The sequence below is a fragment of the Pristiophorus japonicus genome, chromosome 19 (genome assembly GCF_044704955.1).
Source record: "Pristiophorus japonicus isolate sPriJap1 chromosome 19, sPriJap1.hap1, whole genome shotgun sequence".
In the NCBI taxonomy this organism is placed as follows: Eukaryota; Metazoa; Chordata; class Chondrichthyes; family Pristiophoridae; genus Pristiophorus; species Pristiophorus japonicus.
Genome location: NC_091995.1, coordinates 35,254,271 through 35,398,449, shown reverse-complemented (window position 1 = coordinate 35,398,449; position 144,179 = coordinate 35,254,271). Strand labels below are relative to the sequence as shown.

Below are 144,179 nucleotides of genomic sequence, written 5' to 3'. Positions count from 1 at the left end.
GTCTGGTCCATATATATAGACTAGACAAACCTTATACCCAAGTCTGGTCCATATATAGACTGGACAAACTTGTACCCAAGTCTGGTCCATATATAGACTAGTCAAACCTTATACCCAAATCTGGCTGAAATATAGATTAATCAACCCTTATACACAAATCTGGCCGAAATATAGATTAATCAAACCTTATACCCAAATCTGGTCCATATATAGACTAGCCAAACCATATACCCAAGTCTGGTCCATATATAGACTGGACAAAACTTGTATCCAGGTCTGATCCATATAGAGACTAGACAAAACTTGTAGCCAGGTCTGATCCATATATAGACTAGATAAATTTGTACCCAAGTCTGGTCCATATATAGATAAAACAAACTTGAACCCAAGTCTGGTCCATATATAGACTAGAAAAACTTGAACCCAAGTCTGGTCCATATATAGACTAGACAAAACTTGTAGCCAGGTCTGGTCCATATATCGACACAAGACAAATTTGTACCCAAGACTGGTCCATATATAGATAAGACAAATGTACCCAAGTCTGGTCCATATATAGATGAGACAAACTTGAACCCAAGTCTGGTCCATATATAGACCAGAGAAACTTGTACCCAGGTCTGGTCCATATACAGACTAGACAAACTAGTACCCAGGTCTGGTCCATATACAGACTAGACAAACGTATACCCAAATCTGGTCCATATATTGACGAGACAAACTTGTAACCAAGTCCGGTCCATATATAGACTGGACAAACCTTATATCCAAGTCTGGTCCATATATAGACGAGACAAAACTTGTAGCCAGGTCTGGTCCATATATAGACTAGACAAACCTTATATCCAAGTCTGGTCCATATATAGACTAGACAAAACTTGTAGCCAGGTCTGGTCCACATATAGACTAGACAAACCTTATACACAAGTCTAGCCCATATACAGACTAGAGAAACTTGGACCCAGGTCTGGTGCATATATAGACTATACAAAGCTTATACCCAAGTCTGGTCCATATATAGACTAGACAAACTAGAACCCAGGTCTGGTCCATATACAGACTAGACAAACGTGTACCCATGTCTGGTCCATATACAGACGACACAAACTTATACCCAGGTCTGGTCCATATACAGACGAGACAAATTTGTACCCAGGTCTGGCCCATATATAGACGAGTCAAACCTTTTACCCAAATCTGGTCCATAAATAGACTAGATAAACCTTATACCCAAGTCTGGTCTATATATAGACTGGACAAACTTGTACCCAAGTCTGGTCCATATATAGACTAGTCAAACCTTATACCCAAATCTGGCCGAAATATAGACTAATCAATCAAACCTTATACCCAAATCTGGTCCATATATAGACTAGACAAACCTGAAACCCAAATCTGGTCCATATATAGATAAGACAAATGTACCCAAGTCTGGTCCATATATAGAGTATACAAACTTGTACCCAAGTCTGGTTCATATATAGATGAGTCAAACCTTATACACAAATCTGGTCCATATATAGACTAGACAAACCTTATACCCAAATCTGGTCCAATGATAGATGAGACAAACCGTATACCTAAGTCTGGTCCATATATTGACGAGACAAACTTGTACCCAGGTCTGGTCCATATATAGATTAGACAAACTTGTACTCAAGTCTGCTCCATATATAGACCAGACAAAACTTGCAGCCAGGTCTGATCCATATATAGACTAGACAAATTTGTACCCAAGTCTGGTTCATATATAGATAAGATAAATGTACCCAAATCTGGCCCATATATAGACTAGACAAACTTTAATGCAGGTCTGGTCCATACATAGACTAGACAAACCTTATACCCAAGTCTGGTCCATATATAGACTAGACAAACCTTGTAGCCAGGTCTGATCCATGTATAGACTAGACAAATTTGTACCCAAGTCTGGTCCATATATAGATAAGACAAATGTACCCAAGTCTGGTCCATATATAGACTAGTCAAACCTTATACCCAAGTATGGTGCATATATAGACCAGACAACTTGCACCCAGGTCTGGTCCATATACAGACTAGACAAATTTTTACCCAAATCTGGTCCATATATAGAGTGGACAAACCTTATACCCAAGTCTGGTTCATATATTGACGAGACAAACTTGTAACCAAGTCCGGTCCATATATAGACTGGACAAACCTTATATCCAAGTCTGGTCCATATATAGACGAGACAAAACTTGTAGCCAGGTCTGGTCCATATATAGACGAGACAAAACTTGTAGCCAGGTCTGGTCCATATATAGACTAGACAAACCTTATACACAAGTCTAGTCCATATACAGACTAGAGAAACTTGGACCCAGGTCTGGTCCATATATAGACTATACAAAGCTTATACCCAAGTCTGGTCCATATATAGACTAGTGAAGCTTGTACCCAGGTCTGGTCCATATATAGACTAGACAAACTTGTACCCAGGTCTGGTCCATATATAGACTAGACAAACTAGAACCCAGGTCTGGTCCATATACAGACTAGACAAACGTGTACCCATGTCTGGTCCATATACAGACGACACAAACTTATACCCAGGTCTGGTCCATATACAGACTAGACAAATTTGTACCCAGGTCTAGCCCATATATAGACTAGTCAAACCTTATACCCAAATCTGGTCCATATATAGAGTGGACAAACCTTATACCCAAATCTGGTCCATATATAGACGAGACAAACCTTATACTCAAATCTGGCCCAGAGATAGACTAGTCAAACCTTACACCCAAATCTGGTCTATAAATAGACTAGATAAACCTTACACCCAAGTCTGGTCTATATATTGACTAGACAAACTTTTATGCAGGTCTGGCCCATATATATAGACTAGACAAACCTTATACCCAAGTCTGGTCCATATATAGACTGGACAAACTTGTACCCAAGTCTGGTCCATATATAGACTAGTCAAACCTTATACCCAAATCTGGCCAAAATATAGACTAATCAAACCTTATACCCAAATCTGGTCCATATATAGACTAGACAAACCTGAAACCCAAATCTGGTCCATATATAGACACGACAAACCTGAAACCCAAATCTGGTCCATATATTGACAAGACAAATTTGTACCCAAGTCTGGTCCATATATAGATAAGACAAATGTACCCAAGTCTGGTCCATATATGGACTATACAAACTTATACCCAAGTCTGGTTCATATATAGACTAGACAAACCTTATACCCAAATCTGGTCCAATGATAGATTAGACAAACCGTATACCCAAGTCTGGTCCATATATTGACGAGACAAACTTGTACCCAGGTCTGGTCCATATATAGATTAGACAAACTTGTACTCAAGTCTGCTCCATATATAGACTAGACAAAACTTGTAGCCAGGTCTGATCCATATACAGACTAGACAAATTTGTACCCAAGTCTGGTTCATATATATAGATAAGATAAATGTACCCAAATCTGGCCCATATATAGACTAGACAAACTTGCACCCAAGTATGGTGCATATATAAACCAGACAACTTGTACCCAGGTCTGGTTCATATATAGACCAGATAAACCTTACACCCAAGTCTGGTCCATATATAGACTAGGCAAACCGTATACCCAAGTCTGGTCCATATATTGACTAGGCAAACTTTTATGCAGGTCTGGTCCATATATAGACTAGACAAACCTTATACCCAAGTTTGGTCCATATATAGACGAGACAAAACTTGTAGCCATGTCTGATCCATATATAGACTAGACAAATTTGTACCCAAGTCTGGTCCATATATAGAAAAGACAAATGTACCCAAGTCTGGTCCATATATAGACTAGTCAAACCTTATACCCAAGTATGGTGCATATATAGACCAGACAACTTGCACCTCGGTCTGGTTCATATATAGAGTAGACAAATTTGTACCCAAGTCTGGTCCATATATAGATAAGACAAATGTACCCAAGTCTGGTCCATATATAGACTAGTCAAACTTGTACCCAAGTCTGGTCCATGTATAGATGAGTCAAACCTTATACCCAAATCTGGTCCATGTATAGACTAGACAAACCTTATACCCAAATCTGGTCCATATATAAACTAGACAAACCGTATACCCAAGTCTGGTCCATATATAGACTAGACAAACTTTTATGCAGGTCTGGTCCATATCTAGACTAGACAAACCTTATACCCAAGTCTGGTCCATATATAGACGAGACAAATTTGTACCCAAGTCTGGTCCATATATAGATAAGACAAATGTACCCAAGTCTGGTCCATATATAGACTAGACAAACTTGTACCCAAGTCTGGTTCATATATAGATGAGTCAAACCTTATACCCAAATCTGGTCCATGTATAGACTAGACAAACCTTATACCCAAATCTGGTCCATATATAAACTAGACAAACCGTATACCCAAGACTGGTCCATATATAGACTAGACAAAACTTGTACCGAGGTCTGGTCCATATATAGACTAGACAAACCTTATACCCAAGTCTGGTCCATATATAGACTAGACAAACTTGAACCCAAATCTGGTCCATATATAGACCAGAGAAATTTGTACCCAGGTCTGGTCCATATATAGACTAGACAAAGTTGCACCCATGTCTGGTCCATATATAGACTAGACAAACTAGTACCCAGGTCTCGTCCATATACAGACTAGACAAACTAGTACCCAGGTCTGGTCCATATACAGACTAGACAAACTAGTACCCAGGTCCTATCCATATACAGACTAGACAAACTTGTACCCAGGTCTGGTCCATATACAGACTAGACAAACTTGTACCCAGGTCTGGTCCATATACAGACTAGACAAATTTGTACCCAGGTCTGTCCATATATAGACTAGGCTAACTTGTACCCAGGTCTGGTCCATATATAGACTAGGCTAACTTGTACCCAGGTCTGGTCCATATATAGACTAGTCAAACCTTATACCCAAGTCTGGTCCATATATAGACTGGACAAACCTTATACCCAAGTCTGGTCCATATATAGACTAGACAAAACTTGTAGCCAGGCCTGGTCCATATATAGACGAGACAAATTTGTACCCAAGTCTGGGCCATATATAGACTAGTCAAACCTTATACCCAAGTATGGTGCATATATAGACCAGACAACTTGCACCCAGGTCTGATCCATATACAGACTAGACAAACTTTTACCCAGGTCTGGTCCATATATAGACTAGTCAAATCTTATACCCAAATCTGGTCCATATATAGAGTGGACAAACCTTATACCCAAGTCTGGTTCATATATTGACGAGACAAACTTGTAACCAAGTCCGGTCCATATATAGACTGGACAAACCTTATATCCAAGTCTGGTCCATATATAGACGAGACAAAACTCGTAGCCAGGTCTGGTCCATATATAGACTAGACAAACCTTATATCCAAGTCTGGTCCATATATAGACTAGACAAAACTTGTAGCCAGGTCTGGTCCATATATAGACTAGACAAACCTTATACACAAGTCTAGTCCATATACAGACTAGAGAAGCTTGTACCCAGGTCTGGTTCATATATAGACTAGACAAACTAGAACCCAGGTCTGGTCCATATACAGACTAGACAAACGTGTACCCATGTCTGGCCCATTTATAGACTAGTCAAACCTTATCCCCAAATCTGGTCCATATATAGAGTGGACAAACCTTATACCCAAATCTGGTCCATATATAGACAAGACAAACCTTATACTCAAATCTGGCCCATATATAGACTAGTCAAACCTTACACTCAAATCTGGTCCATAAATAGACTAGATAAACCTTATACCCAAGTCTGGTCCATATATAGTCTAGACAAAACTTGTACCGAGATCTGGTCCATATATAGACTAGACAAACCTTATACCCAAGTCTGGTCCATATATAGACTAGACAAAACTTGTACCGAGGTCTGGTCCATATATAGACTAGACATACCCAAGTCTGGTCCATATATAGACTCGACAGACTTGAACCCAAGTCTGGTCCATATATAGACTATACAAAGCTTTTACCCAAGTCTGGTCCATATATAGACTAGAGAAACGTGTACCCAAGTCTGGTCCATATATAGACTAAACAAACCTTATACACATGTCTGGTTCATATATAGTCTCGACAAACTTGTACCCAGGTCTGGTCCATATATAGACTAGGCAAACCTTATACCCAAGTCTGATCCATATATAGTCTAGACGAACTTGTACCCAGGTCTGGTCCATATATAGACTAAACAAACCTTATACACATGTCTGGTTCATATATAGTCTCGACAAACTTGTACCCAGGTCTGGTCCATATATAGACTAGGCAAACCTTATACCCAAGTCTGATCCATATATAGACAAGACAAACTTGTACCCAGGTCTGGTCCATATACGGACTAGACAAACTTGTACCCAGGTCTCGCACAAGCTTCTCTCCGGCTTTTACATTGTTGATACCCTGTAGGCACAATAATTTGAAACTGCTGAGCATTAGGGGAGGCAGATCGCACATTGCAGCTTATTGGGGCCATTGCTCACTACCCAAGCATAATATCATTAGATCGAGGAGCAATATTATAATGCTTGCAGATACAAAAAGCCATCTCGTAAGAAAGAACTGCACCTTTCACAACTTCAGGATGTCCTGAAGCACTTTACAAACAATGAAGAATTGTTTAGAGTGTAGTCACTGTTGTAATGTGGGAAACGCGGCAGCCAATTTGTGCACAGCCAGCTCCCACACACAGCAATTTGAGAATGACTCAGATAATCTATTTTAGGTGCTAGTTGAGGGATAAATATTGGCCCCAGGATACCAGAAGAACTCCCTACCCTTCTTGGAAAAAATACCATGTGATTGTCTACATCCACCTGAGAGAGCAGACAGGGGCTTTGCTTTAAAGTCTTATCCTCCGACAATGCAGCACTCCCTCAGCACTGCACTGGGAGTGTCAACCGAGAATTTTGCATCTGAGTCCCTGGAGTGGGATTTGAACGTACAATCTTCTGAGTCAGAAGCGAATGTGTTACCAACTGAGCCACAGCTGACACAAAGGTAGCACCGAGACCAATAACCAGTCAACCTGTGCTTTTAGCGATGACAATGAATAGTTGTGCCTTGTGCCTATCAATTACCTTACGTGCAATTGGTATATCTCTCAAGAGGTGGGGAGGTTATGAATGTGTGTGTGTGTTTGAATTTGATTAACAATTCCTTTTATACCACTGCAGGAAGAGGGTAAATACAATGTTTGAACACAGGGTGAGATGGTGTCGTGGCTCTCTCTGCCTGCACCACCCTCCCGCCATCCGTTGATGTCACTCGACTTATTCAAATTTGCTTCTAAATCTGTGAGCAGAGTATCACCCGGGCTCTAATTATCACCAGCAGATGGGGAAGTTGCATTTTTGACCTCTCTCGACTCCCTTCACTGCTTCTGTGTTGTCAGACCGCTTGTCTGACATCAAGTCCCAGTTGAGCCCAATTTCTTCCAATTAAACATCCGGATCTACAGAGCCATTGGCCCTGAAATTCCGATGTCCCGGGTCCGTACGAAATTTCTACAGATGCGGGAAGGCATCGGAAGGCACATGCGCTGAAAACCGGCTTTTCCGACCTGTCAAGTTTCTGGCTTGACAAATCAACCGCAGATCGGGAGCGAGGACAGTTGCAGGGCAAGGTTCCCGATATTTACGCATATTTTGCCCAGCAAATGTCCTCAAAAATCTTGCGCCTGAATACACAGAAACTTTTAAAAATAAAGTTATAAAAATGTATTTTATTTTTAAAAACCCTCCCGACTGCAGTAAGTTTATTTTAAGGCTTAATTAAAAAAACTTTTTAAAAAGTCGGGAAAATATTTTTTTACAGGAACTTTAATTTAAATGAATGTTAAATATGTAGTTTATTTTCTATTTTTTATTGTGTTTTGGGTGTGGGGGTTTTCTCATTCATACTAATAGGAGTTCCGGACTTACAGAACTCCTATTACTATGAATGAAAATCTATACTTCACCTGATTGGCTGCTGTCTCCAGATCCCGGCCTGCGCACGTCCCCACGTGCACACACTGCGACGCACAGTCACGGGAGGCCTCAGGCTCGGAAGTTCCAACGGGCGCAGCAGCAACAGGTAAGTGCGCATGTTTTTTCTCTTTTTCTGTCGTTTGCCCGCGGGAAGAGCTCGAACGGAATTTCAGGGCCAAATCTTCGGTCGGGGCCACAAACGACGTTCCCTCGCCACCCGTTCCATCCCCCTCCCCGGCCACTGTCTGGGCACAACCAGCCTGTTAGCAACCTCGGCAAACTATTTGCCCCTGAGTTGAGCTTCCCACTCCATATCCACTTATAGAATCATAGAAATTTACAGCACAGAAGGAGGCCATTCGGCCCATCGTGTCTGCGCCGGCCGACAGAGACCTACCCAGCCTAATCCCACTTTCCCGCTGTAGGTCTGTAGGTTAAGTGCACATCCAAGTACTTTTTAAATGTGGTGAGGCAGTGAGTTCCAGACCCCCACCACTCTCTGGGTGAAGAAATTCTCCTCAAATCTCCTCTAAATCTTATACCAATTACTTTAAATTTATGCTCCCTGATTATTGACTTGTCTGCTAAGGGAAATAGGTCCTTCCTATCCACGATATCTAGGCCCCTCAAAATTTTATACACCTCAATTCGATCTCTCCCTCAGCCTCCCCTGTTTCAAAGAAAATAAACCCAGCCTATCCAAACTTTCGTAATCGCTAAAATTCTCCATTCCAGGCATTATACTTGTCAATCTCCTCAGTACTCTCTCGAGTGCAATCACATCTTTCCTGTATTGTGGTGACCAGAACTACACGCAGTACTGTATGCTGAGCTTTGCCCAGGATAAGTCTTACTGCACTAGACTATCGTTGAGATTTCTGGCCCTGAAATCTCTGGGTTACACCAGCCTCCGCATTCAACAGATCATCCTCCGCCATTTCCGTCACCTCCAGCGTGATCCCACCACCAATCACATCTCCCCCTCCCCTCCCCTCCCCACTCAGCATTCCGAAGGGACCGCTTCCTCCACGACACCCTGGTCCACTCCGCAGTCACCCCCAGCATCCCCTCCCCTCCCCACTCAGCATTCCGAAGGGACCGCTCCCTCCACGGCACCCTGGTCCACTCCGCAGCCACCCCCAGCATCCCCTCCCCTTCCCACACCTGCCCTTTTACTTTGTCCCTTCCCACTGTCTAGGAGTCCCAAATACTCCTTCCAGGTGAAACAACGATTTACTTGTGCTTCTTTCAAGTTAGTACAATGCGTTCGCTGCTCGCGGTGTGATCTCCTCTACATTGGGGAGACCAAACGTAGATTGGCTTTGCGGAACACCTCCGTTCAGTCCGTAGGTGTGACCCCGAGCTTCCGGTCACCTGTCACTTTAATTCTCCGCTCCATTCCCACTCTGACCTCTCTGTCCTCGGTCTCCTGCACTGTTCCAATGAAGCTCAACGCAAGCTTGAGGAATAGCACCTCATCTTTCGTTTAGGCACTTTACAGCCTTCTGGAATTAACATCAACAATCTCAGATCATAATCTCTGCCCACATTTTGCTCCCTTTCCTTGCTTTCTTTTTTAACAAACCCCCCGCCCCCCCCCCCCAACCCCGCCGCATTCTTTATTTTTAGTTTGTTTCTCTCTGTTTCCCATGGCAGCTGGTAATCATTCTGCCATTCAAACACTATCTATACTCACCTTTTGTTTCCTAACCTGTGCTATTACCATCTCATCCCCTTTTGTCTCTCTAATCTCTCCTGCCTTCCACCCTATCACAGACCTTCCCTTTTGTTCGTTCTTCCCCTCCCCCTTTCAGGGCCCAAGCACTTCCGTCAGAACCTGTTACATTTCGAACTATTGCCAGTTCCGACAAAGGGTCATTGACCTGAAACGTTAACTCTGTTTCTTTCTCCACAGGTGCTGCCTGACCCACTGAGATTTCCAGCATTTTCGGTTTTTCTTCCAGATTCCAGAATCCACAGTATTTTGCTTTTGTGTCAAGCGTAACCTCCCTGCTCTTGTATTCGCTCCCCTGGCTAATAAAGGCAAGTATTCCGTATGCCTTATTAACCGACTTATCTACTGTCCTGCTACATTCTGTAATCTGTGGACATAGAAACATAGAAATATAGAAAATAGGTGCAGGAGTAGGCCATTCGGCCCTTCTAGCCTGCACCACCATTCAATGAGTTCATGGCTGAACATGCAACTTCAGTACCCCATTCCTGCTTTCTCACCATACCCCTTGATCCCCCTAGTAGTAAGGACTACATCTAACTCCTTTTTGAATATATTTAGTGAATTGGCCTCAACAACGTTCTGTGGTAGAGAATTCCACAGGTTCACCACTCTCTGGGTGAAGAAATTCCTCCTCATCTCGGTCCTAAATGGCTTCCCCCTTATCCTTAGACTGTGTCCCCTGGTTCTGGACTTCCCCAACATTGGGAACATTCTTCCTGCATCTAACCTGTCTAACCCCGTCAGAGTTTTAAACGTTTCTATGAGGTCCCCTCTCATTCTTCTGAACTCCAGTGAATACAAGCCCAGTTGATCCAGTCTTTCTTGATAGGTCAGTCCCGCCATCCCGGGAATCAGTCTGGTGAACCTTCGCTGCACTCCCTCAATAGCAAGAATGTCCTTCCTCAGGTTAGGAGACCAAAACTGTACACAGTACTCCAGGTGTGGCCTCACCAAGGCCCTGTACAACTGTAGCAACACCTCCCTGCCCCTGTACTCAAATCCCCTCGCTATGAAGGCCAACATGCCATTTGCTTTCTTAACCGCTTGCTGTACCTGCATGCCAACCTTCAATGACTGATGTACCATGACACCCAGGTCTCTTTGCACCTCCCCTTTTCCTAATCTGTCACCATTCAGATATTAGTCTGTCTCTCTGCTTTTACCACCAAAGTGGATAACCTCACATTTATCCACATTATACTTCATCTGCCATGAATTTGCCCACTCACCTAACCTATCCAAGTCGCTCTGCAGCCTCATAGCATCCTCCTCGCAGCTCACACTGCCACCCAACTTAGTGTCATCCACAAATTTGGAGATACTACATTTAATCCCCTCGTCTAAATCATTAATGTACAGTGTAAACAGCTGAGGCCCCAGCACAGAACCTTGCGGTACCCCACTAGTCACTGCCTGCCATTCTGAAAAGTCCCCATTTACTCCTACTCTTTGCTTCCTGTCTGACAACCAGTTCTCAATCTATGTCAGCACACTACCCCCAATCCCATGTGCTTTAAATTTGAACATTAATCTCTTGTGTGGGACCTTGTCGAAAGCCTTCTGAAAGTCCAAATATACCACATCAACTGGTTCTCCCTTGTCCACTCTACTGGAAACATCCTCAAAAAATTCCAGAAGATTTGTCAAGCATGATTTCCCTTTCATAAATCCATACTGACTTGGACCTATCATATCACCTCTTTCCAAATGCACTGCTATGACATCCTTAACAATTGATTCCATCATTTTACCCACTACCGATGTCAGGCTGACCGGTCTATAATTCCGTGTTTTCTCTCTCCCACCTTTTTTAAAAAGTGGGGTTACATTGGCTACCCTCCACTCCATAGAAACTGATCCAGAGTCAATGGAATGTTGGAAAATGACTGTCAATGCATCCACTATTTCCAAGGCCACCTCCTTAAGTACTTAAGTACTCTGGGATGCAGTCCATCAGGCCCTGGGGATTTATCGGCCTTCAATCCCATCAATTTCCCCAACATAATTTCCTGGCTAATAAGGATTTCCCTCAGGTCCTCCTCCTTACTAGACCCTCCGACCCCTTTTATATCCGGAAGGTTGTTTGTGTCCTCCTCAGTGAATACCGAACCAAAGTACTTGTTCAATTGGTCCGCCATTTCTTTGTTCCCCGTTATGACTTTTCATGATTCTGACTGCAGGGGACCTACGTTTGTCTTTACTAACCTTTTTCTCTTTACATATCTATAGAAACTTTTGCAATCGTCTTAATGTTCCCTGCAAGCTTCTTCTCGTACTCCATTTTCCCTGCCCTAATCAAACCCTTTGTCCTCCTCTGCTGAGTTCTAAATTTCTCCCAGTCCCCGGGTTCGTTGCTATTTCTGGCCAATTTGTATGCCACTTCCTTGGCTTTAATACTATCCCTGATTTCCCTTGATAGCCACGGTTGAGCCACCTTCCCTTTTTTATTTTTACGCCAGACAGGGATGTACAATTGTTGTTGTTCATCCATGCGGTCTCTAAATGTCTGCCATTGCCCATCCACAGGCAACCCCTTCAGTATCATTCGCCAATCTATCCTAGCCAATTCACGCCTCATACCTTCAAAGTTACCCTTCTTTAAGTTCTGGACCATGGTCTCTGAATTAACTGTTTCATTCTCCATCCTAATGCAGAATTCCACCATATTATGGTCACTCTTCCCCAAGGGGCCTCCCACAACGAGATTGCTAATTAATCCTCTCTCATTACACAACACCCAGTCTAAGATGGCCTCCCCCCTAGTTGGTTCCTCGACATATTGGTCTAAAAAACCATCCCTTATGCACTCCAGGAAATCCTCCTCCACCGTATTGCTTCCAGTTTGGTTAACCCAATCTATGTGCATATTAAAGTCACCCATTATAACTGCTGCACCTTTATTGCACGCACCCCTAATTTTATGTTTGATGCCCTCCCCAACATCACTACTACTGTTTGGAGGTCTGTACACAACTCCCACTAACGTTTTTTGCCCTTTGGTATTCTGCAGCTCTACCCATATAGATTCCACATCATCCAAGCTAATGTCCTTCCGAACTATTGCCTTAATTTGCTCCTTAACCAGCAATGCTACCCCACCTCCTTTTCCTTTTATTCTATCTTTCCTGAATGTTGAATACCCCTGGATGTTGATTTCCCAGCCCTGATCATCCTGGAGCCATGTCTCCATAATCCCAATCACATCATATTTGTTAACATCTATTTGCACAGTTAATTAATCCACCTTATTGCAGATACTCCTTGCATTAAGACACAAAGCCTTCAGGCTTGTTTTTTTAACACCCTTTGTCCTTTCAGAATTTTGCTGTACAGTGGCTCTTTTTGTTCTTTGCCTTGGGTTTCTCTGCCCTCCACTTTTCCTCATCTCCTTTCTGTCTTTTGCTTTTGCCTCCTTTTTGTTTCCCTCTTTCTCCCTGCATTGGTTCCCATCCCCCTGTCATATTAGTTTAAATCCTCCCCAACAGCACTAGCAAACACTCCCCCTAGGACATTGGTTTCGGTCCTGCCCAGGTGCAGACCGTCCGGTTTGTACTGGTCCCACCTCCCCCAGAACCGGTTCCAATGCCCCAGGAATTTGAATCCATCCCTGCTGCACCACTGCTCAAGCCACGTATTCATCTGCGCTATCCTGCGATTCCTACTCTGACTATCACGTGGCACTGGTAGCAATCCCGAGATTACTACTTTTGAGGTCCTACTTTTTAATTTAGCTCCTAGCTCCTTAAATTCGTTTCGTAGGACCTCATCCCTTTTTTTACCTATGTTGTTGGTACCAATGTGCACCACGACAACTGGCTGATCTCCCTCCCTTTTTAGAATGTCCTGCACCCGCTCCCACTCTTTTTCCTGCCCTCCTGTGCAGCAGAGTCAGCCATGGTGCCATGAACTTGGCTGCTACTGCCCTCCCCTGATGAGTCATCCCCCTCAACAGTACCCAAAGCAGTGTATCTGTTTTGCAGGGGGATGACCACAGGGGACTCCTGCACTAGCTTCCTTGCACTGCTCTTCCTGTTGGTCTTCCATTCCCTATCTGGCTGTGGACCCTTTCCCTGCGGTACGACCAACTCGCTACATGTGATACTCACGTCATTCTCAGCATCGTGGATGCTCCAGAGTGAATCCACCCTCAGCTCCAACTCCGCAACGCGGTCTGTCAGGAGCTGGAGGTGGATACACCTCCTGCACACGTAGTCGACAGAGACGCTGGAGTCATCCCTGAGTTCCCACATGGCACAGGAGGAGCATAACACCCGACCGAGCCGTCCTGCCATGACTTAACCTTTAGATACACTTAAATTGGCAACAACAATGTTAAAAGCTACTCACTGATATAGAAGAGAAAGAAGAAAAAGTACTCACCAATCACCAGCCAATCACTTACCCTCTTGGCTGTGATGTCACCTTTTGATTTGTTTCTACTTTTTTGCCTTCTCACTGCAGCTGCACAAGTCACTGCAAGGTCCCTCAGTTCCTTCACTACATCACCAAGACCACCAACTTCCACCTCCGTAACATCACCCGTCTCCGCCCCTGCCTCAGCTCATCTGCTGCTGAAGCCCTCATCCATGCTTTTATCATCTCCGGACTCAACTATTCCAATGCACCTCTGGCAGGTACCCCATCGGCAATCCTCCATAAACTTGAAATTCAAAACTCTGCAACTTGTGTCCTAACTCACACCATGTCCCACTCACCCATCACCCACTAACTCACACCAAGTCCCACTCACCCATCACCCACTAACTCACACCAAGTCCCGCTCACCCATCACCCACTAACTCACACCAAGTCCCACTCACCCATCACTCACTAACTCACACCAAGTCCCGCTCACCCATCACCCACTAACTCACACCAAGTCCCGCTCACCCATCACCCACTAACTCACACCAAGTCCCGCTCGCCCATCACCCCCTAACTCACACCAAGTCCCGCTCGCCCATCACCCCCTAACTCACACCAAGTCCCACTCACCCATTACCCACTAACTCACACCAAGTCCCACTCGCTCATCACCCCCTAACTCACACCAAGTCCCACTCACCCATCACCCCCTAACTCACACCAAGTCCCACTCACCCATCACCCACTAACTCACACCAAGTCCCACTCACCCATCACCCCCTAACTCACACCAAGTCCCACTCACCCATCACCCACTAACTCACACCAAGTCCCGCTCACCCATCACCCCCTAACTCACACCAAGTCCCACTCACCCATTACCCACTAACTCACACCAAGTCCCACTCACCCATCACCCCCTGACTCACACCAAGTCCCACTCGCCCATCACCCCCTAACTCACACCAAGTCCCACTCACCCATCACCCCCTAACTCACACCAAGTCCCGCTCACCCATCACCCCCTAACTCACACCAAGTCCCGCTCACCCATCACCCCCTAACTCACACCAAGTCCCGCTCGCCCATCACCCACTAACTCACACCAAGTCCCACTCACCCATCACCCACTAACTCACACCAAGTCCCACTCACCCATCACCCACTAACTCACACCAAGTCCCGCTCACCCATCACCCCCTAACTCACACCAAGTCCCACTCACCCATTACCCACTAACTCACACCAAGTCCCACTCACCCATCACCCCCTAACTCACACCAAGTCCCACTCGCCCATCACCCCCTAACTCACACCAAGTCCCACTCACCCATCACCCACTAACTCACACCAAGTCCCGCTCACCCATCACCCCCTAACTCACACCAAGTCCCGCTCACCCATCACCCCCTAACTCACACCAAGTCCCACTCACCCATCACCCACTAACTCACACCAAGTCCCACTCACCCATTACCCCCTAACTCACACCAAGTCCCACTCACCCATTACCACCTAACTCACACCAAGTCCCACTCACCCATCACCCACTAACTCACACCAAGTCCCACTCACCCATCACCCCCTAACTCACACCAAGTCCCGCTCACCCATCACCCCCTAACTCACACCAAGTCCCGCTCACCCATCACCCCCTAACTCACACCAAGTCCCACTCACCCATCACCCCCTAACTCACACCAAGTCCCGCTCACCCATCACCCCCTAACTCACACCAAGTCCCGCTCACCCATCACCCTCGAACTCACACCAAGTCCCGCTCACCCATCACCCTTTAACTCACACCAAGTCCCGCTCACCCATCACCCCCAACTCACATGAAGTCCCCCTCACCCATCACCCCCGAACTCACACCGAGTCCCGCTCACCCATCACCCCACCGTGCTCACACCAAGTCCCACTTACCCATTGCGCCCTAACTCATACCCGTCCCACTCACACATCACCCACTGTGCTCACACCAAGTCCCGCTCACCCATTACTCCATAACTCGCACCAACTCCCACTCACCCATCATCCCCTACCTCATACCAAGTCCCGCTCACCCACCACCCCATAACTCATACCAAGTCCCGCTCACCCATCACCCCCTAACTCACACCAAGTCCCGCTCACCCATCATCCCCTAACTCACACCGAGTCCCATTCACCCATCACCCTCTAACACTCACAAAGTCCCGCTCACCCATCATCCCCTAACTCACACCGAGTCCCATTCACCCATCACCCCCTAACTCACACCAAGTCCCGCTCACCCATCACCCCCTAACTCACACCAAGTCCCACTCACCCATTACCCACTAACTCACACCAAGTCCCACTCACCCATCACCCCCTGACTCACACCAAGTCCCACTCGCCCATCACCCCCTAACTCACACCAAGTCCCACTCACCCATCACCCACTAACTCACACCAAGTCCCGCTCACCCATCACCCCCTAACTCACACCGAGTCCCATTCACCCATCACCCCCTAACTCACACCAAGTCCCACTCACCAATCACCCCCTAACTCACACCAAGTCCCGCTCACCCATCACCCCCTAACTCACACCAAGTCCCACTCACCCATTACCCACTAACTCACACCAAGTCCCACTCACCCATCACCCCCTGACTCACACCAAGTCCCACTCGCCCATCACCCCCTAACTCACACCAAGTCCCACTCACCCATCACCCACTAACTCACACCAAGTCCCGCTCACCCATCACCCCCTAACTCACACCAAGTCCCGCTCGCCCATCACCCACTAACTCACACCAAGTCCCACTCGCCCATCACCCCCTAACTCGCACCAAGTCCCACTCACCCATCACCCACTAACTCACACCAAGTCCCGCTCACCCATCACCCACAAACTCACACCAAGTCCCGCTCACCCATCACCCACTAACTCACACCAAGTCTCGCTCACCCATCACCCCCTAACTCACACCAAGTCCCGCTCGCCCATCACCCCCTAACTCACACCAAGTCCCGCTCGCCCATCACCCCCTAACTCACACCAAGTCCCACTCACCCATTACCCACTAACTCACACCAAGTCCCACTCGCCCATCACCCCCTAACTCACACCAAGTCCCACTCACCCATCACCCCCTAACTCACACCAAGTCCCACTCACCCATTACCCACTAACTCACACCAAGTCCCACTCACCCATCACCCCCTAACTCACACCAAGTCCCACTCGCCCATCACCCCCTAACTCACACCAAGTCCCACTCACCCATCACCCACTAACTCACACCAAGTCCCGCTCACCCATCACCCCCTAACTCACAGCAAGTCCCGCTCACCCATCACCCCCTAACAAACACCAAGTCCCACTCACCCATCACCCACTAACTCACACCAAGTACCACTCACCCATTACCCCCTAACTCACACCAAGTCCCACTCACCCATTACCACCTAACTCACACCAAGTCCCACTCACCCATCACCCACTAACTCACACCAAGTCCCACTCACCCATCACCCCCTAACTCACACCAAGTCCCGCTCACCCATCACCCCCTAACTCACACCAAGTCCCGCTCACCCATCACCCCCTAACTCACACCAAGTCCCACTCACCCATCACCCCCTAACTCACACCAAGTCCCGCTCACCCATCACCCCCTAACTCACACCATGTCCCGCTCACCCATCACCCTCGAACTCACACCAAGTCCCGCTCACCCATCACCCTTTAACTCACACCAAGTCCCGCTCACCCATCACCCCCAACTCACATGAAGTCCCCCTCACCCATCACCCCCGAACTCACACCGAGTCCCGCTCACCCATCACCCCACCGTGCTCACACCAAGTCCCACTTACCCATTGCCCCCTAACTCATACCCGTCCCACTCACACATCACCCACTGTGCTCACACCAAGTCCCGCTCACCCATTACTCCATAACTCGCACCAAGTCCCACTCACCCATCATCCCCTACCTCATACCAAGTCCCGCTCACCCACCACCCCATAACTCATACCAAGTCCCGCTCACCCATCACCCCCTAACTCACACCAAGTCCCGCTCACCCATCATCCCCTAACTCACACCGAATCCCATTCACCCATCACCCCATAACTCACACCGAATCCCATTCACCCATCACCCCCTAACTCACACAAAGTCCCGTTCACCCATCATCCCCTAACTCACACCGAGTCCCATTCACCCATCACCCCCTAACTCACACAAAGTCCCGCTCACCCATCATCCCCTAACTCACACCGAGTCCCATTCACCCATCACCCCCTAACTCACACCAAGTCCCGCTCACCCATTACCCACTAACTCACACCAAGTCCCACTCACCCATCACCCCCTGACTCACACCAAGTCCCACTCGCCCATCACCCCCTAACTCACACCAAGTCCCACTCACCCATCACCCACTAACTCACACCAAGTCCCGCTCACCCATCACCCCCTAACTCACACCAAGTCCCGCTCACCCATCACCCCCTAACTCACACCAAGTCCCGCTCACCCATCACCCCCTAACTCACACCAAGTCCCGCTCGCCCATCACCCACTAACTCACACCAAGTCCCACTCGCCCATCACCCCCTAACTCACACCAAGTCCCACTCACCCATCACCCACTAACTCACACCAAGTCCCGCTCACCCATCACCCACTAACTCACACCAAGTCCCGCTCACCCATCACCCACTAACTCACACCAAGTCCCGCTCACCCATCACCCCCTAACTCACACCAAGTCCCGCTCGCCCATCACCCCCTAACTCACACCAAGTCCCGCTCGCTCATCACCCCCTAACTCACACCAAGTCCCACTCACCCATTACCCACTAACTCACACCAAGTCCCACTCGCCCATCACCCCCTAACTCACACCAAGTCCCACTCACCCATCACCCACTAACTCACACCAAGTCCCACTCACCCATTACCCACTAACTCACACCAAGTCCCACTCACCCATCACCCCCTAACTCACACCAAGTCCCACTCGCCCATCACCCCCTAACTCACACCAAGTCCCACTCACCCATCACCCACTAACTCACACCAAGTCCCGCTCACCCATCACCCCCTAACTCACACCAAGTCCCGCTCACCCATCACCCACTAACTCACACCAAGTCCCACTCACCCATTACCCCCTAACTCACACCAAGTCCCACTCACCCATTACCATCTAACTCACACCAAGTCCCACTCACCCATCACCCACTAACTCACACCAAGTCCCACTCACCCATCACCCCCTAACTCACACCAAGTCCCGCTCACCCATCACCCCCTAACTCACACCAAGTCCCGCTCACCCATCACCCCCTAACTCACACCAAGTCCCACTCACCCATCACCCCCTAACTCACACCAAGTCCCGATCACCCATCACCGCCTAACTCACACCAAGTCCCGCTCACCCATCACCCTCGAACTCACACCAAGTCCCGCTCACCCATCACCCTTTAACTCACACCAAGTCCCGCTCACCCATCACCCCCAACTCACATGAAGTCCCCCTCACCCATCACCCCCGAACTCACACCGAGTCCCGCTCACCCATCACCCCACCGTGCTCACACCAAGTCCCACTTACCCATTGCCCCCTAACTCATACCCGTCCCACTCACACATCACCCACTGTGCTCACACCAAGTCCCGCTCACCCATTACTCCATAACTCGCAGCAAGTCCCACTCACCCATCATCCCCTACCTCATACCAAGTCCCGCTCACCCACCACCCCATAACTCATACCAAGTCCCGCTCACCCATCACCCCCTAACTCACACCAAGTCCCGCTCACCCATCATCCCCTAACTCACACCGAATCCCATTCACCCATCACCCCATAACTCACACCGAATCCCATTCACCCATCACCCCCTAACTCACACAAAGTCCCGTTCACCCATCATCCCCTAACTCACACCGAGTCCCATTCACCCATCACCCCCTAACTCACACAAAGTCCCGCTCACCCATCATCCCCTAACTCACACCGAGTCCCATTCACCCATCACCCCCTAACTCACACCAAGTCCCGCTCACCCACCACCCCCTAACTCACACCAAGTCCCACTCACCCATTACCCACTAACTCACACCAAGTCCCACTCACCCATCACCCCCTGACTCACACCAAGTCCCACTCGCCCATCACCCCCTAACTCACACCAAGTCCCACTCACCCATCACCCACTAACTCACACCAAGTCCCGCTCACCCATCACCCCCTAACTCACACCAAGTCCCGCTCGCCCATCACCCACTAACTCACACCAAGTCCCACTCGCCCATCACCCCCTAACTCACACCAAGTCCCACTCACCCATCACCCACTAACTCACACCAAGTCCCGCTCACCCATCACCCACTAACTCACACCAAGTCCCGCTCACCCATCACCCACTAACTCACACCAAGTCCCGCTCACCCATCACCCCCTAACTCACACCAAGTCCCGCTCGCCCATCACCCCCTAACTCACACCAAGTCCCGCTCGCCCATCACCCCCTAACTCACACCAAGTCCCACTCACCCATTACCCACTAACTCACACCAAGTCCCACTCGCCCATCACCCCCTAACTCACACCAAGTCCCACTCACCCATCACCCCCTAACTCACACCAAGTCCCACTCACCCATTACCCACTAACTCACACCAAGTCCCACTCACCCATCACCCCCTAACTCACACCAAGTCCCACTCGCCCATCACCCCCTAACTCACACCAAGTCCCACTCACCCATCACCCACTAACTCACACCAAGTCCCGCTCACCCATCACCCCCTAACTCACACCAAGTCCCGCTCACCCATCACGCCCTAACTCACACCAAGTCCCACTCACCCATCACCCACTAACTCACACCAAGTCCCACTCACCCATTACCCCCTAACTCACACCAAGTCCCACTCACCCATTACCACCTAACTCACACCAAGTCCCACTCACCCATCACCCACTAACTCATACCAAGTCCCACTCACCCATCACCCCCTAACTCACACCAAGTCCCGCTCACCCATCACCCCCTAACTCACACCAAGTCCCGCTCACCCATCACCCCCTAACTCACACCAAGTCCCACTCACCCATCACCCCCTAACTCACACCAAGTCCCGCTCACCCATCACCCCCTAACTCACACCAAGTCCCGCTCACCCATCACCCTCGAACTCACACCAAGTCCCGCTCACCCATCACCCTTTAACTCACACCAAGTCCCGCTCACCCATCACCCCCAACTCACATGAAGTCCCCCTCACCCATCACCCCCGAACTCACACCGAGTCCCGCTCACCCATCACCCCACCGTGCTCACACCAAGTCCCACTTACCCATTGCCCCCTAACTCATACCCGTCCCACTCACACATCACCCACTGTGCTCACACCAAGTCCCGCTCACCCATTACTCCATAACTCGCACCAAGTCCCACTCACCCATCATCCCCTACCTCATACCAAGTCCCGCTCACCCACCACCCCATAACTCATACCAAGTCCCGCTCACCCATCACCCCCTAACTCACACCAAGTCCCGCTCACCCATCATCCCCTAACTCACACCGAATCCCATTCACCCATCACCCCATAACTCACACCGAATCCCATTCACCCATCACCCCCTAACTCACACAAAGTCCCGTTCACCCATCATCCCCTAACTCACACCGAGTCCCATTCACCCATCACCCCCTAACTCACACAAAGTCCCGCTCACCCATCATCCCCTAACTCACACCGAGTCCCATTCACCCATCACCCCCTAACTCACACCAAGTCCCGCTCACCCATCACCCCCTAACTCACACCAAGTCCCGCTCACCCATCATCCCCTAACTCACACCGAGTCCCATTCACCCATCACCCCCTAACTCACACCAAGTCCCACTCACCCATCACCCCCTAACTCACACCAAGTCCCGCTCACCCATCACCCCCTAACTCACACCAAGTCCCACTCACCCATTACCCACTAACTCACACCAAGTCCCACTCACCCATCACCCCCTGACTCACACCAAGTCCCACTCGCCCATCACCCCCTAACTCACACCAAGTCCCACTCACCCATCACCCACTAACTCACACCAAGTCCCGCTCACCCATCACCCCCTAACTCACACCAAGTCCCGCTCGCCCATCACCCACTAACTCACACCAAGTCCCACTCGCCCATCACCCCCTAACTCACACCAAGTCCCACTCACCCATCACCCACTAACTCACACCAAGTCCCGCTCACCCATCACCCACAAACTCACACCAAGTCCCGCTCACCCATCACCCACTAACTCACACCAAGTCCCGCTCACCCATCACCCCCTAACTCACACCAAGTCCCGCTCGCCCATCACCCCCTAACTCACACCAAGTCCCGCTCGCCCATCACCCCCTAACTCACACCAAGTCCCGCTCACCCATCACCCCCTGACTCACACCAAGTCCCACTCGCCCATCACCCCCTAACTCACACCAAGTCCCACTCACCCATCACCCACTAACTCACACCAAGTCCCGCTCACCCATCACCCCCTAACTCACACCAAGTCCCACTCACCCATCACCCCCTAACTCACACCAAGTCCCGCTCACCCATCACCCACTAACTCACACCAAGTACCACTCACCCATTACCCCCTAACTCACACCAAGTCCCACTCACCCATTACCACCTAACTCACACCAAGTCCCACTCACCCATCACCCACTAACTCACACCAAGTCCCACTCACCCATCACCCCCTAACTCACACCAAGTCCCGCTCACCCATCACCCCCTAACTCACACCAAGTCCCGCTCACCCATCACCCCCTAACTCACACCAAGTCCCACTCACCCATCACCCCCTAACTCACACCAAGTCCCGCTCACCCATCACCCCCTAACTCACACCAAGTCCCGCTCACCCATCACCCTCGAACTCACACCAAGTCCCGCTCACCCATCACCCTTTAACTCACACCAAGTCCCGCTCACCCATCACCCCCAACTCACATGAAGTCCCCCTCACCCATCACCCCCGAACTCACACCGAGTCCCGCTCACCCATCACCCCACCGTGCTCACACCAAGTCCCACTTACCCATTGCCCCCTAACTCATACCCGTCCCACTCACACATCACCCACTGTGCTCACACCAAGTCCCGCTCACCCATTACTCCATAACTCGCACCAAGTCCCACTCACCCATCATCCCCTACCTCATACCAAGTCCCGCTCACCCACCACCCCATAACTCATACCAAGTCCCGCTCACCCATCACCCCCTAACTCACACCAAGTCCCGCTCACCCATCATCCCCTAACTCACACCGAATCCCATTCACCCATCACCCCATAACTCACACCGAATCCCATTCACCCATCACCCCCTAACTCACACAAAGTCCCGTTCACCCATCATCCCCTAACTCACACCGAGTCCCATTCACCCATCACCCCCTAACTCACACAAAGTCCCGCTCACCCATCATCCCCTAACTCACACCGAGTCCCATTCACCCATCACCCCCTAACTCACACCAAGTCCCGCTCACCCATTACCCACTAACTCACACCAAGTCCCACTCACCCATCACCCCCTGACTCACACCAAGTCCCACTCGCCCATCACCCCCTAACTCACACCAAGTCCCACTCACCCATCACCCACTAACTCACACCAAGTCCCGCTCACCCATCACCCCCTAACTCACACCAAGTCCCGCTCACCCATCACCCCCTAACTCACACCAAGTCCCGCTCACCCATCACCCCCTAACTCACACCAAGTCCCGCTCGCCCATCACCCCCTAACTCACACCAAGTCCCACTCACCCATCACCCACTAACTCACACCAAGTCCCGCTCACCCATCACCCACTAACTCACACCAAGTCCCGCTCACCCATCACCCACTAACTCACACCAAGTCCCGCTCACCCATCACCCCCTAACTCACACCAAGTCCCGCTCGCCCATCACCCCCTAACTCACACCAAGTCCCGCTCGCCCATCACCCCCTAACTCACACCAAGTCCCACTCACCCATCACCCCCTAACTCACACCAAGTCCCACTCACCCATTACCCACTAACTCACACCAAGTCCCACTCACCCATCACCCCCTAACTCACACCAAGTCCCACTCGCCCATCACCCCCTAACTCACACCAAGTCCCACTCACCCATCACCCACTAACTCACACCAAGTCCCGCTCACCCATCACCCCCTAACTCACACCAAGTCCCGCTCACCCATCACCCACTAACTCACACCAAGTCCCACTCACCCATTACCCCCTAACTCACACCAAGTCCCACTCACCCATTACCATCTAACTCACACCAAGTCCCACTCACCCATCACCCACTAACTCACACCAAGTCCCACTCACCCATCACCCCCTAACTCACACCAAGTCCCGCTCACCCATCACCCCCTAACTCACACCAAGTCCCGCTCACCCATCACCCCCTAACTCACACCAAGTCCCACTCACCCATCACCCCCTAACTCACACCAAGTCCCGCTCACCCATCACCGCCTAACTCACACCAAGTCCCGCTCACCCATCACCCTCGAACTCACACCAAGTCCCGCTCACCCATCACCCTTTAACTCACACCAAGTCCCGCTCACCCATCACCCCCAACTCACATGAAGTCCCCCTCACCCATCACCCCCGAACTCACACCGAGTCCCGCTCACCCATCACCCCACCGTGCTCACACCAAGTCCCACTTATCCATTGCCCCCTAACTCATACCCGTCCCACTCACACATCACCCACTGTGCTCACACCAAGTCCCGCTCACCCATTACTCCATAACTCGCAGCAAGTCCCACTCACCCATCATCCCCTACCTCATACCAAGTCCCGCTCACCCACCACCCCATAACTCATACCAAGTCCCGCTCACCCATCACCCCCTAACTCACACCAAGTCCCGCTCACCCATCATCCCCTAACTCACACCGAATCCCATTCACCCATCACCCCATAACTCACACCGAATCCCATTCACCCATCACCCCCTAACTCACACAAAGTCCCGTTCACCCATCATCCCCTAACTCACACCGAGTCCCATTCACCCATCACCCCCTAACTCACACAAAGTCCCGCTCACCCATCATCCCCTAACTCACACCGAGTCCCATTCACCCATCACCCCCTAACTCACACCAAGTCCCGCTCACCCATCACCCCCTAACTCACACCAAGTCCCACTCACCCATTACCCACTAACTCACACCAAGTCCCACTCACCCATCACCCCCTGACTCACACCAAGTCCCACTCGCCCATCACCCCCTAACTCACACCAAGTCCCACTCACCCATCACCCACTAACTCACACCAAGTCCCGCTCACCCATCACCCCCTAACTCACACCAAGTCCCGCTCGCCCATCACCCACTAACTCACACCAAGTCCCACTCGCCCATCACCCCCTAACTCACACCAAGTCCCACTCACCCATCACCCACTAACTCACACCAAGTCCCGCTCACCCATCACCCACTAACTCACACCAAGTCCCGCTCACCCATCACCCATTAACTCACACCAAGTCCCGCTCACCCATCACCCCCTAACTCACACCAAGTCCCGCTCGCCCATCACCCCCTAACTCACACCAAGTCCCGCTCGCCCATCACCCCCTAACTCACACCAAGTCCCACTCACCCATTACCCACTAACTCACACCAAGTCCCACTCGCCCATCACCCCCTAACTCACACCAAGTCCCACTCACCCATCACCCCCTAACTCACACCAAGTCCCACTCACCCATTACCCACTAACTCACACCAAGTCCCACTCACCCATCACCCCCTAACTCACACCAAGTCCCACTCGCCCATCACCCCCTAACTCACACCAAGTCCCACTCACCCATCACCCACTAACTCACACCAAGTCCCGCTCACCCATCACCCCCTAACTCACACCAAGTCCCGCTCACCCATCACCCCCTAACTCACACCAAGTCCCACTCACCCATCACCCACTAACTCACACCAAGTCCCACTCACCCATTACCCCCTAACTCACACCAAGTCCCACTCACCCATTACCACCTAACTCACACCAAGTCCCACTCACCCATCACCCACTAACTCATACCAAGTCCCACTCACCCATCACCCCCTAACTCACACCAAGTCCCGCTCACCCATCACCCCCTAACTCACACCAAGTCCCGCTCACCCATCACCCCCTAACTCACACCAAGTCCCACTCACCCATCACCCCCTAACTCACACCAAGTCCCGCTCACCCATCACCCCCTAACTCACACCAAGTCCCGCTCACCCATCACCCTCGAACTCACACCAAGTCCCGCTCACCCATCACCCTTTAACTCACACCAAGTCCCGCTCACCCATCACCCCCAACTCACATGAAGTCCCCCTCACCCATCACCCCCGAACTCACACCGAGTCCCGCTCACCCATCACCCCACCGTGCTCACACCAAGTCCCACTTACCCATTGCCCCCTAACTCATACACGTCCCACTCACACATCACCCACTGTGCTCACACCAAGTCCCGCTCACCCATTACTCCATAACTCGCACCAAGTCCCACTCACCCATCATCCCCTACCTCATACCAAGTCCCGCTCACCCACCACCCCATAACTCATACCAAGTCCCGCTCACCCATCACCCCCTAACTCACACCAAGTCCCGCTCACCCATCATCCCCTAACTCACACCGAATCCCATTCACCCATCACCCCATAACTCACACCGAATCCCATTCACCCATCACCCCCTAACTCACACAAAGTCCCGTTCACCCATCATCCCCTAACTCACACCGAGTCCCATTCACCCATCACCCCCTAACTCACACAAAGTCCCGCTCACCCATCATCCCCTAACTCACACCGAGTCCCATTCACCCATCACCCCCTAACTCACACCAAGTCCCGCTCACCCATCACCCCCTAACTCACACCAAGTCCCGCTCACCCATCATCCCCTAACTCACACCGAGTCCCATTCACCCATCACCCCCTAACTCACACCAAGTCCCACTCACCCATCACCCCCTAACTCACACCAAGTCCCGCTCACCCATCACCCCCTAACTCACACCAAGTCCCACTCACCCATTACCCACTAACTCACACCAAGTCCCACTCACCCATCACCCCCTGACTCACACCAAGTCCCACTCGCCCATCACCCCCTAACTCACACCAAGTCCCACTCACCCATCACCCACTAACTCACACCAAGTCCCGCTCACCCATCACCCCCTAACTCACACCAAGTCCCGCTCGCCCATCACCCACTAACTCACACCAAGTCCCACTCGCCCATCACCCCCTAACTCACACCAAGTCCCACTCACCCATCACCCACTAACTCACACCAAGTCCCGCTCACCCATCACCCACAAACTCACACCAAGTCCCGCTCACCCATCACCCACTAACTCACACCAAGTCCCGCTCACCCATCACCCCCTAACTCACACCAAGTCCCGCTCGCCCATCACCCCCTAACTCACACCAAGTCCCGCTCGCCCATCACCCCCTAACTCACACCAAGTCCCGCTCACCCATCACCCCCTGACTCACACCAAGTCCCACTCGCCCATCACCCCCTAACTCACACCAAGTCCCACTCACCCATCACCCACTAACTCACACCAAGTCCCGCTCACCCATCACCCCCTAACTCACACCAAGTCCCACTCACCCATCACCCCCTAACTCACACCAAGTCCCGCTCACCCATCACCCCCTAACTCACACCAAGTCCCGCTCGCCCATCACCCACTAACTCACACCAAGTCCCACTCGCCCATCACCCCCTAACTCACACCAAGTCCCACTCACCCATCACCCACTAACTCACACCAAGTCCCGCTCACCCATCACCCACTAACTCACACCAAGTCCCGCTCACCCATCACCCACTAACTCACACCAAGTCCCGCTCACCCATCACCCCCTAACTCACACCAAGTCCCGCTCGCCCATCACCCCCTAACTCACACCAAGTCCCGCTCGCCCATCACCCCCTAACTCACACCAAGTCCCACTCACCCATTACCCACTAACTCACACCAAGTCCCACTCGCCCATCACCCCCTAACTCACACCAAGTCCCACTCACCCATCACCCCCTAACTCACACCAAGTCCCACTCACCCATTACCCACTAACTCACACCAAGTCCCACTCACCCATCACCCCCTAACTCACACCAAGTCCCACTCGCCCATCACCCCCTAACTCACACCAAGTCCCACTCACCCATCACCCACTAACTCACACCAAGTCCCGCTCACCCATCACCCCCTAACTCACACCAAGTCCCGCTCACCCATCACCCCCTAACTCACACCAAGTCCCACTCACCCATCACCCACTAACTCACACCAAGTCCCACTCACCCATTACCCCCTAACTCACACCAAGTCCCACTCACCCATTACCACCTAACTCACACCAAGTCCCACTCACCCATCACCCACTAACTCACACCAAGTCCCACTCACCCATCACCCCCTAACTCACACCAAGTCCCGCTCACCCATCACCCCCTAACTCACACCAAGTCCCGCTCACCCATCACCCCCTAACTCACACCAAGTCCCACTCACCCATCACCCCCTAACTCACACCAAGTCCCGCTCACCCATCACCCCCTAACTCACACCAAGTCCCGCTCACCCATCACCCTCGAACTCACACCAAGTCCCGCTCACCCATCACCCTTTAACTCACACCAAGTCCCGCTCACCCATCACCCCCAACTCACATGAAGTCCCCCTCACCCATCACCCCCGAACTCACACCGAGTCCCGCTCACCCATCACCCCACCGTGCTCACACCAAGTCCCACTTACCCATTGCCCCCTAACTCATACCCGTCCCACTCACACATCACCCACTGTGCTCACACCAAGTCCCGCTCACCCATTACTCCATAACTCGCACCAAGTCCCACTCACCCATCATCCCCTACCTCATACCAAGTCCCGCTCACCCACCACCCCATAACTCATACCAAGTCCCGCTCACCCATCACCCCCTAACTCACACCAAGTCCCGCTCACCCATCATCCCCTAACTCACACCGAATCCCATTCACCCATCACCCCATAACTCACACCGAATCCCATTCACCCATCACCCCCTAACTCACACAAAGTCCCGTTCACCCATCATCCCCTAACTCACACCGAGTCCCATTCACCCATCACCCCCTAACTCACACAAAGTCCCGCTCACCCATCATCCCCTAACTCACACCGAGTCCCATTCACCCATCACCCCCTAACTCACACCAAGTCCCGCTCACCCATCACCCCCTAACTCACACCAAGTCCCACTCACCCATTACCCACTAACTCACACCAAGTCCCACTCACCCATCACCCCCTGACTCACACCAAGTCGCACTCGCCCATCACCCCCTAACTCACACCAAGTCCCACTCACCCATCACCCACTAACTCACACCAAGTCCCACTCACCCATCACCCCCTAACTCACACCAAGTCCCGCTCGCCCATCACCCACTAACTCACACCAAGTCCCACTCGCCCATCACCCCCTAACTCACACCAAGTCCCACTCACCCATCACCCACTAACTCACACCAAGTCCCGCTCACCCATCACCCACTAACTCACACCAAGTCCCGCTCACCCATCACCCACTAACTCACACCAAGTCCCGCTCACCCATCACCCCCTAACTCACACCAAGTCCCGCTCGCCCATCACCCCCTAACTCACACCAAGTCCCGCTCGCCCATCACCCCCTAACTCACACCAAGTCCCACTCACCCATTACCCACTAACTCACACCAAGTCCCACTCGCCCATCACCCCCTAACTCACACCAAGTCCCACTCACCCATCACCCCCTAACTCACACCAAGTCCCACTCACCCATTACCCACTAACTCACACCAAGTCCCACTCACCCATCTCCCCCTAACTCACACCAAGTCCCACTCGCCCATCACCCCCTAACTCACACCAAGTCCCACTCACCCATCACCCACTAACTCACACCAAGTCCCGCTCACCCATCACCCACTAACTCACACCAAGTCCCGCTCACCCATCACCCACTAACTCACACCAAGTCCCGCTCACCCATCACCCACTAACTCACACCAAGTCCCGCTCACCCATCACCCCCTAACTCACACCAAGTCCCGCTCGCCCATCACCCCCTAACTCACACCAAGTCCCGCTCGCCCATCACCCCCTAACTCACACCAAGTCCCACTCACCCATTACCCACTAACTCACACCAAGTCCCACTCGCCCATCACCCCCTAACTCACACCAAGTCCCACTCACCCATCACCCCCTAACTCACACCAAGTCCCACTCACCCATTACCCACTAACTCACACCAAGTCCCACTCACCCATCACCCCCTAACTCACACCAAGTCCCACTCGCCCATCACCCCCTAACTCACACCAAGTCCCACTCACCCATCACCCACTAACTCACACCAAGTCCCGCTCACCCATCACCCCCTAACTCACACCAAGTCCCGCTCACCCATCACCCCCTAACTCACACCAAGTCCCACTCACCCATCACCCACTAACTCACACCAAGTCCCACTCACCCATTACCCCCTAACTCACACCAAGTCCCACTCACCCATTACCACCTAACTCACACCAAGTCCCACTCACCCATCACCCACTAACTCACACCAAGTCCCACTCACCCATCACCCCCTAACTCACACCAAGTCCCGCTCACCCATCACCCCCTAACTCACACCAAGTCCCGCTCACCCATCACCCCCTAACTCACACCAAGTCCCACTCACCCATCACCCCCTAACTCACACCAAGTCCCGCTCACCCATCACCCCCTAACTCACACCAAGTCCCGCTCACCCATCACCCTCGAACTCACACCAAGTCCCGCTCACCCATCACCCTTTAACTCACACCAAGTCCCGCTCACCCATCACCCCCAACTCACATGAAGTCCCCCTCACCCATCACCCCCGAACTCACACCGAGTCCCGCTCACCCATCACCCCACCGTGCTCACACCAAGTCCCACTTACCCATTGCCCCCTAACTCATACCCGTCCCACTCACACATCACCCACTGTGCTCACACCAAGTCCCGCTCGCCCATCACCCCCTAACTCACACCAAGTCCCGCTCACCCATCACCCCCGAACTCACACCGAGTCCCGCTCACCCATCACCCCACCGTGCTCACACCAAGTCCCACTTACCCATTGCCCCCTAACTCATACCCGTCCCACTCACACATCACCCACTGTGCTCACACCAAGTCCCGCTCACCCATTACTCCATAACTCGCACCAAGTCCCACTCACCCATCACCCCCTAACTCACACCAAGTCCCGCTCACCCATCACCCCCTAACTCACACCAAGTCCCGCTCACCCATCACCCCCTAACTCACACCAAGTCCCGCTCACCCATCACCCCCTAACTCACACCAAGTCCCACTCACCCATCACCCCCTAACTCACACCAAGTCCCGCTCACCCATCACCCCCTAACTCACACCAAGTCCCGCTCACCCATCACCCTCGAACTCACACCAAGTCCCGCTCACCCATCACCCTTTAACTCACACCAAGTCCCGCTCACCCATCACCCCCAACTCACATGAAGTCCCCCTCACCCATCACCCCCGAACTCACACCGAGTCCCGCTCACCCATCACCCCACCGTGCTCACACCAAGTCCCACTTACCCATTGCCCCCTAACTCATACCCGTCCCACTCACACATCACCCACTGTGCTCACACCAAGTCCCGCTCACCCATTACTCCATAACTCGCACCAAGTCCCACTCACCCATCATCCCCTACCTCATACCAAGTCCCGCTCACCCACCACCCCATAACTCATACCAAGTCCCGCTCACCCATCACCCCCTAACTCACACCAAGTCCCGCTCACCCATCATCCCCTAACTCACACCGAATCCCATTCACCCATCACCCCATAACTCACACCGAATCCCATTCACCCATCACCCCCTAACTCACACAAAGTCCCGTTCACCCATCATCCCCTAACTCACACCGAGTCCCATTCACCCATCACCCCCTAACTCACACCAAGTCCCACTCACCCATCACCCCCTAACTCACACCAAGTCCCGCTCACCCTTCATCCCCTAACTCACACCGAGTCCCATTCACCCATCACCCCCTAACTCACACCAAGTCCCACTCACCCATCACCCCCTAACTCACACCAAGTCCCGCTCACCCATCACCCCCTAACTCACACCAAGTCCCACTCACCCATTACCCACTAACTCACACCAAGTCCCACTCACCCATCACCCCCTGACTCACACCAAGTCCCACTCGCCCATCACCCCCTAACTCACACCAAGTCCCACTCACCCATCACCCACTAACTCACACCAAGTCCCGCTCACCCATCACCCCCTAACTCACACCAAGTCCCGCTCGCCCATCACCCACTAACTCACACCAAGTCCCACTCGCCCATCACCCCCTAACTCACACCAAGTCCCACTCACCCATCACCCACTAACTCACACCAAGTCCCGCTCACCCATCACCCACTAACTCACACCAAGTCCCGCTCACCCATCACCCACTAACTCACACCAAGTCCCGCTCACCCATCACCCCCTAACTCACACCAAGTCCCGCTCGCCCATCACCCCCTAACTCACACCAAGTCCCGCTCGCCCATCACCCCCTAACTCACACCAAGTCCCACTCACCCATTACCCACTAACTCACACCAAGTCCCACTCGCCCATCACCCCCTAACTCACACCAAGTCCCACTCACCCATCACCCCCTAACTCACACCAAGTCCCACTCACCCATTACCCACTAACTCACACCAAGTCCCACTCACCCATCACCCCCTAACTCACACCAAGTCCCACTCGCCCATCACCCCCTAACTCACACCAAGTCCCACTCACCCATCACCCACTAACTCACACCAAGTCCCGCTCACCCATCACCCCCTAACTCGCACCAAGTCCCGCTCACCCATCACCCCCTAACTCACACCAAGTCCCACTCACCCATCACCCACTAACTCACACCAAGTCCCACTCACCCATTACCCCCTAACTCACACCAAGTCCCACTCACCCATTACCACCTAACTCACACCAAGTCCCACTCACCCATCACCCACTAACTCACACCAAGTCCCACTCACCCATCACCCCCTAACTCACACCAAGTCCCGCTCACCCATCACCCCCTAACTCACACCAAGTCCCGCTCACCCATCACCCCCTAACTCACACCAAGTCCCACTCACCCATCACCCCCTAACTCACACCAAGTCCCGCTCACCCATCACCCCCTAACTCACACCAAGTCCCGCTCACCCATCACCCTCGAACTCACACCAAGTCCCGCTCACCCATCACCCTTTAACTCACACCAAGTCCCGCTCACCCATCACCCCCAACTCACATGAAGTCCCCCTCACCCATCACCCCCGAACTCACACCGAGTCCCGCTCACCCATCACCCCACCGTGCTCACACCAAGTCCCACTTACCCATTGCCCCCTAACTCATACCCGTCCCACTCACACATCACCCACTGTGCTCACACCAAGTCCCGCTCACCCATTACTCCATAACTCGCACCAAGTCCCACTCACCCATCATCCCCTACCTCATACCAAGTCCCGCTCACCCACCACCCCATAACTCATACCAAGTCCCGCTCACCCATCACCCCCTAACTCACACCAAGTCCCGCTCACCCATCATCCCCTAACTCACACCGAATCCCATTCACCCATCACCCCATAACTCACACCGAATCCCATTCACCCATCACCCCCTAACTCACACAAAGTCCCGTTCACCCATCATCCCCTAACTCACACCGAGTCCCATTCACCCATCACCCCCTAACTCACACAAAGTCCCGCTCACCCATCATCCCCTAACTCACACCGAGTCCCATTCACCCATCACCCCCTAACTCACACCAAGTCCCGCTCACCCATCACCCCCTAACTCACACCAAGTCCCACTCACCCATTACCCACTAACTCACACCAAGTCCCACTCACCCATCACCCCCTGACTCACACCAAGTCCCACTCGCCCATCACCCCCTAACTCACACCAAGTCCCACTCACCCATCACCCACTAACTCACACCAAGTCCCACTCACCCATCACCCCCTAACTCACACCAAGTCCCGCTCGCCCATCACCCACTAACTCACACCAAGTCCCACTCGCCCATCACCCCCTAACTCACACCAAGTCCCACTCACCCATCACCCACTAACTCACACCAAGTCCCGCTCACCCATCACCCACTAACTCACACCAAGTCCCGCTCACCCATCACCCACTAACTCACACCAAGTCCCGCTCACCCATCACCCCCTAACTCACACCAAGTCCCGCTCGCCCATCACCCCCTAACTCACACCAAGTCCCGCTCGCCCATCACCCCCTAACTCACACCAAGTCCCACTCACCCATTACCCACTAACTCACACCAAGTCCCACTCGACCATCACCCCCTAACTCACACCAAGTCCCACTCACCCATCACCCCCTAACGCACACCAAGTCCCACTCACCCATTACCCACTAACTCACACCAAGTCCCACTCACCCATCACCCCCTAACTCACACCAAGTCCCACTCGCCCATCACCCCCTAACTCACACCAAGTCCCACTCACCCATCACCCACTAACTCACACCAAGTCCCGCTCACCCATCACCCACTAACTCACACCAAGTCCCGCTCACCCATCACCCACTAACTCACACCAAGTCCCGCTCACCCATCACCCACTAACTCACACCAAGTCCCGCTCACCCATCACCCCCTAACTCACACCAAGTCCCACTCACCCATTACCCACTAACTCACACCAAGTCCCACTCGCCCATCACCCCCTAACTCACACCAAGTCCCGCTCACCCATCACCCCCTAACTCACACCAAGTCCCGCTCACCCATCACCCCCTAACTCACACCAAGTCCCACTCACCCATCACCCACTAACTCACACCAAGTCCCACTCACCCATTACCCCCTAACTCACACCAAGTCCCACTCACCCATTACCACCTAACTCACACCAAGTCCCACTCACCCATCACCCACTAACTCACACCAAGTCCCACTCACCCATCACCCCCTAACTCACACCAAGTCCCGCTCACCCATCACCCCCTAACTCACACCAAGTCCCGCTCACCCATCACCCCCTAACTCACACCAAGTCCCGCTCACCCATCACCCTCGAACTCACACCAAGTCCCGCTCACCCATCACCCCCTAACTCACACCAAGTCCCGCTCACCCATCACCCTCGAACTCACACCAAGTCCCGCTCACCCATCATCCTTTAACTCACACCAAGTCCCGCTCACCCATCACCCCCAACTCACATGAAGTCCCCCTCACCCATCACCCCCGAACTCACACCGAATCCCGCTCACCCATCACCCCACCGTGCTCACACCAAGTCCCACTTACCCATTGCCCCCTAACTCATACCCGTCCCACTCACACATCACCCACTGTGCTCACACCAAGTCCCGCTCACCCATTACTCCATAACTCGCACCAAGTCCCACTCACCCATCATCCCCTACCTCATACCAAGTCCCGCTCACCCACCACCCCATAACTCATACCAAGTCCCGCTCACCCATCACCCCCTAACTCACACCAAGTCCCGCTCACCCATCATCCCCTAACTCACACCGAATCCCATTCACCCATCACCCCATAACTCACACCGAATCCCATTCACCCATCACCCCCTAACTCACACAAAGTCCCGTTCACCCATCATCCCCTAACTCACACCGAGTCCCATTCACCCATCACCCCCTAACTCACACAAAGTCCCGCTCACCCATCATCCCCTAACTCACACCGAGTCCCATTCACCCATCACCCCCTAACTCACACCAAGTCCCGCTCACCCATCACCCCCTAACTCACACCAAGTCCCACTCACCCATTACCCACTAACTCACACCAAGTCCCACTCACCCATCACCCCCTGACTCACACCAAGTCCCACTCGCCCATCACCCCCTAACTCACACCAAGTCCCACTCACCCATCACCCACTAACTCACACCAAGTCCCGCTCACCCATCACCCCCTAACTCACACCAAGTCCCGCTCGCCCATCACCCACTAACTCACACCAAGTCCCACTCGCCCATCACCCCCTAACTCACACCAAGTCCCACTCACCCATCACCCACTAACTCACACCAAGTCCCGCTCACCCATCACCCACTAACTCACACCAAGTCCCGCTCACCCATCACCCACTAACTCACACCAAGTCCCGCTCACCCATCACCCCCTAACTCACACCAAGTCCCGCTCGCCCATCACCCCCTAACTCACACCAAGTCCCGCTCGCCCATCACCCCCTAACTCACACCAAGTCCCACTCACCCATTACCCACTAACTCACACCAAGTCCCACTCGCCCATCACCCCCTAACTCACACCAAGTCCCACTCACCCATCACCCCCTAACTCACACCAAGTCCCACTCACCCATTACCCACTAACTCACACCAAGTCCCACTCACCCATCACCCCCTAACTCACACCAAGTCCCACTCGCCCATCACCCCCTAACTCACACCAAGTCCCACTCACCCATCACCCACTAACTCACACCAAGTCCCGCTCACCCATCACCCCCTAACTCACACCAAGTCCCGCTCACCCATCACCCCCTAACTCACACCAAGTCCCGCTCACCCATCACCCCCTAACTCACACCAAGTCCCACTCACCCATTACCCACTAACTCACACCAAGTCCCACTCACCCATCACCCCCTGACTCACACCAAGTCCCACTCGCCCATCACCCCCTAACTCACACCAAGTCCCACTCACCCATCACCCACTAACTCACACCGTCCCGCTCACCCATCACCCCCTAACTCACACCAAGTCCCGCTCGCCCATCACCCACTAACTCACACCAAGTCCCACTCGCCCATCACCCCCTAACTCACACCAAGTCCCACTCACACATCACCCACTAACTCACACCAAGTCCCGCTCACCCATCACCCCCTAACTCACACCAAGTCCCGCTCACCCATCACCCACTAACTCACACCAAGTCCCGCTCACCCATCACCCCCTAACTCACACCAAGTCCCGCTCGCCCATCACCCCCTAACTCACACCAAGTCCCGCTCGCCCATCACCCCCTAACTCACACCAAGTCCCGCTCACCCATCACCCCCGACTCACACCAAGTCCCACTCGCCCATCACCCCCTAACTCACACCAAGTCCCACTCACCCATCACCCACTAACTCACACCAAGTCCCGCTCACCCATCACCCCCTAACTCACACCAAGTCCCGCTCACCCATCACCCCCTAACTCACACCAAGTCCCGCTCACCCATCACCCCCTAACTCACACCAAGTCCCGCTCGCCCATCACCCACTAACTCACACCAAGTCCCACTCGCCCATCACCCCCAAACTCACACCAAGTCCCACTCACCCATCACCCCCTAACTCACACCAAGTCCCACTCACCCATCACCCACTAACTCACACCAAGTCCCACTCACCCATTACCCCCTAACTCACACCAAGTCCCACTCACCCATTACCACCTAACTCACACCAAGTTCCACTCACCCATCACCCACTAACTCACACCAAGTCCCACTCACCCATCACCCCCTAACTCACACCAAGTCCCGCTCACCCATCACCCCCTAACTCACACCAAGTCCCGCTCACCCATCACCCCCTAACTCACACCAAGTCCCACTCACCCATCACCCCCTAACTCACACCAAGTCCCGCTTACCCATCACCCCCTAACTCACACCAAGTCCCGCTCACCCATCACCCTCGAACTCACACCAAGTCCCGCTCACCCATCACCCTTTAACTCACACCAAGTCCCGCTCACCCATCACCCCCAACTCACATGAAGTCCCCCTCACCCATCACCCCCGAACTCACACCGAGTCCCGCTCACCCATCACCCCACCGTGCTCACACCAAGTCCCACTTACCCATTGCCCCCTAACTCATACCCGTCCCACTCACACATCACCCACTGTGCTCACACCAAGTCCCGCTCACCCATTACTCCATAACTCGCACCAAGTCCCACTCACCCATCATCCCCTACCTCATACCAAGTCCCGCTCACCCACCACCCCATAACTCATACCAAGTCCCGCTCACCCATCACCCCCTAACTCACACCAAGTCCCGCTCACCCATCATCCCCTAACTCACACCGAATCCCATTCACCCATCACCCCATAACTCACACCGAATCCCATTCACCCATCACCCCCTAACTCACACAAAGTCCCGTTCACCCATCATCCCCTAACTCACACCGAGTCCCATTCACCCATCACCCCCTAACACACACAAAGTCCCGCTCACCCATCATCCCCTAACTCACACCGAGTCCCATTCACCCATCACCCCCTAACTCACACCAAGTCCCGCTCACCCATCACCCCCTAACTCACACCAAGTCCCACTCACCCATTACCCACTAACTCACACCAAGTCCCACTCACCCATCACCCCCTGACTCACACCAAGTCCCACTCGCCCATCACCCCCTAACTCACACCAAGTCCCACTCACCCATCACCCACTAACTCACACCAAGTCCCGCTCACCCATCACCCCCTAACTCACACCAAGTCCCGCTCGCCCATCACCCACTAACTCACACCAAGTCCCACTCGCCCATCACCCCCTAACTCACACCAAGTCCCACTCACCCATCACCCACTAACTCACACCAAGTCCCGCTCACCCATCACCCACTAACTCACACCAAGTCCCGCTCACCCATCACCCACTAACTCACACCAAGTCCCGCTCACCCATCACCCCCTAACTCACACCAAGTCCCGCTCGCCCATCACCCCCTAACTCACACCAAGTCCCACTCACCCATTACCACCTAACTCACACCAAGTCCCACTCACCCATCACCCACTAACTCACACCAAGTCCCACTCACCCATCACCCCCTAACTCACACCAAGTCCCGCTCACCCATCACCCCCTAACTCACACCAAGTCCCGCTCACCCATCACCCCCTAACTCACACCAAGTCCCACTCACCCATCACCCCCTAACTCACACCAAGTCCCGCTCACCCATCACCCCCTAACTCACACCAAGTCCCGCTCACCCATCACCCCCTAACTCACACCAAGTCCCACTCACCCATCACCCCCTAACTCACACCAAGTCCCGCTCACCCATCACCCCCTAACTCACATCAAGTCCCGCTCGCCCATCACCCACTAACTCACACCAAGTCCCACTCGCCCATCACCCCCTAACTCACACCAAGTCCCACTCACCCATCACCCACTAACTCACACCAAGTCCCGCTCACCCATCACCCACTAACTCACACCAAGTCCCGCTCACCCATCACCCACTAACTCACACCAAGTCCCGCTCACCCATCACTCCCTAACTCACACCAAGTCCCGCTCGCCCATCACCCCCTAACTCACACCAAGTCCCGCTCGCCCATCACCCCCTAACTCACACCAAGTCCCACTCACCCATTACCCACTAACTCACACCAAGTCCCACTCGCCCATCACCCCCTAACTCACACCAAGTCCCACTCACCCATCACCCCCTAACTCACACCAAGTCCCACTCACCCATTACCCACTAACTCACACCAAGTCCCACTCACCCATCACCCCCTAACTCACACCAAGTCCCACTCGCCCATCACCCCCTAACTCACACCAAGTCCCACTCACCCATCACCCACTAACTCACACCAAGTCCCGCTCACCCATCACCCCCTAACTCACACCAAGTCCCGCTCACCCATCACCCCCTAACTCACACCAAGTCCCACTCACCCATCACCCACTAACTCACACCAAGTCCCACTCACCCATTACCCCCTAACTCACACCAAGTCCCACTCACCCATTACCACCTAACTCACACCAAGTCCCACTCACCCATCACCCACTAACTCACACCAAGTCCCACTCACCCATCACCCCCTAACTCACACCAAGTCCCGCTCACCCATCACCCCCTAACTCACACCAAGTCCCGCTCACCCATCACCCCCTAACTCACACCAAGTCCCACTCACCCATCACCCCCTAACTCACAGCAAGTCCCGCTCACCCATCACCCCCTAACTCACACCAAGTCCCGCTCACCCATCACCCTCGAACTCACACCAAGTCCCGCTCACCCATCACCCTTTAACTCACACCAAGTCCCGCTCACCCATCACCCCCAACTCACATGAAGTCCCCCTCACCCATCACCCCCGAACTCACACCGAGTCCCGCTCACCCATCACCCCACCGTGCTCACACCAAGTCCCACTTACCCATTGCCCCCTAACTCATACCCGTCCCACTCACACATCACCCACTGTGCTCACACCAAGTCCCGCTCACCCATTACTCCATAACTCGCACCAAGTCCCACTCACCCATCATCCCCTACCTCATACCAAGTCCCGCTCACCCACCACCCCATAACTCATACCAAGTCCCGCTCACCCATCACCCCCTAACTCACACCAAGTCCCGCTCACCCATCATCCCCTAACTCACACCGAATCCCATTCACCCATCACCCCATAACTCACACCGAATCCCATTCACCCATCACCCCCTAACTCACACAAAGTCCCGTTCACCCATCATCCCCTAACTCACACCGAGTCCCATTCACCCATCACCCCCTAACTCACACAAAGTCCCGCTCACCCATCATCCCCTAACTCACACCGAGTCCCATTCACCCATCACCCCCTAACTCACACCAAGTCCCGCTCACCCATCACCCCCTAACTCACACCAAGTCCCACTCACCCATTACCCACTAACTCACACCAAGTCCCACTCACCCATCACCCCCTGACTCACACCAAGTCCCACTCGCCCATCACCCCCTAACTCACACCAAGTCCCACTCACCCATCACCCACTAACTCACACCAAGTCCCGCTCACCCATCACCCCCTAACTCACACCAAGTCCCGCTCGCCCATCACCCACTAACTCACACCAAGTCCCACTCGCCCATCACCCCCTAACTCACACCAAGTCCCACTCACCCATCACCCACTAACTCACACCAAGTCCCGCTCACCCATCACCCACTAACTCACACCAAGTCCCGCTCACCCATCACCCACTAACTCACACCAAGTCCCGCTCACCCATCACCCCCTAACTCACACCAAGTCCCGCTCGCCCATCACCCCCTAACTCACACCAAGTCCCGCTCGCCCATCACCCCCTAACTCACACCAAGTCCCACTCACCCATTACCCACTAACTCACACCAAGTCCCACTCGCCCATCACCCCCTAACTCACACCAAGTCCCACTCACCCATCACCCACTAACTCACACCAAGTCCCGCTCACCCATCACCCCCTAACTCACACCAAGTCCCGCTCACCCATCACCCCCTAACTCACACCAAGTCCCGCTCACCCATCACCCCCTAACTCACACCAAGTCCCGCTCGCCCATCACCCACTAACTCACACCAAGTCCCACTCGCCCATCACCCCCTAACTCACACCAAGTCCCACTCACCCATCACCCACTAACTCACACCAAGTCCCGCTCACCCATCACCCACTAACTCACACCAAGTCCCGCTCACCCATCACCCACTAACTCACACCAAGTCCCGCTCACCCATCACCCCCTAACTCACACCAAGTCCCGCTCGCCCATCACCCCCTAACTCACACCAAGTCCCGCTCGCCCATCACCCCCTAACTCACACCAAGTCCCACTCACCCATTACCCACTAACTCACACCAAGTCCCACTCGCCCATCACCCCCTAACTCACACCAAGTCCCACTCACCCATCACCCCCTAACTCACACCAAGTCCCACTCACCCATTACCCCCTAACTCACACCAAGTCCCACTCACCCATCACCCCCTAACTCACACCAAGTCCCACTCGCCCATCACCCCCTAACTCACACCAAGTCGCACTCACGCATCACTCACTAACTCACACCAAGTCCCGCTCACCCATCACCCCCTAACTCACACCAAGTCCCGCTCACCCATCACCCCCTAACTCACACCAAGTCCCACTCACCCATCACCCACTAACTCACACCAAGTCCCACTCACCCATTACCCCCTAACTCACACCAAGTCCCACTCACCCATTACCACCTAACTCACACCAAGTTCCACTCACCCATCACCCACTAACTCACACCAAGTCCCACTCACCCATCACCCCCTAACTCACACCAAGTCCCGCTCACCCATCACCCCCTAACTCACACCAAGTCCCGCTCACCCATCACCCCCTAACTCACACCAAGTCCCACTCACCCATCACCCCCTAACTCACACCAAGTCCCGCTCACCCATCACCCCCTAACTCACACCAAGTCCCGCTCACCCATCACCCTCGAACTCACACCAAGTCCCGCTCACCCATCACCCTTTAACTCACACCAAGTCCCGCTCACCCATCACCCCCAACTCACATGAAGTCCCCCTCACCCATCACCCCCGAACTCACACCGAGTCCCGCTCACCCATCACCCCACCGTGCTCACACCAAGTCCCACTTACCCATTGCCCCCTAACTCATACCCGTCCCACTCACACATCACCCACTGTGCTCACACCAAGTCCCGCTCACCCATTACTCCATAACTCGCACCAAGTCCCACTCACCCATCATCCCCTACCTCATACCAAGTCCCGCACACCCACCACCCCATAACTCATACCAAGTCCCGCTCACCCATCACCCCCTAACTCACACCAAGTCCCGCTCACCCATCATCCCCTAACTCACACCGAATCCCATTCACCCATCACCCCATAACTCACACCGAATCCCATTCACCCATCACCCCCTAACTCACACAAAGTCCCGCTCACCCATCATCCCCTAACTCACACCGAGTCCCATTCACCCATCACCCCCTAACTCACACCAAGTCCCGCTCACCCATCACCCCCTAACTCACACCAAGTCCCACTCACCCATTACCCACTAACTCACACCAAGTCCCACTCACCCATCACCTCCTGACTCACACCAAGTCCCACTCGCCCATCACCCCCTAACTCACACCAAGTCCCACTCACCCATCACCCACTAACTCACACCAAGTCCCGCTCACCCATCACCCCCTAACTCACACCAAGTCCCGCTCGCCCATCACCCACTAACTCACACCAAGTCCCGCTCACCCATCACCCACTAACTCACACCAAGTCCCGCTCACCCATCACCCACTAACTCACACCAAGTCCCGCTCACCCATCATCCCCTAACTCACACCAAGTCCCGCTCGCCCATCACCCCCTAACTCACACCAAGTCCCGCTCGCCCATCACCCCCTAACTCACACCAAGTCCCGCTCACCCATTACCCACTAACTCACACCAAGTCCCACTCGCCCATCACCCCCTAACTCACACCAAGTCCCACTCACCCATCACCCCCTAACTCACACCAAGTCCCACTCACCCATTACCCACTAACTCACACCAAGTCCCACTCACCCATCACCCCCTAACTCACACCAAGTCCCACTCGCCCATCACCCCCTAACTCACACCAAGTCCCACTCACCCATCACCCACTAACTCACACCAAGTCCCGCTCACCCATCACCCCCTAACTCACACCAAGTCCCGCTCACCCATCACCCCCTAACTCACACCAAGTCCCACTCACCCATCACCCACTAACTCACACCAAGTCCCACTCACCCATTACCCCCTAACTCACACCAAGTCCCACTCACCCATTACCACCTAACTCACACCAAGTCCCACTCACCCATCACCCACTAACTCACACCAAGTCCCGCTCACCCATCACCCTCGAACTCACACCAAGTCCCGCTCACCCATCACCCTTTAACTCACACCAAGTCCCGCTCACCCATCACCCCCAACTCACATGAAGTCCCCCTCACCCATCACCCCCTAACTCACACCAAGTCCCGCTCACCCATCACCCTCGAACTCACACCAAGTCCCGCTCACCCATCACCCTTTAACTCACACCAAGTCCCGCTCACCCATCACCCCCAACTCACATGAAGTCCCCCTCACCCATCACCCCCGAACTCACACCGAGTCCCGCTCACCCATCACCCCACCGTGCTCACACCAAGTCCCACTTACCCATTGCCCCCTAACTCATACCCGTCCCACTCACACATCACCCACTGTGCTCACACCAAGTCCCGCTCACCCATTACTCCATAACTCGCACCAAGTCCCACTCACCCATCAACCCCTACCTCATACCAAGTCCCGCTCACCCACCACCCCATAACTCATACCAAGTCCCGCTCACCCATCACCCCCTAACTCACACCAAGTCCCGCTCACCCATCATCCCCTAACTCACACCGAATCCCATTCACCCATCACCCCATAACTCACACCGAATCCCATTCACCCATCACCCCCTAACTCACACAAAGTCCCGTTCACTCATCATCCCCTAACTCACACCGAGTCCCATTCACCCATCACCCCCTAACTCACACAAAGTCCCGCTCACCCATCATCCCCTAACTCACACCGAGTCCCATTCACCCATCACCCCCTAACTCACACCAAGTCCCGCTCACCCATTACCCACTAACTCACACCAAGTCCCACTCACCCATCACCCCCTGACTCACACCAAGTCCCACTCGCCCATCACCCCCTAACTCACACCAAGTCCCACTCACCCATCACCCACTAACTCACACCCAGTCCCGCTCACCCATCACCCCCTAACTCACACCAAGTCCCGCTCACCCATCACCCCCTAACTCACACCAAGTCCCGCTCACCCATCACCCCCTAACTCACACCAAGTCCCACTCGCCCATCACCCCCTAACTCACACCAAGTCCCACTCACCCATCACCCACTAACTCACACCAAGTCCCGCTCACCCATCACCCACTAACTCACACCAAGTCCCGCTCACCCATCACCCACTAACTCACACCAAGTCCCGCTCATCCATCACCCCCTAACTCACACCAAGTCCCGCTCGCCCATCACCCCCTAACTCACACCAAGTCCCGCTCGCCCATCACCCCCTAACTCACACCAAGTCCCACTCACCCATTACCCACTAACTCACACCAAGTCCCACTCGCCCATCACCCCCTAACTCACACCAAGTCCCACTCACCCATCACCCCCTAACTCACACCAAGTCCCACTCACCCATTACCCACTAACTCACACCAAGTCCCACTCACCCATCACCCCCTAACTCATACCAAGTCCCACTCGCCCATCACCCCCTAACTCACACCAAGTCCCACTCACCCATCACCCAGTAACTCACACCAAGTCCCGCTCACCCATCACCCCCTAACTCACACCAAGTCCCACTCACCCATCACCCCCTAACTCACACCAAGTCCCACTCACCCATCACCCACTAACTCACACCAAGTCCCACTCACCCATTACCCCCTAACTCACACCAAGTCCCACTCACCCATTACCACCTAACTCACACCAAGTCCCACTCACCCATCACCCACTAACTCACACCAAGTCCCACTCACCCATCACCCCCTAACTCACACCAAGTCCCGCTCACCCATCACCCCCTAACTCACACCAAGTCCCGCTCACCCATCACCCCCTAACTCACACCAAGTCCCACTCACCCATCACCCCCTAACTCACACCAAGTCCCGCTCACCCATCACCCCCTAACTCACACCAAGTCCCGCTCACCCATCACCCTCGAACTCACACCAAGTCCCGCTCACCCATCACCCTTTAACTCACACCAAGTCCCGCTCACCCATCACCCCCAACTCACATGAAGTCCCCCTCACCCATCACCCCCGAACTCACACCGAGTCCCGCTCACCCATCACCCCACCGTGCTCACACCAAGTCCCACTTACCCATTGCCCCCTAACTCATACCCGTCCCACTCACACATCACCCACTGTGCTCACACCAAGTCCCGCTCACCCATTACTCCATAACTCGCACCAAGTCCCACTCACCCATCATCCCCTACCTCATACCAAGTCCCGCTCACCCACCACCCCATAACTCATACCAAGTCCCGCTCACCCATCACCCCCTAACTCACACCAAGTCCCGCTCACCCATCATCCCCTAACTCACACCGAATCCCATTCACCCATCACCCCATAACTCACACCGAATCCCATTCACCCATCACCCCCTAACTCACACAAAGTCCCGTTCACCCATCATCCCCTAACTCACACCGAGTCCCATTCACCCATCACCCCCTAACTCACACAAAGTCCCGCTCACCCATCATCCCCTAACTCACACCGAGTCCCATTCACCCATCACCCCCTAACTCACACCAAGTCCCGCTCACCCATCACCCCCTAACTCACACCAAGTCCCGCTCACCCATCATCCCCTAACTCACACCGAGTCCCATTCACCCATCACCCCCTAACTCACACCAAGTCCCACTCACCCATCACCCCCTAACTCACACCAAGTCCCACTCATCCATCACCCTCTAACTCACACCAAGTCCCGCTCACCCATCACCCCCTAACTCACACCAAGTGCCACTCATCCATCACCCCCTAACTCACACCGAGTCCCATTCACCCATCACCCCCTAACTCACACCAAGTCCCGCTCACCCATCACCCCCTAACTCACACCAAGTCCCACTCACCCATCACCCCCTAACTCACACCAAGTCCCATTCACCCATCACCCCCTAACTCACACCAAGTCCCGCTCACCCATCACCCACTAACTCACACCGAGTCCCGGTCACACATCATCCCCTAACTCACACCAAGTCCGGCTCACCCACCACCCACTAACTCACACCGAGTCCCGCTCACACATCATCCCCTGACTCACACTGAGTCCCACTCACCCATCACTCCTGTGCTCACACCAAGTCCCACTCACCCATCACCCCCTAACTCACACCAAGTCCCGCTCACCCATCTCCCCCTAACTCACACCAAGTCCCACTCACCCATCACCCCCTAACTCACACCGAGTCCTGCTCACCCATCACCCACTAACTCACACCAAGTCCCGCTCACCCATCACGCCCTAACTCACACCGAGTCCCGCTCACACATCATCCCCTAACTCACACCAAGTCCCGCTCACACACCAACCCCTAACTCACACCGAGTCCCGCTCACACATCATCCCCTAACTCACACTGAGTCCCACTCACCCATCACTCCTGTGCTCACATCAAGTCCCACTCACCCATCACCCCCTAACTCACACCAAGTCCGCTCATCCATCACCCCCTAACTCACACCAAGTCCCACTCACCCATCACCCCCTAACTCACACCAAGTCCCACTCACCCATCACCCCCTAACTCACACCGAATCCCATTCACCCATCACCCCATAACTCACACCGAATCCCATTCACCCACCGCCCCCTAACTCACACAAAGTCCCGCTCACCCATCATCCCCTAACTCACACCGAGTCCCATTCACCCATCACCCCCTAACTCACACAAAGTCCCGCTTACCCATCATCCCCTAACTCACACCGAGTCCCATTCACCCATCACCCCCTAACTCACACCAAGTCCCGCTCACCCATCACCCCCTAACTCACACCAAGTCCCGCTCACCCATCATCCCCTAACTCACACCGAGTCCCATTCACCCATCACCCCCTAACTCACACCAAGTCCCACTCACCCATCACCCCCTAACTCACACCAAGTCCCACTCATCCATCACCCCCTAACTCACACCATGTCCCGCTCACCCATCACCCCCTAACTCACACCAAGTTCCACTCATCCATCACCCCCTAACTCACACCGAGTACCATTCACCCATCACCCCCTAACTCACACCAAGTCCCGCTCACCCATCACCCCCTAACTCACACCGAGTCCCGCTCACACATCATCCGCTAACTCACACCAAGTCCCGCTCACCCACCACCCCCTAACTCACACCAAGTCCCGCTCACCCATCACCCCCTAACTCACACCAAGTCCCGCTCACCCATCATCCCCTAACTCACACCGAGTCCCATTCACCCATCACCCCCTAACTCACACCAAGTCCCGCTCACCCATCACCCCCTAACTAACACCAAGTTCCATTCATCCATCACCCCCTAACTCACACCGAGTCCCATTCACCCATCACCCCCTAACTCACACCAAGTCCCGCTCACCCATCACCCCCTAACTCACACCAAGTCCCACTCACCCATCACCCCCTAACTCACACCAAGTCCCATTCACCCATCACCCCCTAACTCACACCAAGTCCCGCTCACCCATCACCCCCTAACTCACACCGAGTCCCGCTCACACATCATCCCCTAACTCACACCAAGTCCCGCTCACCCATCACCCCCTTACTCACACCGAGTCCTGCTCACACATCATCCCCTAACTCACACCAAGTCCCGCTCACCCATCACGCCCTAACTCACACCGTCCCGCTCACACATCATCCCCTAACTCACACCAAGTCCCGCTCACCCACCACCCCCTAACTCACACCGAGTCCCGCTCACACATCATCCCCTAACTCACACCAAGTCCCACTCACCCATCACTCCTGTGCTCACATCAAGTTCCACTCACCCATCACCCACTAACTCACACCAAGTCCGTTCATCCATCACCCCCTAACTCACACCAAGTCCCGCTCACCCACCACTCCCTAACTCACACCGAGTCCTGCTCACACATCATCCCCTAACTCACACTGAGTCCCACTCACCCATCACTCCTGTGCTCACACCAAGTCCCACTCACCCATCACCCCCTAACTCACACAAAGTCCCGCTCACCCATCATCCTCTAACTCACACCAAGTCCCGCTCACCCATCACCCCCTAACTCACACCAAGTCCCATTCACCCATCACCCCCTAACTCACACCAAGTCCCGCTCACCCATCACCCCCTAACTCACACCAAGTCCCATTCACCCATCACCCCCTAACTCACACCAAGTCCCGCTCACCCACCACCCCCTAACTCACACCAAGTCCCGCTCACCCATCACCCCCTAACTCACACAAAGTCCCGCTCACCCATCATCCCCTAACTCACACCGAGTCCCATTCATCCATCACCCCCTAACTCACACCGAGTCCCATTCACCCATCACCCCCTAACTCACACCAAGTCCCGCTCACCCATCACCCCCTAACTCACACCGAGTCCCACTCACCCATCACCCCCTAACTCACACCAAGTCCCATTCACCCATCACCCCCTAACTCACACCAAGTCCCGCTCACCCATCACCCCCTAACTCACACCGAGTCCCGCTCACACATCATCCCCTAACTCACACCAAGTCCCGCTCACCCACCACCCCCTAACTCACACCGAGTCCTGCTCACACATCATCCCCTAACTCACACCAAGTCCCGCTCACCCATCACGCCCTAACTCACACCGAGTCCCGCTCACACATCATCCCCTAACTCACACCAAGTCCCGCTCACCCACCACCCCCTAACTCACACCGAGTCCCGCTCACACATCATCCCCTAACTCACACTGAGTCCCACTCACCCATCACTCCTGTGCTCACATCAAGTTCCACTCACCCATCACCCCCTAACTCACACCAAGTCCGTTCATCCATCACCCCCTAACTCACACCAAGTCCCGATCACCCACCACCCCCTAACTCACACCGAGTCCTGCTCACACATCATCCCCTAACTCACACTGAGTCCCACTCACCCATCACTCCTGTGCTCACACCAATTCCCACTCACCCATCACCCCCTAACTCACACCAAGTCCCGCTCACCCATCTCCCCCTAACTCACACCAAGTCCCACTCACCCATCACCCCCTAACTCACACCGAGTCCCGCTCACCCATCACCCCCTAACTCACACCAAGTCCCGCTCACCCATCACGCCCTAACTCACACCGAGTCCCGCTCACACATCATCCCCTAACTCACACCAAGTCCCGCTCACCCACCACCCCCTAACTCACACCGAGTCCCGCTCACACATCATCCCCTAACTCACACTGAGTCCCACTCACCCATCACTCCTGTGCTCACATCAAGTTCCACTCACCCATCACCCCCTAACTCACATCAAGTTCCACTCACCCATCACCCCCTAACTCACACCAAGTCTGTTCATCCATCACCCCCTAACTCACACCAAGTCCCACTCACCCATCACCCCCTAACTCACACCGAGTCCCCCTCACCCATCACCCCCCCAACTCACACCAAGTCCCGCTCACCAAAAGCCCCCTAACTCACCCATCACTCCCTGTGCTTGCTGACCTACATTGGCTCCCGGTCCGGCAATGCCTCAATGTAAAAACTCTCCTCTTCACACTTATAGCACTCCATTGCCTCGCCTCTCTCCCTACCTCTGCATCCTCCTCTCGCCCCACAACCCTCCGTGATTGCTTCGTTGCTCCAATTCTGGCCTCCTGTGCATACCCCTCTCCCTTCATTCCTCCATCAGTGGCCGGGCCTTCAGCTGCCTCAGCCCTAGGCTCTGTATTTCCCTCCCGAAACCTCTCTACCTCCCTTTCCTCCTTTAAGACGCTCCTTCAAACCTACCTCTTTCACCAAGCTGTCGGTTTCCCCATCTAATATCCTCATAGCCCCTTCTTCGGCTCCGTGTCAATTTTTTCTGATTACCCCTCCTGTGAAGTGCCTTGGGACATTTTCCAATGTTAAAGGCGCTATATAAATGACGGTTGTTGTTTCCGTTGCATGGCCATCAGAGAGACAACAAAGCACGTGACTGACACCTGCTGGCTGAGTATGGAAGTGCAGCCCCATATTTCCTGCCACGTTGCTGAAATGGCCTGTGCTCTCCCTCATAGCATTTATAAAGTACTTGGAGCTGCACTTAAAGAGCCGTAACCTACAAGGCTAACGGACCAAGAGCTGGAAGGTGGGATTAGGCTCAATAGCTCTTTGTCGGACGGCACGGACATGATGGACCAAAATGGCCTCCTTCCATGCTGTAAATTGCTATGATTCTATGGTGATATATAAATAATGTCTGCATTGCTCTCGATCACTCATTATACACTCTCGCATAAATTGTGCAAAGGATGATTGAAACAAACAAACTATTCCCTCTCGGTCAACACTTGCAATTGTCCGGTTATTAGCCACCCATTATTTACTAAACCTGCCCTTAATTCCATTACACTGGCTCCCGGTTAAGCAACACCTCGATTTCAAAATTCTCATCCTTATTTTCAAATCCCTCCACGGCCTCGCCCCTCCCTATCTCTGTAATCTCCTCCAGCCCCACAACACCCGAGATGTCTGCACTCCTCTAATTGTGCCCTCTTGAGCATCTTGAGTATAATCGCTCAACCATCGGTGGCCGTGCCTTCTGTTGCCTGGGCCCCAAGCTCTGGAACTCCCTCCCTAAACCTCTCCGCCTCTCCACCTCTTTTTGCTCCTTCAAGATGCTCCTTAAAACCTCTCTCTATGACCAAGCTTTAGGTCACCTGCCCTAATTTTTCATGTGGCTCGGTGTCAAAATGTTGCTTTATAATAATCCTGTGAAGCACCTTGAGATGTTTTATGACCTTAAAGGCGCTAGATAAATACAAGTTGTTGTTGAGGTCAATGGAAGGGACAATTGGCTGAGGTGCCTAATTGGGCCTAATTCACTATAATCCATTTTCAACTTTCGCCCAAATTTAAAATGGCGCTCGTTGTTACTAGATGCTGACTACTGCTCATTAGAGTAGCTTTTAGATCCATTTCCGGTTGTTTTAGGACTCCGAAACCCAGTTCAGTAAGGGTTTTAACGACTCTCGGTTGGATTCAGAGTCAAAGAAATAAAAAGAAAGATTTGCATTTATATAGCGCCTTTCTCCACCTCAGAACGTCCTAAAGCAACTCCACAGCCAACGAAGTACCTTTGGAGTGTCGTCACTGTTGCACTGTGGGAAACGTGCCAGCCAACTTGCGCACAGCAAGCTCCCACAAACAGCGATTATGTTAGTGACCAGATTATCTGTTTTTGTGATGTTGGTTGAGAGATAAATATTGGCCCCAGGACAGTGGGGGGAGAACTCCCCTGCTCTTCTTCGAAATAGTGCCCTGGGATCTTTTACATCTGTCGAGAGGGCAGACAGGGCCTCAGTTTAATGTCTCGTCCGAAAGGTTCAGGCATCAGAGCTGGGCGGACAGTACGAGCTCTTGCTTTTGTCTTGCAAAACTCGACAAGTTGAAAATGGTGCATGGACTTTTAGTAACCTGTGCAGCTCCAACAACACTCAAGAAGCTCGACACCATCCAGGACAGGGCAACCCGCTTGATCGGCACCCCATCCACCACCTTCAACACTCACTCCCTCCACCACCGGCGCACCGTGGCTGCAGTGTGTACCATCTACAAGATGCACCGCAGCAACTCACCAAGGCTTCTTCGGCAGCACCTCCCAAACCCGCGACCTCTACCACCTCGAAGGACAAGGGCAGCAGGCGCATGGGAACACCATCACCTGCAAGTTGCCCTCCAAGTCACATACCATCCTGACTTGGAAATATATCGGCCGTTCCTTCATCGTCGCTGGGTCACAATCCTGGAACTCCCTCCCTAACAGCACTGTGGGAGCACCTTCACCACACGGACTGCAGTGGTTCAAGAGGCGGCTCACCACCACCTCCTCAAGGGCAAATAGGGATGGCCAATAAATGCTGGCCTTGCCAACGATGCCCACATCCCGAACAAATAAAGAAAAAAATATATTTTGGGGGGAAACCATGTGACTGCTTCTGGTTTATCTGGAAACTCAATGCCAAAGTAAATCTGCTTCTGATCATTAGTTTTACCGTCAGCAAGACTTTGTTACTTATTAACCAAGGGTTATCAGGAGTGTCTGTGTCAGCTGACTGTGGTGGAATTGAGATTCACTGCAATGCTGAGTGCTGTATCCAGTGATGTCAATTGACCCATGTACATATTGTCTCGCATTAGAATTCAACTAAGGGGACAGGATTTCTGTAGCTGTCAAGTAACACCTCAAATTTAAAATTCTCATCCTTGTGTTCAAATCCCTCCTTGGCCTTGCCCCTCCCTATCTCTGTAATCTCCTCCAGCCCCACAACCCCCCGAGATGTCTGCGCTCCTCTAATTCTACCCTCCTGAGCATCCCTGATTATAATCGCTCATCCATCGGTGGCCGTGCCTTCTGTTGCCTGGGCCCCAAGCTCTGGAACTCCCTCCCTAAACCTCTCCGCCTCTCTACCTCTCTTTCCTCCTTCAAGACGCTTCTTAAAACCTCCCTCTCTAACCAAGCACCTGCCCTAATTTTTCCTTGTGTGGCTCGACATCAAACTTCTTGTCTCATAACTCTCCTGTGAGGCGCCTTGGGATGGTTCACTATGTTAAAGGCGCTATATAAATACTAGTTGTTGACATCACTTCCTAAAGGCGCTTGATAAAGTGCCACATAACAGGCTTGCCAGCACAGTTGAAGCCCATGGAATAAAAGGGACAGTGGCAGATGGATATGAAATTGGTTCAGTGACAGGAAACTGAGCAGCACCGTCGGGAAAAGCTGCATGGGGTGTGCAACTTTTCCGGCAGTAGTTTGGACTTTTGCCCGATCCGTCAGCCCGGAAGTGCGTCCACAATGACCGTCTGGAAAATCAGCGCGGTCCAGCATAACCGGCGTCGGTGAGGAGGGTAAAGTTCTCCACAGGTAAGTGCAAGTGTTTGTTCTTTTAATTTTCTTCAGCGATCTGTGTTGTGGTGGCGTGGGCAATGTTTTGGGAATGTTTTTTGGGGGTTTTTTACGGTTGCCCCCGGCCTCTCTCGAAGCGCACACAGCTTTAGTTCCCGAGTTTCCCATCCTTGCGCCACGAAAATTGTACTTGCCTTCGCACTGCGCCCCCTGACACAGGGCCCAGGCGCCCAAACTTCAATGCCAAAGCGCAAACTACTCCCGGCCGGTAACTTTCCTGCCCCGCCTCCCTTCTCGCCCCGAGAACAGAAATAGCTCAAATCCAGTCCTACGTCTCTTGATTTCAGTGGCAAACACAAATGGGGGCGAGACTTAGAACGGGCTGCGATTCGCTATCACCCACCTTGCAGTGTCGCACAAAGCCAAGAATCTACCTCAGAGAGAGAGGGGTGGGGGGGGGGGGGGTTTAATTCTGACTTTTGCCCATAGTGTCAAACGGGTAATATCGGATTGTTTACACCTCTCTCACTTCTCCTTCCCGTTCACTTCAGTGGAATAAAACTCAGGAGAGACAATGGGCGCTCGAGAGGCAGAGAGGTATCGGGAAAGAAAGACAACCTTGCATTTATATAGCACCTTTCACAACCACCCGACATCTCAAAGCACTTTACAGCCAATAAAGTACTTTTGGAGTGCAGTCACGGTTGTAATGTGGGAAACGCAGCAGCCAATTTGCGCTCGGCAAGCTCCCACACACAGCAATGTGACCTGATAATCTGTTTTTTAGTGATGTTCATTGAGGGATAGATATTGGGCAGGACACCTAGGGATAACTCCCCCGCTCATCTTTGAAATAGTGTCCATGGGATCTTTTATGTCCATCTGAGAGAGCAGATGGGATCTTGGTTTAACGTCTCATCCGAAAGACGGCACCTCCGACAGTGCAGTGCTCCCTCAGCACTGCACTAGAGTGTCAGCCTGGGTTTCTGTGCTCGAAGTCCCTGGAGTGGGACTTGAACCCACAACCTTCTGACTCAGAGGTGAGGGTGCTGCCCACTGAGCCCCAGCTGACATTCCAGAGTACAGGGCCTAGGCGGTTGAAGGCATCACCTGCCAATGCTTGGGTGAAGGAAATCAGGGTTGCGCAAGAGGCCAGAATGGGAGGATTTCATTTTTATTTGTTCATGGGATGTGGGTGTCACTGGCAAGGCCAGCATTTATTGCCCATCCCCAATTGCCCTTGAGAAGGTGGTGGTGAGCCACTTTCTTGAACCGCTGCAGTCCGTGTGGTGAAGGTGCTCCCACAGTGCTGTTAGGAAGGGAGTTCCAGGATTGTGACCCAGCGACGATGAAGGAATGGCCGATATATTTCCAAGTCAGGATGGTGTGTGACTCGGAGGGGAATGTGGAGGTGATGGTGTTCCCATACGCCTGTTGCCCTTGTCCTTCTAGGAGGTGGAGGTCGCGGGTTTGGGAGGTGCTTTCCTACATTACAACAGTGACTACACGCCAAAAGGACTTCATTGGCTGTAAAGCACTTTGCGACATCCGGTAGTCGTGAATATTGTGTTCCTAACACAGATGAGGCTGCACACAGGGAGGTTAAAGTAACAGTGACCTCAGTCTTTAATAAGATACTCCAGAATGAGGACCAGACCTTAGGGGCTGGCTTATATACAGTGCTCCCAAGGGATGCTAGGACTTCAGGGGATGAGCTCCCTGGTGGCGGAACATGGGAGTGCATGCTTTACAGATACACAACATCACTCCCCTCCCCCCAAAGTCAAAGTGAAAACTATTTACAAGGGGAGGCGGTCGGGAGCCTTTCTTTCCCTGGTGGACCGCCTCGGTACAAATGTCTGTTCCGGTGTGTTGGCTGTGCCCTCGCTGGGCTGGCGTGTTGTTGGCCCTGCAGGGCTGCTGGGTGAGCCTGGCCTTGTTGGGCTGTTGGGCGAGTTGGGTTCGATTTCCTGGTCCGGGGTGGTGTCGTTGATCCTTTGGGTGTGTGTTGTGGGCTCAAAAAAGGTGGTGTCTGCTGTGGGTTATTCAGGGCAGTCTGTGAACCGCTGTCTCGTTTGGTCCAGGTGCTTTCTGCAAATTTGTCCATTATCTGGTTTGACTACAAACACCCTATTCCCTTCTTTAGCTATCACCGTGCCCGCAATCCACTTGGGACCATGTCCATAGTTTAGCACATACACAGGGTCATTCAGATCAATTTCCCGTGACACAGTGGCGCGACCATCGTTTACATTTTGTTGCTGTCGCCTGCTCTTGTAAATGTAGATTCTTTTCTCTCAATCTGGTTCAGTAAAATTACTGAGTCGAATACCTCTTGTGCTTTAAACAGAGCAGTCTTTATTTTACCGGCCGGCAAGACTTATCAGACAGAAGATATACTTTCTCGATCGAGCGTACACACTCCCTACGGATAAGTGACGTTACATTGTCAAGGCACGATGGTTATACATTTTCGGCAAAAGATAACAAGATAGGGCTAGAGTGACATCCCAGCTCAGCCCATCTCTTTTGATCCCTCCTTCCCTTTGTCCACTCATAAGCCGACCCAAGCATGGTCCGATTTTAAACAAAGACCTTCTGTCAATGTTTCAGGTTAATAACATGATTTAATAAGACCTTGAGGTTTTTCTGCAAGCTGTGGGTTTTGTTTCAATATGTGTTAGTGTTGTAACATTTCGCAGTCTCGAGTCTGAGATGTCATGGCTATTCCTCCATGAATTGTTTGTTAGCTTATACTGTCCCTATACAATTCCCACATTCTCAACTTCAATGTCTCTATACATTTTTAAACATTCACATTCCCCCCTTTTAACATTCCATGATAACACTTAGGATCATTCTAGGAGTAAAATGTATAGGGAATGTGAACACACCCAACATCTAGAAAAGTTCCCATTTTGCGCATAAACATAAGACATGTTGCTCTCGTCTCTGTCTCCCCTCCCATGCGCCGAAACTGTCATATATCAACACTATTATACAGACTGTGGCATACAGACAGTTTCATCTTATGGCTCAGGATTCAGATAAATAGTCCAATTATTTTGCTGATTAAAAGAGTTCAGTTTTCCCGTCTCTCTTCTCAGGTCACCGTCAGTGTAGCTGGCTGTCTATCACTACGGGTAAAAGTTCAAACTGGTCCAATTAGGATGCCAACGGCCTTGTTCAGCTATAGAGAAGAGGAAGTCTGGAACAGAAACAGGAGTTAGAATAACCAGTAAAATAGGTTCGTTAGGGGGTGGTGAGCTTGCAGTGGTGCAGGTGAACCCAGGCACTTTTCCCGTCAACCTTGGCTGCAGTGGGGGTAGTGAGTAACACCTGAAAAGGCCCCTCCCATTGTGGCTCTAATCCCTTCTGAATCCATACTTCCCTGGTGCCACGAGGGACAATTCGGGTAAAACTGGGAGGTCGAGGTGAGCATCTTGACTGGTTGTGAACTAGTCGCAGAGCCTGAGTCAGAGAAAGAACATAGGTGGTCATCAGTCGAGCTGAGATACCATATCTAGGAACAATTTCCCTCATTAACACCTTAACAACAGTTTGAGCCTTATTGTCCAGGGTAGGGTAGGCTTCAATCCATCTGCTAAACACATCTACTATTACTAACACATATTTGTAACACTGAACTTTTTGCAACTCAATGTAGTCCAACTGAAATGTCTCAAAGGGACCTTCGGGTAGGGGCGTTTTACCCCAATCACAGGGGACTCCCTTCCCTGGATTATGTTGCTGGCAAACCAGGCAACAACTACTGATGTTCTGGGTGAGTGCCTGGAGTCTAGGGTGCCACCAAGTAGCCAAAAGTGTGTCACTCGTGGTCCTTGCTCCACAATGAGTAGCAAAATGCATACATTCAATAACCCATAGAGCCAACTCGTCAGACATACAAGTCTGTTCCGCGGGAGTGGTCCAGAGTTTAGAAACATTGTCATAAGTACATCCATAATATTTCCACAACAGTTTATCTTTTTCAGGAGCGTCCTCCTGTGCTTTAGTAACATCTTGGATGGTTGGCATTGGTTTTTTCGAGGCTAACTTATCCTTCGCAGGATTTTTTAGTCTGACTCATCATTCTGGGCACTACCATCTGTTGGTGACGAGAGGCCTGTTTAGCCTCTTTGTCAGCACAGTGGTTCCCTATATCAACCGGGGATTTCCGGTGGTGTGGGCGGTACATTTGACAATGGCAATGCGTTTGGGGAACATGAGGGCTTGCAACAAATCAGATACTAACTGTTTATGAGACATCTCATTCCCCTGTGAGGTTAGGAATCCCCTATTTTTCCATAATTGTCCGAAATCATGGGCCACCCCAAAGGCATACCTAGAGTCGGTATAGATATTGACCTTGAGATCTTTGGCCAAGATACAGGCTCGGGTGAGGGCGAATAGTTCAGCTTGTTGGGCAGAATAGGCAGTTTCAAAAAGCGGCAGATTCCAAGACCTGATTCTCCTGGTTTACTATGGCATATCCTGAGATTCGTGTACCTTCTGGATTAATTCCATCAACATACATAATACAGTCTGGATCTTCAATTGGTACATCAACAAAATCTTCCCTGACTGATGTGGCCTCTTAAATTAAAGATAAACAATCATGACTGGGTTCTTCCTCATCTTGGGGTGGCTCAGCAAGAAAACAGGCCGGATTAATTGCAGTACAGTGCCGAAAGGTCAGCTTAGGATTGTTTAGTAAGTAGATCTCATATCTGCTTTGCCTGGCCATGGTAAGGTGTTGAGTCTGCAGTTGGCCCAGGAGGGCAGCTACGGAGTGAGATGTGTTAAGACAACGGTAGCACAGTCTTTCAGAATTGTACAATACAGTTGAAAGGGCCGGTCATAGAGGGGCCGGCCCAAAGCCGGAGCTTGCAGCAGGGCTGTCTTTAGTTCCTTAAAGGCTTGGACGTCTACGGTTTCTATTTCAAAGCTGCCTTACTTATTTGTATACGGGGTGAGGTGCTTAGTCATCAGGGCAACATTAGGGATCCAGGATCTGCAGTAATTGATCATCCCCAACCACTGTTGCATTTGTTTAGCCGTGCTAGGGACTGGAAACTGGCAAATTGGTTCGACTCGGCTAGCTAGCCTCCAAAGCTCAGTGGATACTCGGTATTGCCTGTGATTTCAGTGGGTACTGTCGGATAAGGGCCAGTCCACGTTGCCCTGCACTGGGATCTCAATCGGATCAATGGGAATATAACCCACTTGGGAGGGGTCCTCTGCCCACACATGAGGATCCACATAGTCAGGTATGTCAGAGCCAGTATGATGCTGCAGAGTCGTTAAGACCTTCTCGGGGTCCCCGTGGAATTTGCACATCCCGGCTGGTAGGGTCAGCCTCGTCTATAGCCTGGCGCACCATAACTCCCAAATCTTTAGCGTGGTGGGGAGGTCATACTTCACGAGTAATATGTGGTGCCACCGTTGGGGGCTGTCCATTTCCACAAAATCTTCCTTCCCTTCCGGTCCAGTCACTCTAGCCCTTAATAGAATTTCCTTCACTTCCCCTTCGTGATCCTGATAAAAGTTCTGCAGGTCCTGATTCTTTCCACTGGGATCGTATGCTAGGGTCAGTGATAGGGTGCCTGCGGCAGGTCCAGAGACCACCACTGAGGGGTTCTAGTGGTATACTGCCGCTTAAGAGTTCCCTGTTTTACAATAATCCCATCATCTCCACACTCCAAATGCAGCTGGAATTTGCAGAGGAGGTCTCCAGCCATCAAGTTACAGTCCAGATTGGTTGTGATAGCAATTCGATGTTCCACCGATTCTTCCTGGTAACCCATTTTAACCGGTTCTGACACTGGGAATGTCGAGATTTGTCCCAGGAATCCTGAAAGTTCCTGTGTTTCAGTAGAGGCAGGGAGTTTAAGCTTTGATTGTACAGAAGACATGAAGGCTCCCGTATCTATCAAAAAGGGTTGCCACTCATTCAGAATTTTTAACAATATCATTGGTTCGTCGTCCGGGGAGGATCCCTGCACAATCAAGCTGCGTAGTCAATCGGGGAACAATTAACCAAAGGGGTTGTTCTGGGAGAAGTTAGTGTAAGATCCTCCTCTCCCCCCTTGCCCCCCTCCTCTTCCTTTTTCATGCTGACGGTAGGGGCAATTTTTATTCCAATGTCCTTCCTGCCCACAATTAAAACAGTCAATTCCTCTTACCCAGTCCCGGCCTCTTCCCATACCATGCCGGGGACAATAGGGAGGTTTATTAGCAGGGCTCGGGCCATTTGGTTGTTTAGTATAACCGTATCCTTGCTTATCCATCCAATCCTGTATACAACACTGCGGTTCTATTGATCCTTCCTCCCGAGATGGTTCTTCCTTTCTAGTCACGTATTCAGTCTTGACCCGGGTTGGGAGCGCACCTCCCCCCTCCCCTTTATTTTCCTGCCAATAATATCTAACTGCCCTTTCAAGTGTGAGATCTGGTCCTTTCAGCTATATTGCTTGTGAACTGGGGATCCGAATCGCTATCAGAGGATGAGGAGTCAGTTTGGGTTTGTTGCTTTGGTGGTATGGAGTTATTTTCAACTCCTCTTGCCGGAGTGTAAGGTGGAGGATGTTGGGAAGAGGACTGGAGCAAGGGGCCAGGGGGTGCGGGAGGCGCCGTTGGGCGCTGAGTCAGTGTCCACTCATCAATTTCATCATCAGCCTCGGTTAACACAAAGCCAGCCATTTTACTACATAGTCGGTCAATACCTTTCTCAGAGGTCCCAGAGGATCTCTTAGTAAGTTTCTCGTGCGCACATTCTTTTTTTTAAGACGTCTACAGTTTTAACATGTGTTCCCTCTGTCAATGAAAGTCCTAATTTAATAGCATTTATTTGCCAACTTGACAGAAGTGATGCATCTTTTCATTTTTTTTGACAATCCCTGTGCTTTTTTTTTACTACCTCTATGCTTCTAGTGCCACCTAGAGGCCACTGGTCATCTCCTAATAATTTGTTCAGGGCTCCTGATAATTTTCTAAAGTCTTCAGCTCTTTCAGGGAATTCCTCACATAACTTTTGTAGCGGACTATCCGCATCCGTTGTTTTATCCAACTGATTACCCATTTTCACGCTGTCCCTCGTATTACCGTGTCACTACGCGTTCATGTCGTCGTGCGATTTGAACAAACTTAAAACAAACAGACTTTACTAAAACTAACACAAAGCCACGTCACCCTGTGGCTCGCATCGTCACGCGATTCAAACTTGAACAGACTTAACAAACTTACTAAACTAACACAAAGCCGCGTCGCCCCGCGGCTCGTGTCGCCGCGCGATTCAAACTTGAACAGACTTAACAAACTTACTAAACTAACACAAAGCCTCGTCACCCCGCGGCTTGCGTCGCCGCGCGATTCAAAGTTGAACAGACTTAACAAACTTACTAAACTAACACAAAGCCGCGTCACCCCGCGGCTCACGTCGCCGCGCGATTCAATATAACAGACTTAACAAACTTACAATAAATGGACTTACAAAAATCAGCACTGACTTGATATTATTTCGTGGTTCGCGTTGCTGCGCGTTCGCATTGGCCCACGTTCACTCGGGCGCGCGCTCGCGCCGCTGCACGTCTCGCATCACCACGTGTTAGCGCCACTGCACGTCTGCGTCAGCCCTCCTCCACTCGGCCGCACACTCGCGCCGCTGCACGTCTCGCGTCGCTGCGCGTTCGCATCGGCCCTACCTTCTGAGTTGCTGTGTGATTTAAATTCAATCAGTGCCTAGACGGGCCAAGTGATATACAAGGTCGACATCACACCTGATTTGAACACCTATCCTCTCTTTAATTCCCCATAAGCCTTACTTAATTCCCTGTGAGCCTAATTTTCCAAATTTGATTTCTTATGAGCCTTATTTAATTTCTTTTAGTCTCCAAATTTCCCTATCCTTTCGCGTCACTGTGCAGTTTAAATCCAATCAGTCAATGAAAGCCCTAATTTAATGGAGTTTTCCTGCCTACTGGACAGGAGTGATTTTTTTTTAAACTGCAGTGGAATTTTTCTCATAATTTAAAATCTCAGAACATTTTTTTTTAGCACCTATTTAGTACGTTACTTTTTTTTTCCATAACTAGAGAGAAGTCTGGCACGTCGGCTGTGGACTGCTTTTCGTTATCTCAATTGTTCCAGCCTCAAGGTCGTGTTATTTAATATAATATATTTTTTTTTAATCCTTTTGAATCCATCTCAGTTGTTTTGCTGTGCCTTCTCTGAATGTTTTCTTTCGACAAGTAAGTGAGCATGTTAAATCCTTTTTTTTTAACCACCGGGACCATGTAATTTTTTCTTTTTTTTTAACAAACCTATCCTTTGTGCATTTCCTGGCTCCGTAACTTATCATCCGAATATACGTAATATAGGACAACACTACGAAGGGTTAAAAAAAACTTTCATTCTGTTTGAGATAAAACAAACCACAACTCCCCGGCTTTTTTTTTTACAGTAAAAATCACACAAGCATTTCTCATTTAAACAGACGTTCACAAGAGTCTCTTTTCTTTCCTATTAATTTTTGGATCCATGATTGATCATCTATCCCTATCTAGCTCTAACTATAACCTATCTTTCCAAGTCGCCGCTTGGTTTGCGTCATCGCGCAATTTCCCTATCTCTATCCCTATTCTAAGTTTGAAAGGTATTCACCAGATTGTCTTGGATCTCGTTCAGACACTACCTGAGAACCAGCGAGTGGCTAAACTTTCCTCAGACTTTTGAAACCGGGGGAAACTGGAGCAGTATTGAAATCATGCTCACTCCAGTGGCCACTTTCCCCTCGTCTCGTCCAAGGCTAGTCTGGCTCTTAATTCGCAAGTTTTCGGCAGTCGTCCGTTGAGATCCCAGTTCTGACACCAAATGTAAATGTAGATTCTTTTCTCTCAATCTGGTTCAGTAAAATTACTGAGTCGAATACCTCTTGTGCTTTAAACAAAGCAGTCTTTATTTTACCGGCCGGCAAGACTTATCAGACAGAAGATATACTTTCTCGATCGAGCGTACACACTCCCTACGGATAAGTGACGTTACATTGTCAAGGCACGATGGTTATACATTTTCGGCAAAAGATAACAAGATAGGGCTAGAGTGACATCCCAGCTCAGCCCATCTCTTTTGATCCCTCCTTCCCTTTGTCCACTCATAAGCCGACCCAAGCATGGTCCGATTTTAAACAAAGACCTTCTGTCAATGTTTCAGGTTAATAACATGATTTAATAAGACCTTGAGGTTTTTCTGCAAGCTGTGGGTTTTGTTTCAATATGTGTTAGTGTTGTAACATTTCGCAGTCTCGAGTCTGAGATGTCATGGCTATTCCTCCATGAATTGTTTGTTAGCTTATACTGTCCCTATACAATTCCCACGTTCTCAACTTCAATGTCTCTATACATTTTTAAACATTCACACTCTCTACCTGATCATGCAGGTTGGGGTGAACCAGCGAGAGTCTGGTTAAAGTGTCCTTTTCATGAGTAGCTCAGCCGGGGGCACCCTTGTGAGCGAGTGGGGTCTCGTGCGGTAGCTGAGCAGTACTCGGGACAGGCGGGTTTGGAGTGAGCCTTCTGTGACTTGTTTAAGGCTCTGTTTGATGGTTTGTACTGCCCGCTCTGCCTGCCCATTGGAGGCTGGTTTAAACGGGGCCGAGGTGACATGTTTGATCCCATTGCGGGTCATGAATTCTTTAAATTCGGCACTGGTGAAACATGGCCCGTTGTCACTGACCAGTCTGTCAGGCAGGCTGTGGGTGACAAACATGGCCCTCAGGCTTTCAATGGTGGCGGTGGCGGTGCTTCCCGACATTATTTCACATTCAATCCATTTTGAAAAAGCATCCACCAACACCAGGAACATTTTACCGAGAAACGGGCCCGCATAGTCGACATGGATCCTCGACCATGGTCTGGAGGGCCAGGACCACAAACTTAGTGGTGCCTCTCTGGGTGCGTTGCTCAACTGAGCACACACGCTGCATTGCCGTACACAGGACTCTAAGTCAAAGTCGATACCGGGCCACCACACGTGGGATCTGGCTATCGCTTTCATCATTACTATAGCCGGGTGTGTGCTGTGGAGATCCAAGATGAACGTCTCCCTGCCCTTTTTGGGTAGCACTACGCGGTTACCCCACAATAGGCAGTCTGCCTGAATGGACAGCTCGTCCTTTCGCCGCTGGAATGGCTTGATTAGCTCTTGCATTTCAACAGGGATGCTGGCCCAGCTCCCATGCAGTACACAGTTTTTTACTAGGGACAGCAGAGGATCTTGGCTGGTCCAAGTCCTAATCTGGCAGGCTGTGACAGGTGATTTATCATTTTCAAACACTTTTATAACCATCAACAAGTCTGCGGGCTGTGCCACCATCAACAAGTTTGCAGGCTGCGCCATTTCCACCCCCGTGGTGGGCAATGGTAGCCGACTGAGAACATCCACACAGTTCTCGGTGCCTGGCCTGTGGCGGATGGTATAGTTATTCGCTGATAGCGCGAGTGCCCACCTTTATATGCGGGCTGAGGCATTAGTATTTATCCCCTTGTTTTCAGCGAACTGGGATATGAGGGGCTTGTGATCGGTTTCCAGCTCAAATTTGAGGCCAAACAGGTACTGATGCATTTTCTTTACCCTGACCACGCACGCTAATGCCCCTTTCTCAATCATACTGTAGGCTCTCTCGGCCTTAGACAAGCTCCGGGAAGCATAGGCGATAGGTTGCAACTTCTCCTTAATGCTAGCTTGTTGTAATACACACCCGACTCCGTACGATGACACGTCACATGCTAGCACAGGTCTTTTAACTTGTTATACAATACAAGCAGCTTGTACCCAGTTCTCACCCTTGCACAATAACACATGTAGGGGCTCTAAAAGGGTGCTTAATCCCGGTAGGAAGTTACCAAAATAGTTGAGGAGTCCCAGGAACGACCGCAGCTCCGTGACGTTCTGTGGCCTGGGCGCCTTCCTGATAGCCTCTGTCTTGGCATCTGTGGGCCGAATGCCGTCCGCCGCGATCTTTCTCCCCAAAAACACCACTTCTGTTGCCATGAAGACGCATTTCGACCTCTTCAGCCATAGCTCTGCGCAATCCAGTCGCTGGAGGACCTCCTCCAGGTTTTGTAGGTGCTCGGCGGTGTCCCGACCCGTGACCAATATGTCGTCCTGAAAAACCACCGTGTGTGGTACTGACTTGAGTAGGCTCTCCATGTTTCTCTGGTAGATCGCTGCAGCCGACTGAATTCCAAACGGTCATCCATTGTAAATGAACAGTCCCTTGTGCGTGTTGATGCAGCTGAGGCCCTTCGAAGACTCCTCCAGCTCCTGCGTCATGTAGGCCAAAGTCAGGTCAAGCTTGGTGAATGTCTTGCCTCCTGCCACCGTCGCAAATAGGTCGTCAGCCTTAGGCAGCGGGTATTGGTCCTGTAGTGAGAAACGATTAATAGTTAATTTATAATCGCCGCAAATCCTGACCGTGCCATCACTTTTGAGTACTGGAACAATTGGGCTGGCCTACTCGCTGAATTCCACTGAGGAGATGATGCCCTCACGTTGCAGCCTGTCCAGCTCGATTTCCACTCTCTCCCTCATCAGATCTCTCAGCACACAAGATCTGTTTGGTGTTATCACTGGTGGACATAAATGCCTGTGCTATCGCAATGACCTTACTGAGGGTCGGTGTCTCTACAGTCAAAAGTTTTTGTAGGATGGTCTCGTGGCCAATGCCCAGTACAAAAAAGTCTCTGAGCATTTGCTCCAGGTAGCCATCAAACTCACATTGTCCTGCAAGTCGCCTTAGCTCGGCGACGTAGCTCGCCACTTCCTGACCTTCAGATCACTGGCACGTGTAGAACCGATACCTCGCCATCAGCACACTCTCCCTCTGGTTAAGATGCTCCCGAACCAGTGTACACAGCTCCTCATACGACTTATCTGTGGGCTTCACCGGAGCCAGAAGATTCTTCATGAGGCTGTAGGTCGGTGCCCCGCAAACCGTGAGGAGGACCGCTCTCCTTTTTGCAGCGCTTCCTTTTCCGTCCAGCTCGTTGGCTACAAAGTACTGGTCTAACCGTTCGACATAGGCTTCCCAGTCCTCACCCTCCGAGAACTTCTCCAGGATACCCACAGTTTGTTGCATCTTTGCATTGGATTCGTATTCTCGTCGCCAGTTATTGTGTTTCTAACACAGATGAGGCTGCACACAGGGAGGTTAAAGTAACAGTGACCTCAGTCTTTAATAAGACACTCCAGAGTGAGGAACAGGCCTTAGGGGCTGGCTTATATATAGTGCTCCCAAGGGATGCTGGGATCCCTTGGGACTTCAGTGGATGAGCTCCCTGGTGGCGGAACATGGAAGTGCATGCTTTACAGATACACAACAGTGACAGGCGCTATAGAAATGCAAGTCTTTCATTCTAGATTCGCGACATTGCCTTTCCCGCAATTGGATTCAGACCCCTTTTATATCCCGATCGCAATAGAATTGCTTTTACGAAGCGAGTGTTCTTTACCCTGTGCCAATATTCTCGCTTGATGGATTTAAATGTTCACAAAAAAGGTCATCATCATCATAGGCAGTCCCTCAAAATCAAGGAAGACTTTCTTCCACTCTCAAAGTGAGTTCTCAGGTGACTGAACAGTCCAATTCTGGAATTACAGTCCCTGTCACAGGTGGGACAGACAGTGGTTGGAGGAAAGGGTGGGTGGGGAGTCCGGTTTGCCGCACGCTCCTTCCGCTGCCTGCACTTGTTTTCTGCATGCTCTCGGCGATGAGTCTCGAGGTGCTCAATGCCCTCCCAGATACTCTTCCTCCATTTTGGGCAGCCTTTGGCCAAGGATTCCCAGATGCCATTGCGGATGTTGCACTTTATCAAGGAGTCTTTGAGGGTGTGCTTGAAACGTTTCCTCTGCCCACCTGGGGCTCGCGTGCCGTGTAGGAATTCCAAGTAGAGCGCTCGCTTTGGGAGTTTTGTGCCAGGCATGCGGACAATGTGGTCCGCCCAACAGAGCTGGTCGAATGTGGTCAGTGCTTCAATGCTGGGGGTGTTGGCCTAATCAAGAACTCTGACGTTGGTGCGTTTATCCTCCCAGGGGATTTGCTGGATCTTGCGGAGACATCGTTAGTGGTATTTCTCCAGGGATTTGAGTTGTCTACTGTATATGGTCCACGTCTCTGAGCCTCACAGGAGGGCGGGTATCACTACAGCCCTGTAGACCATAAGCTTGGTGCCAGATTTGAGGGCCTGATCTTCGAACACTCTCTTCCTCAGGCGACCGAAGGCTGCGCTGGCGCACTGGAGACGGTGTTGAACCTCACCGTCGATGCCTGCCCTTGCTGATAAGCTTATTCAAAAACAAGAAGAGTGCATTTGCAAAAGATGGTTACTGACAAGTCAATGCTGATTTCCGCTTTATCTACTTTCTGCAACAAATTCCTCCGTCTGTCATTAGGGCATGAAATTACTGCAAATCTTGTCTCCTGTCACAGAGGGACCCCAATTCATGTCTAGTGCATCCTTATCCAATTCAAACTTCACGGTGACCATTGTGCTAGCCAATCACGTGCTGGCTGTCCCATTACTGCATTGTCCTAAGCACTCATGTGTAGTGGTTGTGTCACTGGACCAGCAATCCAGAGGCCTGGACTAATAATCCAATCAAACGTGAAGTTCAAATCCCATCATGGCAGACTGAACTCAGTTAAAAAGAATAATCTGAAAATAAATAACTGGTACCAGTAAAAGTGCCCATGATGCTGTCGGGTTGTCATAAAAACCCAACTGGTTCACTGATGTCCTTCAGGCAAAGAAACCTGCCGTCCTTACCCTGGCTGGTTTAGAAGGATATGTTGAAGGGGTTAGATGAAGAGGGGTGAGTGCAGGCTTGTGCGGAGTATAAACGCTGTTTAGACCTGCTTCTATGTTGTAAATACTTTGTAATACAGTTTTTTAATATATGTGACTCCTGTTCCAGCTCAGCTTATTTTTATTCAGTCACGGGATGTGGGCGTCGCTGGCAAGGCCAGCAAATTGCTCTCGAGAAGGTGGTGTGAACCGTCTTCTTGAACCGCTGCAGTCCATGTGGTGAAGGTGCTCCCACAGTGCGGTTAATGAGGGAGTTCCAGGATTTTGACCCAGCAACGATGAAGGAACGGACGACATATTTCCAAGTCAGGATGGTGTGTGCCTTGGAGGGGAACATGGAGGTGGTGGTGTTCCCCTGCACCTGCTGCCCTGGTCCTTCTAGGTGGTAGAGGTCCTGGGTTTGGGAGGTGCTGCCGAAGAAACCTTGGCGAGTTGCTGCAGTGCATCTTGTAGATGGTGCACACTGCAGCCACGGTGCGCCGGTGGTGGAGGGAGTGAATGTTTAAGGTTGGTTGATGTCACCACCAACGCTGCTCCCCGCAAAATCCTGCAAATTCATTGGCAGGATTTGCCACACCAATGTCAGCGTTACCAGCATCGAGGCATTGACCACACTCGATCATCTCCGATGGACGGGCGACATTGTCCGTATGCCCGATACTAGACTCCCGAAGCAAGCTTTCTACCCCAAGCTCAAGCTAGGCGAGCCCCAGGAGGGCAGAGAAAATGCTTCAAGGACACCCTCAAAGCCGCCTTGAAAAAATATAACATCCCCACCGACTCTTGGGAGTCCCTGGCCCAAGACCGTTCAAAGTGGAGGAGAAGCATCCGGGAAGGTGCCGAACACCTCCAGTCTCTTTGCCGGGAGCACGTGGAAGCCAAGCACAAACAGCGGAAGGAGCGTACGACAAATCACACATCCCACCCACCGTCTGCCCTACCTGTGACAGAGACGGTAATTCCCGCATTGGTCTCATCAGTCACCTGAGAACTCACCTTAGTGTGGAAGCAAGTCAGCCTCGACCCCGAGGGACTGCCGAAGAAGACGAGAAGGTCGATGTGCGTGGTGAGGAATATCGGGCGGGGTGTAAAACCGACATTCCACCCGAACCCGTGGGATTCTCACCCGGTTAAAATTAACCCGAGAGTTCCGCTCTATAGGGACAGCTTTTGTGTGCAAAAACCTTCATTCAAAACAACATTGGAGATGACTGCAATCCAAAGTATCCTGGATAGTCAGTGGCAGGAGAGTTAAAAGGACACTAATCGTTGAGGGGTAAGACTTCTTACCAGTGTACAATTAATGAGTAACTCACCGTCAATATTGACCAACAAAATCCACAGGTTGTGGAATCACTTCCCTCTCCGATACAGCTCCACCGGACGCTTATTCAGACATGGGGCTGCTAGTGATGTTGCTCTTTGCCTGTTTGCTCCTACCTCTGACCAAGCAGAAACCTTCGTGAGTATCAACTTTAGTTGCTAGAGCTAAGCGAAGCCTCCATAAAATAACGTTTGAAAGCCCTGATTTTTGCAGGATGCACAATCTGTTTAACACCGAAAATACGCCAACGCATTTTGAAATGAATTCGAGTAGCGGCCTCATAACAATCACACTCATGCAACGATTTATTTAACATTTTACAAAGTAATTTTTAAGAAAGAAATTGATGTTCACAGTCAGAGAAAAAAATGGAGTTGAGGTACATAGAATTACAGATTGTAAAGCACAGAAACAGGCCATTCAATACAACTGGACGATAAGAAACATAAGAAATAGGAGCAGGAGTGGGCCATTTGGCCCCTCGAGCCTGCTCCGCCATTCAATAAGATCATGGCTGATCTAATCCTGGCCTCAACTTCACTCCCCTGCCCGCTCCCCATAACCTTTTACTCCCTTATCATTCAAAAATCTGTCGATCTCCGCCTTAAATATATTCAATGACCCAGCCTCCACAGCTCCCTGGGGCAGAGAATTCCACAGATACACGGCCCACTGAGAGAAGAAATTCCTCCTCATTTCTGTTTTAAATGGGCAACCACTTACTCTGAAACTATGCCCCCGGTTCTAGATTCCCCCACGAAGGGAAATATCCTCTCCGCAGCTACCCTGTCACGCCCCCTCAGAATCTTACACGTTTCAATAAGATCACCTCTCATTCTTCTAAACTCCAATGAGTATAGGCCCAAACTTCTCAAACTTTCTTCATAAGACAACCCCTTCATCTCAGAAATCAACCTCGTGAACCTTCTCTGAACTGCCTCCAATGCAAGTACATCTTTCCTTAAATAAGGAGACCAAAACTGTACACAGTACTCCAGGTGTGGTCTCACTAATGCCCTGTACATTTGTAGCAGGACTTCCCTAATTTTATACTCTATCCCCCTTGCAATAAAGACCAACATTCCATTTGCCTTCCTAATTACTTGCTGTACCTGCATGCTAACAGTTTGTGTTTCATGTACAAGGACACCCAGATCCCTCGGTACCTCAGCATTTTGTAATCCCTGCCCATTTAAATAATAATTTGCTTTTTATTTTTCCTCACAGTGGACAACCTCACATTTTCTCACATTATACTCCATCTGCCAAATTTTTGTCCACTCACTGAGCCTCTCTATATCCCTTTGCAGATTCTTTGCATCCTCCTCACAACTTGCTTTCCCACCTATCATTGGGCCCAAGTTTCGGGCCGTGCCTAGAACGGCGCAGCCCCGACCTGGACACCCATTTTTCGCGCCCGAAAGTGCGCCTAAAAAATACCTGCAGATTCTCCGGCTCCCTGCAGGTTCTCTGGAGCTTGGCGCGGTGCAGCACGAGCTGTGGGGGGTGGAGCCAGGTCCCTGCGCTGAAATCAGTGCCGGGACCTCTGCACAGGCGCGCTACAGTGGGCGCGCATGTGCTGTAGCTCCAGGCGCCCGAAACTGTGTGGGAGGGGCCCGAAGCACGCCGCCCCTAGCCCTGGCCGAATGGGCTCACTGGGGCGACGAAGATCAGGCTGCACCTCTCTCGTCTAGCTCCTGCTCTTGCTCCAGCTTCCTCCCCTGTTCAGCTGGCTCTCTCAAAACCCCCCAACCCCCCAGCTCCCGCTCTGCTCTGCCCCCAGCTCCTGCTCCACTCCCCCCCCAGCTCCCGCTCCGCTCACCCCCAGCTCCCGCTCCGCTGCCGGCTCCCACCCCCCCAGCTCCCGCTCCGCTCACCGCCCCAGCTCCCGCTCCGCTCCCCGCCCCAGCTCCGACCTCCAACCCCCGCCCCAGCTCCGACCTCCGACCCCAGCCCCAGCTCTGAGCTCGGACCCCCGCCCCAGCTTCGAGCTCCGATCCCCGCCCCCGCCCCAACTCCGACCTCCGACCCCCGCCCCAGCTCCGACCCCCACCCCAGCTCCCGCTTCCCCGGCCACCTACCTTTAACTCCAGTCCCGGGGCCCGCCCGCCCGGCATCTTGCTGGGGGCGGACCCTGCCCGAAGTCTTGGGCCTGGCATCTCCACGTCGGCCGGACCCGTTCAGCCTCCTCCCTCTCCTCTCCCCCTCCCTCCCTCCCTCCCTCCCTCTCCCCCTCCCTCTCCTCTCCCCCCCTCCCTCTCCCTACCCCTCCCTCTCCCTCTTACTACCCCTCCCTCTCTCCCCTCTCCCCACCCCTACCTCTCCCTCTCCCCACCCCTACCTCTCCCTCTCCCCACCCCTCCCTCCCTTCATCCCCCTCCCAACCCCTCCCTCCCTCCCCCTCCCCCTCCCCACCCAACCTCCCCCCTCCTCCTCCTCCCCCCCATCTCCCCCCTCCTCCTTCCCCCCTCCTCCCCCCTCCTCCTCCCCTTCCTCCCCTCGCTGTCAGAAACACATAAACACTGACAGACAGAGAGAGAGACATTGACACTGACAGAGAGTGAGAGAGACTGACTGACAGAGAGAGAGACACACACACTTGGGGGGGGGGGGCGTCCCAGCATGCTGTTGGAGGGCTCACGGTGCTGCAGTCGGTGAGTAGAAATTTTTTTATTTATTGATTTTTTAATTTTTTAAATGTTTTATTAATTTTTTTTGATTGATTTATTGGTTGATTTATTGTTGTATTTATCATTTATTATTGATGATGGCTCTTTATTTGTAAACCTGAAGTGTTTAATGTTTGTAAACTTCCCTTTAAACACCCCCCGCCCCCCTCCCCCATTCCCTACGCCTGATTTTCTAAGTGTAGGCAAGGTTTTTCTGAGTGTACAAAAATCTACACTTACTCCATTCTAAGTTAGTTTGGAGTAAGTTTTCACTGCCTAAGCTTTCAAAACGAGCGTAAGTGGCCGGACACGCCCCATTTGAAGAAAAAATCTGTTCCAAACTGAAACTGTTCGAACTGACTAGAACTGGAGCAAACTAAATGCTGAGAATTGCAATTTTTAAGATACTCCATTCTAAATCAATTGCTCAAAAAAAACATGAGCAACTCAGGCCGAAACTTGGCCCCCTTGTATTATCAGCAAATTTGGCTACATTACACTCGGTCCCTTCATCCACGTCATTAATATAGATTGTAAATAGTTGAGGCCCCAGCACTGATCCCTATGGCACCCCACTAGTTACCGTTTTCCAACCTGAGAATTACCTATTTATCCCGACTCTCTATTTTCTGTTGTTAGCCAAACCGCTATTCATGCTAATATATTACCCCCGTGAGCTCTTATCTTGTGCAGTAACCTTTTATGTGGCACCTGATCGAATGCCTTCTGGAAATCCAAATACACAACATCTACTGGTTCCCCTTCATCCACCCTGCTCGTTACAGCCTTAAAGAACTCCAGCAAATTTGTCAAACATGATTTCCCTTTCATAAAACCATGCTGACTCTGCTTGACTGTGTTATGATTTTCTAAATGTCCTGCTACGATTTCCTTAATAATCTACTTCAGCATTTTCCCAATGACAGATGTTAGGCTAACTGGTCTATAGTTTCCTGCTTTCTGTCTCCCTCCTTTCTTGAATAGAGGCATCACATTTTCGGTTTTCCAATCCGCTGGGACCTCCTCGGAATCCAGGGAATTTTGGTAGATTACAACCAATGCACCAGCTATCTCTGCATCCACTTCTTTTAAGACCCTACAGTGCAGGCCATCAGGTCCTGGGGACTTGTCCACCTTTAGTCCCATTAGTTTGCCTAATACTTTCTCTCTAGTGATAGTGAGATTGTTTAAGCTCACCCCGCCCAAAAGCCCCTTGATTATCTATTATTGGGATGCTTTTAGTGTCTTCCGTGAAGACCAATACAAAATATTTGTTCAAAGTCTCTGCCATTTCCTTGTTTCACGTTATTAATTCCCCAGTCTCATCCTTTACGGGATCAACGTTTACTTCAGCTATTCTCTTCCTTTTTATATACCGTTAGAAGCTCTTACTGTGGAATTCTCTACCACAGGAAGTTGTTCACTAAATATATTCAAAAAGGAGTTAGATGTAGTCCTTACTACTAGGGGGATCAAGTGGTATGGCGAGAAAGCAGGAATGGGGTACTGAAGTTGCATGTTCAGCCATGAACTCATTGAATGGCAGTGCAGGCTCGAAGGGCCAAATGACCTACTCCTGCACCTATTTTCTATGTTTCTATGTTTATATTTTTTGCTAATTTACTCTCATCTATGCTGGTGCTTATGTTCCATGCAAGCCTCTGTTCATCCCTTTTCATCTAGCTCTATCTGCCTATCCCTCTATTCTTTCTCCCTTATGTGTTTATCTAGCTTCCCCTTAAATGCATATATACTATTCTCCTCAACCATTCCCTGTGGTAGCGAGTTCCACATTCTCACCACTCTCTGGGTAAAGAAGTTTCTCCTGAATTCGCAATTGGATTTATTAGTGACTGTCTTATCTTTATGGTCCCTAGTTTTGGTCTTCCCCACAAGTGGAAATATCTTCCCTACATCAACCCTATCAAACTCATTCACAATATTAAGGACACCCCTATCAGGGAGTAGAGTAGCATAGTGGCTCTGTTACTGGACTAGTAATCCGTAGGCCTGGATTATAGATCCAGGGACATAAGTTCAAATGCCACCACAACAGCTGGGGAATTTAAAACTTGATTAAAAAAATCTGGAATAAAAAGCTACTATCAGTATTGGTGCCCATGAACCTACCGGATTATTGTTAAAAACCCATCTGGTTCACTCATGTCCTTTAGGGAAGGAAATCTGCCGCCCTTACCCAGTCAGACCTATATGTGACTCCAGACCCACAGCAATATGGTTGACTCTTAACTGCTCCTCTGAAATAGCCAAATAAGCCACTCAGTTGTATAAGACAGCTCACCACCATCTTCTCGAGGGCCATTAGAGGAGGGAATAAATGCTGGCCTTGCAATGAATAAAAAGGTCAACCCTCAGTCTTCTCTTCCCAGCCTATTCAATCCTTCCTAATAGGCTAAACTCTCAGTTCTGGTATCATCCTTGTAAATCTCTTTTGCACCTTCACCAGTTCCTCTATATCCTTTTTATAATACGGAAGCCAGATTGAATGATGGAACTCTGTCGTGGGACTGAGTGGCCTACTCCAATCCCTGTGTTCTCATGCGGCTGCACAGTTGGAGGTGCTGCCCTCTCAGTTGGACGTAAAAGATCCCACAACACTATTTTGAAGAAGAGCAGGGGAGTTATCCCCGGTGTCCTGGGGCCAATATTTATCCCTCACTAAAACAGATTATCTGGTCACTATCACATTGCTGTCTGTGGGAGCTTGCTGTGCACAAATTGGTTCTTGCATTTCTTACATTACAAAAGTGACTACACTTCAGTATCTCCACAGATGCATTGTCTTTTCTCCTTGGGCAAACTAACCAGAAAGGGAGATGAGGATCACATTTATTTTACGCATAGAAACATAGAAAATAGGTGCAGGAGTAGGCCATTCGGCCCTTCTAGCCTGCACCGCCATTCAATGAGTTCATGGCTGAACATGCAACTTCAGTACCCCATTCCTGCTTTCTCGCCATACCCCTTGATCCCCCTAGTAGTAAGGACCTCATCTAACTCCTTTTTGAATATATTTAGTGAATTGGCCTCAACAACTTTCTGTGGTAGAGAATTCCACAGGTTCACCACTCTCTGGGTGAAGAAGTTCCTCCGCATCTCGGTCCTAAATGGCTTACCCCTTATCCTTAGACTTTGACCTCTGGTTCTGGACTTCCCCAACATTGGGAACATTCTTCCTGCATCTAACCTGTCTAACCCCGTCAGAATTTTAAATGTTTCTATGAGGTCCCCTCTCATTCTTCTGAACTCCAGTGAATACAAGCCCAGTTGATCCAGTCTTTCTTGATATGTCAGTCCCGCCATCCCGGGAATCAGTCTGGTGAACCTTCGCTGCACTCCCTCAATAGCAAGAATGTCCTTCCTCAGGTTAGGAGACCAAAACTGTACACAATACTCCAGGTGTGGCCTCACCAATGCCCTGTACAATTGTAGCAACATCTCCCTGCCCCTGTACTCAAATCCCCTTGCTATGAAGGCCAACATGCCATTTGCTTTCTTAACCGCCTGCTGCACCTGCAAGCCAACCTTCAATGACTGATGTACCATGACACCCAGGTCTCTTTGCACCTCCCCTTTTCCTAATCTGTCACCATTCAGATAATAGTCTGTCTACTCTGTTTTTACCACCAAAGTGGATAACCTCACATTTATCCACATTATACTTCATCTGCCATGCATTTGCCCACTCACCTAACCTATCCAAGTCGCTCTGCAGCCTCACAGCATCCTCCTCGCAGCTCACACTGCCACCCAACTGAGTATCATCCGCAAATTTGGAGATACTACATTTAATCCCCTCATCTAAATCATTAATGTACAATGTAAACAGCTGGGGCCCCAGCACAGAACCTTGCGGTACCCCACTAGTCACTGCCTGCCATTCTGAAAAGTACCCATTTACTCCTACTCTTTGCTTCCTGTCTGATAACCAGTTCTCAATCCATGTCAGCACACTACCCCCAATCCCATGTGCTCTAACTTTGCACATCAATCTCTTGTGTGGGACCTTGTCGAACGCCTTCTGAAAGTCCAAATATACCACATCAACTGGTTCTCCCTTGTCCACTCGACTGGAAACATCCTCAAAAAATTCCAGAAGATTTGTCAAGCATGATTTCCCTTTCACAAATCCATGCTGACTTGGACCTATCATGTCACCTCTTTCCAAATGCACTGCTATGACATCCTTAATAATTGATTCCATCATTTTACCCACTACCGATGTCAGGCTGACCGGTCTGTAATTCCCTGTTTTCTCTCTCCCTCCTTTTTTAAAAAGTGGGGTTACATTGGCTACCCTCCACTCTATAGGAACTGATCCAGAGTCAATGGAATGTTGGAAAATGACTGTCAATGCATCCACTATTTCCAAGGCCACCTCCTTAAGTACTCTGGGATGCAGTCCATCAGGCCCTGGGGATTTATCGGCCTTCAATCCCATCAATTTCCCCAACACAATTTCCCGGCTAATAAGGATTTCCCTCAGTTCCTCCTCCTTACTAGACCCCCCGACCCCTTTTATAACCGGAAGGTTGTTTGTGTCCTCCTTCGTGAATACCGAACCAAAGTACTTGTTCAATTGGTCCGCCATTTCTTTGTTCCCCGTTATGACTTCCCCTGATTCTGACTGCAGGGGACCTACGTTTGTCTTTACTAACCTTTTTCTCTTTACATATCTATAGAAAGTTTTGCAATCCGTCTTAATGTTCCCTGCAAGCTTCTTCTCATACTCCATTTTCCCTGCCCTAATCAAACCCTTTGTCCTCCTCTGCTGAGTTCTAAATTTCTCCCAGTCCCCAGGTTCACTGCTATTTCTGGCCAATTTGTATGCCACTTCCTTGGCTTAAATACTATCCCTGATTTCCCTTGATAGCCACGGTTGAGCCACCTTCCCTTTTTTATTTTTATGCCAGACAGGAATGTACAATTGTTGTACTTCATCCATGCGGTCTCTAAATGTCTGCCATTGCCCATCCACAGTCAACCCCTTAAGTATCATTCGCCAATCCATCCCAGCCAATTCATGCCTCATACCTTCAAAGTTAGCCTTCTTTAAGTTCTGGACCATGGTCTCTGAATTAACTGTTTCATTCTCCATCCTAATGCAGAATTCTACCATATTATGGTCACTCTTCCCCAAGGGGCCTCGCACAACAAGATTGCTAATTGATCCTCTCTCATTACATAACACCCAGTCTAAGATGGCCTCCCCCCTAGTTGGTTCCTCGACATATTGGTCTAAAAAACCATCCCTTATGCACTCCAGGAAATCCTCCTCCACCGTATTGCTTCCAGTTTGGTTAGCCCAATCTATGTGCATATTAAAGTCACCCATTATAACTGCTGCACCTTTATTGCATTGAGTTGTTATGATCAGGAATGCGATAAGAGAAGAGAGACTTGCATTTATGTAGCACCTTTCACGACCACTGGACATCCAAAGCACCTTACAGCCAATGAATTAATTTTGAAGTGTAGTCACTGTTGTAATGTGGCAGCCAACTTGCGCACAGCAAGCTCCCACAAACAGCAATGTGCCCAGATCATCTGATTTTTTTGATTGAAGGATAAATATTGACCATGGACACCAGGGATAACTTCCCTCTGCTCTTCTTTGAAATAGTGACATGGGATCTTTTACATCCACCTGAGAGAGCAGACAGGCCCTCGGTTTAACGTCTCATCCGAAAGACGGCACCTCCAACAGTGCGGCACTCCCTCAGCACTGCACTGGAATGTCAGGCTGGATTTATGTGCTCCAGTCCCTGGAGTGGGACTTGAACCCACAACCTTCTGACTCAGAGGCGAGTGTGCTCCCCACTGAGTCACAGCTGACACAAAATGAAACGCACTGCCTGAAAGGGTGATGGGAGCAGATTCAATAGTAACTTTCAAAAGGGAACTGAATAAATATTTGAAAAGGAAAACCCCTTTCAAAGAGCCAGCAGAGGCACGGTGGCTCGAATGGCCTCCTTCTGAGCGGTATGGCTCTGTGATTCTAAAGTTGGGGGATAAATATTGGCCAGGGAACCTGGGAGAACTGCCCTGCTCGTCTTCAAAGTAACACCAACAGCTTGCACTAAAAGATCACCCTTAACGTAGTAAAACATCCCAAGGTGCTACACGGTAGCGATTATTGTACAAAATTTGTCACCAGTAGAAATTAGCGCAGGTGACCAAAAGCTTGGTCAAAGAGGTAGGTTTTAAGGAGCGCCTTGAAGGAGGAAAGAGAGGTAGAGAGGCGGAGAGGTTTAGGGAGGGAGTTCCAGAGCTTGGGGCCCAGGCAGCTGAAGGCACGGCCACCGATGGTGGAGCGATTATATTCAGGGATGCTCAAGAGGGCAGAATTGTGCAGTGGGATCTATTACATCCACCTGAAAGGGCCTCGGTTGAACGTCTCATCCGCTGGCATATTTCAGACGCAAGCGTTAGACTTGTCAGGCAAAGTGAAATAGCTCAACCTTTGAGATAGCTGGGGCTGAAGCATCGATTCAGATCAGCAATGATCTTATTGAATGGCGGAGCAGGCTCGAGGGGCCAAATGCTTGTATTTCTTATGTTCTTACCTGGCAGATACATTGAAATGTAGATTTCCTGAAATAATGTGTCATGTGTGTTTTTCCAGATATCTGATCACAGCTCCCAATGTTGTTCACGTTGGCATGGATGAGACTATCACTGTTCAAGTCTCTGGGGCTGACACTGGTGTTGCTGTCACCGTCTACTTTGAGAATCAAACAGGGAAAGCATCGGATATAATATCGCCCAAGAAATATACAGTTGAGCTAAACCAGATGAACAACTTCACTGAAATAATCCTTGCACAGGTAACTCAAATTGTCATGGATATTGGCCAGCATTATGTTGATTAGAGATAAATATTGGCCACTAGGTTGATTCCGGAGATGAGGGGGTTGACTTATGAAGATCGGTTGATTAGGTTGGGCCTATACTCATTGGAGCTCAGAAGAATGAGAGGTGATCTTATAGAAACTTATAAGATAATGAGGGGGCTCAACAAGGTGGATACAGAGAGGATATTTCCACTCATAGGGGAAACTAAAACTAGGGGACATGGAATAAGGGGCCGCCCATTTAAAACTGAGATGAGGAAGAATTTCTTCTCTCAGAGGGTTGTGAATCTGTGGAATTCCCTGCCCCAGAGAGCTGTGGAGGCTGGGTCATTGAATATATTTAAGGCGGAGATAGACAGATTTTTGAGCAATAAGGGAATAAAGGGTTATATGGAGCAGGCGGGGAAGTGGAGCTGAGTCCATGATCAGATCAGCCATGATCTTATTGAATGGCGGAGCAGGCTCGAGGGGCCAAATGGCTGACTCCTACTCCTATTTCTTATGTTCTTATTACACAGGAACATAGGAGGCCATTCAGGCCCTCGAACCTGTTCCACCATTTAGTTAGACCACAGCTGATCAGCACCCGAGCTTCAGCTACCCGCCTTGGTTCCCTATGCCTTAATATTCTTGGCTTACAAAAATCTATCACTGTCAGTCTTGAGATTTTCAATTGAACCCCCCCCCCAGCCTCAAGAGCATTTTGGGGGAGTGAGTTCCAGATTTCCACTGCCCTTTGTGTGGCGTCGTGCTTCCTGACATCACCCCTGAATGGTCTAGCTCTAATTAAAGTTCATGTCTCCTTGTTCTGGACTCCCTCACCAGAGGAAATAGTTACTATCTACCCTGTCGAATCCTTTAATCATCTTAAACGTCTCAATTAGATCACCCCTCAATCAAAGGAAGGCAGGAAGGAACTAACTGAATTGCATTTATATAGCACCTTTCACGACCATCGGATGTCTCAATGTACAAAGAACATGGCCCCTCGAGCCTGCTCCGCCATTCAATGAGATCATGGCTGATCTTCTACCTCAACTCCACTTTCCTGCACTGTCCCCATATCTCTTGATTTGTTTAATATCCAAAAAGCTATCGATCTCTGTCTTGAATATACTCAACGACTGAGCCTCCACAGCCCTCTGGGGTAGAGAATTCCAAAGATTCACCACCCTCTGAATGAAGAAGTTTCTCCTCGTCTCAGTCCTAAATGTCTGACCCCTTATTCTGAGACTGTGACCCCTGGTTCTAGACTCCCCAGCCAGGGGAAACATCCTCCCTGCATCCACCCTGTCAAGCCCTGTAAGAATTTTATCTGTTTCAAAGAGATCACCTCGCATTCTTCTAAACTCTAGAGAATAGAGGCCTAGTCTACCCAATCTCTCCTCATAGGACAATCCCCCCATCGCAGGAATCAGTCTGGTGAATCTTTGTTGCACTCCCTCTGTGGCAAGTACATCCTTCCTTAGCTAAGGAGAACAGAACTGGGATGTTTTACTACATTAAAGGCGTCAGATAAATAAAAGTTGTTGTTGTATAGATGCACGATGTTGTCAGGATCTGGTGCCTTGTCACTTTATAGCAAATAGTCCGAGATGTAACTTTAATTTTGCAGGTTCTTCCACAAAAGACAAACCATTTGAACTTTGCCCGTGAAGCGCAGTACGTGATGCTTGTAGCCGAAATCTCAGCACCGTTTGAAAGGACCAGAAAGGCTCTGATCCGCCTATTGTCAAGACCCTACTTCATTTATATTGTTACCGATAAGCCGATTTATACACCTGATGAAACTGGTAGGTAATAGTGTCATACTGCACAAACAGCTACAAGTGTCATTGAATCATAGAATCATAGAAATTTACAGCATGGAAGGAGGCCATTTCGGCCCATCGTGTCTGCACCAGCCAACAAAGAGCTATCCAGCCTAATCCCACTTTCCAGCTCTAGGTCCGTAGCCCTGTAGGTTACGGCACCTCAGGTGCATATCCAAGTACTTTTTAAATGTGGTGAGGGTTTCTGCCTCTACCAACCTTTCAGGCAGTGAGTTCCAGACCCCCACCACCCTCTGGTGAAAAAAGTTCTCAACTCCCCTCTAAACCTCCTACCAATTACTTTACATACACAAGAACAAGAAATAGGAGCAGGAGTAGGCCATTTGACCCTCGAGCCTGCTCCACCATTCAATAAGATCATGGCTGATCTGATCATGGACTCAGTTCCACTTCCCTGCCCCCACATACATCTATGCGCCCTGGTTGTTGACCCCTCTGCTCAGGGAAATAGGTCCTTCCTATCCACTCTATCTAGGCCCCTCATAATTTTATACAAGAGAGCACCTCAGCTAGTCCCACTCCCCCCGCCCTTTCCCCCGAGCCCTGCAAATGTTTTTTTCCTTCAGGTACTTACCCAACTCCCTTTTGAAAGCCGTGTTTGAGTCTGCCTCCACCACCCTTTCAGGCCGTGCATTCCAGATCCTAACCACTCGCTGTGTACAAAGGTTTTTCCTCATGTCGCCTTTGCTTCTTTTGCTAATCACCTTAAATCTGTCCCCTCTGGTTCTCGATCCTTCTGCCAATGGGAACAGTCTCTCCCGATCTACTCTGTCCATTTCCCTCATGATTTTGATCAGCTCTATCAAATCTCTTCTCAATCATCTCTGTGCGAGGAAGAACAACCCCAGCTTCTCCAGTCTATCCACGTTACTGACTCTGTATCCATCACCCTATCAGGCAGTGCATTACATAGAAACATAGAAACATAGAAAATAGGTGCAGGAGTAGGCCATTCGGCCCTTCGAACCTGCACCGCCATTCAATGAGTTCATGGCTGAACATGCAACTTCAGTACCCCATTCCTGCTTTCTCGCCATACCCCTTGATCCCCCTAGTAGTAAGGACTACATCTAACTCCTTTTTGAATATATGTAGTGAATTGGCCTCAACAACTTTCTGTGGTAGGGAATTCCACGGGTTCACCACTCTCTGGGTGAAGAAGTTTCTCCTCATCTCGGTCCTAAATGGCTTACCCCTTATCCTTAGAACTGTGACCCTTACAAATCCTAACCAAGCATTGCATGAAGCGGTTTTCCCTCTTGTCACCTCTTGGTTCTTGAGCCAATCACCTTAAAGGGGAAAAATTTGCAAAACTATGGGGAAAGAAAAGAGGGAGTGGAACTAATTGGAGCTTCCAAAGAGCCGGCATAGGCATTATGGGCCGAATGGCCTCCTTCTATGCTGTATCATTCTATAATTCTGGAGGACAAGATGGTAAAGGGTCAGCATAACTAGGCATGCTTGCTCCGTTGGGTTTCAGCAAGTTCTGAGAACAAATAACGAAGGGTTTGATTCTTTGATGTGGTTTGTGCATTGCAAATCCCATTTCTTTCACAGCGGCGGAAACGTTAGCTGAACCCGCTCATCGGGAAATCCATGGGATCGGATGCGACGCTGATGTTACTCGCTGCCCCTGTTTTACTCTCGGTTGAAATCAGTGGAGATAATTATCGGGCGGAATGTAAAACCACCATTTCACCCGATCCTGTGGGGTTACCACCCGACGAGTTAAGGTGAGAGGACATATAAACTAAAGGGTAGAATCCTAAATAGGGCTGCATGAATAGAGAGACCTGGGGCTATGTGTGCACAAATCATTTAAGATGACAGGGCAGGTTGAGAAAGCAACTGGAGCCCCAACTGTATCCAGTTCTTGGGACCACACTTTAGGATGGATGTAAAGGCCTTGGAGAAATGATTTCCAAGAATGATTCCAGGAATGAGAGATTTCAGTTATGTTGATAGACTGGAGAAGTTGTTCTCTTGAAGCAGAGAAGATAGAGAGGAGCTTTCAAAGGGGAGTTGGAGACGTATCTTGTAATATATTCTCTATGACATCACAAACACACACTTACAAGATGGTTCTCAACACAGGGAACTTATCAGGTGACCTAGTCACATGATCCTTTTATTGTATAAACATTAGCAGTAGCATTACCACAGTAGTGCACTAGGTGGGGCAGTAATCCACTAGGTGGAGCTCTATATTACATTTCTCCCTCCTTAATGAAGAAGTAATTATAACAAAATAATCATCATACATAACTTGCATGGTTATATAAAACAAAATATATGGACTTATTTTGTTATATTTACAAATCAAACTTAACCACTCATTTTCTGTTTCGAAGAGGATACCTTCACGCTCGAACAGAACCTTCCAAACGTGGTGTCGAACTTAAACTCATTCTAGGCTGTACCAGAGGAGAGTTTTCCTCCAAGGGTAACCCTTGATTTACATTTTGACTCTCCACAACTTCAGACTGTTTGTCTGCATGACTCGGATTGAGACTTAAATTCTAACATTCTCTTGGATTTGTTTCTAGTACATCTGATGTAGGATTTTCTACTGGTACTCACCTTGCAACATGACTATCTGATGAATCAGAAATAATCGAATCATTCCAACTTTCAACTCCTTCCACGTCTGTTGGTAAAATATGATCAATATGAACAAACCTAGCCTGTCCATGATCAAACATCTTGACCAAATATATGCGAGGACCACATATCTTCACCACTCTTCCTGGTAACTAATTTAGCCATTTATGGTGATAGTTCTTCACTCTCACCTTTTGATTCAATTTCACACTTCTCTCTTTTACTCTATCTCTATCATGATTCTCTTTCTGTCTTAATTGATCCTCTTCTACTGATTGTGCCAGGTTTGGCTTTAACAGCGAGAACCTGGTTCATGACTGTTGTCTGAGAAACAACTCTGCTTGTGTTCTACCAGTAGTAGTATTACGATAAATAATCAGAAAATTTGCCAATTTGTGGTCCAACGGCAATAACCATTTCTTTGGATTTGGATCCAACATTTGTTCGATGAGAGCACGTTTTACAATTTGTACTGTACGCTCTGCTGCACCATTTGAAGCAGGGTGGTATGATGGAACCGTGGTATGTTACACACCATTTCTGCTCATGAACTGTGAAAATTCTTCTGCACAAAATTGTGACCCATTATCAGACACAATTTCTTCTGGGAGGCCATATGAAGAAAATAATCTTCGCAAATTGTCTAGTGTTTTACTTATTGCTATTTTACGCATTAGAAACACCTCTACCCACTTCGAATGGCTATCAATCACAATGAACAATTGCTGTCCTTTTAGCTCAACAAAATCTTTGCCACATCCTGGGAGGCTATTTCCATGGCTGTAATGTTACTTATGGTGGTTTCTTGCTCATCGATTGTTGTACATTGATTAATAATGTACTATATATCTTTATCTAGACCTGGCCACCATAAGTAACTGCATGCAAAACTCTTGCTCAAGCACATTCCCAAGTGCTGGTCATGAAGATCTCCTAAAATTTTGGACCTGAATTTATTTGGAATAACCACTCTTGCACCTCACATGATACAATCTTCATCCACTGCTAATTCATTCCTACAAATGAAGAATGGATGAATATCTTTCTCTGATACCTGGTTTGGCCATCCATTTGCTATGCAATCATACACCTTTGACATAGCTGGGTCGCATTTGGTTGCTGTACCAATCTCTTCCGCTCTGACTGGCAGCTCATCAATGTATGAAAAATAGAACACTTCTTCCCAATTGGGTGTAACCTGTGATGTGGATGGCAACCTGGACATAGCATCAGCATTACTGTGATCAGCTGATCATCCGTATTCAATATCATATGTATATTCTGACAAAATCAAAGCCCATCTCTGCATTCGGGCTGCAGCTAATGTTGGAACTGGGGACTTAGGATGGAGGATTGCTGTTAGAGGCTTATGGTCCATAACAATGGTAAACTTACGACCGTACAAGTATTTGTGAAACTTCTTGACCCCAAAAATTTATGCCAATGCTTCCCTTTCGATTTGCGCATAATTACGCTCACTGGCACTGAGAATGCGTGAAGCAAAAGCAATTGTCTCTCCTCCCCACTATGTAGTACATGAGAGATCACTGCTCCAACTCTATACCAGAGGCGTCACATGTTAGCTTGTCTCCTTAGATACGTCATAGTGAACTAACATGGTACTCTCTACTAACCGGTTTTTACACTCCTTGAATGATGCATCGCATTCTTCTGACCACTTCCAATGGACCTGTTTTGTCAACAGTTCATTCAGTGGATGTAACACTGTAGCCAACTCTGGTAGGAACTTCCCATAATCGTTCAAAAGACCCAAAAATGATTGAAGTTCAGTGACATTCTTGGGAGTGGATGCATTTCTGATTGCATCCAGCTTTCCCATGGTTGGATGTAAACCATCTTTGTCTACTCTGTGCCCTAAATACTCCACTGAGTTTTGAAATAACTCACACTTGCAAGCAGTCACTCATGCTCTGTGCTTCTCTAGCCATTTGAGCACTTCATTCAATACATTATTATGGATTTGCCTGTTTGGTGTTGAAATGAATATGTCATCTAAATAACAGACTACCCCTTCAATGCCTTGCAGAATCTAGTTCATCACCCCTTGGAATATGGCAGGGGCGGAAGACACTTTAAATTATAGCCTAATAGGCCTAGATGAGTGTTTATAATCAAGCATGACTTGGACTCCTCATCTAGTTCAAGTTGGAAGTAGGCATTTGAGAAGATCTGACCACCTGTCAGCGTTGTGAACAAATCTTCTACATTTGGCAATGTATTAGGTAAATTACCCTCTAGAACCTGGTTTATGGTTACCTTACCACATGCCTTAGGTACAACAACAATGGGTGTAGTCCAATTACATCGATCTATCTTAGAAATAATGTTCTCAGGCTCTAGTCTTTTGAGTTCTTTCTTAACTTGCTCCTTGAGTGCATATGGTACGGAACGTGGCTTGCAGTAAACTAGTCTAGCGTCCTTCTGTACCCTGACAATCACCTTGAAACCTTGCAAAACACCTTTGGATAATTCTTAATGACATCATCACTCGTTGCAAATATCGTTTCAACACGAAAAATCTCATTCCAATCCAGCTTCAGTGATCCCAACCAATTTCTACATAGTAAGGCAGGCTTGTTTCCTGCCACTACTAAGAGATGCAAACTCTAAAATTGATCTTTGTATTTCACCGGTACAGTGATATGGCCTACCACAGAGATTTGCTCCCTTGAGTAACCTCGCAATTCTATCTTTGACTTCTCCAGTGGAAAATCACTCAACTTGTCGAGATATAGTGACTCCGGTACTACGCTCATGGATGCACCAGTGTCGATTTCTATGGGTATCCTGGTTCCTGTAACTTTGCGAATCATTAGGTACCCTTGTGCTCTGGATGATGTATATCTCCTCGTCCTGTTGCTTTTATTCCATGCTATGTAGTCTCTGGGAATTTCTACCTCGAACATTCAAAGTTGGTTTACCCTTCAGTCGGCATGCCTTTGCAAGATGCCGAGTTTTCTTGCAGAAGAAACATTCTGCCCTCACATATGGACAGCTATGTGTTGTCCCAGGCACTGATAGCAGGTCTTCAATGCTCTGTTACCTTGGCCAGTTGCTGATGCCATGGGGCTCCAAGTGCCTTTTTCTTTTAACTGAAAGGCAATTCGCCTCAGTTGTCTGACGACTGGAAATAGTACGAAATTCTCGGGAATATTGGTTGGCCATATCCATTGACATAGATGTCTGATATGCTAAATCAAAAGTCAAGTTAGGAGTTGTCAACATCTTTCTTCTGATCGCTTCATTTTTCATCCCACAAACAAAGCAGTCACACAATGCTCGGTCCTGAAAGTTTCCAAAATGACAGAGAATGGATAGATTTTTAATGCTACAATGTGCTCACTGATACTCTCGTTGGTTAATTGATTTTGTGTTCCAAAACGATAACTTTCAGCAATTTCCAGGGTCTCAGGATTGTAGTGAATCTCCATCAGTGATGTGTCCTTTGGCTTGATGGGAACAAGCATATTTTTCAGGGTTCCATACACCTCGGTCCTGCTTTAGTCAAGAAAATAGCCCATTTTCTTTCTAACACCACGCGGTTACGGTTTTCATTATCGGGGACTTCAACAATATTATTCGCGGTGAAAAACATTTCTAACCACTCCACATATGCTCCAAAAGTTTCTCAGTCACGATGGAACTCACACATGCACCCTATTATTCCCATAGGCACAGCAATCTGGACTCCTCATTTCAGACCAAGTGTGCTTGAAATTTATTTGGATTTTTAGCTGTTCTGCAAAACAAAGGACCTCTAAAGGTTTCCCTGTTGTTGGGCTGGATCATCCACCAACAAAAATATCAGCTAGAGAATCCAATTAACCTATCCTTATCACCAATGCGACATACTTCTTATGACCTCACAAACACACACTTACAAGATGGCTCTTAACACAAGAACTTGTCAGGTGACCTAGTCACCTGATGCTTTTATTGTATAAGCATTAGCAGTTGCATTACCACAGTAGTCTACTAGGTGGAGCAGTAGTCCACAATTTGGAGCTTTATATTACATGTCGGAAGGAGAAAAAAATTCAGGGCTACGGGTAAGGGCGAGGGAGTGGGACTAGCTGAGAGTCGGCACGGGCTCAACAGGCCAAATGGTCTTCTTCCGTGCTGTAACTATGATCTATGATTCTATGATCCCTGGTCTTGTTTTTCTACCCCCGCCTCCCAGCTTTGAACTGCACGCTGGACGCGATGGGTGATGTTGGCTTTTGGTTCCTGCACAGCTTCGGTCTGCTGTTGTACGATAGCAATGGAAATCCGGCTCTGGTGGATCCCCGACTTCGATATCCCACGAAACCCAAAAGGCGCTTATATCACGAAAGACTGTTAAGGAATTCAGAACTTGACAGCTTGAGGTTAACCCTGCTGACAGGATCCGTATTCTTACAACCCAACCTGCCTCCGCTATAGTCATAATTACCAGTACAATGCTGAAGGTGCAAATGAAAAATAGTTAGACTTGCATTTCTATATCGTGCCTTTCACAAACCTCAGGTTGTCCCGAAGCACTTTACAGCCAATGAAGTACTTTTTGAGGTGTATTTACTGTTGTAATGCGGGCAGTCAATTTGCGCACAGCAAGCTCCAACAAACTACAATGTGATAAAGGACAAGCACATCAGTTGATTGAGGGATAAATATTGGCCCCAGGACACCGGGACCCCTGCTCTTCTTCGAAACAGTGCCATGCGATTGTCCACTTGAGAGGGCCTCGGTTTAACGTCTCATCTAAGGGACAGCACCGCCAACGGTGCAACACTCTTTCAGCACTGTACCAAAATGCCAGCATAAATTACATGGTCAAGTGTCTGGCGTGGCACCTGAACCCACAACTTACTGACTCAAAGGCGAGTGTGCCACAGTCTTTTTAATTATTTGGATTTATTCAGCATTAAAACACTGTGATCAGTCCATTGTATCATACTTCTGCCACTCTGCACAGTCATACCTCCATCACTTAGTAACATCAAAACCTGAAGTATAATTTGTCTCACATGACATGCTAGAGAAGTGGAGAATTGCAAATGTTACAGACTTGTTCTCAAAAAAAGAGTGTAAAGATAGACCCAGCATCTACAGGCCGGTCAGTTTTACCTTGGCAGTGGAGAAGCTTTTAGAAACAATAATCAGGGACAAAATTAACAGTCACTTGGACAGGTGCGGATTCATTAAGAAAAGCCAGCACAAATTTGTTACGGGCAAATAGTGTTTAACCAACTTGATTGAGTTTTTGGATGAGGTAACAAAGAGGGTTAATGCGGGCAACCTCATGGTGTGCATGGATTTCCAAAAGGCGTTCGACAAAATGCCACATAATAGGCTCACCAGCAAAGATGAAGCCCATGGAATAAAAGGGACAGTGGCAGCTTGGATACAAAATTGGCTAAGTGACAGGAAACAGAGAGTGGTGGGGAACGGTTGTTTTTCAGACTGGTGGAAGATATTCAGTGGTGTTCCCCAGGAGTCGGTTCTAGGACCACTGCTTTTCTTGTGTACAGGGCACAATTTTAAAATTTGCAGATGACACAAAACTTGGAAGTATAGTGAACAGTGAGGAGGATAACGGTAGACTTCAAAATGACATAGACAGGCTGAAATGGGTGGACACGTGGCAGATGAAATTTAACATAGAAAGGTGTGAAGTGATACATGTTGGTAGAAAGAATGAGGAGAGGCAATATGAACTAAAGGGTTTAATCCTAAAGGGGATGCATGAACAGAGAGACCTGGGGGTATGTGTGCACAAATCGTTGAAGGTTAAGAAAGCTAACGGGATCCTAGGCTTCATGAATAGAGTTCAAAAGTGTGGAAATTATGATGAACCTGTATAAAACACTGTATAAAACACTGGTTCGGCCTCACCTAGAATATTGTGTCGAATTCTGGGCACTGCACTTTAGGAAGGATGTGAAAGACTTACTTAGGATGCAGAAAAATTTACAAGAATGGTTCCAGGGATGAGGGGTTTCAGTTATATGGATAGACTGGAGAAGCTGGGGTTGTTCTCCTTGGAGCAGAGAAGGTTGAGAGGAGATTTAATGGAGGTGTTCAAAATCCTGAGGGGTCCGGACAGAGTGGATAGAGAGAAACTGTTCCCATTGGCAGTAGGATCGAGAACCAGAGGACACAGATTTAAGGTGATTGGCAAAAGAACCAAAGGCGACGTAAGAATAAACTTTTTTTACACAGCGAGTGGTTATGATCCGGAATGCACTGCCTGAAAGGGTGGTGGGGGAAACGCATTCCCGGCTTTCAAAAGAGAATTAGATAAGTCCCTGAAAGAAAAAAACTTGCAGGACTATGTGCAAAGTGTGGGGGAGAGGGACTAGCTGAAGTGCTCTTGCAGATATCCGGCACGAACTCGATGGGCCGAATGGCCTTCTTGCGTGCTGTAACCATTCTATGATTCTATATACTAATCTATTGTACTTAGCGATCTGATCATAAAATACTATCTTTAAATTCCTTTCTGAATAAAACATCCATGCAGTCTTATAATGATCGTTTATCTTATATTTAAAATGCCCGTTAAGGTTTATTCTCCTCCCCTTATTAAACAGAGCAATGCTTCTTTGCACAATCACGAATCTCGCCAAACTGAACATTAAACTGGACTCTCCTGCAGTCCCCAACTCAAAATCGAGTCCCACGGGATTCCCATTCCCGCTCTTCCATGAAGGCAACGACAGAGTGTTCAGATGGATTATTGAATGAACTTTAGGATTGTACTGGGGGGGGCGGTTATAGTATTTCTGTGTGAAGCTCTCGGATTGGAGAGACTCTCGCAAGGTTTTGACAGTGTAGCTGTCACTCTGAACAACTTCTTTTAAAAGTAGTGATTGTTTAAAATGATTTTAAATTCAATTTGTTTTCAGTACGATACCGAATCTTTACTCTTGACCAAGAGATGAAACCCATAGATTGCACTATCATGGTGGAAGTATTGGTAAGTGATGGTCTCACTCTCTTCTTTCTTGGCGGTATTGTATCGTTCCATACACGACCCAATCACTATATATATGTATGTGTAAATTAATGCATCTATCTATCGAGCATTAGCTGTGGCTCAGTGGGCAGCACTATTGCCTCTGAGTCAGAAGGTTGTGGGTTCAAGTCCCACTCCAGGGACTTGAGCACATAAACCTAGGCTGGCTCTCCCAATGCAGTGCTGAGGGAGTGTTGCACTGTCAGAGGTGTTGTCTTTCAGATAAGACGTTAAACCCAGATCCTGTCTGCTCTCTCAGGTGGATGTAAAAGATCCCATGGCATGATTTTGAAGAAGAACAGGGGAGTTAGCCCCGGTGTCCTGGCCTGCATAAAAAAACAGATTATCTGGGTCATTATCAATTTGCTGTTTGTGGAAGCTTGCTGTGTGCAAATTATTTCCCACATGACAACATCGACCGCACGCCAAAAGTATTTAATTGGCTGTAATGAACTTTGAGACATCCGATGGTCATGAAAGGCGCTTTATAAATCCAAGTCTTTCTTTATAGATAGGATTAGCTTTTAAGCATAGCCTGTCCGCCAATACATGCCCTTATTGTTTATTGGAACTATCTCCCAAATGATCACAAATAAGCTTATCAATATAGGGTCATGATGAATGGTGGCCCCATATACTGGGGCTGAAATTGCGGTCGGAGGCTTCCCTCGGGCGAACGCCTCCAACCTGAAACATTTCTACGAAAGTACCTGGTGGCCCTGGAGGAGCGTGGGATTCCGGTGGGGAGGCCTTCTCTTCCCACGCTGCGAAGTGTGCTCCCGTCCTCCAGGTTCCCACCCAGAAGGTGCAGTCACTGCTCAACCAATCAGGTACAGTGTTCCACAGCTTTCTCATTAATAGCAATGGGAACTTAAAATTAAATGAAATTAAAGTTAATAAATGTCTTAGAGAAAAAAAAATTCAGAGTTTTAAAAAAGTTTTTTAAATTATGGTTTAAAATAAACTTACCTTAGTGGGCAGGGTTTTTAACAATAAAATGTGTTTTTTAAATTTTATTTTAATGTTTTTATATGTTTTAAAACTCTTAGACCTGTAAAAGCATGTTCTCATTGCTGTTAATGAGGAAAAAAACACACTAAACACCATAATAAAAAATAAAAAACACGCCTCACATAATTAAAATTAAATGAAATTAAAGTTAATAAATGTCTTAGAGAAAAAAAAATTCAGAGTTTTAAAAAAGTTTTTTAAATTATGGTTTAAAATAAACTTACCTTAGTGGGCAGGGTTTTTAACAATAAAATGTGTTTTTTAAATTTTATTTTAATGTTTTTATATGTTTTAAAACTCTTAGACCTGTAAAAGCATGTTCTCATTGCTGTTAATGAGGAAAAAAACACACTAAACACCATAATAAAAAATAAAAAACACGCCTCACATAATTAAAATTAAATGAAATTAAAGTTAATAAATGTCTTAGAGAAAAAAAAATTCAGAGTTTTAAAAAAGTTTTTTAAATTATGGTTTAAAATAAACTTACCTTAGTGGGCAGGGTTTTTAACAATAAAATGTGTTTTTTAAATTTTATTTTAATGTTTTTATATGTTTTAAAACTCTTAGACCTGTAAAAGTCAGCTATTCACCGACTTTTATCAAGCACAAGAGTTTTGAGGACATTTGCTGGGCAAGATATGGGTAAATACCACAAGCTTGCCCTTGCAAATGTCCTCGCTCCTGAGATGCGTGCGATCTGTCAAGCTCCAACTTGACAGATCGGAAAAGCCGGTTTTCAGCGCATGCGCATTGTGTGCTGAAAACCGGCTTTTGTGATGCCTTCTGAATGGTGGCAGATTAGTAAAAAGGGGACGTGCAACGAGTCCTGGGTGCCATGGTACATCAATCATTGAAAGTTGGCATGCAGGTACAGCAGGCGGTGAAGAACGCAAATGGCATGTTGGCCTTCGTAGCTAGGGGATTTGAGTATAGGAGCAGGAAGGTCTTGCTGCAGTGGTACAGGGCCTTGGTGAGACCACACCTTGAGTATTGTGTTCAGTTTTGGTCTCCTAATCTGAGGAAGGACATTCTTGCTATTGAGGGAGTGCAGCGAAGGTTCACCAGACTGATTCCCGGGATGGTAGGACTGACATGTGAAGAAAGATTGGATCGACTAGGCTTATATTCACTGGAATTTAGAAAAATGAGAGGAGATCTCAGAGAAGCATATAAAATTCTGACGGGATTGGCCAGCTTAGATGCAGGAAGAATGTTCCCGATGTTGGGGAAGTCCAGAACAAGGGGTCACAGTCTAAGGATAAGGGGTAAGCCATTTAGGACTGAGATGAGGAGAAACTTCTTCACCCAGAGAATTGTGAACCTGTGGAATTCTCTACCACAGAAAGTTGTTGAGGCCAATTCGTTAGATATATTCAAAAGTGAGTTAGATGTGGCCCTTATGGCTAAAGGGATCAAGGGGTATGGAGAGAAGGCTGGGGTGGAGTACTGAAGTTGCATGATCAGCCATGATCATATTGAATGGTGGTGCAGGCTCGAAGGGCAGAATGGCCTACTCCTGCACCTATTTTCAATGTTTCTATGTTTCCCGGGCCCGTACACACTCCGTACGGACCTGGGGAGGCCAGGATTTTCAGGCCATAAGTTCATGTTCCTTTTACAGCTGAGGCCATGTTTCAATCTCGTCCTCAAAAAATTCCTCTTTCTGTGAAATACCCAGGGACATGTTGAAGAATCTCCCAACCAAGTTATTGGCTCAGGAATTGCAGTCGGAGGCTTCCCATGGGGAGGTGGCCTCTGACCTGAAAAATTTTACGAACTTACCTGGTGGTCCCGGAGGTTTGGAGACTTGATTTCCTGGACCTGTACATGAGGGCCTGTGTGGAGGCCCACATAGCCCAGGGACTTAAGCGCTTCACACACATCCTTGGGATCATGTGGGGGCAGACCAACCAATCCAAGTAGGGGTATTCCCATTCATAGTTGTGGTATGTTCCGTATATACGGAATCAACATGTATGAATGGGAATGCCCCAAAAAATGAACGTGCTTATTTGTACTACAAAAATGGCCACCATGCTCCACCCTTTGTTTCTGATTGGTCTCCTTGGAGGATAAGCCACACCCTGAAGGTTCACAGGAATGTGTCACTGGAACCGCCCATCCCAAGGTCTCACTGACTTTGCAAATTGTAACTCGATCCACTTTGACTTCCTGAAGCAATAGAGGACAGAACTCCCCAGAAGACAGCAAGGGCCAGCCAAAGTCATGTACCCCAGTCCATGGACATCCCTTCCCCAGCCGAAGTGCCTTACCCCAATCCAAGTACATCCCGTCCCCAGCCAAAGTCCCGTACCCCAATCCAAGTACATCCCTTTCCCAGCCAAAGTCCCGTACCCCAATCCAAGTACATCCCTTTCCCAGCCAAAGTCCCATACCCCAATCCAAGTACATCCCTTCCCCAGCCAAAGCCCCGTACCCCAGTCCAAGTACATCCCTCCCCCAGCCGAAGTGCCTTACCCCAATCCAAGTACATCCCTTCCCCAGCCGAAGTCCCGTACCCCAGTCCAAGTACATCCCTTTCCCAGCCAAAGTCCCGTACCCCAGTCCAAGTACATCCCTTTCCCAGCCAAAGTGTCTTACCCCAGTCCAAGTGCATCATCATCATCATCATAGGCAGTCCCTTGTATCGAGGATGACCCACTTCCACGCCAAAAAGGGATGAGTTCACAGGTGTTTCTATTATTTCAGATCCCGAACTACATCCTAAAGACTGGAAGATGCCTGTGGGTGGATTTTTTTAATGCCGTTGCACACCAGCCACTACACGGGCATGACAGAGTTAGGTCTTGGTCCAATGGCAAGGGTTAACCAAGTGCATGCATCTCCCAGCCAAAGTGCCTTACCCCAGTCCAAGTACTTCCCACCCCCAGCCAAAGTGCCTTACCCCAGTCCAAGTGCTGCCTCCCCCAGCCAAAGTGCCTTAACCCAGTCCAAGTGCTGCCTCCCCCAGCAAAAGTGCCTTACCCCAGTCCAAGTGCTGCCTCCCTCAGCCAAAGTGCCTTACCCCAGTCCAAGTGCTGCCTCCCCCAGCCAAAGTGCCTTAACCCAGTCCAAGTACTTCCCACCCCCAGCCAAAGTGCCTTACCCCAGTCCAAGTACTTCCCACCCCCAGCCAAAGTGCCTAACCCCAGTCCACATGCTGCCTCCCCCAGCCAAAGTGCCTTACCCCAGTCCAAGTACTTCCCTCCCCCAGCCAAAGTGCTGTCTTCCCCAGCCAAAGTGCCTTACCCCAGTCCAAGTGCTGCCTCCCTCAGCCAAAGTGCCTTACCCCAGTCCGAGTGCTGCCTCCCCCAGCCAAAGTGCCTTACCCCAGTCCACATGCTGCCTCCCTCAGCCAAAGTGCCTTACCCCAGTCCAAGTACTTCCCTCCCCCAGCCAAAGTGCCTTACCCCAGTCCAAGTGCTGCCTCACCCAGTCAAAGTGTCTTACCCCAGTCCAAGTACTTCCCTCCCCCAGCCAAAGACCTTACCCCAGTCCGAGTGCTGCCTCCCCCAGCCAAAGTGCTTTACCCCAGTCCGAGTGCTGCCTCCCCTAGCCAAAGTGCCTTACCCCAGTCCAAGTGCTGCCTCCCCTAGCCAAAGTGCCTTACCCCAGTCCAAGTGCTGCCTCACCCAGTCAAAGTGTCTTACCCCAGTCCAAGTACTTCCCTCCCCCAGCCAAAGCCCCGTACCCCAGTCCAAGTACATCCCTCCCCCAGCCGAAGTGCCTTACCCCAATCCAAGTACATCCCTTCCCCAGCCGAAGTCCCGTACCCCAGTCCAAGTACATCCCTTTCCCAGCCAAAGTGCCTTACCCCAGTCCAAGTGCTGCCTCCCCCAGCCAAAGTGCCTTACCCCAGTCCAAGTGCTGCCTCCCCCAGCCAAAGTGCCTTAACCCAGTCCAAGTGCTGCCTCCCCCAGCAAAAGTGCCTTACCCCAGTCCAAGTGCTGCCTCTCTCAGCCAAAGTGCCTTACCCCAGTCCAAGTGCTGCCTCCCCCAGCCAAAGTGCCTTAACCCAGTCCAAGTACTTCCCACCCCCAGCCAAAGTGCCTTACCCCAGTCCAAGTACTTCCCACCCCCAGCCAAAGTGCCTAACCCCAGTCCACATGCTGCCTCCCCCAGCCAAAGTGCCTTACCCCAGTCCAAGTACTTCCCTCCCCCAGCCAAAGTGCTGTCTTCCCCAGCCAAAGTGCCTTACCCCAGTCCAAGTGCTGCCTCCCTCAGCCAAAGTGTCTTACCCCAGTCCAAATACTTCCCTCCCCTAGCCAAAGTGCCTTACCCCAGACCAAGTGCTGCCTCCCTCAGCCAAAGTGCCTTACCCCAGTCCAAGCACTTCCCTCCCCCAGCCAAAGTGCCTTACCCCAGTCCGAGTGCTGCCTCCCCCAGCCAAAGTGCCTTACCCCAGTCCAAGTACTTCCCTCCCCCAGCCAAAGTGCCTTAACCCAGTCCAAGTGCTGCCTCCCCCAGCCAAAGTGCCTTACCCCAGTCCAAGTACTTCCCTCCCCCAGCCAAAGTGCCTTAACCCAGTCCAAGTGCTGCCTCACCCAGTCAAAGTGTCTTACCCCAGTCCAAGTACTTCCCTCCCCCAGCCAAAGACCTTACCCCAGTCCGAGTGCTGCCTCCCCCAGCCAAAGTGCCTTACCCCAGTCCGAGTGCTGCCTCCCCTAGCCAAAGTGCCTTACCCCAGTCCAAGTGCTGCCTCCCCTAGCCAAAGTGTCTTACCCCAGTCCAAGTGCTGCCTCACCCAGTCAAAGTGTCTTACCCCAGTCCAAGTACTTCCCTCCCCCAGCCAAAGACCTTACCCAAGTCCGAGTGCTGCCTCCCCCAGCCAAAGTGCCTTACCCCAGTCCGAGTGCTGCCTCCCCTAGCCAAAGTGCCTTACCCCAGTCCAAGTGCTGCCTCCCCTAGCCAAAGTGCCTTACCCCAGTCCAAGTGCTGCCTCCCTCAGCCAAAGTGCCTTACCCCAGTCCAAGTGCTGCCTCCCTCAGCCAAAGTGTCTTACCCCAGTCCAAGTGCTGCCTCCCCCAGCCAAAGACCTTACCCCAGTCCGAATGCTGCCTCCCCAAGCCAAAGTGCCTTACCCCAGTCCAAGTACTTCCCTCCCCCAGCCAAAGTGCCTTACCCCAGTCCAAGTGCTGCCTCACCCAGTCAAAGTGTCTTACCCCAGTCCAAGTACTTCCCTCCCCCAGCCAAAGACCTTACCCCAGTCCGAGTGCTGCCTCCCCCAGCCAAAGTGCTTTACCCCAGTCCGAGTGCTGCCTCCCCTAGCCAAAGTGCCTTACCCCAGTCCAAGTGCTGCCTCCCCTAGCCAAAGTGCCTTACCCCAGTCCAAGTGCTGCCTCACCCAGTCAAAGTGTCTTACCCCAGTCCAAGTACTTCCCTCCCCCAGCCAAAGCCCCGTACCCCAGTCCAAGTACATCCCTCCCCCAGCCGAAGTGCCTTACCCCAATCCAAGTACATCCCTTCCCCAGCCGAAGTCCCGTACCCCAGTCCAAGTACATCCCTTTCCCAGCCAAAGTGCCTTACCCCAGTCCAAGTGCTGCCTCCCCCAGCCAAAGTGCCTTACCCCAGTCCAAGTGCTGCCTCCCCCAGCCAAAGTGCCTTAACCCAGTCCAAGTGCTGCCTCCCCCAGCAAAAGTGCCTTACCCCAGTCCAAGTGCTGCCTCTCTCAGCCAAAGTGCCTTACCCCAGTCCAAGTGCTGCCTCCCCCAGCCAAAGTGCCTTAACCCAGTCCAAGTACTTCCCACCCCCAGCCAAAGTGCCTTACCCCAGTCCAAGTACTTCCCACCCCCAGCCAAAGTGCCTAACCCCAGTCCACATGCTGCCTCCCCCAGCCAAAGTGCCTTACCCCAGTCCAAGTACTTCCCTCCCCCAGCCAAAGTGCTGTCTTCCCCAGCCAAAGTGCCTTACCCCAGTCCAAGTGCTGCCTCCCTCAGCCAAAGTGCCTTACCCCAGTCCGAGTGCTGCCTCCACCAGCCAAAGTGCCTTACCCCAGTCCACATGCTGCCTCCCTCAGCCAAAGTGCCTTACCCCAGTCCAAATACTTCCCTCCCCTAGCCAAAGTGCCTTACCCCAGACCAAATGCTGCCTCCCTCAGCCAAAGTGCCTTACCCCAGTCCAAGCACTTCCCTCCCCCAGCCAAAGTGCCTTACCCCAGTCCGAGTGCTGCCTCCCCCAGCCAAAGTGCCTTACCCCAGTCCAAGTACTTCCCTCCCCCAGCCAAAGTGCCTTAACCCAGTCCAAGTGCTGCCTCCCCCAGCCAAAGTGCCTTACCCCAGTCCAAGTACTTCCCTCCCCCAGCCAAAGTGCCTTAACCCAGTCCAAGTGCTGCCTCACCCAGTCAAAGTGTCTTACCCCAGTCCAAGTACTTCCCTCCCCCAGCCAAAGACCTTACCCCAGTCCGAGTGCTGCCTCCCCCAGCCAAAGTGCCTTACCCCAGTCCGAGTGCTGCCTCCCCTAGCCAAAGTGCCTTACCCCAGTCCAAGTGCTGCCTCCCCTAGCCAAAGTGTCTTACCCCAGTCCAAGTGCTGCCTCACCCAGTCAAAGTGTCTTACCCCAGTCCAAGTACTTCCCTCCCCCAGCCAAAGACCTTACCCAAGTCCGAGTGCTGCCTCCCCCAGCCAAAGTGCCTTACCCCAGTCCGAGTGCTGCCTCCCCTAGCCAAAGTGCCTTACCCCAGTCCAAGTGCTGCCTCCCCTAGCCAAAGTGCCTTACCCCAGTCCAAGTGCTGCCTCCCTCAGCCAAAGTGCCTTACCCCAGTCCAAGTGCTGCCTCCCTCAGCCAAAGTGTCTTACCCCAGTCCAAGTGCTGCCTCCCCCAGCCAAAGACCTTACCCCAGTCCGAATGCTGCCTCCCCAAGCCAAAGTGCCTTAACCCTGTCCAAGTGCTGCCTCCGCCAGCCAAAGTGCTTTACCCCAGTCCAAGTGCTGCCTCCCCCAGCCAAAGTGTCTTACCCCAATGCAAGTGCTGCCTCCCCCAGCCAAAGTGCCTTACCCCAGTCTGAGTGCTGCCTCCCCTAGCCAAAGTGCTTTACCCCAGTCCAAGTGCTGCCTCCCCCAGCCAAAGTGTCTTACCCCAATGCAAGTGCTGCCTCCCACAGCCAAAGTGCCTTACCCCAGTCCAAGTATATCACTCCCCCAGCCAAAGTGCTTTACCCCAGTCCAAGTGCTGCCTCCCCCAGCCAAAGTGCCTTACCCCAGTCCAAATGCTGCCTCCCTCAGCCAAAGTGTCTTACCCCAGTCCAAGTGCTGCCTCCCCCAGCCAAAGACCTTACCCCAGTCCGAATGCTGCCTCCCCAAGCCAAAGTGCCTTAACCCTGTCCAAGTGCTGCCTCCCCCAGCCAAAGTGCTTTACCCCAGTCCAAGTGCTGCCTCCCCCAGCCAAAGTGTCTTACCCCAATGCAAGTGCTGCCTCCCCCAGCCAAAGTGCCTTACCCCAGTCTGAGTGCTGCCTCCCTCAGCCAAAGTGCCTTACCCCAGTCCAAGTACATCCCTCCCCCAGCCAAAGTGCTTTACCCCAGTCCAAGTGCTGCCTCCCCCAGCCAAAGTGCCTTACCCCAGTCCAAGTGCTGCCTCCCTCAGCCAAAGTGCCTTACCCCAGTCCAAGTACATCCCTCCCCCAGCCAAAGTGTCTTACGCCAGTCAAAGTACATCCCTCCCCCAGCCAAAGAACTTACCCCAGTCCGAGTGCTGCCTCCCCTAGCCAAAGTGCCTTAACCCTGTCCAAGTGCTGCCTCCCCCAGCCAAAGTGCCTTACCCCAGTCCAAGTGCTGCCTCCCCCAGCCAAAGTATCTTATCCCAGTCCAAGTACATCCCTCCCGGCCAAAGTGCCTTACCCCAGTCCAAGTACTTCCCTCCCCCAGCCAAAGTGCCTTACCCCAGTCCAAGTACATCCCTCCCCCAGCCAAAGTGCCTTACCCCAGTCCAAGTACTTCCCTCCCCCAGCCAAAGTGCCTTACCCCAGTCCAAGTACATCCCTCCCCCAGCCAAAGTGTCTTACCCCAGTCCAAGTACATCCCTCCCCCAGCCAAAGTGTCTTACCCCAATGCAAGTGCTGCCTCCCCCAGCCAAAGTGCCTTACCCCAGTCCACGTGCTGCCTCCCCCAGCCAAAGTGCCTTAACCCAGTCCAAGTACATCCCTCCCCCAGCCAAAGTGTCTTACCCCAATGGAAGTGCTGCCTCCCCCAGCCAAAGTGCCCTGCCCCAGTCCAAGTGCTGCCTCCCCCTGCCAAAGTGCCTTGCCCCAGTCCAAGTGCTGCCTCCCCCAGCCAAAGTGCCTTACCCCAGTCCAAGTACATCGCTCCCCTTGCCAAAGTGCCTTGCCCCAGTCCAAGTGCTGCCTCCCCCAGCCAAAGTGCCTTACCCCAGTCCAAGTACATCCCTCCACCCAGCCAAAGTGTCTTACCCCAATGCAAGTGCTGCCTCCCCCAGCCAAAGTGCCTTACCCCAGTCCAAGTGCACCATCATCATCATCATCATAGACAATCCCTCATATCGAGGATGACCTGCTTCCATGCCGAAAGGGGATGCGTTCACAAGTGTTTCAATGAAGGACCTGATATTCCAGATCCCGTACTGCATCCTGAAGGGTGGAAGATGCCTGTGTGTGGATTTTTTTAAGATGGGGTATCCGTTGCACACCAGCCACCGCACGGGCTTGACCGAGCTCGGTCTTGGTCCAGTGGCAAGGGTTATCCAAGTGCATCCCTTCCCCAGCTGAAGTGCATGCCTCCCCCAGTTGAAGTGCCTTACTCCAGTCCAAGTACATCCCTCCCCCAGCCAAAGTGCCTTAACCCAGTCCAACTGCATGCCACCCCCAGCCAAAGTGCCCCGGGCTAGGAAGGGGGGGGTGGAGCTTGACAGGGGGGGCGGGGCTTGTTGCCTGTCGTTCAAAAAAGTGCAGTACGGGCATGGGGGAGGGGGCGGGGCTTGACAGGTGCCTGTCAAGCCCCTCCCCCTCTGCCTGTCAAAAAAAGTGCAGCATAATTAGTTACATCGTCAAAAAATATACGAACACTTAAAATAATTTTATTTTAAAATATCGCATGTTAAAAATGACTCAAAATGGGATTTTAATTATTTAAAACAAAAAATTAATTTTTTGAAAAATAAATGTACATATTTAAAAGGCCTGCGCTAATAAAAGCAGGCCTTACCCCCTGCTTGTTTCAGTTCTCAGAATTTCACAGGCATTCGTTAGGCATTCACTGACAAATAGCCAATCTGTCAAGAGGTTTCTTGACAGATCACAAGTTCTGGATTTAGGCGCATGAACCCAGAACTTTGGGGCCCCACGGGCGTATGCACACCTCATACCCGTCTGTCGGAGCCGGGAATTCAGGGCCGAAAAGAACTTTACACAAGTAGCATTTCTGAGACAGACGTATAATCGTCCTGTAGGGACCAATCCAGTTTAGCTCAGTGCGGAGAGGCAGGTCTAACCCTTTGAGTTTCCTCCAGTAAGCATGTCAACCATCAGTGGTGAAGTCAGTCCCTCGGAATCGAGGAAGACTTGCTTCCACTCTTAACATGAGCTCTGAGGTGGCTGTACAGCCCAGTATGAGAACCGCAGTCTCTGTCACAGGTGGGGCAGATAGTTGTTGACAGAAAGGGTATGTGGGACTGGTTTGCCGCATGCTCCTTCCGCTGCCTGCGCTTGTTTTCCGCATGCTCCGGGCGACGAGACTCGAGGTGCTCAGCGCCCTCCCGGATGCACTTCCTCTACTTACAGCGGTCTTTGGCCAGGGACTCCCAGGTGTCTGCAGACCTGTCTCCTTCACGTACTGGACCCTGAGTCCGCCACAGAGAGCTGGCTTGCTTCTGAATTCTCCCTCGCCAGGTGGGTTACCTTGGAGAGCCGCCCTAGACTAGGCCTATATTCTCTAGAGTTTAGAAGAATGAGAGGTGATCTCATTGAAATATACAATGTCGTTACGGGGCTTGTCAGGGTAGATGCAGGGAGGATGTTTCCCCTGCCTGGGGAATCTAGAACCAGGGGTCACAGTCTCAGAATAAGAAGTCGGCCATTTAGGACTGAGATGAGGAGAAACTTCCTCACCCGAAGGGTGGTGAATCTTTGGAATTCTCTCCAGCAGGGGGCAGTGGAGGCTCAGTCGTTGAATCGATTCAAGACAGAGATCAATAGGTTTTTGGATATTAAGGGAATCAAGGGATATGGGGATAGTGTAGGAAAGAGGAGTTGAGGTACAAGATCAGCCATGATTTTGCTGAATGGCGGAGCAGGTTCGAGGGGCCGAATGGCCGACTCCTGCTCCTATTTCTTATGCTCTTATGTTCTAAAGACACCCCTCTTACTGCCTCCAAAGGTGTGAATGTTTTGGCTAGGCAACTGAGAAGTTGGCTCGTGCGGAACATCAAAGGAGGTAGGCCAGTTGTGTCGAGTCGCCTGTTTCAATGCTGTACACTCGATGTAAGTTGCGTGCTGGCACTTGCCAGGTGGCCAACATGCCCCTCAGAGGTGGAAGGTTGGGCACCACAGCTCATCATAAGAGGTGTGAGTTCATTGCCACCTGTCATCTCACAGCAGCATCGGCACGCACCAGACTTGCTGGAGATGTTGAGCTTCCCTCTGTGCAAGCCAAATCCTGCTGGATTGGTCATGCTTGGCCTGCCTAACTAAAACCGCCTATTTCCACCTCCGTAACATCGCCGGTCTCCGCCCCTGCCTCAGCGCATCTGCTGCTGAAGCCCTCATCCATGCCTCTGTTACCTCTAGACTTGACTATTCTTGGCTGGCCTCCCACATTCTACCCCACGTCAACTTGAGGTCATCCAAAACTCGGCTGCCCATTTCCTAACTCGCACCAAGTCCCGCTGTGCTCGCTGACCTACATTGGCTCCCAGTTAAGCAATGCCTCGATTTCAAAATTTTCATCCTGGTTTACAAATCCCTCCATGGCCTCGCCCCTCCCTATCTCTGGAATCTCCTCCAGCCCCACAACCCCCCCCCCCCCGCACCCCGAAATGTCTTCATTCCTCTAATTCTGGCTTCTTGAGAATCCCTGATTATAATTGATGAACCATTGGTGGCCATGTCTTCTGTTGCCGAGGCCCCAAGGTAACAGAAGGAACTCCCTCCCTAAACCTCTCCGCCTCTCTACCTCTCTTTCCTCCTTCAAGGTGCTCCTTAAAACCTACCTCTCTGACCAAGCTTTTGGTCATCTGCCATAATTTCTTCTTATAAGCTCGGTGTCAAATTTATTTGTTTTCACTAATAACGCTCCTGTGAGGCGCCTTGGGATGTTTTACTCTGTTAAAGGCACTATATAAATACAAGTTGTTGTTGTAGGCAAAACTTTCCAGCAGTTGTCATCCCAAGTCACATTTTGTACACAATGATTGTATGCCTTCAGTGTGGTGCAAGGAACCAGCATAGTGAATCTTGCAGCTTATTAGTACCGTAATCATAGAATCATACAACATAAACAACTTTAACATAGTGAAACGCCCCAAAGCGCTTCACAGGAGTGTTATGAGATGAAAAATTTGACACCGAGCCACATAAGGAGAAATTCGGGTAGATGACCAAAAATTTGGTCGAAGAGGTATGTTTTAAGGAGAGTCTGAAAGGAGGAAAGAGAAGTAGAGAGGCAGAGAGGTTTCTGCAGGGAATTCCAGAACTTGGAGCATGGGCAACAGAAGGCACGTCCACCGATGGTTGAGCGATTATAATCAGGGATGCTCAGGAGGGCAGAATTAGAGGAGCGCAGACATCTCGGGGGGAGGTTCTGGGGCTAGAGGAGATTACAGAGATCGGGAGGGGCGCGGGGTTTGAAAATAAGGATGAGAATTTTGAAATCGAGGCGTTGCTGAACCGGGAGCCGATGCACAGAATGAGACCATTCAGCCCATTTTTACCTGTGCCGGTTCTTTGGAAGAGCTATCCGATTACAATTACTCCCTCTGCTCTTTCCCCATAGCAGTGCAAATGTTTCCCCTTCAAGTATTTATCCGATTCTTGTACGATTGAATCTGCTTCCATCGGCCGTTCAGGCAATGCATTCTAGATCGCAACAGCTCGCTGTGTAAAAGTTATTCTCCTCATCTCCCCCTCTAGTTCTTTAGGCAATTACTTTAAACCTGTGTCTTCTGGTTACCGACCCTCCTGCCAGTTGAAGCAATTTCTCCCAATCGACGCTATCAACATCCTTCATAATTTTTAACATCTCGATAAAACCACCCCTTAACATTCTCTGCCCCAAAGAGAACATAAGAGCATAAGACATAGGAGCAGGAGTAAGTCATGCAGCCCCGTGAACCTGCTCTGCCATTCAATAAGATCAAACCCAGCTTTGCCAGTTTTTCCACATAACTCATCGCTAGTACCATTCTAGTAAGTGATAAGTGGCAAGTAACATTCATAAGAAATAGGAGCAGGAGTAGGCCATTCAGCCCCTCGAGCCTGCTCCGTCATTTAATATGATCATGGCTGATCTGATCATGGACTCAGGTCCACTTCCCCGCCTGCTTCCATAACCCCTTATCCCCTTATCTTTTAAGAAACTGTCTATTTCTGTCTTAAATATATTCAATGACCCAGCCTCCACAGCTCTCTGAGGCAGCGAATTCCACAGATTTACAACCCTCTGAGAGAAGAAATTCCTCCTCATCTCAGCTTTAAATGGGCGTACCCTTATTCTAAGATTATGCCCCCTAGTTCTAGTCTCCCCCATCAGTGGAAACATCCTCTCTGCATCCACTTTGTCAAGCCCCCTCATAATCTTATACGTTTCAATAAGATCATTTCTCATTCTTCTGAGTTCAAATGAGTTGAGGCCCAACCTACTCAATCTTTCCTCATAAGTCAACCCCCTCATCTCCGGAATCAACCGAGTGAGCCTTCTCTGAACAACCTCCAACACAAGTATATCCTTTCTTAAATATGGAAACCAAAACTGCACGCAGTATTCCAGATGTGGCCTCACCAATACCCTGTATAGCTGTAGCAAGACTTCTCTGCTTTTATACTCCATCCCCTTCGCAATAAAGGCCAAGATTCCATTGGCCTTCCTGATCATGTGCTGTACCTGCATACTATCCTTTTGTGTTTCATGCACCAGGACCCCCAGGTCCCGCTGTACTGCGGCACTTTGCAATCTTTCTCCATTTAAATAACAACTTGCTCTTTGATTTTTTCTGCCAAAGTGCATGACCTCACACTTTCCACATCTGCCAAATTTTTGCCCACTCACTTAGCCTCATTATGTCCTTTTGCAGGTTTTTTGTGTCCTCCTCACACATTGCTTTTCCTCCCGTCTTTGTATCATCAGCAAACTTGGCTACGTTACACTTGGTCACTTCATAGAAACATAGAAACATAGAAAATAGGTGCAGGAGTAGGCCATTCAGCCTTTCAAGCCTGCACCACCATTCAATAAGATCATGGCTGATCATTCCCTCAGTACCCCTATTCTGCTTTCTCTCCATACCCCTTGATCCCTTTAGCCGTAAGGGCCATATCTAACTCCCTCTTGAATATATCCAATGAACTGACATCAACAACTCTCTGCGGCAGGGAATTCCACAGGTTAACAACTCTCTGGGTGAAGACGTTTCTCCTCATCTCAGTCTTAAATGGCTTAGCCCTTATCCTTAGATTGTGTCCCCTGGTTCTGGACTTCCCAACATCGGGAACATTCTTCCTGCATCTAACCTGTCCAGTCCCATCAGAATGTTATATGTTTCTATGAGATCCCCTCTCATTCTTCTAAACTCCAGTGAATAAAGGCCCAGTCGATCCAGTCTCTCCTCATATGTCAGTCCAGCCATCCCGGGAATCAGTCTGGTGAACCTTCCCTCAAAAGCAAGAATGTCCTTCCTCAGATTAGGAGACCAAAACTGAACACAATATTCCAGGTGAGGCCTCACCAAGGCCCTGTACAACTGCAGTAAGACCTCCCTGCTCCTATACTCAAAACCCCTAGCTATGAAGGCCAACATAACATTTGCCTTCTTCACCGCCTGCTGTACCTGCATGCCAACTTTCAATGACTGATGTACCATGACACCCAGGTCTCGTTGCACCTCCCCTTTTCCTAATCTGCCGCCATTCAGATAATATTCTGCCTTCGTGTTTTTGCCCCCAAAGTGGATAACCTCACATTTATCCACATTAAACTGCATCTGCCATATTTGCCCACTCACTTAACCTGTCCAAGTCACCCTGCAGTCTCTTAGCGTCCTCCTCACAGCTCACACCGCCACCCAGCTTAGCGTCATCTGCAAACTTGGAGATATTACACTCAATTCCTTCATCCAAATTATTAATGTATATTGTAATTAACTGGGGTCCCAGCACTGAGCCCCACTAGTCACAGCCTGCCATTCTGAAAAGGATCCGTTTATCCCGACTCTCTGCTTCCTGTCTGCCAACCAGTTCTCTATACACGTCAGTACATGATCCCCAATACCATGTGCTTTAATTTTACAGACCAATCTCTTGTGTGGGACCTTGTCAAAAGCCTTTTGAAAGTCCAAATAAACCACATCCACTAGTTCTCCCTTGTCCACTCTACTAGTTACACCCTCAAAATATTCCAGTAGATTTGTCAAGCATGATTTCCCCTTCATAAATCCATGCTGACTTGGACCGATCCTGCCATTGCTTTCCAAATGCGCTGCTATTGGATCCTAAATAATTGATTCCAAAATTTTCCCCACCACTGATGTCAGGCTAACAAGTCTATAATTACTCGTTTTCTCTCTCTCTCCCTTTTTTAAAAGTGGTGTTACATTAGCTACCCTCCAGTCCTTAGGAACTGATCCTGAGTCGATAGACTGTTGGAAAATGATCACCAATGCATTCACTATTTCTAGGGCCACTTCCTTAAGTACTCTGGGATGCAGACTATCAGGCCCCGGGGATTTATCGACCTTCAATCCCATCAATTTCCCGAACACAATTTCCTGACTAATAAGGATTTCCTTCAGTTCCTCCTTCTCACTAGACCCTCGGCCCCCTGGTATTTCCAGAAGGTTATTTGTGTCTTCCTTCATGAAGACAGAACCAAAGTATTTGTTCAACTGGTCTGCCATTTCTTTGTTCTCCATTATGAATTCACCTGAATCTGACTGCAAGGGACCTACGTTTGTCTTCACTAATCTTTTTTTCTTCACATATCTATAGAAGCTTTTGCAGTCAGTTTTTATGTTCCCAACAAGCTTCCTCTCATACTCTATTTTCCCCCTCCTAATTAAACCCTTTGTCCTCCTCTGCTGAATTCTAAATTTCTCCCAGTCCTCAGGTTTTCTGCTTTTTCTGACCAATTTATATGCCTCTTCCTTGGATTTAACACTATCCCTAATTTCCCTTATTAGCCACGGTTGAGCCACCTTCCCCGTTTTATTTTTACTCCAGACAGGGATGTACAATTGTTGAAGTTCATCCATGTGATCTTTAAATGTTTGCCATTGCCTATCCACCATCAACCCTTTAAGTATCACTCGCCAGTCTATTCTAGCCAATTCACGTCTCATACCATCGAAATTATCTTTCACCAAGTTCAGGACTCTCGTCTCTGAATTAACTGTGTCACTCTTCAGCTTAATAAAGAATTCTACCATATTATGGTCACTCTTCCCCAAGGGGCCTCGCACAACAAGATTGTAATTTAGTTCTTTCTCATTACACATCACCCAGTCTAGGATGGCCAGCCCTCGAGTTGGTTCCTCGACATTTTGGTCCAGAAAACCACCCCTAATACACTCCAGGAAATCCTACTCCACTGTATTGCTACCAGTTTGGTTAGCCCAATCTATATGTAGATTAAAGTCGCCCATGTTAACTGCTGTACCTTTATTGCATGCATCCCTAATTTCTTGTTTGATGCTATCCCCAACCTCACTACTAGTGTTTGGTGGTCTGTACACAACTCCCACTAGCGTTTTCTGCCCTTTGGTATTCCGCACTCCACCCATACAGACTCCACATCATCCAAGCTAATGTCCTTCCTTACTATTGCGTTAATTTCCTCTTTAACCAGCAACGCCACCCCACCTCTTTTTCCTGGATGTTGAGTTCCCAGCCTTGGTCACCCTGGAGCCATATCTCCATGATGCCAATTACATCATATTCATTAATTGCTGCCTGTGCAGTTAATTCGTCCACCTTATTATGAATACTCCTCGCATTGAGGCACAGAGCCTTCAGGCTTGTCTTTTTAACACACTTTGCCCTTTTACAATTTTGCTGCAATGTGACCCTTTTTGATTTTTGCCTTGGGTTTCTCTGCCCCCCACTTTTACTTTTCTTCCTTCTATCTTTTGCTTCTGCCCCCATTCTATTTCCCTCTGTCTCCCTGCATAGGTTCCCATCCCCCTGCCATATTAGTTTAACCCCTCCCCAACAGCACTAGCAAACACTCCCCCTAGGACATTGGTTCCAGTCCTATCCAGGTGCAGACCGTCCGGTTTATACTGGTCCCACCTCCCCCAGAACCAGTTCCAATGTCCCAGGAATTTGAATCCCTTCCTTCTGCACCACTCCTCAAGCCACGTTTTCATCTGAGCTATCCTGCGATTCCTACTCTGACTAGCACATGGCACTGGTAGCAATCCTGAGATTACTACCTTTGAGGCCCTACTTTTTAATTTAACTCCTAGCTCCCTAAATTCAGCTTGTAGGACCTCATCCCATTTTTTACCTATATCGTTGATACCTATATGCACCACGACAACTGGCTGTTCACCCTCCCCCTTCAAAATGCCCTGCAGCCGCTCCGAGACATCCTTGACCCTTGCATCAGGGAGGCAACATACCATCCTGGAGTCTCAATTGCGGCTGTAGAAACGTCTATCTGTTCCCCTTACAATAGAATCTCTACCACTATAGCTCTCCCACTCTTTTTCCTGCCCTCCTGTGCAGCAGAGCTGCCCACGGTCCCATGGACTTAGCTGCTGCTGCCCTGCCCTGATGAGTCACCCCCCCAACAATACCCAAAGCGGTGTATCTGTTTTGGAGGGGAATGACTGCAGGGGACCTCTGCACTACCTTCCTTCCACTGCTCTTCCTGTTGGTCATCCATTCCCTATCTGTCTGTGTAACCTTTACCTGCGGTAAGACCAACTCACTAAACGTGCTATTCACGGCATCCTCAGCATCGCGCATGCTCCAGAGTGAATCCACCCGCAGTTCCAGTGCCGCAATGCGGTCTGCCAGGAGCTGCAGCAGAGTACACTTCCCGCACATCCAAGTCGTTAATGTAGATTCACGTCACACAAGTGCCAGGCAATGACCAGCTCCAACAAGCGAGAGTCTAACCACCGCCCCTTGATATTTAATGGCATTACCATCGCCGAATCTCTTACTATAAGTATCCTGGGGTCACCATTGACCAGAAACTTAACTGGACCAGCCACATGAATATTGTGGCAACAAGAGTGGGTCAGAGGCCGGGTATTCTGCGGTGAGTGTCTCACCTCCTGACTCCCCAAAGCCCTTCCACTAACGACAAGGCACAAGTGTGATGGAATACTCTCCAATTGCCTGGATGAGTGCAGCTCCAACAACACTCAAGAAGCCGTTCCTTCATCGTCGCTGGGTCAAAATCCTGGAACTCCCTCCTTAACAGCATTGTGGGAGCACCTTCACCACACGGACTGCAGCAGTTCAAGAAGACGGCTCACCTCCACCTTCTCAAGGGTAATTAGGGATGTGCAATAAATGCTGGACTTGCCAGCGACACCCACATCTTGGAACGAATAAAAAAAAAAGTCTCCTCTGCACCCTCTCCAAGGCCTTGACAGCCTTTCTAAAGTGTGGTGCCCAGAATTGGACGCAATCCACTTGCTGAGGTCTAACCAATGATTCATTATATGTCCTACATGGCCAAACTCAGTGCTGTCTACCAGGTCTTGGTGATTACCAACTATTTAATCTAGATCCCCATGAGAGGGTTTAGCAGAGGTGGACCTGCCGAGAAGCTGAATTGAACTCCTGGTTAATCAGTGACCAGTCGATGTGGGCCCGAACCCTCCCTCTGAACCACTTCTGTATTTAGTCAGAGGTCGACCTCACGTCTTGTTCTTGAATCCCATGCACCAACCGGAGGGAAGCCTTTAAATCGAAAGAAAGACTTGCATTTATATAGCGCCTTTCAAGACCACAGGGCACCTCAAAGCACTTTCCAGCCAATGAAGTATTTTTTGAAGTGTAGTCACTGTTGTAATGTGGGAAAGGTAGGGAGTTTGTTGACTGTGAGGTGGAGCATGGCAGCGAGGAAGATTGAGAAGAGGGTTGGGGCAATGATGCAGCCCTGCTTCACCCCGGTCCGGACATGGATTGGGTCTGTGATGGATCCGTTGGTAAGGATCGCGGCCTGCATATTGCCGTGGAGCAGGCGGAGAATGGTGACGTACTTTTGGGGGCATCCGAAACAGAGGAGGACGCTCCATAGACCCTCGCGGTTGAGTGTCAAAGGCCTTTGTAAGGGCGAAGAAGGTCATGTATAAGGGCTAGCGCTGTTCCCTGCATTTTTTCTGCAGCTGTCACGCTGTAAAGATCATGTCCATTGTGCCCCGTAGGGGACGAAATCCGCACTGTGACTCCGGAGGAGCTCCTCAGCCACTGGGAGAAGATTGTTGAGGAGAACTCTAATGACAGCTTTCCCAGTGGCTGATAACAGGGAGATTCCTCTGTAGTTGCCACAGTCGGACGTCCCATTTTTTAAAGATGCTCACGATCACTGCATCTCTGAGATCTCCCGGCATGCTCTCCTCCCTCCAGCTGAGAGATGAGGACATGTATTCGCGCCAGCAGTGCCTCTCTGCCATACTTCAGTGCCTCAGCGGGGATTCCATCCGTTTCTGTCGCCTTGTTGTTCTTAAGCTGTCTTATGGCTTTTTCTACCTCGTGCAGTGCTGGGGTTTTATTGAGGTGGTGACGGGTAGAATGCTGTGGTAGACACCTCAAGTCGCTGGAGAAATACCACCAAAGATGTCTCCGCAAGATCCTGAAAATCCCCTGGGAGGACAGACGCACCAACATTAGGCCCTTGTCCAGGCCAACATCCCCAGCATCGAAGCACTGACCACACTTGATCAGCTCCGTTGGGCAGGCCACATTGTTCGCATGCCAGACACGAGACTCCCAAAGCAAGCGCTCTACTCGGAACTCCTTCACGGCAAACGAGCCATAGGTGGGTAGAGGAAACATTACAAGGACACCCTCAAAGCCTTCCTGATAAAGTGCAACATCCCCACCGACACTTGGAAGTCCTTGGCCAAAGACCGCCCTAAGTGGAGGAAGTGTATCCGGGTGGGCACTGAGCACCTCGAGTCTCATCGCCGAGAGCATGCAGAAATCAAGCGCAGGCAGCGGGAAGAGCATATGGCAATTGAGTCCCACCCACTCCTTCTCTCAACGACTATCTGTCCCACCTGTGACAGGGATTGTAGTTCTCGAATTGGACTGTTCAGCCACCTAACATTTTTCGAGTGGAAGCAAGTCTTCCTCGATTCCGAGGGACTGTCTATGATGATGATGTGTGAAAGGCGGCAATGTGCACAGCAAGCTCCCACAAACAGCAATATGATAATGACCAGCGAATCTGTTTTTGTTATGTTGATTGAGGGATAAATATTTGCCCCAGGACACCGGGGATAACTTCTCTGCTCTTCTTCAAAATAGTGCCATGGGATCTTTTACATGCACCTGAGAGAGCAGATGGGACCTCGGTTTAAAATGTCATCCAAAAGAAGGCACCTCCAACAGTGCAGCATTGCACTGGAGTGTCAGCCTAGATTTATGTGCTCATGTTCCTGGAGTGGGATTTGAACCCACAACCTTCTGACTCAAAGGTGAATGTGCTACCCACTGAGCCACAGCAGATGTAGCATTGTGCGAAGCTCTGAGCTGTAAAGGAAAACTGTTATGATTCCATTGGAACATCGTCATTATCATAGGCAGTCCCTCGGAATCGAGGAAGACTTGCTTCCACTCCCAAAGTGAGTTCTTTGATGGCTGAACAGTCCAATACGAGAGCCACAGACCCTGTTACAGGTGGGACAGACATTCGTCGGGGGAGGAGGTCAGTGGGGCCAGTTTGCCGCGCGCTCCTTCCGCTGCCTGCGCCTGGCCTCTTCATGCTCTTTGCGTTGGAGCAGTTGTACAAACAGATGAGGTTAACCGCAAAACTCAGATAACAATGATCAACATGTTTTCAACATTAACCCTTGTCCCTGATATCAGAATTTCCCCTCACGTTTGATGTTTGCGTCAGTTTCCTGTCACTGCAGTCAATGAACTACAGATGTCGTTTCTTGTGTTCCAGGATTCAGAGGGCACTGTTTTGGCAAGCATGAACGAACAAACCGATGCAAATTCAGTGCACAGTGGTGAAATCAACATCCAATCGGAAATGTAAGACTCAGTTTGTTCGTTTAAACAAAAAAATAATACAATGACGATACAAAGCTAGGTGGGGATGTAAGTTGTGAGGAGGGTGCAAAGAGGCTTTAAGGGGATATAGGTAGTCTGATTGAGTGGGCAAGAACATGGCAAATGGAATATAATGTGGAGAAGTGTGAAGTTATCCACTTTGGTTGGAAAAATAGTAAAGCAGAGTATTTTTTAAATGGTGAGAGATTGGGAAATGTTGGTGTTCAGAGGGACCTGGCTATCCTTGTACACAAATCATCGAAAGTTAACATGCAGGTACAGCAAGCAATTAAATAGTATATTCTCCTTTATTACAAGAGGATTTGAGTACCTGTATAAGAGTAAAGACATCTTACTGCAACTACAAAGGGCCCTGGTGAGACCACACCTGGAGTATTGTGTACAGTTTTGGTCTCCTTACCGAAGGAAGGATATACTTGCCACAAGGCAGTGCAACGAAGGTTCACCAGACTGATTCGAGGGTTTGTCCTATGAGCAGAGATCCAGTAGACTAGGCCTATATTCTCTGGAGTTTAGAAGAATGAGAGGTGAGCTTATTGAAACAAACAAAATTATTATAAGGCTTGACAGGTTAGATGCAGGGAGGATGTTACCCCTGGCTGGGGAGTCTAGAACCAGGGGTCACAGTCTCAGAATAAGGGGTCAGCCATTTAGGACTGAGAGGAGGAGGAATTTCTTCAACTCGAGGGTGGTGAATCTTTGGAATTCTCTGCCCCAGAGGGCTATGGATGCTCAGTCATTGAATATATTCAAGGCTGAGATCGATAGATTTTTAGAAATTAAGGGAATCAAGGGATTATGTGGATAGTGCTGGAAAATGGAGTCAGAGAAGAAGTTTAGCCATGATCTCACTGAATGGCGGAACAGGCTCGAGGGGCCGAATGGCCTACTCCTGCTCCTATATCTTATGTTCTTATTAAAAATAACAGAGAATATTGGAAACACTCAGTATGTCAGAGCAGCACCTGTGGAGAGAGAGAGAGACAGAGTTAATCTTTCAGCTCGATGACCCTTTGTCAGAACTGGAAAAAGTTAGAGATTTAACAGATTGTAAACAAGTGTAGGGACAGGGAAAGGGGGGAGGGGAGGAAAGAACAAAAGGGAAGGTATGTGGTTGGGCGGAAGGCAGGAGAGATTAAGAGACAAAAGGTATGATGATGCGAGGCAAAAAGAGATGGTAATGGGACGAGTTAAGAAACAAAAGATGAGTCTAGATAGGCTGTAAATGGAGATGGTAGAATCATCGACAGCTGCAGTGGGAAAGAGAAAAAAACAAGGAAAAGAAATATATATATATAATAAAATGATAAATAAATAAAAATAGGGACAGGGATTAGGGTCAATTATTTTTTTAAGTCAATGTATATATCTGCATACCTAATTGATTTACTTCCTGTGCAATTTTATTCTCTAATTCCCTCCACCCCACCTCTCCGAAATCGCTGAAGGTATTGACTCCTTACTTGGGCAATGTCCGACCAGCATCCCAATTCTGTCAGCACGCTCAGCATTGTTTATTTTAAGGAGGTGGACAAGTTGAGGGACCTTGGCCTCCGACCCTGACGTCAATAAGGTCGTAAAACACAAGAACAACAATGGCATAAAAGGTCTGCAGATCATTTCAAGCCTGGCATTTGAAAGCCTGGAAGTGGTTGGAGGAGAGATAGACTGATGGAGGTCAGGAGCTCCACCACTTTAAGAACATAAGAAATAGGAGCAGGAGTAGGCCATACGGCCCCTCAAGCCTGCTCCGCCATTTAGTATGATCAAGGCTGACCTTCTAACTCAACTCCACTTTCCTGCACTATCCCCATTTCCCTTGATTCCTTTAATATCCAAAAATCTATCGATCTCTGCCTTGACTATACTCAACGACTGAGCCTCCACAGCCCTCTGGAGTAGAGAATTCCAAAGATTCACCACCCTCTGAGTGAAGAACTTTCTCCTCATCTCAGTCCGAAGTGGCCGACCCCTTATTCTGAGACTGTGACCCCTGGTTCTAGACTTCCCAGCCAGAGGAAACATCCTCCCTGCATCTGCCCTGTCAAGCCCTGTAAGATTTGTGTATGTTTCAATGAGATCACCTAAACTCGAGAGAATATAGGCCTAGTCTACTCAATCTCTCCTCATAGGACAGCCCCCCCATCCCAGGAATCAGTCTGGTGAACCTCCGTTGAACTCCCTCAATAGCAAGTATATCCTTCCTCAGGTAAGGAGACCAAAACTGTACACAATACTCCAGGTGTGCTCTCACCAGGGCCCTATATAATTACAGTAATACTTCTTTACGTTTACACTCAAATCCTCTTGTAATAAAGGCCAACGTACCATTTGCTTTCTTAATTGCTTGCTGTACCTGCATGTTCATTTTCAGTGATTCGTGTCCAAGAACACCCAGCTCCCTCTGTACACCAACATTTCCCAATCTCTCACCATTTAAAAATACTCTGTTTTTCTATTTTTCCTACCAAAGTGGATAACTTCACATTTCTCCTAAGGTTCGGAGAAGTTAGAGGGTGATTATAACCCAACATGCCAGGCGGGATCCGGTGGAATGCTTGATTTACGCCCCACCCAAGATCACTCTCCACCGACTCCAACAGAGAATAAAATCGCACCAGTCTGTAAAAACCAGCATTGCCCCCCGATTCCATCAGTTTCCTGACGGGTGGGTTCGAAAGAAAGAAAGACTTGCATTTATATAGCGCCTTTCATGACCACCGGACGTCTCAAAGCACTTTACAGCCAATGAAGTACCTTTTGAAGCGTAGTCACTGTTGTAATGTGGGAAACGCAGCAGCCAAGTTGCGCACAGCAAGCTCTCACAAACAGCAATGTGATAATGACCCAGATAATCTGTTTTAGTGATGTTGATTGAGAGATAAATCTTGGCCCCGAGACACCAGGGATAACTCCCCTGCTCCTCTTCGAAATAGTGCCCTGGGATCTTTCTCAGCCACCTGAGAGAGCAGTAGGGGCCTCGGTTTAACGTCTCATCCAGAAGACGGCAGTGCAGCATTCCCTCAGTGCTGCACTGGAGTGTCAACATAGATTTGTGTGCTCAAGTCCCTGGGGTGGGACTTGAACCCACGACCTTCTGACTCAAAGGCAAGCATGCTACACACTGAGCCATGACTGACACGATTAGGTTAAAATTACCCCCCCCCCCCCGAAGAGAGTGTGCCGTAGTCTCGAGTTCAACACAATGACAGTGTAGGGAGGAGGAAAACATGGAGGACAGAAGATTTGGAGCTCAGAAGGAGCTAAAGGGAAATGTTACCAGTCCCAACGATTGAAGTATCCATCAGATAGAAGAGAAAGATTATGAGTGAGAGCAGAGCAGAAGTTGGAAAGTAGTCAGGGTTTGCCTATCGGTGACGAACTTTTTCTTGCATCCTGCCTGAGAGCGGCAGCGAAGTGATAGAAGAGATTGTGGGACCATCTTTAAAGTCTTGTGTCGGCTTGGTCTTTATACAAAGCTAAGAGCTGTTGATGAATAAAGGAATGCTTGAGAGCCCTATGAACATAAGAACGCGGCACCTCGAGCCTGCTCCACCATTTAATACGATCATGACTGATCTGATCTTGGCCTCAGCTCCACTTCCCTGCCCGCTCCCCATAACCCTTTACTCCCTTATCGCTCAAAAATCTGTCGATCTCCGCCTTAAATATATTCAATGACCCAGCCTCCTCAGCTCTCTGGGGCAGAGAATTCCATAGATTTACTGAGAGAAGAAATTCCTTCTCATTTCTGTTTTAAATCGGCGACCCCTTATTCTGAAATTATGCCCCCTGCAAATAGATTCCCCAAGAGGCGGTTTATCATTGGAAGCGATGGAAGAATTCTGGTTGAGGTGAAAGGAGATAGTACCAGGTTGTCAGTAGATGGGAACATAGGAACAGGAGGAGGCCATTTAGCCCCTCGAGCCTGCTTCACCATTCAATGAGATCATGGCTGATCTGTGACCTAACTCCACATGACCGCCTTTGGCCCATCTCCCTTAATACCTTTGATTGACAAAAATCTATCAATCTCAGTCTAGAACCAGGGGTCACAGTCTCAGAATAAGGGGTCAGCCATTTAGGACTGAGATGAGGAGGAATTTCTTCAACTCGAGGGTGGTGAATCTTTGGAATTCTTTGCCCCAGAGGGCTATGGATGCTCAGTCGTTGAATATATTCAAGGCTGAGATCGATAGATTTTTAGAAATTAAGGGAATCAAGGGATTATGTGGATAGTGCTGGAAAGTGGAGTCAGAGAAGAAGTTTAGCCATGATCTCACTGAATGGCGGAACAGGCTCGAGGGGCCGAATGGCCTACTCCTGCTCCTATATCTTATGTTCTTATTAAAAATAATAGAGAATGTTGGAAACACTCAGTAGGTCAGAGCAGCACCTGTGGAGAGAGAGAGACAGAGTTAATCTTTCAGCTCGATGACCCTTTGTCAGAACTGGAAAAAGTTAGAGATTTAACAGATTGTAAACAAATGTAGGGGCAGGGAAAGAGGGGAGGGGAGGAAAGAACAAAAGGGAAGGTATGTGGTTGGGCGGAAGGCAGGAGAGATTAAGAGATAAAAGGTATGATGATGCGAGGCAAAAAGAGATGGTAATGGGACGAGTTAAGAAACAAAAGATGAGTCTAGATAGGGTGGAAATGGAGATGGCAGATTCATCAACAGCTGCATTGGGAAAGAGAAAAAAACAAGGAAAAGAAATATATATATAATAAAATGATAAATAAATAAAAATAGGGGCAGGGATTAGGGTCAATTATTTTTTTAAGTCAATGTATATATCTGCAGACCTAATTGATTTACTTCCTGTGCAATTTTATTCTCTAATTCCCCCCACCCCACCTCTCCGAAATCGCTGAAGGTATTGACTCCTTACTTGGGCAATGTCCGACCAGCATCCCAATTCTGTCAGCACGCTCAGCATTGTTTGTTTTAAGGAGGTGGACAAGTTGAGGGACCTTGGCCTCCGACCCTGACGTCAATAAGGTCGTAAAACACAAGAACAACAATGGCATAAAAGGTCTGCAGATCATTTCAAGCCTGGCATTTGAAAGCCTGGAAGTGGTTGGAGGAGAGATAGACTGATGGAGGTCAGGAGCTCCATCACTTTAAGAACATAAGAAATAGGAGCAGGAGTAGGCCATACGGCCCCTCAAGCCTGCTCCGCCATTTAGTATGATCAAGGCTGACCTTCTAACTCAACTCCACTTTCCTGCACTATCCCCATTTCCCTTGATTCCTTTAATATCCAAAAATCTATCGATCTCTGCCTTGATTATACTCAATGACTGAGCCTCCACAGCCCTCTGGAGTAGAGAATTCCAAAGATTCACCACCCTCTGAGTGAAGAACTTTCTCCTCATCTCAGTCCTAAGTGGCCGACCCCTTATTCTGAGACTGTGACCCCTGGTTCTAGACTTCCCAGCCAGGGGAAACATCCTCCCTGCATCTGCCCTGTCAAGCCCTGTAAGATTTGTGTATGTTTCAATGAGATCACCTAAACCCGAGAGAATATAGGCCTAGTCTACTCAATCTCTCCTCATAGGACAGCCCCCCCATCCCAGGAATCAGTCTGGTGAACCTCCGTTGAACTCCCTCAATAGCAAGTATATCCTTCCTCAGGTAAGGAGACCAAAACTGTACACAATACTCCAGGTGTGCTCTCACCAGGGCCCTATATAATTACAGTAATACTTCTTTACGTTTACACTCAAATCCTCTTGTAATAAAGGCCAACGTACCATTTGCTTTCTTAATTGCTTGCTGTACCTGCATGTTCATTTTCAGTGATTCGTGTCCAAGAACACCCAGCTCCCTCTGTACACCAACATTTCCCAATCTCTCACCATTTAAAAATACTCTGTTTTTCTATTTTTCCTACCAAAGTGGATAACTTCACATTTCTCCTAAGGTTCGGAGCAGTTAGAGGGTGATTATAACCCAACATGCCAGGCGGGATCCGGTGGAATGCTTGATTTACGCCCCACCCAAGATCACTCTCCACCGACTCCAACAGAGAATAAAATCGCACCAGTCTGTAAAAACCAGCATTGCCCCCCGATTCCATCAGTTTCCTGACGGGTGGGTTCGAAAGAAAGAAAGACTTGCATTTATATAGCGCCTTTCATGACCACCGGACATCTCAAAGCGCTTTACAGCCAATGAAGTACTTTTTGAAGCATAGTCACTGTTGTAATGTGGGAAACGCGGCAGCCAAGTTGCGCACAGCAAGCTCCCACAAACAGCAATGTGATAATGACCCAGATAATCTGTTTTAGTGATGTTGATCGAGAGATAAACCTTGGCCCCGAGACACCAGGGATAACTCCCCTGCTCCTCTTCGAAATAGTGCCCTGGGATCTTTCTCATCCATCTGGGAGAGCAGTCGGGACCTCAGCTTAACATCTCATCCAGAAGACGGCACCTCAGCACTCCCTCAGTGCTGCACTGGAGTGTCAGCATAGATTTATGTGCTCAAGTCCCTGGGGTGGGACTTGAACCCACGACCTTCTGACTCAGAGGCAAGCGTGCTACACACTGAGCCATGGCTGACACGAATAAGTTAAAATTACCCCTGCCCCCCTGAAGAAAGTGTGCCGTAGTCTCAAGTTCAACACAATGACAGTGTAGGGAGGAGGAAAACATGGAGGACAGAAGATTTGGAGCTCAGAAGGAGCTAAAGGGAAATGTTACCAGTCCCAACGATTGAAGTATCCATCAGATAGAAGAGAAAGATTATGAGTGAGAGCAGAGCAGAAGTTGGAAAGTAGTCAGGGTTTGCCTATCGGTGACGAACTTTTTCTTGCATCCTGCCTGAGAGCGGCAGCGAAGTGATAGAAGAGATTGTGGGACCATCTTTAAAGTCTTGTGTCGGCTTGGTCTTTATACAAAGCTAAGAGCTGTTGATGAATAAAGGAATGCTTGAGAACCCTCTGAACATAAGAACGCGGCCCCTCGAGCCTGCTCCACCATTTAATACGATCATGACTGATCTGATCTTGGCCTCAGCTCCACTTCCCTGCCCGCTCCCCATAACCGTTTACTCTGTTATCGCTCAAAAATCTGTCTATCTCCGCCTTAAATATATTCAATGACCCAGCCTCCACAGCTCTCTGGGGCAGAGAATTCCATAGATTTGCAACCCTCTGAGAGAAGAAATTCCTTCTCATTTCTGTTTTAAATCGGCGACCCCTTATTCTGAAATTATGCCCCCTGCAAATAGATTCCCCAAGAGGCGGTTTATCATTGGAAGCGATGGAAGAATTCTGGTTGAGGTGAAAGGAGATAGTACCAGGTTGTCAGTAGATGGGAACATAGGAACAGGAGGAGGCCATTTAGCCCCTCGAGCCTGCTTCACCATTCAATGAGATCATGGCTGATCTGTGACCTAACTCCACATGACCGCCTTTGGCCCATCTCCCTTAATACCTTTGATTGACAAAAATCTATCAATCTCAGATTTAAAATGAACCTTTGATCCAGCATTAATTGCTGTTAGTGGTAGAGAGTTCCAAAGTTCTACCACCCGTTGTGGGTAGAAGTGTTTCCTAATCTCACTCCTGTAATTCTTTGACTGTGCCCCCCCCCCCAGACCTAGACTCCCGAACCAGCAGAAATAGTTTCTCTCTATCTACCCTATCTATCTGTTCCCCTTAATAGCTTGAAAACTTTGATCAGACCAGCTTTTAATCATCTAAATCCTAGGGAATACAGCCCTAATTTGTGTAATCTCCATTTGTAGCTGAACCCTTGAAGTCCAGGTATCTTTCTGGTAAACCTACACCGCACTCCCTCCAAGGCCAATACAGCCTTCCTAAGGTGTGGAGCCTAGAACTGCTCACAGTGCTCCAGGTGTGGTCTAACCTGGGCTTTGTGTAGCTGCAGCATAACTTCTACCCCCTTGTACTCTAGATGAAGAAGGACTGAGGCAGAGTTGTCAAATGCGAGAGGTTTTAACTGTTGAATAGGAACATAGAAACATAGAAAATAGGTGCAGGAGTAGGCCATTCAGCCCTTCGAGCCTACACCACCATTGAATAATTCCCTCAGTACCCCTTTCCTGCTTTCTCTCCATACCCCTTGATCCCTTTAGCCGTAAGGGCCATATCTAACTCCCTCTTGAATATATCCAATGAACTGGCCTCAACAACTCTCTGCGGCAGGGAATTCCACAGGTTAACAACTCTCTGAGTGAAGAAGTTTCTCCTCATCTCACTCCTAAATGACTTACCCCTTACCCTTAGATTGTGTCCCCTGGTTCTGGACATCCCCAACATTCTTCCCTCATCTAACCTGTCCAGTCCCATCAAAATGTTATATGTTTCTATGAGATCCCCTCTCATTCTTCTAAACTCCAGTGAATAAAGGCCCAGTCGATCCATGTCATATGTCATTCCAGCCATCCCAGGAATCAGTTTGGTGAACCTTCCCTCAATAGCAAGAATGTCCTTCCTCAGATTAGGAGACTAAAACTGAACACAATATTCCAGGTGAGACCTCACCAAGGCCCTGTACAACTGCAGCAAAACCTGCCTGCTCCTATACTCCAATCCCCTAGCTGTGAAGGCCAACATACCATTCTTCCTGCGTCTAACCTGTCCAGTCCCGTAGTTGGGAAGGCATGAAAGAAGTGAAAGAAGTTCTCGACTCAGGCATGAAGCTCAGCCTGTTGCTGGAAAACCTTTGGCTCCCTCATCTAGAATGGGCAACAGCAACAACAACTTGTACTTATATAGTGCCTATAACGTAGTAAACGTCCCTCTGCGCTTGACAGGAGCGCTATCAAACAAAATTCGCCACATAAGGAGATATTAAGACAGTTGACCAAAAGCTTGGTCAAAGAGGTAGCTTTTGATGAGCACCTGAAAAGAAGACAGAGGTGGAGAGGTTTAGGCCGAGAATTCCTGCACATGGGACGTATGCAGCTGAAGGCACGGCCACCAATGGAGGGGCGGTGGAAATCAGGGATGCATAAGAGGCCAGAATTAGAGGAGCGCAGAGATCTCGGAATGTTGCAGGACCGAAGGAGATTACAGTGATTGGGGGGGGCGGCGGGGGGGGGGGGGCGGGTTGCGGGGGGTGGCGAGGACATGGAGGGATTTGAAAAGAAGGATTCGTACATTTTAAAACTGAGGCCTGTAAGTCAGCGAGCACAAGGGGACTTGGCACGAGTTAGGACATGGGCAGCCGTGTTTTGGATGAGCTCAAGTGTATGGAGGGTGGATGAGCCTGAATAAGGTACTCAGGTAAGGGTAGAATGTTGGGAAGCACCACCACTGTTGCCCTGAGGCCATTGCAGTGGGTTTTATTCATGCGCGATTACTCACCTTGGAGTTAAGATCAACAAAGATAAAAGATTTTACTATTATGCAACAATAAGCTAGTGTGTGAGGATGCCATGTTCTGAACGTGTTTCATGAACGATATATTTGTTTCCAAGATTTATTTATTTTACTGACATTTTGATCATTTTCTGGCCCTGATGAAAAGAAACAATAATTTGTGATATGTTAACTAATGTGTATTCTCCAATCTTCTGGCTGAATTCCTGAGAGTGTTTTTTGCTCAATACCCAATCATACAACAACAACAACTTCTATTTATATAGCACCTTTAACGTCCCAAGGAGCTTCACAGGAGTATTATGAGATAAATATTTGACACCGAGCCGCAGAAGTAGAAATTAACGCAGGTGACCTAAAGCTTGGTCAAAGAGGTATCATTTAAGGAGCATCTGAAGGAGGAAAGAGAGGTAGAGAGGCGAGGAGGTTTAGGGAGGGAGTTCCAGAGCTTGGGGCCCAGGCAGCTGAAGGCACGGCCACCGATGGTTGAGCGATTATAATCAGGGATGCTCAAGAGGGCAGAATTAGAGGAGCGCAGACATCTCGGGGGGTTGTGGGGCTGGAGGAGATTACAGAGATAGGGAGAGGCGAGGCATGGAGGGATTTGAAAACAAGGATGAGAATTTTGAATTCGAGGCGTTGCTTAACCGGGAGCCAATGTAGGTCAGCGAGCTCAGGGGTGATGGGTGAGCGGGGCTTCATGTGAGTTAGGACACAGGCTGCTGAGTTTTGGATCACCTCAAGTTTACGTAGGGTTGAATGTGGGAGGCTGGCAGGAGTGTGTTGGAATAGTCAAGTCTAGAGGTAACAAAGGCACCGATGAGGGTTTCTGCAGCAGATGAGCTGAGACAGGGCGGAGTAGGTGATGTTATGGAGGTGGAAATAGGCGGACTTATTTATGCTGCGGATATGTGGTCGAGAGCTCATTTTAGGGTCAAACATGATGCCAGGGTTGTGAAGAGTCTGGTTCAGCCTCAGACAGAAGTCGGGGAGAGGGATGGAGTCAGTGGCTAGGGAATGGATTTTATGGCGGGGACCGAAAACAATGGCTTCGGTCTTCCCAATACTCAATTGGAGAAAATTTCTGTTCACCCAGCGGCGGATGTCGGACAACAAGTCTGACAATTTCGAGACCGTGGAGGGGTCGAAAGAAGTGGTGGTGAGGCAGAGCTGGGTGTCGTCAGCGTACATGTGGAAACTGACACTGTGTTTCTGAATGATGTCGCCAAGGGGCATCATGTAGATGATATAATACATCATATAATATATTTATTTATTTACAGGACTGGAAATTATCAGATACGGGCTAAAGTCAGTGAACACTCAGAGTACCATGGCTCAATAACATTTCGAGTTCACAATTATGGTGAGTTCACAGTGCATTCGATGACTGCAGTCCTTGACTAGGACTCTGATTGAGTTGTCTCGCCTCGGACTACCTTGTGCAAGGCCTTGTGGCAACATCATGAGGCTGTTTCCCCTGGCTGGAGAGTCTAGAACCAGGGGTCACAGTCTCAGGATAAGGGGTCGGCCATTGAGGAGAAATTTCTCCACTCAGAGGATGACAAATCTCTGGAATTATCTGCCCCAGAGGGCTGTGGAGGCTCAGTCAATGAGTGGATGGGTATAGTCAGGACAGAGATCCACAGATTTTTCAGACACTGAGGGAATCAAGGGAACAGCAGCGTGGTGGTTGTGATGCTGGACTAGTAAGCCCAAGATAAAAACAGAAAATGTTGGCAATCTCAGTGGGTCAGGTGGAGAAAGAAACAGAGTTAACGTTTCGGGTCAATGACCCTCCGTCGGAATTGGCGAAATTTTGAAATTAACAGATTCTTAAGGAGCACTGAAAGGGGGAGGGGAGGAAAGAACAAAAGGGAAGGTCTGTGATAGGGTGGAAGACAGGAGAGATTTACTTGCTGCAAATCAGGTGGGCGTGTTTAATTAAAAAAAGGAGGGGAGGGAGCCAAAGATTGACAGCGGTTACGCTCGGAGATTGTTGAACTCGATGTTGAGTCCAGGAGGCTGTAAAGTGCCTCAACGAAAGATGAGGTGCTGTTCCTCGAGCTTGCGTTGAGCTTCATTGGAACAGTGTAGGAGGCCGAGGGCGGAGAGGTCAGAGTGGGAGTGGAGCGGAGAATTAAAGTGACAGGCGACCGGAAGCTCGGGGTCACACTTACGGACTGAACAGAGGTGATCCGCCAAGCAGTCACTCAATCTACGCTTGGTCTCCCCATTGTAGAGGAGACCACATCGTGAGCAGCGAATACAGTATACTAAATTGAAAGGAGTACAAGTAAATCGCTGTTTCACCTGGAAGGAGTATTTGGGGGTCCTGGATAGTGGGAAGGGAGGGGGTAAAGGGGCAGGCGCTTGCACAGAAAGGTGCCGTGGGAAGGGGAGGGGGTGCTGGGGGTGACTGCGGAATGGACCAGTGTGTCGCGGAGGGAGCAGTCCCTTCGGAATGCTGAGAGGAGAGGAACCTAATGAAACGTTAACTGTTTCTCTCTCCGCAGATGCTGCCTGACCCGCTGAGATTTCCAGCATTTTCTGGTTTTATTTCAGATTCCAGCATCCACAGCATTTTGCCCTTGTTATTAGTAATCCAGCGGCTTGGACTAATGATCTGGGGAGGTGATCATATTGAATGGCGGAGCAGGCTCGAGGGGCCCTATGGCCTACTGTAACCTTCCCTCTAAGGTGTATGGGGCGCACGGCCATGCATTGTTCGCAGGAAACAACAACCGCTTGCACCGCTGCACTGCGCCAACTCAGAAAATTTAAAGGGACCACGCACGGGAAAAAAAATTTGGAGGGATCATTGTCCTGCTCCTGCTCCTAATTCTTATGTTCTTATTGAGCAGCTGGGAGCAGTTCTTCTCTTGCTTTGTTCTCTTACGTTCTGAGATGGCTTTTCGTGGTTTCCTTTTGAGTTTATTTTATTGAGGTTGTAATCGAAGTTCAACATCACTCGCTTTGCTGGCTTTGAATGTAATTTGCCGAAAGCAGACCAAACCAGTTCACCAGCGATTGAAAAGTGTTTCCTTTTGTCAGGAGCACGATAAATTGCTGGTGTTCACAAGAATTATGACTTTTCTTTTCTTTTGCAGCAAGATAGTCACTCGCTGCCGAATTCTCAGCCTCGGGCATGCTCTTTGTAAGATGTGCAGAACTACCCTCGCCTCATCTCACGGGTTATATAGTTCGAAGCTAAGACTTATGAGAAATGACATGACATCATGACATACGAGCTCTGCCTTTGACGTTTTATTGTTCTCAAGACAGATTCAAAACCACTATTCGAGCAGCACTGTTACAAGACATCATACATACAATCACCATCATAGGCAGTCATTCGAAATCGAGGAAGACTTGTTTCCGCTCCAAAAGTGAATTCTCAGGTGGCTGTACAGTCCAGTACGGAAATGACAGTCTCTGTCACAGGTGGGGCAGACAGTGCTTGGAGGAAAGGGTGGGTGGGGAGTCTGGCATGCCACACGCTCCTTCCGCTGCCTGCGCTTGCTTGCCGCATGCTCTCGGCGACGAGACTCGAGGTGCTCAGCGCCCTCCCGGATGCTCTTCCTCCACTTTGGGCGGTCTTTGGCCAGGGACTCCCAGGTGTCGGTGGGGATGTTGTACTTTATCAAGGAGACTTTGAGGGTGTCCATGAAATATTTCCTCTGCCCACATGGGGCTCGCTTGCTGTGTAGGAGTTCCGAGTAGAGCGCTTGCTTTGGGAGTCTTGTGTCGGGCATGCGAACAATGTGGCCCGCCCAACAGAGCTGGTCAAGTGTGGTCAGTGCTTCACTGCTGGGCATGTTGGCCTGGTTGAGGATGCTAATGTTGGTGCGTCTGTCCTCCCAGGGGATTTGTAGGATCTTGCGGAGACATTGTTGGTGGTATTTCTCCAGCGACTTGAGGTGTAAGCTGTACATGGTCCATGTTTCTGAGCCATACAGGAGGGTGGGTATTACAACAGCCCTGTAGACCATGAGCTTGGTGGCAGATTTGAGGGCCTGGTCTTTAAACACTCTTTTCCTCAGGCAGCCGAAGGCTGCACTGGCGCACTGGAAGTGGTGTTGAATCTCGTCATCAATGTCTGTTCATGTTGATAAGAGGCTCCCGAGGTATGGGAAATGATCCACATTGTCCAGGGCCACGCCGTGGATCTTGATGACTGGGGGGCAGTGCTGTGCGGCGAGGACAGGCTGGTGGAGGATATTTCTCTTGCGGATGTTTAGCGTAAGGCCCATGCTTTCGTACGCCTCAGTAAAAACATCAACTATGTCCTGGAGTTCAACCTCTGTATGTGCGAAGACGCAGGCGTCGTCCGCGTACTGTAGCTCGACGACAGAGGTTGGAGTGGTCTTGGACCTGGCCTGGAGACGGCGAAGGTTGAACAGGTTCCCACTGGTTCTGTACTTTAGTTCCACTCCAGCGGGGAGCTTGTTGACTGGGAGGTGGAGCATGGCAGTGAGGAAGATTGAGAAGAGGGTTGTAACGATGACGCAGCCCTGTTTGACCCTGGTCTGGACACGGATTGGATCTGTAAACATAGAAACATAGCAACAGAGAAAATAGGTGCAGGAGTAGGCCATTCGGCACTTCGAGCCTGCACCACCATTCAATATGATCATGGCTGATCATTCCCTCAGTACCCCTTTCCTGCTTTTTCTCCATACCCCTTGATCCCCTTATCTAAGGGCCATATCTAACTTCCCCTTGAATATATCCAATGAACTGGCATCAACAACTCTCTGCGGCAGGGAATTCCACAGGTTAACAACTCTCTGAGTGAAGAAGTTTATAAGAACAAGAACATAAGAACATAAGAATTAGAACATAAGAACATAAGAATTAGGAACAGGAGTAGGCCATCTAGCCCCTCGAGCCTGCTCCGCCATTCAACAAGATTATGGCTGATCTGGCCGTGGACTCAGCTCCACTTACCCGCCCGCTCCCCGTAACCCTTAATTCCCTTATTGGCTAAAAATCTATCTATCTGTGATTTGAATACATTCAATGAGCTAGCCTCAACTGCTTCCCTGGGCAGAGAATTCCACAGATTCACAACCCTCTGGGAGAAGAAATTCCTTCTCAACTCGGTTTTAAATTGGCTCCCCCGTATTTTGAGGCTGTGCCCCCTAGTTCTAGTCTCCCCGACCAGTGGAAACAACCTCTCTGCCTCTATCTTGTCTATCCCTTTCATTATTTTAAATGTTTCTATAAGATCACCCCTCATCCTTCTGAACTCCAACGAGTAAAGACCCAGTCTACTCAATCTATCATCATAAGGTAACCCCCTCATCTCCGGAATCAGCCTAGTGAATCGTCTCTGTACCCCCTCCAAAGCTAGTATATCCTTCCTTAAGTAAGGTGAACAAAACTGCACGCAGTACTCCAGGTGCGGCCTCACCAATACCTTATACAGTTGCAGCAGGACCTCCCTGCTTTTGTACTCCATCCCTCTCGCAATGAAGGCCAACATTCCATTCGTCTTCCTGATTACCTGCTGCACCTGCAAACTAACTTTTTGGGATTCATGCACAAGGACTCCCAGGTCCCTCTGCACAACAGCATGTTGTAATTTCTCCCTATTCAAATAATATTCCCTTTTAATGTTTTTTTTTCCAAGGTGGATGACCTCACATTTTCCGACATTGTATTCCATCTGCCAAAACTTAGCCCATTCGCTTAACCTATCTAAATCTCTTTGCAGCCTCTCTGTGTCCTCTACACAACCCGCTTTCCCACTCATCTTTGTGTCATCTGCAAATGTTGTTACACTACACTCTGTCCCCTCTTCCAGGTCATCTATGTATATTGTAAACAGTTGTGGTCCCAGCACCGATCCCTGTGGCACACCACTAACCACCGATTTCCAACCCGAAAAGGACCCATTTATCCCGACTCTCTGCTTTCTGTTGGCCAGCCAATTCTCTATCCATGCTAATACATTTCCTCTGACTCCGTGTACCTTTATCTTCTGCAGTAACCTTTTGTGTGGCACCTTATCGAATGCCTTTTGGAAATCTAAATACACCACATACATCGGTACACCTCTATTCACCATGCTCGTTATATCCTCAAAGAATTCCAGTAAATTAGTAAAACATGATTTCCCCTTCACGAATCCATGTTGCATCTGCTTGATTGCACTATTCCTATCCAGATGTCCCGCTATTTCTTCCTTAATGATAGCTTCAAACATTTTCCCCACTACAGATGTTAAACTAACCGGCCTATATTTACCTGCCTTTTGTCTGCCCCCTTTTTTAAACAGAGGCGTTACATTAGCTGTTTTTCAATCCGATGGTACCTCCCCAGAGTCCAGAGAATTTTGGTAGATTATAACGAATGCATCTGCTATAACTTCCGCCATCTCTTTTAATACCCTGGGATGCATTTCATCAGGACCAGGGGACTTGTCTACCTTGAGATCCATTAGCCTGTCCAGCACTACCCCGCTAGTGATAGTGATTGTCTCAAGGTCCTCCCTTCCCACATTCCCGTGACCAGCAATTTTTGGCATGGTTTTTGTGTCTTCCACTGTGAAGACCGAAGCAAAATAATTGTTTGAGGTCTCAGCCATTTCCACATTTCCCATTATTAAATCCCCCTTCTCATCATCTAAGGGACCAACATTTACTTTAGTCACTCTTTTCCATTTTATATATTTCTCCTCATCTCAGTCATAAATGGCCTACCCCTCATCCTAAGACTGTGCCCCCTGGTTCTGGACTTCCCCAACATCAGGAGCAATCTACCCGCATCTAACTTGTCCCGTTCCGTCAGAATCTTGTATGTTTCTATGAGATCTCCTCTCATTCTCCTAAACTCCAATGTATAAAGGCCCAGTTGATCCAGTCTCTCCTCATATGTCAGTCCAGCCATCCTGGGAATCAGTCTGGTGAACCTTTGCTGCACTCCCTCAATAGCAAGAACACCTAACCTGTATAAGTCACCCTGGAGCCTCTTAGCGTCCCCCTCACAGCTCACACCGCTACCCAGTTTTGTGTCATCTGCAAACTTAGAGATATTACACACAATTCCTTCATCTAAATCATTGATGTATATTGTAAAGAGCTGGGGTCCCAGCACTGAGCCCTGCGGCACTCCACTAGTCACTGCCTGCCATTCTGAAAAGGACCCGTTTATCCCGACTCTCTGCTTCCTGTCTGCTAACCAGTTCTCTATCCACGTCAGTATATTACCCCCAATACCATGTGCTTTGATTTTGCACACCAATCTCTTGTGTGGGACCTTGTCAAAAGCCTTTTCAAAGTCCAAATACACCACATCCACTGGTTCTCCCTTGTCCACTCTACTAGTTACATCCTCAAAAAATTCCAGAAGATTTGTCAAGCATGATTTCCCCTTCATAAATCCATGCTGACTTGGACCGATCCTGTCACTGCTTTCCAAATGCGCTGTTATTTCATCCTTAATAATTGATTCCAACATTTTCCCCACCACTGATGTCAGACTAACCGGTCTATAATTACCTGCTTTCTCTCTCCCTTCCTTTTTAAAAAGTGGTGTTACATTAACTACCCTCCAGTCCATAGGAACTGATCCAGAGTCGATGGACTGTTGGAAAATGATCACCAATGCATCCACTAATTCTGGGGCCACTTCCTTAAGTACTCTGGGATGCAGACTATCAGGTCCTGGGGATTTATCGGCCTTCAATCCCATCAATTTCCTGAACACAATTTCTCGCCTAATAAGGATATATTTCAGTTCCTCCTTCTCACTAGATCCTCGGTCCCCTATTACTTCCGAAAGGTTATTTGTGTCTTTATTCGTGAAGGCAGAACCAAAGTATTCGTTCAATTGGTCTGCCATTTCTTTGTTCCCCATTATAAATTCACCTGAATCCGACTGCAAGGGACCTACGTTTGTCTTCACTAATCTTTTTTCCTTCACATATCTATCGAAGCTTTTGCAGTCAGTTTTTATGTTCCCGGCAAGTTTCTTCTCGTACTCTATTTTCCCTTTCTTAATTAAACTCTTTGTCTTCCTCTGCTGAATTCTAAATTTCTCCCAGTCCTCAGGTTTGCAGCTTTTTCTGACCAATTTATATGCCTCCTCCTTGGATTTAACACTATCCTTAATTTCTCTTGTTAGCCACGGTTGAGCCACCTTACCCTTTTTATTTTTACACCAGACAGGGATGTACAATTGCTGAAGTTCATCCATGTGATCTTTAAATGATTGCCATTGCCTATCCACCATGAACCCTTTAAGTATCATTTGCCAGTCTATTCTAGCCAATTCACACCTCAAACCATCGAAGTTACCTTTCCTTAAGTTCAGGACCCTAGTTTCTGAATTAACTGTGTCACTCTCCATCCTAATAAAGAATTCTATCATGTTATGGTCACTCTTCCCCAAGGGGTCTCACTCAACAAGATTGCTGATTAGTCCTTTCTCATTACACATCACCCAGTCTAGGAAAGTCAGCTCCCTGGTTGGTTCCTCGACATATTGGTCTCGAAAACCATCCCTAATACACTCCAGGAAATCCTCCTCCATTGCCTTGCTACCAATTTGGTTAACCCAATCAATATGTCGATTAAAGTCACCCATGTTAACTGCAGTACCTTTATTGCATGCATCCCTAATTTCTTGTTTGATGCTCTCCCCAACCCTACTACTACTGTTTGGTGATCTGTACACAACTCCCACTAGCGTTTTCTGCCCCTTGGTATTCTGCAGCTCCATCCATACCGATTCCACATCATCCAAGCTAATATCCTTTCTTACTATTGCCTTAATTTCCTCTTTAACCAGTAATGCAACCCCGCCTCCTTTTCCTTTCTGCCTATCCTTCCTAAATGTTGAATACCCCTGGATGTTGAGTTCCCAGCCTTGGTCACCCTGGAGCCATGTCTCCGTGATGCCAATTACATCATACCCATTAACTTCTACCTGCGCAGTTAATTCATCCACCTTATTCCGAATACTCCTCGCATTGAGGCACAGAGCCTTCAGGCTTTTCTTTCTAACATACTTTTCCCCTTTAGAATTTGGCTGTAATGTGGCCCTTTTTGCTTTTTGCCTTAGGTTTCTCAGCCCTCCACTTTTACTTTTCTTCTTTCTATCTTTTGCTTCTACCCCCATTCTACTTCCCTCTGTCTCCCTGCATAGGTTCCCATCCCCCTGCCATGTTAGTTTAACCCCTCCCCAACAGCACTAGCAAACACTCCCCCTCGGACATTGGTTCCGGTCCTGCCCAGGTGCAGACCGCCCGGTTTGTACTGGTCCCACCTCCCCAAGAACCGGTTCCAATGTTCCAGGAATTTGAATCCCTCCCTGCTGCACCACTCTTCAAGCCATGTATTCATCTGAGCTATCCTGCGATTCCTATGCTGACTAGCACATGCCATTGCTAGCAATCTTGAGATTATTACTTTTGAGGTCCTACTTTTTAATTTGGCTCCTAGCTCCCTAAATTCGTCTTGTAGGACCTCATCCCATTTTTTACCTATATTGTTGGTACCTATATGCACCACGACAACTGGTTGTTCACCCTCCCTTTTCAGAATGCCCCGCACCCGCTCTGGAACATCCTTGACCCTTGCACCAGGGAAGCAACATATCATCCTGGAGTCTCGGTTGCGGCCGCAGAAACGTCTATCAATTCCCCTTACAATTGAATCCCCTATCACTATCGCTCTCCCACTCTTTTTCCTGCCCTCCTGTGCAGCAGAGCCACCCATGGTGCCATGAACTTGGCTGCTGCTGCCCTCCCCAGTGAGTCATCCCCCTCAACAGTACCCAAAGCGGTGTATCTGTTTTGTAAGGGGATGACTGCAGGGGACCCCTGCACTACCTTCACCTGCACTGCTCTTCCTGTTGGTCATCCATTACCTATCTGGCAGTGTACCCTTTTCCTGCGTTAAGACCAACTCACTAAATGTGCTATTCACGTCATTCTCAGCATCGTGCATGCTCCAGAGTGAATCCACCCGCAGCTCCAGTGCCGCAGTGCGGTCCGTCAGGAGCTGCAGCTGGATACACTTCCCGCACACATAGTCCTCAGAGACACCGGAAGCGTCCCTGGCTTCCCACATAGTACAGGAGCAGCATAACACGTGTCCGAGCTCTCCTGCCATGTCTTAACCCCTAAATAAATTTGGCAATAACAAGGCTGAAAGGTTACTTACTGATAAAGAAAAGAAAAAGAAAATCTACTTACCAATCACCAGCCAATCACTTACCCCCTTGGCTGTGACGTCACCTTTCGATTTCTTTCTACTTCCGTTGGTAAGGATCACGGCCTGCATGTCATCGCGGAGCAGGCGGAGAATGTTGACGAACCTTTGGGGGCATCTGAAACAGAAGGGGATGCTCCATAGACCCTCACAGTTGACAGTGTCAAAGGCCTTTGTTAGGTCGAAGAAGGCCATGTTTCAGTGCTGGCACTTACTAGAGTGGTACCAGAGATGAGGGGCTTCAGTTATGCGGAGAAACTGAAGAAGCTGGGGTTGATCTTATTGAATGGGAGAGCAGGTTCAAGGGGCTGCATGACCTACTCCTTCTCCTATTTCTTATGCTCTTATGTTCTCTTTGGAGCAGAGAATGTTAAGGAGTGGTTTAATAGTTAAAAATTATGAAGAGTTTTGATAACGTCGATTGGGAGAAATTGCTTCAACTGGCAGGAGGGTCGGTAACCAGAGGACACAGATTTAAGATAATTGCCCAAAGATAGTAATGCCGTTGATAGCCAATGGGAGGTGGTTAGACTCTCGCTTGTTGGAGATGATCATTGCCTGGCACTTGTGTGGCGTGAATGTTACTTGCCACTGATCAGTCCAAGGCTGGATGTTGTCCAGGTCTTCCTGCATGCAGCATGGACTGCTTCATTATCTGAGGAGTGGTGAATGGAGCTGAACACTGTGCAAACTTCAGCGAACATCCCCTTATGATGGAGGGAAGGTCATTGATGAAGCAGCTGAAGATAGTTGGGCCTAGGACACTGCCCTGAGGAACTCCTTCAACCATGTCCTGGGGCTGCATTGAGAGTCCTCCAACCACCACAACCATCTTCTTTTGGGCTAGGTTTGACTCCCCAGTGGAGTTTTCCCCCCTGATTCCCATTGACTTCAGTTTTACTCGGGATCCTTGGTGCCACACTCGGTCAAATGCTGTCTTGATGTTTCGAATGACCAGTTATTTCTCCAATTACAATGTCACATTTCAATCTATTTTAAAGATGTTTATAATACTAATTCTTAAACATCAATTATTTTTTTATATTGCATTCATTTTAGTTTGATTGATTTTTTTCTATAGAGTTACCCAAATTTGATGTGAGAATAATCCCAGATTACTGGTATTACTTGGTGGCTAGTGACAGCTTTTCATTCACAATCGAAGTACAGTAAGTAATGCCTTCATATCCTTTTATATATGCGTGCACCGAGAGACTATTTTGGCGGACAGATAAAATAACAACTTGCATTTATGTAGTGTCTTTAATTTAACAAAACATTCCAAGGTACTTCACCAAATGACTGAGAAAAGGACAAGAGACAAGAGCAGAAACAAGATGACCAAAGGCTTGGTTAAGGAGCTCGGATTTGAGGACATTTTTGAAGGTAGAAAGTTGAGATGTAACATGGTAGAAAGTTTTTTTTGAGGTATTATAGGATAGAAACATAGAATGGTTACAGCACAGAAGGAGGCCATTCGGCCCATCGAGCCCGTGCCGGCTCTCTGCAAGATCACTTCAGCTAGTCCCACTCTCCCGTCCTTTCCCTGTAGTCCAGCAAATTTTATTCCTTCAGGTACTTATCCAATGCTCTTTTGAAAGGTAAGATTGAGTCTGCCTCCACCACCCTTTCAGGCAACGCATTCCAGATCATAACCACTCACTGTGTAAAAAAAGTTTTTTCTCGCCTTTGGTTCTTTTGCCAATCACCTTAAATCTGTGTCCTCTGGTTCTCGACCCTTCCGCCAATGGGAACAGTTTCTCTCTATCTACTCTGTCCAGACCCCTCATGATTTTGAACACCTCGATCAAATCTCCTTCTCTGCTCCAATGAGAACAACCCCAGCTTCTCCAGTCTATCCACAAAACTGAAATCCCCCCATCCCTGGAATCATTCTCGTAAGTCATTTCTTCACCCTCTCTAAGGCCTTCACATCCTTCCTAAAGTGCGGTGCCCAGAATTGGACACAATACTCCAGTTGAGGCCGAACCAGTTTTATACAGGTTCATCATAATTTTCATGCTTTTGTACTCTATACCTCTATTCATGAACCCCAAGATCCCATAAGATGTTTTAACTGCTTTCTCAACCTGTCCTGCCACCTTCAACGATTTGTGCATCTACCCCCAGATCTCTCTGATCATGCACTCCCTTTAGGATTGTACCCTTTCGTTTATATTTCCTCTCCTCATTCTTTCAACCAAAATGTATCACTTCACACTTTTCTGCATTAAATTTCATCTGCCACCTGTCCGCCCATTCCACCAGCCTGCCTATGTCCTCTTGAAGTCGATCACTATACTCCTCACTGTTCACTGTACTTCCAAGTTTTGTGTCAATCTGCAAATTTTGAAATTGTGCCCTGTACACCCAAGTCTAAGTTATTAATATTGATCAAGAAAAGCATTGGTCCCAGAATCGACCTCTGGGGAACACCACTGAGTACCTTCCTCCAGTCTGAAAAACAACCGTTCACCACTGCTCTCTGTTTCCACAGGAGCCTGAATCAGAAGATAGAATGCAAACTAAGCTGAGGGGCTAATGCCGGGTTAGGTGAGGAGGACATGAACGGATTTGTAAATGACAAAGAGGAGTGTTAATAGATAGCAGGGGTCACATAGGGCAGATGTGGCAATGAGAGCGATAATATGAATTATGGATGAGATGGTGTTTCTGTAGGATCGAGATCTGGAAACCAACATTGGAGAAATCAGGTTTGGAAATACCAATTACATGGGCCAGGCTTTCAATGATGATGGGCGGTGCAGCACAAATGGAAGAAAATTGATCTTGAATTGATGCACTGACATTCGACATTATTCATTGGAATTCTGCTTATTTTTGTCTTCAACGCGTAAATGAAAGTTTGTTGGGGTTTTTTTTTTGATCATTCTCAGGATAAGGGCTTCGCTGGCAAGTCCAGCATTTATTGCCCATCCCTAATTGCCCTCGAGAAGGTGGTGGTGAGCCGCCTTCTTGAACCGCTGCAGTCCGTGTGGTGAAGGTACTCCCACAGTGCTGTTAGGGAGGGAGTTCCAGGATTGTGACCCAGCGACGATGAACAAAGATGATATACTTCCAAGCAGATGCAGGGAGGATGTTTCCCCTGGCTGGGGAGTCTAGAACCAGGGGTCACAATCTCAGAATAAGGGGTCAGCCATTTAGGAATGAGATGAGGAGAAACTTCTTCACTCAGAGGGTGGTGAATCTTTGGAACGCTCTACCCTAGAGGGGTAGATAGAGATTGATAGATTTTTGGATATTAAGGGAATCAAGGGATATGGGGAAAGTGCAGGAAAGTGGAGTTGAGGTAGAAGATCAGCCATGATCTTATTGAATGATAGAGCAGGCTCGAGGGGCTGAATAGCCTACTCCTGCTCTTATTTCTTATGTTCTTATGTTCCAAGTCAGGATGGTGTGCGTCTTGGAGGGGAACTTGCACGTGATGGTGTTCCCATGCACCTGCTGCCCTTGTCCTTCTAGGTGGTAGAGGTCGCAGGTTTAGAAGCTGCCGTCCAACCTTCTGTAGCTTTTGAGATCAAGTCGTGATTGAAAAGTGCTCACTGTACATGAATATTCTTGAGTGTTGATGTGTTAATTATGAATTTAGGGCTTCGATATCAGGGTTCAGTGCACATACCTAGTTTTCCCTGACTAGGCTCCTTATGATTTATGTCAGCTGTGGCTCAGTGGGTAGCACTCTCGTCTCTGAGGTCAAAGGTTGTGGGTTCAGGTCCCACTCCAGGGATTTGAGCGCAAAAAAAGTCGAGGCTGAGGGAGCGCTGCACTGATGGAGGGGCAGTGTTTTGGATGAGATGTTAAACCGAGGACCCGTCTACTCTCTCAGATGGATGTAAAAAATCCCACGCTGCTATTTTGAAGAAGAGCAGGGGAGTTATCCCCGGTGTCCTGGGGCCAGTATTTATCCCTCAATCAACATAACAAAAACAGATTATCTGGGTCATTATCACATTGCTGTTTGTGGGAACCGGCTGTGTGCAAATTGGCTGCCGCGTTTCCCCCATTACAACAGTGACTACACTCCAAAGGTATTTCATTGGCTGTAAAGCGCTTTGAGACATCAGGTGGTTGTGAAAGGCGCTATATAAATGCAAGTTTTCTTTTACTTTTCTTTTTTTCTTTTTCTTTAGTCTGTGGGTGTTGGGCCTGCACTGGGGGTAGAATATTAAGATGTCGATTGATGATTTCTGCTTAATTCTTCATTCTTTGTTCTCGGAAATGTTTGAAACCCGACTGAGAAACTAGACCAGGTTATGGTGAGCCTCGCTGGCTAGAATCCAGGATCATATAGAATCATGGAATGAAACAGCACCGAAGGAGGCCAGTCGGCCCATTATGCATGTGTTTTTACTTGGTTAGAAAGAGACCTCTTGCCACCTTCGAGACCCAGTGGGGTGAACAGGCATGGAGAAGCCACCTTTGCGATTCCTCAATAAAATCCACCCACATTTGGACTATTAAAGGAGAGCCAGCACAGATTTGTTGAGGGCAAATCGTGTTTGACTAACTTGGTTGAGTTTTTTGATGAGGTGACTGAGAGGGTGGATGAGGGCAGTGCAGTTGATGTTGTCTATTCGGACTTTCAAAAAGCGTTTGATGAAGTACCAAATACTTGGCTTGTTAGCAAGATTGAAGCCCATGGGATAAAAAAGGCAGTAGCTGCACAGATACAGCATGGATTTGCTAAGAGATAGCTTGCTGGGAACATAAAAACTGACTGCAAAAGCTTCTATAGATATGTGAAGAGGAAAAGATTAGTGAAGACAAATGTAGGTCCCTTGCAGTCAGAATCAGGTGAATTTATAATGGGGAACAAAGAAATGGCAGACCATTTGAACAAATACTTTGGTTCTGTCTTCATGAAGGAAAACACAAATAACCTTCTGGAGATACCAGGGGACCGAGGATCTAGTGAGAAGGAGGAACTGAAGGAAATCTTTATTCGGCGTGAAATTGTGTTAGGGAAATTGATGGGATTGAAGGCCGATAAATCCCCAGGACCTGATAGTCTGCATCCCAGAGTACTTAAGGAAGTGGCCCCAGAATTAGTGGATGCATTGGTGATCATTTTCCAACAGTCTATCGACTCGGGATCAGTTCCTATGGACTGTAGGGTAGCTAATGTAACACCACTTTTTAAAAAAGGAGGGAGAGAGAAAATGGGTAATTATAGACCGGTTAGCCTGACATCCGTAGTGGAGAAAATGTTGGAATCAATTATTAAAGATGAAATAACAGCGCATTTGGAAAGCACTGACAGGATCGGTCCAAGTCAGCATGGATTTATGAAAGAGAAATCATGCTTGACAAATCTTCTAGAATTTTTTGAGGATGTAACTAGTAGAGTGGGCAAGGGAGAACCAGTGGATGTGGTGTATTTGGACTTTCAAAAGGCTTTTGACAAGGTCCCACACAAGAGATTGGTGTGCAAAATTAAAGCACATGGTATTGGGGGTAATATATTAACGTGGATAGAGAACTGGTTGGCAGACAGGAAGCAGAGAGTCGGGATAAACAGGTCTTTTTCAGAATGGCAGGCAGTGACTAGTGGAGTGCCGCAGGGTTCAGTGCTGGGACCCCAGCTATTTACAATATACATTAATGATTTGGATGAAGGAATTGAGTGTAATATCTCCAAGTTTGCAGATGACACTAAACTGGGTGGTGGTGTGAGCTGTGAGCAGGACGCTAAAAGGCTGCAGGGTGACCTGGACAGGTTAGGTGAGTGGGCAAATACATGGCAGATGCAGTATAATGTGGATAAATGTGATAAAGGCAGAATATTATCTGAATGGTGGCAGATTAGGAAAAGGGGAGGTGCAACAAGACCTGGGTGTTATGATACATCAGTCATTGAAAGTTGGCATGCAGGTACAGCAGGCGGTGAAGAAGGCAAATGGTATGTTGGCCTTCATAGCTGGGGGATTTGAGTATAGGAGCAGAGAGGTCTTATTGCAGTTGTACAGGTTCTTGGTGAGGCCTCACCTTGAATATTGTGTTCAGTTTTGGTCTCCTAATCTGAGGAAGGATGTTCTTGCTATTGAGGGAGTGCAGTGACTGATTCCCGGGATGGCAGGACTGACATATGAGGAGAGACTGGATCGACTGGGCCTATATTCACTGGAGTTTAGAAGGATGAGAGGGGATCTCATGGAAACATATAAAATTCTGATGGGACTGGACAGGTTAGATGCAGGAAGAATGTTCTCAATGTTGGGGAAGTCCAGAACCAGGGGACACAATCTAAGGATAAGGAGTAAACTATTTAGGACTGAGATGAGGAGAAATTTCTTCACTCAGAGAGTTGTTAACCTGTGGAATTCCCTACCGCAGAGAGTTGTTGATGTCAGTTCATTGGATATATTCAAGAGGGAATTAGCTGTGGCCCTTACGGCTAAAGGAATCAAGGGGTATGGAGGGAAAGCAGGACAGGGGTACTGAGGTGAATGATCAGCCATGATCTTATTGAATGGTGGTGCAAACCCGAAGGGCAGAATGGCCTACTCCTGCACCTATTTTCTATGTTTCTAAAACAGTGTTGTGGAGAATGGCTGTTTTTCGGACTGGAAGGAGGTACACAGTGCTGTTCCCCAAGGTTCAATACGAGGATCACTGCTGATTTTGATATACATTATTGACTTGGACTAAAGGGTACAAGGCACAATTTCAAAATATGTCGATTATTTTCCAACATTCCATGGACTCTGGATCAGTCCCTATGGATTAGAAGATAACTAATTTAACCCCATTTTTTAAAAAAGGAGGGAGAGCGAAAACAGGGAATTATAGACCGGTTAGCCTGACATCGGTTGTGGAGAAAATGTTGGAATCAATTATTAAAGATGAAATAGCAGCGCATTTGGAAAGCAGTGACAGGATTGGTCCAAGTCAGCATGGATTTCTGAAAGGGAAAGTATGCTTGACAAATTTTCTAGAATTTTTTGAGGATGTAACTGGTAGAGTGGATAAGGGAGAACCAGTGGATGTTGAAACATAGAAAATAGGTGCAGGAGTAGGCCATTCGGCCCTTCTAGCCTGTACCGCCATTCAATGAGTTCATGGCTGAACATGCAACTTCAGTACCCCATTCCTGCTTTCTCGCCATACCCCTTGATCCCCCTAGTAGTAAGGACTTCATCCAACTCCTTTTTGAATACATTCAGCGAATTGGCCTCAACAACTTTCTGTGGAAGGGAATTCCACAGGTTCACCACTCTCTGGGTGAAGAAGTTTTTCCTCATCTCGGTCTTAAATGGCTTACCCCTTATCCTTAGACTGTGTCCCCTGGTTCTGGACTTCCCCAACATTGGGAACATTCTTCCTGCATCTAACCTGTCTAAACCCATCAGAATTTTAAACGTTTCTATGAGGTCCCCTCTCATTCTTCTGAACTCCAGTGAATACAAGCCCAGTTGATCCAGTCTTTCTTGATAGGTCAGTCCCGCCATCCCGGGAATCAGTCTGGTGAACCTTTGCTGCACTTCCTCAATAGCAAGAATGTCCTTCCTCAAGTTAGGAGACCAAAACTGTACACAATACGCCAGGTGTGGTCTCACCAAGGCCCTGTACAACTGTAGCAACACCTCCCTGCCCCTGTACTCAAATCCCCTCGCTATGAAGGCCAACATGCCATTTGCTTTCTTAACCGCCTGCTGTACCTGCATGCGAACCTTCAATGACTGATGTACCATGACACCCAGGTCTCGTTGCACCTCCCCTTTTCCTAATCTGTCACCATTCTGATAATAGTCTGTCTCTCTGTTTTTATCACCAAAGTGGATAACCTCACATTTATCCACATTATACTTCATCTGCCATGCATTTGCCCACTCACCTAACCTATCCAAGTCACTCTGCAGCCTCATAGCATCCTCCTCGCAGCTCACACTGCCACCCAACTTAGTGTCGTCCGCAAATTTGGAGATACTACATTTAATCCCCTCATCTAAATCATTAATGTACAATGTAAACAGCTAGGGCCCCAGCACAGAACCTTGCGGTACCCCACTAGTCACTGCCTGCCATTCTGAAAAGTACCCATTTACTCCTATTCTTTGCTTCCTGTCTGATAACCAGTTCTCAATCCATGTCAGCACACTAGCCCCAATCCCATGTGCTTTAACTTTGTACATTAATCTCTTGTGTGGGACCTTGTCGAAAGCCTTCTGAAAGTCCAAATATACCACATCAACTGGTTCTCCCTTGTCCACTCTACTGGAAACATCCTCAAAAAATTCCATTAGATTTGTCAAGCATGATTTCCCTTTAACAAATCCATGCTGACTTGGACCTATCATGTCACCTATTTCCAAATGCGCTGCTATGACATCCTTAATAATTGATTCCATCATTTTACCCACTACCGATGTCAGGCTGACCGGTCTATAATTCCCTGTTTTCTCTCTCCCTCCTTTTTTAAAAAGTGGGGTTACATTGGCTACCCTCCACTCGATAGGAACTGATCCAGAGTCTATGGAATGTTGGAAAATGACTGTCAATGCGTCCACTATTTCCGAGGCCACCTCCTTAAGTACTCTGGGATGCAGTCCATCAGGCCCTGGGGATTTATCGGCCTTCAATCCCATCAATTTCCCCAACACAATTTCCCGACTAATAAGGATTTCCCTCAGTTCCTCCTTCTTACTAGACCCTCTGACCCCTTTTATATCCGAAAGGTTGTTTGTGTGCTCCTTAGTGAATACCGAACCAAAGTACTTGTTCAATTGGTCTGCCATTTCTTTGTTCCCCGTTATGACTTCCCCTGATTCTGTCTGCAGAGGACTTACGCTTGTCTTTACTAACCTTTTTCTCTTTACATATCTGTAGAAACTTTTGCAGTCCGCCTTAATGTTCCCTGCAAGCTTCTTCTCGTACTCCATTTTCCCTGCCCTAATCAAACCCTTTGTCGTCCTCTGCTGAGTTCTAAATTTCTCCCAGTCCCCAGGTTCACTGCTATTTCTGGCCAATTTGTATGCCACTTCCTTGACTTTAATACTATCCCTGATTTCCCTTGATAGCCACGGTTGAGCCACCTTCCCTTTTTTATTTTTACGCCAGACAGGAATGTACAATTGTTGTAATTCATCCATGCGGTCTCTAAATGTCTGCCATTGCCCATCCACAGTCAACCCCTTCAGTATCATTCGCCAATCTATCCTAGCCAATTCACGCCTCATACCTTCAAAGTTATCCTTCTTTAAGTTCTGGACCATGGTCTCTGAATTAACTGTTTCATTCTCCATCCTAATGTAGAATTCCACCATACTATGGTCACTCTTCCTCAAGGGGCCTCGCACAATGAGATTGCTAACTGATCCTCTCACATTACACAACACCCAGTCTAAGATGGCCTCCCCCCTAGTTGGTTCCTCGACATATTGGTCTAGAAAACCATCCCTTATGCACTCCAAGAAATCCTCCTCCACCGTATTGCTTCCAGTTTGGTTAGCCCAATCTATATGCATATTAAAGTCACCCATTATAACTGCTGCACCTTTATTGCATGAACCCCTAATTTCCTGTTTGATGCCCTCCCCAACATCACTACTACTGTTTGAAGGTCTGTACACAACTCCCACTAACGTTTTTTGCCCTTTGGTGCCCTGTGGTGTATTTGGACTTTCAAAAGACTCTTGACAAGGTCCCACACAAGAGATTAGTGTCCAAAATTAAGGCACATGGGATTGGGGGTAATGTATTGACGTGGATAGAGAATTGGTTGGCAGGCAGGAAGCAAAGAGTGGAAATAAACGGGTCCTTTTCAGAATGGCAGGCAGTGACTAGTGGGGTGCCGCAAGGTTCAGTGCTGGAACCCCAGCTATTTACAATATACATGAATGATTTAGATGAAGAAATTGAATGTAATATCTCCAAGTTTGCAGATGACACTAAGCTGGGTGGCAGTGTGAGCTGTGAGGAGGATGCTCAGAGGCTGCAGGATGATTTGGACAGGTTAGGTGAGTGGGCAAATGCATGGCAGATGCAGTATAATGTGGATAAGTGTGAGGTTATCCACTTTGGTAGCAAAAACAGGAAGGCAGATTATTATCTGAATGGTGGCAGATTAGGAAAAGGGGAGGTGCAATGAGACCTGGGTGTCATGGTTCATCAGTCATTGAAAGTTGGCATGCAGGTACAGCAGGTGGTTAAGAAAGCAAATGGTATGTTGGCCTTCATAGCTAGAGGATTTGAGTATAGGAGCAGCGAGGTCTTACTGCAATTGTACAGGGTCTTGGTGAGACCACACCTTGAGTATTGTGTGCAGTTTTGGTCTCCTAATCTGAGGAAGAACATTCTTGCTATTGAGGGAGTTCAGCGAAGGTTCACCAAACTGATTCCCGGGATGGCGGGACTGACATATGAAGAAAGATTGGATTGACTGGGCTTATATTCACTGGAATTTAGAAGAATGAGAGGGGATCTCATTGAAGCATGTAAAATTCTGATGGGATTGGACAGGTTCGATGCAGGAAGAATGTTCCCGATGTTGGGGAAGTCCAGAACCAGGGTTCATAGTCTAAGGATAAGGGGTGAGCCATTTAGGACTGAGATGAGGAGAAACAACTTCACTCAGAGAATTGTGAATCTGTGGAATTCTCTGCCACAGAAAGTTTTTGTGGCCAGTTCGTTGGATATATTCAAAAGGGAGTTAGATATGGCCCTGACGGCTAAAGGGATCAAGGGGTACGGAGAGAAAGCAGGAATGGGGTACTGAGGTTGCATGATCAGCCATGATCATATTGAATGGTGGTGCAGACTCGAAGGGCCGAATGGCCTACTCCTGCACCTATTTTCTATGTTTCTATGTTTGTATGACACAAAACTTGGAAGTGTAGTGAACAGTGAGGAAGATAGTAATCGACTACAGGAAGACATAGACAGGCTGGTGGAATGGACGGACATGTGGCAGATGAAATTCAACACAGTAAAGTGTGAGGTGGTACATTTTGGTTGGAAGATTGAGGAAAGGCCATGCATGCTAAATGGTACAATTTAAAGGGGGTGCAAGAAGAGAGAGACCTCGGGGTGTTCTTGCACAAATCTTTGCAGGTGGCAGGGCAGGTTAACAAAGCAGTTAATAAAGCCAACGGGATCCTGGGGCTTTATAAATAGAGGCAAAGAGTAAAAAAAGCCGGGAAGTTATGCTAAAGGGATATCAAATGCTAGTTTAACCCCAACTGATGTATCGTGTCTAATTCTGGGCACCACACTTTAGGAAGGATGTGAAGACTCGGGAGAAGTTACAGAAAAGATTCACCAGAATGGTTCCAGGGATGAGGGAATAGAGTTCATGAAGTGTTTCGATAGGGTAAATAAAGACAAACTGTTTACAATGGCTCAAGGTTTGATAACCAGAGGGCAAAGGTTTAAGGTGACTGGCAAAAGAAGCAGAGGCGACATGAGGGAAATCCTTTTTTACGCAACAAGTGGTTAGGATTTGGAATGCACTGCCTGATAGGGTGGTGGAGGCAGATTCAATAGTAACCTTCAAAAGGGAATTGAGTAAAGACTTGAAGGACACCAAATTGCCGGGATATGGGGAAAGAGGTGGGGCGTGGGGCGGAGTGAGCCGGTGCAGACTCAATAGGCCGAGTGGACTCCTTCTGTGCTGTACTGTTCTATGATTCTATGATTCTACGTGAGTGTCAGACGTCAGGCTATGGTGTGCTACTTGGTATGGGTGTTTATGGTGTTTAAAATGATTGTTTTCTCGATAACAAATTAAGAGAATTATCAGACTTGTTACTGTCTCTAGCTTTATGGATTCATTTGAAGGGGAAAGGACTTAGCCGACACGAGGAAGCTGAAAAGTGGCCCAGTAACATGAATGCAGGCCCGGTACCAATGCATCACCCACATTTCTCACTCAGGGAACATTGAGCCAAAACGCAGTAAATAATAGATGCGGTCCGAACCACAGCTATTTTCGCTGTAACGTAAATCAAGTGCCCCCTTATTAACGAGGGGCACTAAAATCGACAAATAATCAAATTAACTTCTTACCACAAACTTAAATAAAATTAAAATTTGGTTGCCGGGGGTGATGATGCACTCCAGTCCCTCCGGCGCCCATCTCTCGTGGAAGGCCGCGAGCGTACCGCGCGCTCCATCTCCAGGGACACCCTGGCTCGGATGTAACCGCGGAAGAGAGGCAGGCAGTCGGGTTGAACAACCCCCTCGACTGCCCGCTGCCTGGACCGGTTAATGGCCCCCTTGGCCAGGCCCAGGTTCAGTCCTAGCCACAACCAGCTTTCTAAACAAGCGGGTTTACTGAGTAAAGGTAGAACCTTTGAACCGTATAAAATTCTGAAGGCGTTTGACAAGGTTACTGCTGAGAGAATGTTTCCCCTGGTTGGGGAATCTGGAACACGAGGTCACTGTACGGTAGCGTAGTGGTTATGTTATTGGATTCATTAATCCAGAGGGCTGGACTAATAATCCAGAGATGTAAGTTCAAATCCCACCACAGCAGGTGGGGGAATTTAAATTCAGTTCTTTAAATAAATCTGGAATTAAAAAGCTAGTATCAGTAATGGTTGACCATGAAACTGTCGGATTGTCATAAAAACCCAACTGGTTCACTAATGCCCTTTAGGGAAGGAAATCTGCCGTACTTACCCGGTCTGGCCTATACGTGACTCCAGACCCACAGCAATCTTAACTGCTTCTCTGAAATGGACTAACGGGCCACTCAGTTGTACCAAACCGCTACGGCGAAGTCAGCGCTGTGGGAGCACCTTCACCACACGGACTGCAGCGGTTCAAGAAGGCGGCTCACCACCACCTTCTCAAGGGCAATTAGGGATGGGCAACAAATCAAAAGCAAAATACTGCTTGATGCTGGAAACTGGAATACAAACAGATTATGCTGACACTCTCAATAAATGTTGGCCTGGCCAGCGATGCCCACATCCTGAGAATACATTTTTTAAAAACAATCTCAGAATATGGAGTCGGCCGTTCAGGATTAAGATGAAGAGAAATTTCTTCCCTCGGAGGGTGGTGAATCTTTGGAATTCCCTGCCCCAGAGTGCTGTAGAGGCTCAGTCTTAGAGTATATTCAAGACAGAGATCGATAGA

General features: G+C 49.2%; 1 protein-coding gene across 1 annotated transcript; it reads left to right on the top strand.

Moving 5' to 3' along the window:
* Window positions 1-53,842: 53,842 nt before the first annotated feature.
* Window positions 53,843-134,627, top strand: LOC139230171 (complement C5-like). Its single transcript, XM_070862013.1, has 8 exons — window positions 53,843-53,886; window positions 78,395-78,596; window positions 80,239-80,416; window positions 89,965-90,035; window positions 111,376-111,464; window positions 122,142-122,224; window positions 132,160-132,242; window positions 134,562-134,627. Exons 1-8 carry the CDS (start codon window positions 53,843-53,845, stop codon window positions 134,625-134,627), a joined length of 816 nt encoding a protein of 271 aa, XP_070718114.1.
* Window positions 134,628-144,179: the final 9,552 nt, after the last annotated feature.

Coding starts and splice junctions, on each gene's coding strand:
- LOC139230171 (XM_070862013.1), top strand. CDS start 53,843: ATGACCGTCTGGAAAATCAGCGCGGTCCAGCATAACCGGCGTCG. Junction 78,597..80,238: donor CTGAAATAATCCTTGCACAG/GTAACTCAAATT, acceptor TTAATTTTGCAG/GTTCTTCCACAAAAGACAAA. Junction 132,243..134,561: donor GCTTTTCATTCACAATCGAA/GTACAGTAAGTA, acceptor TTGTCCTTCTAG/GTGGTAGAGGTCGCAGGTTT.